Genomic DNA, 142,741 nt, shown 5'->3' on the forward strand with positions numbered 1-142,741 from the left:
TGTCCTATGACAATGCCATAGTCCACCTTCTGCCACTGGCCACCACCTCCTTCGATGACCTCTGTCACCCCTATCCTCTACCATCCCAGCAGACAAAATGTGCTTTGAGGCCAGATCACTCCAGCTGCACCCTTATGAATCATATATGTTTGGCAAACTCAGTCAGGGCCTCTTCTTTATCCTAAATTGGTTTATGATAACAACCTGTTCCACGGGGCTTCTCCCAGGACTGCGGGAGGAATAATTCAGTGACAAGCTTAGCCCAGTGCCCGGCCCTGTGTGTAGTAGGCATTCAATAAACAGTAGTATTGTTGTGATCCGCGTGTCCATTTACGGAGGCGATTGAAGTTCTCTCCCAATATTCTCATCATTCTTTACCTTGGGAGGGGACTAACACGAAGCACGTGTTAAATTCCAAGGAGCAACTGTGGACAGTGGTAATATGGGCATTGTTTTATAAAACCGAGATGAACTAGTGCTTGCGCATACCTCAGAACTCCCAAATCACCATAATTTATACATTATCCTGCTGAAAGAAAACAACAAACAAAACAAAACAAACAAACCCCAGGCACCATCCCCAGGAAGAACCAGGACAATCTCCCAACCCTCACCACCTTCACCTTTTCTAGCACTTCCCAGCAGATCTCTATAGAAACCACATAGGGACTCTCAGGTACTCCACACACACTGCCCCAACCCTCCCCCTTCCCCCTCCCCCTTGTTTAATTCCGGCCTTTCCTTCAGGGCCTTGCTAGAGTCCCACTGTCTCCTATAAACCTTCCTTTAGCCCCCCTGAGCCCGGACTCCTGGAATCCTTTCTCATACTTGATCGACAGTATCCTGTTTGCCTTGGTGCTTACATTTTCTTACTAGGTGTAACCCTCTACACCTTGGCTCGTGAATCTCCCTTTGAGCTCTTGTAGCCTCAGAAGCCCAGGGCACTGCTGGTGTTCTCTAGAAGGTGTTCCATCAGTGTGGGACATTTAGTGGGTGGGTGATCGCTCTTCCTCTGAGGGGTAAAGGAGGGAGTTTCGCAGAGGGGTCTCCCGACCCCGGTGAAGCACTGCCCAGGTCTGTCCTTTTGCTTCTCAGCACCACCCTTCTAAGCGCCTGAAACCCCTCATCAAGCATTTCTTAGCTCATCCTCTTCCATCTCAGGTGGTCTAGCCAGACCCCTTTTCTCCAGTGTCACGCCTTAGCCCTTCTCCCCCTGGGCTAGCCTGGAGTTACAGACCCCAGGCCCGGCTAGCCGCCCCAGGGCCAGCATTATTTATCTGGCCTCTCCGCCCTCCCTCGGGGTTGCCCTCTTTGCACGCGGCGCCTGGAGCGAGCGCCTCCCGCAGCCCCGCCGCCGCCGCCCGCAGGTCCCGCTCGGGCGCTGCCCCGGCGCCCCCGGCCGCCCCTCGCCGGGGCGGGGCGCGCGGAGGCGGGGGCGCGCGGCGGCCGAGGCGGCGGCGGCGGAGGCAGGCGGGCCAGGCGCGCGTCCGCGGCGCCGTGACTCGGCGGCTCCGCAGCGGCTGCAGCGGGAGGACCCGGCCGGAGCCGCCGCCGCCGCCGCCGCCGCCATCGCAGCCGGGCGGCCGGGCCCCCGCCGCCGGGATGCCAAGGAGCCGGGGCGGCCGCGCTGCGCCGGGCCAGGCCGCGCGCTGGAGCGGCTGGCGGGCCCCGGGGCGGCTGCTGCCGCTGCTGCCCGCGCTCTGCTGCCTCGCGGCGGCGGCGGGGGCCGGGAAGCCGGCCGGGGCGGACGCGCCCTTCGCCGGGCAGGTGGGCAAGCGCGCGGGGTCGGGGCCGGGGCCAGGGCCGGGCAGGGGGCGGCACCGACCGGGCCTCGTTCGGGGGGCCTGCGCCGGGTCAGCGCGGGGACCGGGCGGGGCCCGCGGGCCGGGCTCCGTTCAGCACCGCGGACAGGGGCGGCGGGCGGGGGCGGAGCGGAGGGTCGGGGTGGCCGCGGTGATGGTGGGGTGTGTGGCCTGCAAGGCTGTGTGTGAGGGAAACCGTACGCCTCGGAGTAAATAGTAAGCGCAGCCAGTGTGTGGTGGGCTGGAGGAGAAGCCGAGGATGTTGGAGCTGGAGAAGGGGGAGGGAGGAGAGCGAGGAAGGACCGGATCGCTGTCTCGGTAGCTGAAGGGCCGTCGGGATAGACTAGATCGGCGTGGCCCCACCGGGCAGAGCGGAGGCCAACCGACAGTGGGGGTGGGGGGGGGCGCTGCAAGAAGGCACATTTCAACCCAATGCAGGAAGTTTGTAACAATCGGAGGTGCTCAGCCAGCCTAGGAGGCGGTGAGCTGCTCATCACTGGCATGTGCAAGTCGGAGCTCCAAGAGGGGATTGGATGGATGCTTGCACAATGCTTGCATGGATACATGCATAATAACAGTCGTGCACTATGGGCCAAACTTGGCGCTATGTTTCATAGGAACTATCTCATTTAACCCCAGCATGTATCCTGTGAGCTTGTTGAAGCACCTGTCCCCATTTTACAGATGAGGATAGAGACCCTGAGAGCTTAAACAATTTGCTCAAGGTCACAGAGCTAGTGACTTGACTCTAGTCTGTTCCTATTTAAGCCAGGACGTTATGCTGTATGGGGACGGGGACAGTTGTACTAATTCTTTCGCTGTCTCCCAGCCTAGAGCCTGGAATTAAAAAAAAAAAAATGATGATGATGATGTTGAACCAGTGTGAACGTTGCTGGAGGAAATTGGTGATTGCCTGAATTATCCTGAGAGAAGAGTGTTTGTTAAGTAGACAGGCTGTTTAGAAGAATTTGCCAGAACAGCAGTTTTTTAACTGGGCAAGGGACTCAAGGGATCATAAATTCTCTGAAATTTTCTGCTAATTTGTGTTTATAGGTGGAAAAAATGTATGTTTTTCTAGCAGGGAAGTTCCAGATTTCCTCAGCCTCTGCAAAGACGATATGTTTAAAGAAAATTTAGAATGTGTGAAAGAATCCTTTGCCCAGCTGATAGTCTGCCTCTTAGGGGTTCATAATCGTTAGCTGACTTTCAATGAAAACTTTCTCTAGTTTGCGGTTTTAGCTCTATCAAAGTGATGTGGTTCATGGCTTTCCACCTTAGCAAAAGCAGGATTCTTCCAGACTTCCTGAGTGTGTGCAGGGTGAGGCAGAGGAGTCTACCTCGGGGTTTAGGATGTGGGCTTTCATCTGACCTTGGCCCTAACATCTTTGATCTCTCATCGTCTCATCGGCCCTGAATGAGCTCACCTTGGAGACCTTTTTATGCCCGTGGTATTTTGCACATTAAGAGAATACATTTGCTTAGCTATGTCAGGATTTGAAGGCAAGATTCTGTTTACACAGCACTTATCCGTACCAGCCTTCCAGGCTTCAATTATCCCGCCTCTCGAACCCTTCCTTCTCGGTTTCCAGCTGAAGTTTTCCCATCATGAAGGGCCACCTCCCGGAATAGGCACATTTCATCCTGGGTTATTTTTGTTGTTCTCTGTGGATTTCTGGAGGAGTTCATTTTCAACCTGACCCGCTGTCTCCAGATGTGGAGTTCTTTCATAGAGAAAGGATGGCTTCTTTTATCTTTGGGCCCTGTCCTGTTACTACTCATCCCTTCCTTGGATATCCTGATCAATCCACAGAGCACCCTGATCCCTTTCACGGCTCAAAACAGATAGCCTGGAACACAACACCTTGTGTGTGGGTTACTTTTATCTGACTGCATTGCCTTACATTTCTCTACACCGATGTCCCACTGATGTCTTTTCAACCCCCTTCTCTCAGTCCTTCCCCCACTTGGCATAGCGTTTTCTTACCTGAAAGGGTTTAATATGAGCTGCAGCCTGGAAATTTTCTCTTTGCTCTACTTTTTCTGGATCACTTATAAAAAATTAAGTCAGCCATGCCCCGGCATGGTCTCTTGGGGCCCCTTGCAACTCCTTATCCATTCAGAGAAGTGACAACTGACTGTTCCCATCTGGCCTTTCCTGTCCCTAAGTGCATTCCCAGGTCTTGATGGAAGCCTGACCATCCCAGTCCATTTAAAATATCCAATATGCGATCCAAGACTCTTAGAAATTATGGAGGTAATTTACATCTCATTATCCCTTACTGAACACTAGTGGGTGAGATGACTGGAACTTTATCGTTGCTTTTCAGCCCACAGAGAGTGTTGCTTGCTCCTCTTTCTGGCTTGAAGTCCCTGGGGTCTGACCCTTCCCTACCTCCCCATTAGCAGGCCGTATCTCCCACTGTTCATAGATAATGCATCTCAACTCCAGACGAGCTTGCCTCTCATCTATCATAAGACAGGCTGCCAGGGTTCCCCAGGCATGGTCCCACTGCTGCACCACTTCCCGTTCATCAGAAACCTCTCCTTATGGTTCTGGGTCACACTTGCCTCTCTAGGAAACCCCCTTCCTTCTCCCAGCATCATTGATTCCTCTTGTTATTGGGAACACTGAGAGGCATCTCCAGTCACTATGTCACTTAATTTTTGAAAACACACATGGTTTGGGAAGGGAAACGTTATCTCAGGCAAGTTTCTTTCCCACCAAGATTGAACACAGTTCCCAAGCGTGCATACTCATCTGTAAGCATTCTGTTCTCTATGTCCAAGGGTTATGCTCATCTGAAATAGGCACTTATAAGCTTATAGGTCTCAAGGTCCCTTCTTCTTCTTCTTCTTCTTTTTTTTTTTTTTTGGTTCTTTTTTTTGGAGCTGGGGACCGAACCCAGGGCCTTGCGCTTCCTAGGCAAGCGCTCTGCCACTGAGCCAAATCCCCAACCCCTCAAGGTCCCTTCTAAAACCTTTCTTAGGGAACAGGGAGAGGGCTCAGCTGGTAAAGTGCTTGTGGTACAAGCATGAGGCCTGAGCCCACTCCCCAGCACCAACTCAAAAGCCTGGGGTAGCACCCATTTGTCACCCCCATGCAGGGTGGGGAAGAAACAGTGTGCCCGAGGCTTGATGGCGAGCCAGTCTAACCTAATTGTTGAACCTCAGGTCACACAAACACACAAATGCATGTGTGGGCACATACATGTGGACACACACACACACAGGTACCACACACACACACATACTCACAGGCACACACATACAAATGCATGTGTGGGCACACACATGTGCACACACACACACAGGTACCACATACACAAACTCACAGGTACACACACACACACACACGCACACACACAGGTACCACAAACACACATACTCACAGGTACACACACACACACACACACACACACACACACACACACACACCAAAAAGAACTTCTAGAGGGGTGCATTGCCTGCCTTCCCTTTCCTGGACCTGGGGTTCACTGCTCCCATTGTAAGCAGCAGCTTCACAGTTCACCTTTGAGCTCCATCGTTGGACATCATCCAAACAGCAGTGACAGGCAGGGAAGAGGGATTGAGAGGCAGCCATCACCATAGCAATTGCCGAGTAAACACACCGCAGCACTTCACAGTTACATCTTCAATTGCCTTAAATGAGGTGTCCAAGGGCACAAACCTTGATTGCCAATGATTCAAACCAGAACGTGTCCCTGGCCTCCTGACTTCTAAATTGAATGTGTTTTTCTTTACTATCTTTGGCTTTTGATTTCCTGTCTCTTGTCTTTCATTACCAAGCCCCATCCCCCCCCCCCAAATTTTTTTATTCGGTTTGGTCTTTGCTTTGACTTTCTCGAGAGCTTCTTTTGTATTTTGTGTATGGGGTGGCGGAGGGGTGCTACCAAGTCTCTGGTTGTCTTCTTGCCTTTGCTGTACTTGGAGCATCCCTTTCTCTTAGTACTAGCTAGGGAGAATCCTCATCTAAGTTTTTGCCCTTCCTAGGTATAATTTGATTTCGAAGAGAATCAAAGTTGACAAAGTGAAGCCGCTGAGCTCGAGCCAAATGCCTGACAGAGTGTGACTCTGACGCGGGGTGTGATGGAGGCTTGCCCGTGAGTCTGGTTTTGGGGAATGTGCTCTGAGTGGATGGAGAAGATTCTCTGGTTTGCACCTGCAGTCCGGGAGGTGAAGTGCCCCGGATGAGGCTGAGGCTGACAGGCCTATTAAGACGCCCTGACACGTCCCCACGTCCCCAATGCTTTCAGCGTCCCCATAGCCTCCAGTACATTCCACTCTTGTCTGGGCAAAAAGAGCCCATTAGAAGTTCTCCCTGCTACCTGAGCTAAACCTGTCCTGCTTCTTGTGTTACTATGGATTTTCCTAACAGCCTTTGGCGCTTTGGACTTTCCAGCAGTTGTCAAGTATGTGGTGGGGTCCTGACAGCTGCCTCACAAAGGAGCCAAGGAAGCTGGGCTCACTTTATGGATGAGTAAACAGGGGTTCAGAGAGATGACAGGGCTTCCTCATCAGCTCCTCCAGGGACCCACACACAGCAAAAGACACTACAGTGACACTCTATCTCTGTCCCTGTGCTCAGTGCATTCCCCTCTGCCCAAAACTGCCTTGGCTCTGTGTTATGGGAACCAGCCTTTTCGGCTCTCACGAATGTCCCACGCCAGAGCTTGAAAGGCAGTGGTTTAGAAATGAGTAAATTATACCGCTGGACGCAAACCCTAACTGGATCAAAAGACTTGTGTTTGGAATTGCTTAGCCTTGCAGAGAATATGAAATCCTGTGGACTCCCAAATGAGGAAACAGGCGGAAATCACCATCCCCTCAGTGTCTGACACCTAACGGGATAAAGACTTTTAATCTTCATGTCTGTGTCCAAGTATTCAGGAGTTCTCTTGAAGAATACATGTTGCTTAGTCAGGGTTTCTCTTGCTGCGACGAGACACCATAACCAAAAAGCACGTTGGGGAGGGAAGGGTTTATTTGGCCTACACTTCCAGATCAGAATCCATCCTTGGAGAAAGTCAAGACAGGAACTCAAGCAGGGCTGGAACCTGGAGGCAGGAGCTGATTCAGAGGCCATGGATTGGTGTTTTTAATGGCCTACTTTACAAGGCTTGCTCAGCCTGCTTTTTAATAGAACCCAGGACCACCAGCCCAGGCTATCTCAGATAGAGGGAAACGGTGGGGAATGGAGGATTAATCCAGGCAGGGAAAACTGGGAAGCACGGCTCCTCCTGAGTCCGTGGTGTGTTTAGGAGAGATGGGATAATTGGATCTATCAGAGGCATCGAGTTACTTGATTGTTTCCAGTAAGAGCATGGGAGGAGAAGGGGCTGGAAAGGGAAGCTGTGAGCAGACTGTAAGATTGGCATTGGTCCAGGGTCTAAGGGACCTCACAGAAGGTATCTGCGCAGAGAAGTAGCCTCTCGGAGCACCATGAGGAGGCTGAGGGGCCTGGCTGCATGTGCCCCCAAGCAGCTCTGAGTGGTGGTTGTGGCTCTGTGTGTTTTAAGCTCACTTAACAGGACTTTGGCCTGAGTGCCAGTGGTAGGGAGTGGCGTGTGGATACAGGTATGAACTCTGACCGTGCCCCCACCCTCGCTGGGGCATCTGCTTTTTTCATTTGTTTATTTTGAAGTGCCAGAGCTCGAGCCCAGGGCCTCACGCTTGGTGCATATTAGCGCTGTACCCTGAGCCACACTGCAGCCCCTGCACAGAGCGCCGAGAAGCAATCACTTGGGTTCTCTGGACTTCAGAATTCATTTCACTCCAGTTCTTTTTTTTTTCTTTTTTTTTCTTTTTTTCGGAGCTGGGGACTGAACCCAGGGCCTTGTGCTTGCTAGGCAAGTGCTCTACCACTGAGCTAAACCCCCAACCCCTTCACTCCAGTTCTGATAGGTTTTACAGCACACATTAGTTTTGACAGTCGACTTCGATCTACGCTGTAGTAGTATGTATGGCAAAGCCATGCGTGTACTAAGTATATATGTATATGGCTTGGATATCTGTGTACCCATAAGTCCCTAGATGACATTTTACAAAGAGTTATGCATGTAGCTCTAACAAAGCAGAGAAGAGCAGGCATTGCTACTCAACTTTTGCTGGCACTTAATATTTTTTAAACTCAATCCTGCACCACAAACATTTAGGTGTCTCCAAAACAGGGGTGTTCCTTCACTTTTTTCTCTCCCCACCTGCCTTATAACAGTGACCAGGCCCAGCCAGTCCCCAAGCTGAGCACTTGTTCACTATCCTCCCTTCCTTACACATCTGTCTCAGACTAAAATTCTGTTTCTTGTTTAACTTTAGGACCTTCCCTCCTAAGTGGCCACTTGCCCGCCTCTAATCCTTTAGGAAGGAATCAGAAAGATGTTTTAAAAATAAATGTATGTGGCTCTAGTTTCGTATAATGGCACACACCTTTAAACCCCACCACTTGGTAGGCAGAGGCGGGTGGGTCTTGGCATAGCACTTTCCAGGCCAGCCAGTAACCACGTAGTGAGACCCTTTCTCAAAAACAAACAGGGCGCTGGGGATTTAGCTCAGTGGTAGAGCGCTTACCTAGGAAGCACAAGGCCCTGGGTTCGGTCCCCAGCTCCGAAAAAAAGAACCAAAAAAAAAAAAAAACAAAAACAAAAACAAAAACAAAAAAAAAAAAAAAAACAGGGCTGGAGAGATGACTCAGTGGTTAAGAGCACTGACTGCTTTTCCAGAGGTCCTGAGTTCAATTCCCAGCAACCACATGGTGGCTCACAACCATCTGTAATGGGATGCTCTCTTCTGAAGTGTCTGAAGAGAACTACAGTGTACTAACATATAAATAAAATAAATCTTAAAAATAAAACAAACAAACAAACAAACAAAACAAACAAAAAAACAAATTGTATGAGATGTTGAGTATAAAGCCAAATCACATTCCCTAAGTGTCACGTTGGTAGAGTGCTCGTGCAGTGTGCAGGGAGCCCTGGGTTTCATCCCCAGCACTGCATAAAGCTGTGGCGGTGCATACCTGTGACCCCAGAACATGGGAGGGGAGGCAGGAAGACCAAGAAGTAGTTCTAGGCCATTTTCATGCACTTTGGGCCAGCCTAGATTACAGAAAACTCCTCTCTCTCTCTCTCTCTCTCTCTCTCTCTCTCTCCCTCTCCTTCTCCCTCTCCCTCTCCCTTTCCCTCTCCCTCTCTCTCTCCCTCTTCTTTTCCCTCTCCCTTTCTCTCTCTCTACACACACACGCACCCACACACACACATGCACCCATCCACATGCACGCACCCACACACACACACACACACACACTGGCACACTGACACACACTGACACACACACACATGCACATTGGCACACACATACACACACACTGGCACACGCACACACACACGTGCACACTGGCACAAATACACACACATGCACACATGCACACATGCACGCGCACACACACACACACACACACACACACACACACACACACACGCACGCACACACAAAGGCCGGCAAGCTGGTTCAGTGGGTCAAGGCCTGTGCTGTCTGATGCTGCACAGTTGGTGGCATGAGTTTGATCCTCATAATTTACATAAAGGTTGAAAGAGAGAATACAACAAAGTCGTCCTGTGACCTCCACACGGGTTCCATGTATGTGTGCTCATACATATGCACACACACACAGAGACAGACAGACAGACAGATGGGAGAAATAATAATGAATAAATAAAAACTTTAAACAAATGTTAAAAAATAAAACCAATATGGCACAAATTATAGTGTGTCTCATGTCACCTAAGAGCTGTACATACCTGCTGTCCGTATTGACCATTTACCCAAGGGCTTACAGTGTGGTATGAATGATAGCTATAGAGACAGTAAGCACGTCATTGTCGAGCTGGATGGTGATCTCCTGTTGTTGGTTTTTTTATTTTTTTCTTTTCTTTTTTTCAGAGCTGGGGACCGAACCCAGGGCCACTGAGCTAAATCCCCAACCCCGGTTTTATTATTTTTATGTCTTTCCGAATGCTTAAAAAAACTTGGGTAATAACAAAGATTTTAATGCAGTCCAACTAGACCGTCTTGTTCCTACCCTCTTCTTGCTTAAGTGGCTTTTAGGACAAAGACTAACTCATTATTACTAAACTACCACTAATTTTTAAAAGGACTTATTTATGTTTATTTTTTATGTATGGGTGTTTTGCCTGCATGGATGTCTGAGTACCCAAGAATGCAGTGCCCTCAAAATCCAGAAGAGGGAGCTATTTCCCCTGAGGATGGAGTTACAGACAGTTGTGAGCTGTCTTGTGGATGCTGGGAGTTGAATCTGGGTCCTCTGAAAGAGTAGCCGGTGCTCTTTTTTCCCCCCTAGATATTTATTTACTTAGTGTATATTGCAGATGGTTGTGAGCCACCATGTGGTTGCTGGGAATTGAACTCAGGTCCTCTGGAAGAACAGTCAGTGCTCTTAACCACCAAACCATCTCTCCAGCCCCAACTGCTACCAATTTTTTATTGTGGAAAATGTTCAAACAAGCACAAAAATGGAAAGAACACTATGGTGAAGCCCTTGGGCCCAGCAGCCACCAGTCAGCCCTGTGTGGCCCATGAGACCTAGTGTGGCAGTGCGCTTCCTACTCTCAGACTCCCGATTTTATACCCACTCTCTTCACTGGTCACTAGGCTCCAGCCACCTTGGCCCACTCGGCTTCTCTAGTCTTCAAACACCTTCCCTTTAAGAAATTGAATGGAATCATCTCCTTTCCGGAATGAATCGCAGGGCCTCATCCGCTTGTTCACGGGTCTTATCTGAGATGTTATATAGTTGGGGCAGAGAGGTCATCCCTGACGTCACAGCCAACATCTCTGATGTTCGCCCCCAGCGCCTCATCCTGGTCTTTCACATATCACAGTTTCAATGTTTATTACTTGCGCATCTCTCTCTCACACCAGGTCACAGGGTCACAGCAGGTCACAGGGTCACAGCAAGAGTTCAGTGGAGAACAGACATATAAAGCCTTGCCGATGCTGTAGCATGTGACAGACTCTCAGTCAGGGATGTGATGGCACCACTGGGAGGACCAAGGATGTTCACTAAACCTGGGACCCATGGGGTGGGACACAAGTCACACTTTAAAGGATATCTACTAGTTCAGCAGGACAAGGCCAGAGTGCAAATGGATGTGGTATTCTATCGTGAAAGCGAGCCGTGGTCTGCAGGGTGTGTTCAGGCAATATGGTAGCTCAGTAGAGCTAAAGGATAGATGATTTGGGGAAGGCTGACAAGAAAGGGCTTGGAGCTTGTTGAAATCTGGGCTTAGACTTTGCAAGTGGCAAGGAGGAACCAGAGGATGGACCCCCTTCCCCACCCCCACCCCTACCCCCTAACTCAAATAACGGAAACTTACAAACTAGATAGAGGCTATCTAGCTCGACCATTTTCCCACTAAAGAAACAAACAGCCTTACCCACCGGTCTTTGTCTCCTCTTTCCTTGTTCCTTAGCTCATCAGTAAGCAGAGGGAACTAGGAGGGCAGTGGGAAGAGTAAGGAAGACCAGGCCTCCTCCCTCCTTAGGGTGAATGGGAGTGTGGCCACTCTCCTGGGCTCGATCAGAGGCCTTCCCAGAATTAGAAAACAGACATCCCAGTGCTGACCCAAAACCCCAAATGGGCCACGTCCTCAAGCCTGGTGATTGTCTAGCTTGTGGTGGCCTCTTGGGAATGGGCCAAGGACATTGTGTAGAGCTCCTGGGAATTCCCACTAGCGCACTTACCCACCCACTTAAGAGGCGATGGCAGCCAACAGGCATTAAGGTGTTGACAAGAACCTCAGCTGGCTGTTGTGGGCGATCCTGAGGGCCTTTTTTAGACTGGCTAGAGCAGGAGGGGGAGGAGGAGGAGGAAGAGGAGGAAGAAAAGAAGAAGAGGAGTAGGAAGAGGAAGAAGAAGAAGAGGAGGAGGAGGAGGAGGGTGCTTTTGGAAGTAATGTAGAACTAGTGTGAGTGTGTAGCAGGACAGAAGGAACCCTTCTGGGAGGCAGGAGCCCCATTTCTGACTCCCTTGCTAACTTGCTCTGCAATTTTAAGTACATGATTTCTCCTCCTTGCATTTCTGCAAAGCATGCATGTAAAATTACAGGATCTTCTAAGTATTCCCAAGCATCACGTTTCCTGGACCCTTGGATGGTTATGTATTCAGCAGGAAGTTTTTTTTTTTTTAAGTAGTTCTAACACAGGAGGAGGGGGGCAGCAGCAAGTGTCCTCCATTACAAGGCCGGAGGAGAAAGTTTTTAATGGGATAGAAATTCAAGGGAACAGACTCAGTGACCAAGCTGATCCTGGAGAGGTCACCAGAGAAATTGGGACAGCAGCAGTGGCCAAGGGTGGTCGTCGCTGTATTGAAGAGTGTAGGTACAAAGGACATGGTGACACGGTGCATCAGAATTATGCACCGTTCATGTATTAGTTTTCTATTGTTGCTACAACGAATTGCCCCAAATTTGGTTAAGTAAAATAATCTAGCTATTGGCCCTGTTGGGAGATCCTTAACCCCCTTTTGGCAGTCTCTAACTGCCAAAAAGTTGTTTCTTTTAGAGTCAAGATCTGTGTCCTGCAATCTCTCATTCTGTCCCAACAAACGGCTCTCCGTCCTTCATGATGTCATGGTCTCCATCCTTCATGATGTCATGATCTCCATGAGATCCTCCTCCTTCAGCCTGAATGTCCCCCATGTGTCCATGCAGGAGGGTCCCCAGTCTGTTTGCTTTCCTTTGGGGAGCTCCACGTTATCTTTTTTTTCTCTAGATAGGACAGTGGACCCCATTACCTCATCAAGCAGGGAAAGCCAAGACATGATTGATAAATTTCAGAAAATATTTTTTCTACCTTTCCTAGATACCAGGATTTATGCTGGCATGAGTGTTGAAACTCTTGTCATACTGAAGCTTGTACTTTGTCCCTGATGCTCACATGGGCACCGAGGCTATGATTTGATTGTCCAGACTGTGTGTCTGTGTTGTTGTAGCTGTGTGTGTAGGTGCACATGTGTACACATACACACTCGTGTGTGAATATGTGTGCATATGTATGCACACAGAGGTCAACGGCCATTATAGAGTGTCATTCCTCAGGAGCTATCTACCTTGTGTTTTGAGACCGGATTTCTCACTAGCCTGGAGTTTGCCCGTTAGGTTGTGCGGGTTGGTCACAGAGCCCCGGAGCCCTGCCTGCGTCTGCCTCCCCAGAACTGGGATTAGAAGCATACACCACTACGCCCAGCATTTGCCCTTGGTTTCTTGGAATCGAACTCCGCACCCTCTGCCTGGGCTTTAGTGATCGAGTGTCCTACCTCTCCAGACCCCAGACGCTTTGATTACAGTCTTTGAGTCTCTCTTCCTCATTCTAACCCAGATCTCCAAATCAGACACCGTATTGTTTGGTCCTTCTTGATAGACCCCACCACTAATCTTTCCGATTACGCCAGCAAGCCACTTCGCTCCTCGCCAGACGCCTGACCATCCTCCAACTCTTTCCTCCATCTGGGCCATCGGAATAGACGTGGTGCTCTCGATGGCCCGGGGACCATCTGTTGTAACTGATCCAGCTTCTCACCCTCCCCAAGTGTGCTCTTCCAGTTATCTTCTCTTCCCACCCCCATCGCCTCATCTAATCTCCCCACCGCCTCTGCTGTCTGCCTCTCTTTTCTCTTAGGACCACATTCCCCTCTTCTTATCCTCTGATCTCTCCCTGCTCTGGCTCCTGGGGGACTGAAACCCCGCCCTGTGGCCAGAAGACCAATCACGCTGCTCTGTCTGTGATCTACACATCTTTGGTTCAGCCCAGCTATTTCCGTCGTCGTCGTACCTGCAATTCTTCTCACTTTCCTCTGGGTTTTACACCTCTTTTGGCACTTAGAAGGTGTCAGACATCTTAGAGTTAATTAACTGCTGTCAAGGTTAGACGGCTGAGATGGCTGGTGATTGATTAATGGGTCAAGGTGTAAAAAAGATAGAAGGTAAGCCAGTCCATTTAAAAATGAAGCAGGAGGTTTGCTTCTTTTAGTGGACTTTATCTTTGTTTTTTCTCTAGATAGGACGATGGACCCCATGGCTTCATCGAGCAGGGAAAACCAAAGCACAATTTATATATATATATATATATATATACACACACACATATATATATATATGTATGTATGTATGTATATCTATCTCAGGATTTACCCTGGGTGTCTTTTTTTTTTTTTTTTTTTTTTGGTTCTTTTTTTCGGAGCTGGGGACCGAACCCAGGGCCTTGCGCTTCCTAGGCAAGCGCTCTACCACTGAGCTAAATCCCCAGCCCCACTGGGTGTCTTCTTGTACGTTCCTTATTAATCCTTCCCATAAGGAGATCCTTCTCTTGGTACTCAGACAGGCCAGGCCAACTGCTCATTCATTCACTCATCCATGAACCTGGTGACTATAGAATACTGTAGCAGGTTTGTTTTTTAACGACAGCCTCTGTTCCCCAGGAACTCAACATAGTTAGGGAAAACAGATCCGGTCAGTGAATGGGTGTGGGCATTGTAGTGCCTACATTTAGCAGTGCACGAAAATTACTTCAGGGATAAAGAGGGCTGCCTAGTTCTACCAAGGGTTTCCAAGGCAGGTTTAGTGAAAGTGGGGGATATTTGAGGTAGACTTCGAAGGAGGAGTAGGAGTTTGCTGCCATGAATCAGGAAAATGGGGTGTGTAGCCTGAAGGTACAAAAGCAGAGTGGGTGTTGGTGTGGCTTGATGTTATCAGGTACGTCTTCCCAAAGGGAGTCAGAGGAGCAAGTGAGTGTCGGAGATGGGGTAAGCAGGGGCTGGACGCAGGAGTTTACAAGTCTCTGAACCACGCTCCTTAGCAGAGACATACAGAACAGGGACTTAACGCTTTGATGATAGGACTTAACCTGGGAATAGACTTTAGGCTCATCTGCCTCCCTCCAGCCATTCCCAACTGTCAGGATTGGAGTTTTGTGGCTGGTCCATGGCCAAAGGTCAAGTCCCAAGAGATTCTTTGTACAATAACCACTTTGAGAGTAGACCACAGTTTACTTCCTCTCTCCCTTCCCCTCCCTCTTCCCAACCTCATTGCCTCGCCTCCCCTCCCCCAAGGCTCTAGTCACTTTTACATATTTCTCAGAATATGCTACCCATCCATGCTAGACAGTTCAGATCTCATTTCCACATGGATATCTTCCATGACCTCCCCTTTCCCCTCCTCCCTCCACCCCTGTGAACAAGGCACCTGCCTTTCTTCCCATAGAACCCTCTCCCTACCTGGCCTGTTGTACTAAGTTTTTTATCACAGGTTAACCTGCCAGTTTGTGAGTTCTGCATTCGTCATTGTAACCCCAAAGCCTTGCACAGAGCCTAGCATGTGGTAAAGGTGTGATAATGTTTGTTTAATGACATGATGAACAGCTAAAGTGTGTCCACTCTGTCCCGGGGCTGGATATACTGAGATGGAGGGAGGCTTCCGACAAGGAACTTAGAATCTGCTGGATGGTGGCATGTGATGATTGGAGCCCAGTATTCTAAGATCTATAATATCTATAATAGGGGGTTTAGAGAGTACCGAGGAGAGAGAAAAATCACTGAGCCTGGGAAGTCTTCCAGGGGTAGTAATTTATGGATTGAACATTAAAATATGAAAAGCTTTTGCCAAACTAAGAATGCTCGGCAAAGAGAAACGTATGTGCAGAGACGTAAAAGAGAATCGGTGTTGGGGGACTGTGAGTATTGACACTCGGCAGCGTCCCTCTGAAGGGACAACATGTTTTAGACACCGGAGATGAGAGGAATAAGGCTGTCGCTCTTTTGGGGATGGTTCTGGCAGATTGGCTTTCAATCCGTTTCATCCCGGGGCTGTGAAGATGTTCTAGTCACCTTTGGTGAAAGTCTCTTATTTATAGTTTCTGGCGGCTGCCTTCTAGAAGTGGTTTCATTTGGCTTACAATAAGGACATTCACAACAGAGTTGTTTGTATAGAAACAAAACCCAAAGGCTCTTGGGCTAAGGATGTAGCCCAGATGGTTGAGTGCTTGCCCAGCATGCATGAAGCTTTGAGTTTGATCCCTAGAACCCTAGAAAACTGGGCATGGAAGCAGACGCCTAGAATCCTAACGTGCCTTGGAGGCAGGGGGATCAGAAAGTTCAAAGTCGTCCTTGGCTAAGTAGCAAGCTGGAAGCCAGCCCAGTGCCCATGAAAATGATGCATGTGAGAATGGAACAATCCCGTTTCCCAAGGTGTCTTCCCCGTTCTCACTCACCGGCGCTCAGGACGGCCCTCTGAGATGGGCAGAGAATAGGCTTTCTGGCAGCAAGCCTGGCATTTGGGGATGTGCCTGACTCACTAAGAATGCATTGCTCATTTTCCGGGAGATGATGCGGGACTCGCTGGTGCTCTTGTCTCTTCTAGTTTCCATTCCCTCACCTTCTGCGGATGCAGTCAGTGGTCAGCGCTCGTACCCTGATGATCTCTGCCGCTTTGACCTTCACCCAAACTTCTTTTAGTCCCTTGCCCTTTTTATAGACACACACACACACACACACACACACACACACACACACACACACCTTCTTTTCTGTGTAGTGTTTAAGATTGAGCTCAGGGTCTTGTGCTCACTGGTCAAGGGCTCAACCACTGGGTCACATCCCCAGCCCCCTCCCCAATCCCGTTTTGTTTTGTTTTTTAAGAAAATGATTCGTTGGGGGGGGGGATCCTTGGAAAACAGAAAAGGACAAAAGAAGTTCTCCATGACACTCTACCCAAAAAGATATTCAGTTAGGTTGGTTTTTATTGTTGTTGTTAAATTTTGGAGGGGGCTGAGGCTGTAGTTGGGTCGCAGAGTGTACACTTAGCATACAAGAAGCCCTGGGTTCAATCCCTAGTGCACACATGTGGGCACACGTACATGCAAGCGCACACACACACACACACACACACACACACACAACACGGCTTACATCAACTCAGACCTTCAGGAAGTTGGTAGGACCAGGACAAAGACCCAACAACACTTGACTTGCATCTCCAATTGTTAGCATTTTAGTGCATTTACTTCATCTAGCTATCTCTCTCTCTCTCAAAATATATTTATGCGTTTATTTCAGAACCCATTAGGCACCAGTTGCAGATACCACACATTCTTATGTAAGCCTTCAATGTGTATTTCTGAAAGGCAGGAGATTCTCTTACATAATAGATTTTCTTCTATGCATTTATTATTTATCTGTACATAAGGAATATGTTGCTTTGCTTATTTATAATTGTTTGTAGTGGATTGTTTTGTGTGTGGAGGGGGATGGTTAGCAAGGAAGACTATATATATTCTCCTGCCAGCAGATATGGTGCAGTGTGCTGCTACGTCAGATTGACTGTAGGCATAATACGTTTTAGGTTGGCAGCTGGGGAGCAAGCCGATCAGAGCTAGATTTTCCGGATGTTCACTTGACCATATCTGTGGGGTAGAAGGTAGGAGGAAGAAATCAGAATTTGGGTCCTTAAGTCCCCTGGGTAAAGGGACCCCTAGTTTTAAGGGCTGATCTCTGCCACACAGAAAGGAACTTCTCCAGCATAACGCACTGCATTCTTTCCCGTCTTTCAGAACTGGTTAAAATCCTATGGCTATCTGCTTCCCTATGAGTCGCGGGCGTCTGCGTTGCATTCAGGGAAGGCCTTGCAGTCAGCAGTCTCCACTATGCAACAGTTTTACGGGATCCCAGTCACCGGTGTGTTGGACCAGACGACAATCGAGTAAGATTTGCACGGAGCATTATGCCTTTGAACTTTCTGGACTCTGTTCACATTCGTCATGGTCGTACCACCCTCATCCTACCTCCCTAATGCACTGCCTTCTTGGGAGAGAATAGAGAATAGCAAAGAGTGCCCTTTCACAGTTCTGGTTCTGAGTCATCTACCTGTCCCCACCCCCACCCCACCCCCATTTTAACTTTAAGCTGTGTGACCAGAGACAAATCGCTTAACCCTTCTGGGCCTCAGTTTCCTTTTCAGTACAATAAGGGAGTGGGTTACTGAGGGTCTGTCTAGTCTCATCTGGTTCCAATAGGCTCTGTAAATCGCCCTCTGGGGCGCCGCCCTAGGATGCGTGTGCACTTGATACAGAGAACTGTGGAGCGATCGCAAGCTGGCGGTTCTTGTTCCACTTTTCCCATTTACCAAACACCTGCTGAGTGCCTGCACGCGCCAGGCCCTGTGCTTAGCCCTAGCCTCCTACTCAGCTGGTTTGTGAAAAACACAGTCATCTGGCCGCGCCATCCTAGGGCTCGAAAACATGACCCCGAGGAAGAGGCCGAGAAGGCAGCATAAATCCAGCCATGAGAATGGTTCTCATCTCTCAGGGATAGCGCACCCAGGGGAGAGTGAAGAGGGTCACAGCCAGCCTGGAAGGAGGGGCCAGAGAGATGGGGGGCGGGGGGAATCCCTAGGGGAAGTGACATCACAGCAGTGGAGGGGCGTGGTCAGCAGGGTTAGCGGCTGAGTAGTTGGACAGGTGGCTGAAAGGCATTACTGTGTTAAGGAGGTTGTCTTAAAAGCTCATGGGAATGATAAAAACAAAGTCAGGGGCAATTAGGGGAGGAGACATGAGCCCAGACATGAGAAGCCTGAGAACAATCGGAAGAGGAAAAAATAGGTTAGCCAGAAAAGGAAGACATTTTTATGTGTTTATCATGAGAGAAAGCTGGGCCAGTAACCTGGCTCACTGGGTAAAGGTGCTCCTTAGGTCCCCAGAATCCATGTAATGGTGGGAAGAGAAAATCAACTCCAGAGTTTTTCCCTGATGTTTTACCACAGAGAGAGAGAGGGAGGGAGGGAGGGGGGGGAGGGAGGGAGGAAGTGGTTCAATTCCCAGCACCCACATAGCTGCTCACAACCTTCTATGACCCCAATTCCACCAGGGTCCAATACCTCTGACTTCTGAGGTCTCCTGCACTTACTTGCTGGGCAAACATATACCTGTAAAAATAAAACAAATATTTAAAAATGTAAGTAAATAAAAATTTAAAAAGATGAGAGTAGTTGGTTATATTTTGGTTTGGTTTGGTTTGGTTTGGTTTTGCTTTGTTTCAGACAGGATCTCTACATAGCCCAGGCTGTCCTGGAACTCACAATGTAGGCTAGACTGTCCTTGAACTCACAGAGATCCTCCTGCCTCTGCCCCCCAGGTACTGGGATTAAAGTATCCTGGCACCACTATGCCTGGGGGTTCTTTTTCCCTTCTTTTCTTTTCGTTTTTTTTTTTTTTTTTTTTTTTTTTTTAAGAAATATATGTGGGCTGCCTAGCAGTTAAAAGTGCTTGCCACACAACGTACTAACCTCAGTTCAACCCTCAGGTCCTACAGGGAAAGGAAGAAATCGGCTCCTAAAAATTGTTCTCAGATCTTGTGTGTGAACACACACAACAAAAGAACATGCATATTATTATATAATAGACATAAATGAGTAAAAACTTAAAAACTAAAAGGAAAATATCCTTGAAAGTCATTTAAATCGCTTTCAGAAGAAATGTTCAGGCCAGGGAGGCATAGAAAGAGCAGAAGTGAATTTCCAAAGGAGAAGATAGGAGCTCCCGAGAGGGCGGAAGCAGATGGCAGGGCTGGTTGAGGACACAGGCGAGCTGGCAGAAGGCACACAATTGTGGCTGGAGAATCAGTTCACCTGGCAGACAAGTTACTTTGTCATCTCTGTCGGGCTCATTCTGTTTATCGGCAAAGGACAATGTTGGGTTTGGCTGTCAAACCCTTGAGTCCATTATTTCAGGCTGCTCTTAAAACTTGATCCATAATTCTATCCAAACATTTCCTGATCTTTCCTTCTCTGAGAGATATTGTGAAATTCTAAGATGGTGCTCATGAAGGCACCTCAGAGGCTGTGAACTGAACCCTTGGTCTTTGGCCTCATGGGCGAGCGGCTTCTAGATCCCAGCCTCCTCTTCCCTGGGCTGATGTTATTTTGAGGCATTTGTGCAGGCTTCATGGCAGTGCATCCTGGACCAGGAGCACTGGTGTCTCTGCTGTGGCACCACCTGGCCTTGGATTTCACTCTGTTCCAGAAAGCCCCAGGCCTGCTGGACAGGGTTCAAACCATGGCAGGGGGATGGGAAAGAGACAAAAGGAAAGGATCTAGGACCAGTGTTCTGGACACACAGAAAGGAAAAGGCTGTTCACATTTGGGTCAAGACTGGAGTGGGATGGGTAGAATTCAGAGGGTGCCACCTTAGCTCTGTGACCTTGGGTACTCAAAGTCTTTTATGGGCTCCATCTCCTACCACCAGGTTCTGCTATCATCCCACTCGGGTCCCACTCTGGCTTGCAGTAACAGAGACGGCTCCTGCTTCTCTCTCCAGCATGTATTACTGAAAGTTTGATTCACAATTTCAAGTACTATTTCTGAGTGTTTGCCTTGGGAAATGTCACACACTCATCCTTCACTCGTTCCCCCAGCAGCAGAGCTCCTCTAACTCGACTTTAGCTAAGCAGAGAGAGAGAGAGAGAGAGAGAGAGAGAGAGAGAGAGAGAGAGAGAGAGAGCTCAGTCTTTTCTTTACTAAACTGCACTGATAGCCACCAAGTCAGGGAAGTCATGGCCCTGCCTCCCTGACTTCTGCTTTCCAAATGACCTGATATATCTGCCCAATCCTGACAACCCAAGTTCAATCCCCCAGAACCCATGTTAATGTAGAAGAGGACAGATTCCTTGCCGTACCCTCTGGTCTCCATGTGTGGCTTTGCATACAGCACCCCCAAACACATCACAAACATACAGTAATAAATAAATACATACAATAGAAATCCTAAAAGCAATCCAGGTGTAGTTGTGGCTGCTCTCAATCCTAACACATAGGAGATGGAGGCAGAAGGATCGTGGGTTTGAAGCCAGTCTGAGCTACTTAGCAAGATCCCAACTCAAAGTATTCTAAGAGAGCATGCGTGTGTGGGAACTGCCGATGTTCAAACTGATGTTAGTGGATGCTGTCGTGGCACAGCTGTGAGTGTGGGTCACTCTCTGTGCAAGCAAGGCATGTCAAGATGAGTCAGACCTGGTCTGCTCCCTTTAGTGGCTTTTCTTAGGAGGTTAAAACGGCCTGTCTTCTTTTCTGTATTGCCGATGGCGACTGCTTTTAACAGCTGTGAATGAGGTCAGATGTTTTCCCTTCCAACAATGCCAAGTTCAGTGGGTCGGTTGTTAGGCCAGTACAGAAACATAAAATGCAGGGTGGCCTGGCCCTAGTCAGTGACAGCTTTTAAGTCTCCTACCTGGGCTTTTCTTAAATCCCCATTGGTGTCCCAGGCTTCCCTGATGTGCCTTGACTTGGTAATAAACAAGTTCATCAAGATTTACTGAGTTCCGTGTACTGGACCAGCTTTGGGGCCCAAGGACAAACGTAAACGTGATTTCTGTTCTCAAAAAGTCTGCTATTATTAGAGACAACAGATTAACATTTAAAGCCACAATATAAACTGGGCAGTGGTGGTACACACCTTTCCTTCCAACACTCCAGAGGCAGAGGCAGGCAGATCTCTGTGAGTTCAAGGCCAGTCTGGTCTACAGAATGAGTTCCAGGACAGCCAAAGCTATACAGAGAAACCTGTCTTGGAGGGGAATACACACACACACACACACACACGCACACACGCACATACACCCCACAACGTAATGTAATAATTGCTTAATTGTAATAATTATAGAAAATTATATTCTGCATGCTATGTCTGCTCAGAGTTTACTTTTCTTTTGAGTCAGGGTCTTACTGTATAGACTAGGCTGGCCTAGAACTTTTGATCCTCCTGCCTCGGCCCGCCAAGTCCTGGCTTTACAGGTCTGTACCTAGATCTGTACCTAGATATTTAGCCAATTTTTTTTTAAGATTTTATTTATTTTATTTATATGAGTATACTATAGGTATCCTCACACACACCAGAAGAGGGCATCAGATTCATTACAGATGGTTGTGAGCCACCATGTGGTTGATGGGATTTGAACTCAGGACCTCTGGAAGAGCAGTCAGTGTTCTTAACCACTGAGCCATCTCTCCAGCCCCTAGCCAATTCTTAAATACCTGGAGTGAAAGCTACTGCCGTTCATGCTTGTCTGTTGTAGTGTTGAAGAGCTGTGGGTCATTCATTCAATCAGTCAGTTTGTTGGCGGTTAGGAAATCATTTCTGACAACCCACCTCCACCCCCCATCCCTCCCGTGCCGGCCCTGGGGATAGAGACAATTCTCCTATCCTCATGCCGCTCAAAATCAGGCAAAGCTAAAAAAAAAAAAAAAAAAAGCAGAGTAAACAAGAAAGCAGATGTTTACATTTCGGGGAGTGATAATTGTTATAAGGACACATCAGGCAAGATAAGCAGTGTTAGGGTCAGGCTACTGTGGACCTGTCCTTCAGGGACAAACCACATAAAGACAGAATCAGAAGCAAAGCAGACAGCAAACACAAAGAGTGAGAATGGTTGGTTACCATATTCGGAGACTGCCACTGTGGCTGGCTGTCTTACCGAAGAGAGAAGGGTAACAAGCTGCTGGACACACGGGCAGGGGCTGGACCACATGAAACGTAGACTGAAGATGTATTTATTTATTCTATATAAGTACACTGTAGCTGTCTTCAGACACACCAGAAAAGAGCATCGGATCCCATTACAGATGGTTGAGAGCCACCAAGTAGATGCTGGCAATTGAACTCAGAACCTCTGGAAGAGCAGTCAGTGCTCTTAACCGCTGAGCCATCTCTCCAGACCAGGGGTTAGGATTTTATTGCAGTTATAATGCTGACAAGAAAACTGAGGTCCATGTTGGTTTGACCCCTTGCCTCTCTTGGCGGAACTAGAACTTGAAACTGCTGACTCCGGTCTCTTAAGTATTTCTTAAACTCAAGTGTTTTTCCTTGGGAGTGAATGAGTTCATCAGTCAGTCAGTCTATCAAATTCCTGCTGGAGGTACGCAGAGTCAGGGTCCCAGATCTAAGCTAAGAATGTGTACTGCCATTCACTGTGGGGCTGGGGACTGGGCAGCGCCTCCCTAGAGTGCTTAGTAACCACAGTGTGTGTGTGTGTGTGTGTGTGTGTGTGTGTGTGTGTGTGTGTGTGTGTGTGCCTTCTCTCTGCTCAGGTGGATGAAGAAACCTCGATGTGGCGTTCCTGATCATCCCCATTTGAGCAGGAGGAGGAGAAATAAACGCTATGCCCTAACTGGACAGAAGTGGAGGCAGAAACATATCACCTACAGGTGCTGTGGCCCCCTCTCCTCCTCCTTGGTTTTGACCCCCCCCCATGCTCACTCACTCTGTTTTTCCTGTCCAACCTTCTGAGGGTCACATGGTAGTTATGTTTCAGGAAGTGTGAGAATCAGGACGAAGGCCAGGCTTGTGGACATCAAGACAAGGGGCTGAGAGCCTGTGACCTTGTCTTCTCTGTGACCTCCACAGGTGACTCCACCCTCAGGTGTCCTGGTTGACCTGGTCCTTTGGGACTTATTAGTTGTGCTCTGTCTGGCCACCTATTACACTTCTTAGTTACTGAACCTGGGTATGAATTGTTCAATTGGATTCTGTTCTGTAGAGACTGTGTTAGACTTGCTCTGTTAGGGATTGCAAACTGCTCGGCCTCTGCTGGATTCCTAATTTCAGTCTGACACACCTCACCGAAGATGCTCAATGCAGAGTCTCAGCTCGCTCTTCCTTCCTTCCTCCCTTCCTCCCTTCCTCCCTTCCTCCCTTCCTCCCTTCCTCCCTTCCTTCCTCCCTTCCTCCCTTCCTCCCTTCCTTCCTCCCTCCCTTCCTTCCTCCCTCCCTTCCTCCCTTCTTCCCTTCCTTCCTTCCTCCCTTCCTCCCTTCCTCCCTTCCTTCCTTCCTCCCTTCCTCCCTTCCTCCCTCCCTTCCTTTCTCCCTTCCTCCCTTCCTTCCTTCCTCCCTTCCTCCCTTCCTCCCTTCCTCTCTTCCTTCCTTCCTCCCTTCCTCCCTTCCTTCCTCCCTTCCTTCCTCCCTTCCTCTCTTCCTTCCTCCCTTCCTTCCTTCCTCCCTCCCTTCCTTCCTTCCTCCCTCCCTTCCTTCCTCCCTTCCTTTCTTCCTTCCTTTCTTTCTAAAGATTTATTATGTATACAACATCCCTCCTGCATGCACACCTGCAGCCCAGAAGAGGGCACCAGATCCCATTACAGATGGTTGCGAGCCACCATGTGGTTGCTGGGAATTGAACTCAGGACCTCTGGAAGAGCAGTCGGGTGCTCTTAACCGCTGAGCCATCTCTCCAGCCCTCAGCTGTTTCTCAAGGAGAGTAAGGAATAAAGACACGAGTCACAACACTGTCATTCCTTGCCTAAAAAGGCCAGTTCAGAGCAGGTTCTATCTCCAAGACACCAAGACAAAAATAATGAAACCCAACACAGCAGGGCCAGACACCAGTGTTCACAGAGGGCTTGGGCAAGGACCAAGCTAGGGGAGGCTTCAATAAGCTCTGCTTGGCACCTCTCACAACTGATTCCAACTCAGACTCCCTGGGTACAGTAAAAGGACCTAAGACAGAAATGATTGGGTTAAAGCAAAACTTTCTTATGGACAAGATGTCAAGATCAGAACAGGATTTCTTTCTTTTCTTTTTTCTTTTTTTTTTCCAAATAGAGAAGAAACTGTAAGAAGAATCTAGGTTAGAAGACCCTTGGGTCTCCTAAAGACAAGTTTCTAACCCAATTCTAACCTTCCCTTCTATTACCCAACCTCTCTAAGCCTCTCCTTCCTTCCCATCCATCCCGTAAGATGATCCATGCCCCAGGCAATCACAGGACAGAGCACGCATTAAGTAGCAATGTTCCATGGTAGAGAGCCATGTACCATAGATAGTTACCTTAAAGAGATAGGCCAGGCACTGGATTAAGCCATGTGCTGCCCTACTCCAGTTGCTGATGGACCAGCAATGGTTAGCTCCTAACCACTTAAAGTCTCTGTACTATTGTAGTATGTCTGTGACTTTTACAAATGTATATCTTTGGGGTTGGGGATTTAGCTCAGTGGTAGAGCGCTTGCCTAGGAAGCGCAAGGCCCTGGGTTCGGTCCCCAGCTCTGAAAAAAAAGAACCAAAAAAAAAAAAAGAACCAAAAAAAAAAAAACCCAAAAAACAAAAACAAACAAACAAACAAACAAACAAAAAAACCAAATGTATATCTTTTATGTACCGGAAGAGGAAGAGTTAAATTTAGAGAATTTGATCTACCAAGTTTTTTTTTTTACTCCACATGGGATGGAATCACTTATGCAACACAAGCCTTGTCAGGAATAAAAAGCCCAATGAAAACAAAGCTATTCTGACTGAGGGGCCCAGTGTACGTCCTAGTCAGCGTATCCTTCAGCCCTCCGAAGCATCTCAGTAGATGGAATCCTAGGGCTCAAAATGTGAGTCCTACTGGGCCATACTTCCCTGACGTCCCTTTTAGCCCCACTGATCTCCGATTCTGTATTTCCTTCTAATGACCCTTCTCTCTCTCACCAGCATTCACAATTATACCCCAAAGGTGGGTGAGCTGGACACACGGAAGGCTATTCGTCAGGCTTTCGATGTGTGGCAGAAAGTGACCCCGTTGACCTTTGAAGAGGTGCCATACCATGAGATCAAAAGTGACCGGAAGGAGGCAGACATCATGATCTTCTTTGCTTCTGGTTTCCATGGTGACAGCTCTCCTTTTGATGGGGAAGGGGGCTTCCTAGCCCATGCCTACTTTCCTGGCCCAGGAATCGGAGGAGACACTCACTTTGATTCAGATGAGCCCTGGACACTAGGAAATGCCAACCATGATGGTAAGGACTTGGTGGGGGGGGGGTTGCGGTGGGGGGCTGTTCAGCTGTCAGGGAAAGATGCAGAAAGGATGCATTGGGAGAACACCATTGATGAAAAACCTGCTTTCCAGAGCTTCTCCTCTTAGGACCCAAGAAAGCAAGAACTGTGTGGCCTCTGATAATATTCAACACTTGATCCATCAAGACCAGAGCCACAGAGAGTAGCCAGACTAGGAGTTGTTCTAGTTGGTCTGAAGTAGGATCACCATGAACATGAAGATGTTGTGTCCAAGGCGGTAAAAACCGGTTAGAAGACATCAAAGTGGATGAGATCTGAAAGGCATGAGTTCCAGCCCCAAAGTTACTCTAAGCTGTGGCGTAACTATTCCAGGATCCTCAGCTTGCCCTGCACCGTTGCAGTGGTGTGGATACTCACAAAACAGCAGTCAGTGTGGGACAGCAACAGCTCTTGTCATTAAAGAGTTCATCCATATGAACTCACAAGATGCTTGCTTAGACATGGGAAAGGACACAGTGTTATGCCCATTTAAACTTTTTACTACATTCATTTGTGTGCACCTGTGTGTGTGTGTGTGTGTGTGTGTGTGTGTGTACGTGCACGTGTGTGTGTATTGTGTGTATGTGTCGGTGTGCACATGCCACAGGAGGTCAGAAGACAACTTGGGAAGATCGGCTTTCTCCTTCCATTGTGTAGGTCTCAGGCATTAGACTCAGGTGGCCATGCCTGAGGGGAGGAGCACTTTTACCGAGAGCCGTCTCACTGCCCCAGTAATCTGTTCACTACATTTATCTACCTAGTTTTTATTTGTGGAGTAAGTGTGCACCATAGAGAGTTCAGAGGACAACTAGTGGGAGTTCCTTGTCTCCCCCCACCATGTGTGTTCTAGGGCTTGAACTCACGTCATCAGGCTTGGTAGCAAGTGTCTTTATCCACTGAGCCATTGTGCCAACGCAGGTCCATTTTTAAGATGAAGAGCTCAGGGCTCAATGGCATAACTGGTAGGTGGCAGTGCTGGAGCCCAAACCTGAGTTCAACAGCACCTTAACGATGTAGCTCAACTGGTAGAGTCTTTGCCTAGTGCCCAGAAAGCCTCGGGTTCAATTCCCAGCATGAGCACGGAGTTGTGCTACACACCTGGAACCCCAGCATTCAGGAAGTTAATCCCAGCATACAGGAAGTTAACCCCAGCACACAGGAAGTTAATCCCAGGATACAGGAAATGGAGACAAAGGGACAGATTAAGCCATCTCTAAGGTCTCTTCCAATGCTGCTGTGACATGGTACAAAGTCCCACAAAGAGCAAAGGATACCTAAGCATTTAATTAAGGGGGACAGGAAGAGTCTAGTGTCTACATAAGTAATCCTGTCATAAGGTAGACTCTGTTGCAGTAGGGGTGCCAAGAAAATGCAACAAGAATCAAGAGGAAGGAAGGACAGGGGATTCAGCCTTTAGATTTTTTTTCTTTTCTTTTTTTTCGGAGCTGGGGACCAAACCCAGGGCCTTGTGCTTGCTAGGCAAGCGCTCTACCACTGAGCTAAATCCCCAACCCCAGCCTTTAGATTTTAACAGATGTAATCCATGGTAGGTTAAGGTTCTAAGGTCCATACCAAGTGCCTTCCACACATCATGCCATAAGTAGTTATTATTACCCCCATTTTACAGACAGGCAAACTAAGGCACACAGAAACATTATTCTGTTTAAGGTCTTATAGTGAGTAGTTAAAGGAGGTTTGGAATTTGGGTATTATAATCCTAGAGTCATGCCTTCCGCCACTATACTGAGCTTCCATGGATCTCAAACAGAGGCCAGAAGAACCACCTAGAAATTTAAGAATGCAGAGTCCAGTCTTGAGAAACATCTCTGCCCTTGAAGTTTCCCTACTCAGCCTAATCATGTGAACTACCAAGGACCTTTTAGAAACATGAAATCCTGTCCCTGGAGCTCTTGATCCTTAATCTGGACCAAGTTTGGGAAACAGAAAATACCTTTTTTCCTGTCTTGGTGCAGCTTAAGGGTCCTGGCCGGCTTCTCGCAGTCCTTTCCCTCAGACGCTGTGTCTGGAGTAGGTAGGAGGGATCTTCCTCTGAGGATACAGCAGACCACTGTGTGAGTTGGGGATTTGTTCCTCCTCCGCCTCTGCCCAAAACTGGCCCAGGAGATGGATTAGCCAAGGTGCAGCCCAGGAGCCATGAGAGGGTTCAATTTCCTTGTACTCTTCCACCTAATCTTTGTTGTTTCCTGTGAAGCTCTATCGCCCGCTCAGCATCATTTCTCCTCTGTCCTGGACACTTTCCTGGCCCTGTACCTAGTCTTTATCTTGTTCTTATTGTTGGAGTGATGTCAGCAAATGACTGTGGCGGCTGATAAGGCCTCAGGAAACAAACCTTATCATTCTCAGGCCTTGTCATGCGCCAGGCACCGTTAGCTGAAAAGGTTTTAGTTTTAGCTGTGGTAAATACAACTGAATTTTCAAAGGGTTATTTTCCTCGGAGGTTCTGGGAAGCCATGCCTCTGCCTCCTCTTCTGCCCAGCCCCGGGGTCTCCGCTCGTGCCCACCCTTGCTGTGAAGAGTTTACTGCTCTCAGTCTCCACTTCCGAGACGGGCGTGTGTGGCGAGTGGGAAGGACCTCCAACCTGAGGATGGACACCACAACTGCATCCCATGTTGGGTGACCAACCTCCAGTTCTGGTAGAAATCCCAAGAGAGCTTAGGACTTTGCTCTGTAAGACAGGGACAGACAAGTTAACACCTAGAAGCACAGCCATAGTCCCCTGGCTGCTGTCGGCGAACTGGTAAACACTGCCCTAGACGGTGTCATCACGAGGAGGGGGTCCGCGATTTATGGAGCACCTGGATAATATGACATTTGATTTCCACACAGACTCAGAGCAGGAGGGAGCAGGCTCTCCCAGGAACTGGCTCTCTTCCGTTATGGAACAGTTTCACACTCTCTAAAGGAGGGAAGCTAAGAAAGATCTGTAGATAAGCATCCTCTGCTTCAGTGACCGACACGGTTACACTTACGCTACCTGACCCTTCCACTTTTATTTTGGGACTGAGGGATTTGGTGGGGGTGGGGTGGGGGTGGTTTTTTTTTTAATTTTATCTTTATTTTATGTGTATGAATGTTCTGCCTATATGTAAGTGCCTAACAAGCAGTGTCCTTGGAGGCCAGAAGGGGGCGTCAGATCTTCTGGAACTGGAATTACAGCTGGTTGTGAGCTGCCATGTGGGTGTTGGGAAATGAACCCAGGTCCTCTGCAAGAGGAACAAGTGCTCTTAACTGCCGAGCCTTCTCTATCTACAGCTAATGCGTTTTACAGAAAGACTCAGCTATGATATCATTGTATGTATGACTTCTTGGATGTGTAACACTAACAAAGGCCTAATTTTATATAACCACAAAATCATTATTAAACTCAGTGAAGTTAAAACGATTTCAACTCCTCAGGTGCTCCCTGTGCAAGGAACACCTGGAGCACAGGTAAAGTCCTGGCCTTGTAAGCACAGAGACCTGAGTTTGATTCCCAGAATCCATGTGAAAAAGCTAAGTGCATAGCCATGGGCTTGTACTCCCATCACTGGAGAGTTGGAGACAGGGGAATACCTGGGACTTGCTGGCTAAGCAGCCTAGCCTAGTCAGGCTCCAGACCCAGAGAGAGAACCTGTCTCAAAACACAAGATGCATCAGTGCCCAAGGTTGACTCCTAACCACCGTATACCCACACGCGCAGGAAGGCACATGGACAGACGCACAGACACATAATATAATACCCTCTGGCAGGCACCCTCGTTATGTCAGATGGCTTTTATAGTTGTTGGCTTAAATCGGGATCCAAACAAGATCCACATCACCATTTAAAATACACCCTATGCCCACATTTCCCTGTCGTGCATGGAAGAAACTGTCCTGAGTGTGGTCATTTACTTGATGAGGCTCAGGTTTGCCTTTAACCTGTCCCTCTCCTCATGACTCCTAAGTAGAGCAGGCCGGCTGGACTTAGCTGCACTTTTGGGGTTGGGGCTTTCCTTGGTGGTATTGGAATGTTTTGTTCACTTCATCAGGAAACACCGGGGGTTCAAGCTGTCCTGTTTAGAAACAAGGGAGGGAAGATCTAGTCTATATCTGAACCGAAACTTCCAGAATCACAGTCCTCCCTGCCCTGGCATTTAAAAGCCGTTCTATACTCACATCTATAATTCTAGCACTCAAGAAGCCAAGGCAGGAAGACTGTCACAATTCTAAGAGCAGCATGGGTAACATAGTAAGTTCCAGGCCACCCCGGAATACAGAGACCCTGTTTGGGGGGATGGGGGGAGGGAAGGCGAGACAGGGAAGATGGCTCAGTGGGTAATGTGCTTACTGCGCAAGCATGAGGACCTGAGACTGGGTCCTTAACACCCACATAAGAGCCAGCTGGGGTAAGGCTCTTCTGTAACCCCAAGCTGGAGACAGAAATGGGCAGGTACTGTGGGCTCCCTGGCCAGCCAGACTAGCCAAAGCAGCAAGCACCAGGTTTACTGAGAGACCCATTTCAAAATAAGTGATGGGAAGGTGGAGAGAAAGAGAGAATTCTCAACATCATTCTCTACTCTTCACATCCATCCCCCAGAGGTAAGCATGCCTGTGCCCATGCATACAAAACACACACACACACACACACACACACACATACACACACACCACACACACACACACGCACAATGCACATGCACACACACACACCACACACACACACAAACAACTCACACACATACCACTCACACACACACCACTCACACACACACCACTCACTCACACACACACACACATGCACATGCGCACATGCACATGCACACACACATACGCACACCACTCACACACACATACACACACACCACTCACATACCACTCACACACACACATACACACATACACACACACATACACATACACACACACCACTCACACACACATACACATACACACACACCACTCACACATACCACTCACACACACACATACACACATACACACACACATACACATACACACATACACACACACACACACACGCAGCTCCCCAGAGTACCGCTCAATTGTGCATGTGGTTCTCATCCCCCACCCCACTGAAGTACACAAAGGGGCAAGCTAGCCCAGCACACCTTAAAGCCACTTTTATTAAACTTCCTCTGTCCCCATTTCTTTCAAATGAGTCAAGCAGTGAAGTCAGCAGACGCTTTCTCAGCTCTGCTGGGAGGGGACCAGCCCTCAGGATTCCATCCTAGAGGAAGGTGACAAGCCAGGAAGAGCCTTCATGACCACACCCTGCGTCATAGGACAGAACCTTTCCACAGTTAGGTCACTAACTCGCGCCCCACCGGGGAGGTCAGGATTATAATCTCCGGTTTACAGGTGACGGAAGTGAAACTCTGCTGGCTGTGGAGAAAGTCACAGTTGGAAGGCATCAGAGCCAGATGTGGAAGCAAGATGCCACATCTTTAACAATCCCCACAGGGGTCTGTGACAGGTGGTCCATGGCAGTGTCTAGAAGATAACTGCAGTTTTGGTACTGTCCCCTTCTGGGTGCTGACATCTTACCATGTCAGACTCCAGCAGCGTTGAGCCATTTTCTGAGGCTACTGCCCCAAGAATCTCAGTCTTGGGGCACTGTCTTAGGGTCTTATTGCTGTGAACAGACACCGGGACCAATGTAAATTTTATAAAGGACAACATTTAATTGGGGCTGGCTTACAGGTTCAGAGGTTCAGCCCGCTATCATCAAGGCAGGAGCATGGCAGCATCGAAGCATCCAGGCAGGCATGGTGCAGGAGGAGCTTCTATCCACATCTTACCGGAAGGAAACCAGGAACAGACTGAGCACCCTCAGGCAGCTAGGAGGAGGGTCTCCAAGCCCACCCCCCACAGTGACACACTTCCTCCAACAAGGCCACATCTTCTAATAGTGCCACTCCCTGGCCAAGCATATGTAAACCATCACAGGGCAGAGTATGTACCTGTGGCTGTAATTAATGAAGATTGGGATGTGGCTGGTACCTAAGGTGCCTGAAATTAAAATGCTGTCAGAGTGGAGAAGGCAGCACTCCCTGGCAGCTGGGAGAGTCAGGCTGGTCTTCAGGTAGATGGCCTGGGGTGAATATTAAAGGAAGGAGGCCCTTCTAGGTAGAGGGGATAGTGCTGGGAGACTGTGGGCATGGAGGGAATGCCTTGGGGTGGGCAATATTGGAGTCAGGAAGATGGGAGTCCCCAGTGGCTGGAGTCCATCCTGAAAAGGCAAGGTCCACTGGAATAGCCCAGCAGATTGTCATGCTACATGGCACAGAGACCTTCAGAACACACACAGCTGGGGACACTGGTCCTCTCAATTCAGCAGTGTGTAATGACCCACCAGTGCCAGGACCCAAGGTGGGCCCTTTTTACACCGACTCATTCATCCGCGTACCTGCTCGTAAGAGGAAGGCAACCATTATTCTCTTCTCTGAGGAGAAAGAGATCTTAAAATGCCACACTGCTAGAACACGGCAAAGCGGCCAAAACTGTATTCTGATCACTCTGCTTCCTGCCTCCCACCCTTTGGGGAGTGAAGACCCCAAGAGCCTCCTCTCCATAAGGCACTAGGCTCTTCTTCATGGCTGACCCCCCATCCCTCTGTGTCCCCTCACAAGCTCAGTGTGACTGCACTCTCCTCCCCTCCCCTCTCCTCACCGGACTCTTCTGGTTCTGTGGGGTGGGACGCTAGCTTCCTAGCTCTTCTCTACCTTTTCGTCCTGGGAAGAAACCCACAGGACTTTTTGCTTCAAGAGATTCCACTGGTCACAGAGCTAGGCATGAGCCCAGGACAATAGTGGAGAGTACCCAGGGCTCCCTGGCTCCCTGCTGAGGTCCCCGTGGATATTCCCAAGGAGAGACCTGGTCAGGAGAAAGGCCCTGAACAGCTTGTCCAGGTGGATCAGCAAGCCAGGAGCAGAGCCAGGACAGGCAGGCCACAGGAGATTGATCTGCCTTCTGCCGGCTCTGACAGGCACGTTTGTTTGGAGTGGAGCTAAAAGATGAGCTCACTGCTTCCCTACCGCTGAAGGGACCTGGACCTGGACAAGGAGCTGGGGGCAATCTGGCTTTCTCCTGTCAGCCTGCCCTCCTCAGCAGAAGGCCAGCCCAGGCTTTTGGCCAGCCTTGGAGTGATCTTGCCCATCCCCCATCTCCTCTCCCTTGCTCAAAAGGTGCTTGATGATGACGAAGAGGGTGGGTGTTGGTGTCAGGAGAGAGTCAGTCTGGGTCTGGCCTGTGGAGTTCTCTTTTCCCAAGACTTTACTCAGAAATGCCAGAGAACTCCCACCCTCGTCCTACTCTCCAGAGGCCTTGATTAAGTAGGGCAACACTGCCAGGGCACCGGAGCAGAGTAGGCAGGAACGTTCCGGACTCCTGGTAGATGTCGAGGTGACAGAAAGGGATCGAGGAATGCGTAAGACTGGGAGATAAGAGAAAGGTTTCGGGGCTGAGCAAATGCTAGAGATTGAACAGGAGGGGCCAGAACCGTGGACACAGTGTCCTGCCCAACTCCTTGGCCACAGCGTTCTTTCCCAATACTATGGTTACTTAGCCTCTACCAATTCAAGCCTTGCCCTGCCCAAGGCTTACAGGAGAAACTGTGGTGGCTAACTTTAAGAGAACCTGGTTGCTGAAACCCTGCGGACCTTTCTGGCTAACGGGCTTGCTCTGGTCCAGCTTACGTCTCTTGTGTCTGTAGCAGTAGAGCCATTCCCAGCTATACCGTGCACCTCCCACCTGATGGGTATTTAGTCCTCACGTAACCAAGGAGGCAGGTCCAGTGTCCCCTTTCTACAAATGAGCATATCGAGGTTTGGGTGCTGGCCCGACTCCACAAAGCCTCAAGGTGTGGCACTGGAAATGAGGTGGGGCTGTCCCCTCCTGCTCACTGGGACAGAGCGCTGCCCCTCGGTTTCTTTTCCAGCATCCTGTGACAGATTTCAGTACCAGGATTGCATTCCCACCTATTTGTGACTCCTCACCTCCATTTTGGCCAGTAGTCCCAGGACTAGGGTCCCGCTACCCGCCCAGCCACCCCTATTTATATCAGGCCTCCTGCAGATGACAACTAACCAGCCACCCCAAGGACTTTTTCTTCTCGTCCTACCATAGTTTCCTTGTGTCTGCCTACCAGCACCCCAGCGTCTGCACCCCATCTCCTGAACTGATCCTACTGATCTACCTGCCTCAAGTCTCCTTTGCCTCTAACCCCCTCTCCGATGGCAAACAGGGTGACTTCATTGTGTCCCACCTCCTTTCCTGATATCCCTGACCCCCACACACCCACGGCCAGGAAACGGATCCAAATGCCTTTGTAGGGCATCACAGAGCCCTGCTTGCCAGCCTGGCTGACCTCATCTCTCCCTGGCCCTCCCCTAGCGCTTTGTTCTCAAGCCAAATGGAATGAACTGCTTATCCCCGGACCTGTGTTAGAGCAGTCCCTCGCCAGGAATGCCACTCCACCCTCTTCCTCCCTAACCCTGAATCCGTTCTTCAGACTCATGTCTTAGCTACCGTTCAAGACTCAAGATTCACCCTGATGTGTCTCTCCTGAGCATCTCCCTCTGATACGATTCGGACTTAGTAGTACAGACATGTAATCCCAGAGGCCTCAAAAGAAAAAGTTAAAGAGGTCTGGGGAGATGGCTCAATGCAAGGCCCCAAGATTCTATCCTTAGTACCTTAAAATAAGTTCTCAATCTCTCTACATCTGTTAAAGCACCCAAGTGCCTGATACTACATAGTCATTCTGCATGTACCCCTCTCTCTGTATAAGAGGGGTGTGTGTGTGTGTGTGTGTGTGTGTGTGTGTGCGCGCGCGCGCGCGCACGTGTATGTATATGTAGGCAAAGGCTGTGTTTGATCTCTCTATATCCCCAACGTCCAGCTGAAGGGCAGGGGCAGGGGATGTGCTAAGTGTTTGATATGCTAAGTAATGGCCTGACTGACTGATACGGAGTGGGTGCCCTGGGCACCTCTTATGTCCCTTTCTGCAGGCAATGACCTCTTCCTGGTGGCCGTGCATGAACTGGGCCATGCCCTGGGGCTGGAACACTCTAATGACCCCAGTGCTATCATGGCACCCTTCTATCAATACATGGAGACGCACAACTTCAAGCTGCCCCAGGATGATCTCCAGGGCATCCAGAAGATTTACGGTGTGTGTAGTAGGGGAGGGGAGGGGTCACGATAGTGAAAGTGGACTGAGGCAGGTTGGAGCTTACTTAGCTGCCGTGTCTCTGTGCTGACTTTTATGAGGTCCCCTGGCATACTGGGAAACCTAGGGGACAAGGCTGTAACTGGGAAGGGCAAAGTGAGGTAAGGCTCACTCATTCCCTCTTTTCTCTTCTTGCCCACCTATCACCCTGTCACCTCCTGTTCTCCATGGCTGCCCTCTAACAGATGGGGACCAGGTATGCTCTAACTTAGGAGAGTCACACATCTGCCCCAGTAATGGTGTCATAACCAGATCTGTGATCTTAGGGCAAATGAGAAGCTAGCTTGCTGTCTTAATGAGATCTGAAAATCCTACCACACTGCCAAGGACCAGTCCGGCTGGCACGGAGGTTCTAGTCAGGTTGGTTGAAATGGGAAGACCAGCTCATTTGAGCAAATGCTGGGGAGCATGAACAGAGGAGTGGGGCTCCCTCTGGAGGAGGCACAGCAGCCAGAGCGTCACAGCAGGAGAAGCAGCAGGAGGCAGGGTGGACAGTCAGTACTAGAAGTTATTTCAAAGGCGGAATGGACAGGATTTGATGACAGATCCAATGAGGGAACGAGGGGGAAAAGGAACAGGTCAAGAGAGCCGAGAGTTCTGAGTTTGCTATGGGTGTAGCTCAGTTGGTAAAGTGCCCCCCTAGCCTACATGAAGCCCTACAATCGACCCCCAGAACCACGTGAACCAGATGTGGTAGCACACGCCTGTAATCCCAGCCTTCTAGACAATCAGAAGTTCAAATTCATCTCTGTGCTACACAATGCCAGCCACTGACACAAGACCCTGTCTTTAAAAAGAAGTTGGGGGGGGGGGGTTTGGGGATTTAGCTCAGTGGTAGAGCACTTGCCTAGCAAGCGTAAGGCCCTGGGTTCAGTCCCCAGCTCCGGGAAAAAAAAAAAAAAAGAAGTGGGGGTCGAGGTACTCTGGTCTTCTTTTTTTTAATGAAACCTTTTATATCTGTTAAGTATTGGCAACTACTTTTAAAGATTTATTTATTGTATGTATAGGAGTACACTGTAGCTACTGTCTTCAGACACATCAGACGAGGGCATTACAGATGGTTGTGAGCCACCATGTGGTTGCTGGGAATTGAACTCAGGGCCTCTGGAAGAGCAGTCAGTGCTCTTAACCACTGAGCCATCTCTCCAGTCCTCTGGTCTTCATAATTGTAGGGTAATAAGATTTCTCAGTCTGTAGTCCACAGACCAAGTGGCTATTCCCTTGGGGACTTTAGTGTATAATACATAGTTACTAGTTACAAGTAACTATTAAAATTTAAATGTTAGCCAGGTGGTGGTGGTGGAAGTGCAGGCCTTTAGTCCCAGCATTTGGGAGGCAGAGTCAGGAGAGTCTCTGAGCTTGAGGCCAGCCTGGTCTACAGAGTGAGTTTCAGGATAGCCAGAACTACACAGAGAAAATATGTTTTGAAGAGAAAGAAGAAAGGAAGGAAGGAAGGGAGGGAGGAAGGAAGGAAGGAAGGAAGGAAGGAAGGAAGGAAGGAAGGAAGAGAGAAAGAATAAGAAAGAAGGAAGGAAGGAAGGAAATTTAAATTCACAATATTCACACTGAAGTTTCAGCTCCTTGGCCACTAAGAACTGAGTCACTCACTTTGAGGACTCAATAGCCACACTGTGCGTGTGGCCAGAGGCAACTTTATTGACAGTACAGATACAGAGCATTTCTATCACCACAGAATGTCAGAGGCAGCTCTTAGGGTCTCTAAAGCCAGGAACCCAGATGAGCCCCTTTGAGCAGTGACTCTCAGCTGGGTTGCCCTTATGAATCAGCTCACGGGTCTTATAAGAAAAACACCGACACCACGCCCTCACCCCAAAGATCTGAGTTATTCCATCTCGGGAGCTTCCTGAAGATCTAGAGGTGTATCTAGGTGATCCCCAGGAGCTGCCCAAGTTGAGAGGCATTACAGAGGGAAGGAGGAAGAGACCCCAAGTGTACCCATTCTTTGGAGTAGGGTGGATACCCTAACAATGGAGGTTAGTAGAGAAGCCCCAGGACAGACAATCCAAGAATGCGGGGCCGTGGAAAAGGAGGAACAGGGTTCGGGGTAGATGTTTCCAGAATCTCACAAGCCACTGTGTGGGCCTCAGTCCGGTGACATGGGCTTCACCTGAGACCTTGAAGATTTGCTGCCTGACCCCACCCCAAGTCCTCTGAATCACAGCCTCCATTACCAAGAATTCTGAGATGAGTCATTGCGTCAACAGAGTTTGAGTTGATAACCATTGGATTCCGAAATACAGAGGTCATTGGTGATCTTGGCAAGTGGTTTGGGTTGAAAATGGAGCTGAAGCTCTTTTGAAGAGTGGAGGTGGTTAGAAATTAGAGTCTAGCTTGTGTGGAAGGGGGCATCAAAGGAGGGTGTGGGACCCTGGCCTGAAGGCAGGACACTGGCCAGAAGATTTCTCCTTAAAAAGGAAAGATACCAGACTTGGGGGTGGAGAGTGAAGATCCCCATCCAGTAGCTGTTACCGTCTATGTTCTTAGAGACTGGGACGTTAATTACGTCAGGGAGAAGGTACAGGAAGTCAGAGGGACAGACTTGACCTGGAACTGCCCATGTAGTGTTGGGGCAATGGCAGATGACAGAAGGGAAAAGCTGGGCCCTCCCTAAGATCCAGCCCCTCTCTCCAGGACCCCCAGCTGAGCCTCTGGAGCCCACAAGACCCCTTCCTACACTCCCGGTCCGCAGGATCCATTCACCGTCTGAGAGAAAACATGAGCGGCAGCCCAGGCCTCCTCGGCCACCTCTGGGGGACCGGCCATCCACTCCAGGTGCCAAGCCCAACATCTGCGATGGCAACTTCAACACAGTGGCCCTCTTCCGAGGGGAGATGTTTGTGTTTAAGGTACGGATAGTGGATCAGGACTACCCGGAGTGCCCCACCCCCACACCAGCCATGGAGCTGGGCAGGCTCCAGCTCTATGTAATTAGGCTACTGTGAGGCCTGGGTAGGAACTGGGCTAGTGGTCAGGACTGTGTCTCTTTCTGGTGCCTGATAGGTTAATCAACTTGGTTCTACAAGGTAACAAGGAGAGACTGGTAAACTGACAGCTTCCGAGGAGCCAATGCTCAGGGAAATGCTGGAGATAGGTAGGGTCTGTGACAAGTCAGCCCCTTCTTCAGACCTCAGCTGTTCACCTGGGGAGTCGTTCTTCTGGCACAGGATGTGTGAAGATCAGAGGCTATGAAGATGCAAAGTACGGGCTGCTGGGGTGGACAGGGTCTACAGCTCCTGCCAGGGCAGGAGTGACAGGTACTGGCCAGGCCATGTCATACTCCCTGCCTTGAGCTTGTGGTGTGCTCCAAGGGCTGGTAGAAGGATCGAGGAGTCAGTCAAGACAAGGGAGAAGCAGAGGAGACACAGACCTGGCCCTAACTCAGCCCCTTAAGGGAAGCGATGGAGTTAGAATGGCCCATCGAGTGGTGCAAAATGAAACCAAGCTATCCCAAAAGAGCTGGACGCTGAACACTGCTGGCTGGTACGCCCCAGTCTGTAGGAAGCACCCTTCATCAAACGGGAGCTGGAAAACAGGTCTCCATGAGACTGGGTGGCCACCCATTTCCTTCGTAAGGTCTCCCCAGAAGGCTTCAATCACTAAGTCAGAATCAGGCCGTGTAGGCTAGCCGAGTTCTGCCTCTCAGTAATCGACTGGCTCTAGGCATGTCCCTTGGCCTTCCTTAAGACTCTGTATGTGTCAGGCTGACTTGACAGAATTGTGCAAGTCAGAATAAAGCATTTTAAAAAGTAGACCTGCAATTGCTTTGTAAAACACTTTAAAAATGCCCCCCAAGTGGTTAGGAGCTCTTACTGCTCTTGCAGAGGACCTGGGTTCAGTTCCCAGTACACACATCGGGGCTCACAAGTGCCTCTAACCAGTTCCAGCGAATCCAGTGTCCTCTTCTGATGTCTGCAGTCTCATGCACATACATGATATATAGTCATATACTCAGACACACACCCATATGCATAAATGAGTTTTGTTTTTCTTTAAATTCTGGGTTTGTACTATCTTCTGAGTCATGTTCCTACGGCAGCTCTCGTATTTCTTTGATCCTCCCAATAAAATGTTCAGAGGCATATGTGGGCTTTATCATCTTCTTTACCAGGCCAAGATTCCCACCAGACCGGGGCACAGCCCAACTGATATCAGTAACCCTCTGCTGCCCTCCTGTGGCCACTCCTGGCCATGGCAGCCTCCTTTCTAGCCTTTCCACACCTCTCCCACACCCATCTGCTGTGTGTCTCATAGTCTTGGACAGCAGGAGGCCTCAATGAAGAGTTAGTTACATCCTGTCTTCCTTTAAGAGCTGGAAGCAACAGATGGACAGACTCTATGGGGGTTGTGAGGCCCAGCCCCAGGGTTGGGGTTGGGTTTGCTGGGCCTGAGCCCTGGGGCTGAGATCACTGAATTCAGAGGTAAAACCTGCCACCTGCCTTTCTCCTCTCTACTCCCCACCCCTTCCACCCAGGATCGCTGGTTCTGGCGTCTGCGCAATAATCGGGTACAGGAGGGCTACCCCATGCAGATTGAACAATTCTGGAAGGGCCTGCCCGCCCGCATAGACGCAGCCTATGAAAGAGCGGACGGAAGATTCGTCTTCTTCAAAGGTAACATGGCCCTTTTGAGGCCTCCTTTTCCTGTCTAAAGCGGAAGAGGTGGAATGGGAAACGATGCCTTCCGTGGGCTGACACTGACTTCTGAAGGGTCGCATGTCCGCAGAAAGGAAGTATATCATCAGGGAAACACAAGTCGAGCACCAAAGCTGTTGGGGTGAAGAATTCCATCCAGACAAAGTCCAGGGCAAGACAAGGAAGGCCACCCACACTCCACCAGAAGGTTATTCTCTCAGGTCTGTAAGAGCCCAAGCAGGCCAACAGGATAGGGGTAAGGGGAAAGCACGCTAGTGTGTCCAGCCTGAGCTGGCTCTGTTCTGAGTCCTTTCACACTGGTAACCTTGACTCGACCCAAGTTTGAGCAGCCAGGGATCATGGGAAGGCACCGGATATAAGGGGGTGGGGCTAGATCATCAGTGTTAGGCGAGGGTATAGCAGATGGAGTATGAGGATCTGAGACAGCCCTGAGTCCGTGTGTGAGGTCCTGAATGGTGTGCATTGTCTGACATGAGCCAGCCACATCAAGGACCCATGGGAAATTGCCAGCTTTCTGCATATGGGTCAGGCTTAGAATTGGCAAAGCCTTGTGTAAATGTTTATGAACAGTTGACCAGTGGGTGCGAAAAACTAAGTAACTGCAGCATCCTCCATCCTGAGACTGCTCGCCATGGGCTAGAGAGATGGCTCAGTGGTTAAGAGCACTGGCTGCTCTTCCAGAGGTCCTGAGTTCAATTCCCAGCAACCACACGGTGGCTCATCTGAGACTGCTCGCCTTCAGGGGCTTCCACCAAGACAAACTCGTTCCCTGTTCTGAATACAATAAACCGCTAGGGTCCCAGGTTGCTGCACACACACCCCAGCTGACCCCAGCTGCTGTGTGTGATATCACAGGAGTGGCTAAGATCACCAAAAATGAAAGAGGGCCGAGACAAGCGTGTGGTAGCCACATGCGGTAGCTACGGTCTGTAGTCCCGGACCTTGAAAGGCAGAGGCAGGAGGATCACTGAGAGTCTGAGACAAGTCTGCTCTCCGTAATGAATTCCAAGCTAGCCATGGATTTTAAAAAGGACTTTGTCTCAAAAGGTACATCAAAACCAAGCTGGTGGGACAGAGAACCTATGAAGCATGGTGCACACTGCCCAAGAGCTTTTACTCCCCAGATCTGCTGGGGTCAGGAGCTAAAATAGACAAGTGGGACCACTGTGCCAGCCCTGAGCGGCTCCCAGAGTCTGATTCTGTACTTCCTTCCCTGAAGGTGACAAGTACTGGGTATTCAAAGAAGTGACGGTGGAGCCTGGGTACCCCCACAGCTTGGGGGAGCTGGGAAGCTGCCTGCCCCGTGAAGGAATTGACACAGCTCTGCGCTGGGAACCTGTGGGCAAAACCTACTTTTTCAAAGGCGAACGGTACTGGCGTTACAGCGAGGAGCGGCGAGCCACAGACCCTGGCTACCCCAAGCCCATCACCGTGTGGAAGGGCATCCCGCAGGCTCCACAAGGGGCCTTCATCAGCAAGGAAGGATGTATGTAAGGGCCAAGCTGAGGTGGGGATGGGGAGTTAATTTTATGTGGTTCTCAAGGCCCAGGCATCTTCTCTTGAGTATCCAGATCTGAGTAATGTAATTTGGTAACAGACAGCAGCCCCCAAATGGACCGTGTTTGCATAGTAAATTAACTTGCAGTGATGGATAGCGGTGGTTCAAAGGCTTCCGGAGGTTTGAAGGCTATCCTGGCAAATCACCATCTGCCATCAGAACTCCTACCAGATTAGAAGCTTCTCAAAGGGGGCTCAGGCTATACCAGGCACAGAGCAAGTTAAGCATCCATGTTTGTCTACTGACCGACCTGGATACAAGCACTGACACTTGGTCACACAGAGCTGGCTGGGTTCACACTACTCTGTACAGTAGTGCGAAAGTCATTGAGCCTCTCTCATTCTACTGCCCATGAAACGGGAACGATCATGGCACTCACCTTTGGGCTGGGTGGTAAAAGATTCATGAGGTACGATAGAGCGCTCTTAGCATAATGCCCACCACATGGGCTGTGCCAGTTCAGAGCTTTAGCCTCCCTCACCCTCTTATTAGCATTTCAGTTGGTGTAAAATGGCAGGATTCAGTCATTTGCTGCATGGTGTTAACTGAGCACCGGCTTGTGGGAGGGGCTCCGGACGGAAGCCATAAATAAGACTTGGGTAGTTCTCAGACCAGTGACAGAAAATAACAAAAAAGCTAAAGAAACAAGCAAGGCAGACACCATTGTTTAGTGGCTTTTAAAATGTGATACTTTACACACGTGGTCTTCCTCTTCGGGGAGCCTCAGAGACAGGTGACATCAAAGACCTTGACCAATGAAAGTCCTGTGGAGCCAGCCAATGAGGAGAGTCTAAGTGTGCTGCTATGCTGTCTGTCGACTGGCTGGGTTGCTAAGGCTGTTGCTGGGAGTCTTAAGGAAGCTGCCCAGGGAGTGATTGACAGAGCTGCCTGGCCTGGCCTGCCGTCTGCCTCCTCTCCTTCCAGCCATCAGAGACACTGGAAGGGTCCTAAAGAACTTGTATCTGTGTTGCAGAGTGATATATGCCAAGCCCAAGCTGTCCCCCAAAATCTGTAATTGTGGAGCCGTGGCGTCTGCCGCTAACAAATGAAATCTTGCTCCTCAACTCCATTGGCTTGGGACAAGAGGTAGACCAAGGTCCTAGAGCTATGGAGACTGCATTGTACAAGTGCTGACCCTTATAGGAAGCCTGGGACGCAGTGTGACAGAGCTTACTAAGGCAGATCCAGCCTGGGCAGTATACATTAAAGCATTTGCCCGTTCTACTCAAAGTCCCTTAGTGGTTTCCCAGCACTTGAACTAAGAAGCGGGACTGTCCACATGCTGGGAGTCCCTCTTTGCTGTATTGATTACTATACCATCAGTGGAGCAAGCAGTGTCACCTCTCTGTCACCTCGGTTCCAACAGACCCCTCCCCTCCACCTACCATGCCGCTTGGAGCTCCTCTCTTGCACAGTGCTGCAGGACCCCAGGTCCAGATTAGTCCAGAGCAAGTGCTGGGGGTGTGTTGGAGTGGGGTGCTGACTGAGTCCTTCCCGTTCCCACAGATTACACCTACTTCTACAAAGGTCGGGACTACTGGAAGTTTGACAACCAGAAACTGAGTGTGGAGCCAGGCTACCCACGCAACATCCTGCGTGACTGGATGGGCTGCAAGCAGAAGGAGGTAGAGCGGCGGAAGGAGCGCAGGTTGCCCCAGGATGATGTGGACATCATGGTGACCATCGATGACGTGCCAGGCTCTGTGAATGCTGTGGCTGTGGTCGTCCCCTGCACACTGTCCCTGTGCCTCCTGGTGCTGCTTTACACTATCTTCCAGTTCAAGAACAAGACGGGTCCCCAACCCGTCACCTACTATAAGCGGCCAGTCCAGGAGTGGGTATGAGCAGCCCAGAGCCCTCTCTGTCTACCCAGTCTGGCCAGCCAGGCCCTTCCTCACCAGGGTCTGAGGGGCAGCTCTAGCCACTGCCCACTGGGGCCAGCAGGGCCCTAGGCCAGGTTCGTGTGTAGCTGAAGTGGTGGGTACATTGGTCTAGGCTGAGTGTGGGGCAGGGAGTGATGGTGGCTATGCCCCAGGTTGGGTAGCTGGTACCCAGCTGCCAGCCTTCTGTCCTGGGTAGACCTCTCTCTACTCAAGGGAATAGGCCAGGCCCTGTCAGGAGGCAAGGATCATGCCAGGAGGTGCCCCTGAGGTCTCTGCATCCTGTGGTGTCTGCAAGATGCCGCAGTTCCAGTCCCGGCTGGGACCCAGCCCTCTGAGGCAAGCCAGCACTAGCTCTCACCCCCACCCCAAGATGCCACCAATCCCAGTCCCCTCTGCCAACACCTGCTGGTCAGATGTCCCCTCACCCCTACCCTACTATCCTCCAAGGCTGCAGTGCCCCTGATGCCAACACAGTGGGCAAAGGCCTGGGTTTCCCCTGCTAGCTAACAGCAGATTCCTCAGGAAACCTGCTCCACCTGTCAGGTCTCCTCTGAGACTCAGAATTTAGGGTCACATGCTGCAGGCAAGGCTGTGGCCCGCTGGATCTCACAAGGACCCAGCTGTCATGTCGTGAATATTTAAATGTCCTGTCACTACTGTTTAAAGTCCCATTTTGCAAAGGCTACTTGAGGCTTTAGGTCAGCTAGAGGTGACTGTCTTGGTGATGAGGCCAGAGTGGTGGCCCTTCCCCAGGCACTAAGGACTATGGTGCTGCAAGGGCCACTCGGGCATCCTGTTCAGGAGACTCAACAGCCAGGGCAGGAGCTGACCCTGGTTCTGGGGGCGGATCCAAGTTTGTGACTATTCTCTACTCCCCTTCCTTAATGTTGTCCCCTGCCTTGCTCCAGCCTGTCCTCTGTGGCCTGGGGGCTCAGTCTGACTATAGGTAAAGCAGAGATGATTCTAGAGCCACCATTGTCATAAGGACCAGGGCAATCTTTAAAGTACTCCATCCACATCCCCATCTGCCCTGAGGCAACTCAGTTTCAGACTGGAGGCATGTTTGTGCTCCAATCTTGACCCTGGAAGCCCAGCTCACTGGGCCCATCTTCCTGCACTGCTCTTACGAAAAGGGTACTCACAGCCGGTAGCAGCCCCAGGCTTTGGGACTTCCCCTCGCTCCCTACCCCAACCTACCTTTCTTTTGTTTTAACCTGAGGCCCTTCACATCTGACAGAATCCCTAAGCCTTGGCTTGACTTGCTCCAAAACCACTGGGTGCAGTGTTGTTCGCTGGCTCTCTGCTAAGCCCAACAGTGGTAGGAGGCGGCCATCAGGGTGCTAGTGGGTCACAGATACCAACTCTGACCTCTGAGCCTGCATGGGCTTTGCCCCTGCCCTGTGGTCTCTGGGATTTGGGTCAGCTCGTCCTGTAGCAGATAGGGACTCTCGCTGGGTTGGGAGCTAAGTGAAATCTCTTGTCCCAGAAGCACCTATGTGGGTCCATCGTGTCCCATCTCACCATCGTGTTCTTTCTCATTTTGGCCAAGGGCAGGCTCCCCAGGGCAGGCGGGGAACAACTGCAGAGATTTCGTGATTCATAGGTTTGTAGTGTTTTATACTTTGCAAAGCACTTTATTAGCTCACACCTGTCCACTCACACGGAACTCCTGTAGGCTCTGAGAGGCTGAGGGTAATTCTCCTCTTACCCTCAGATGAAGCACAAGGAGGTCTTATCTGCCCCTGCCATCCAGTGACCCTGGCTGGGTCTGTGTCCCCATCTGTGGGTCCTTCCAGGGCCTGAGATCAATGTCTCTTCTAGTCCTCTCTTCTGGGCCTCCCTCCCCTAGTTTCCTGGTCCCTCTCCTCAGCTTGGTGCTCTCACTTCTTGAAAGCTCTAGGCCCCGCAGGCTCCCTGTTGACTCCTGGCATTCCAAGGCCAGCTGAGAAAGAGCAGGAGGTGGAAGCAGGCAGCCCAGGCTGCAGATGTGAGGGGTGCAGGGCCGGGCCCAGAGAGGGCTCAGCCTAGAGGCTTCCAATCTTGGATTCTTCTGCCTGTGGTCATTGTCTGTCCATCAGCCCAGGTCAGAGCAGTCAGAGGGGCAAAGTACTGGAGCCCCCCCAGAGCTCAGCTTCCCCTCAGCCTGGGTGACATCACAGCATTTCAGTGTCGGTCACATTTTAAACTGATCAGCCTTTGTACAATGTTTTTTAAATCATTTCTAAATAAAACAGAAATACAGTGTCTTTTCCCTGGGGTGTAGGAACAAAGACCAGGGCATATGTGTGCCCTAAAGAAGCTTCAGGAGAAAAGGGTGGCTTGGGAGTGTGGTTCTGCGGTTGCCTCATGCATCTTCTAACCAGTAGTCAATGCCCCCCCCCCCAGGAACCTCAGGGGTGTGGGAGGGTCACTGTGGCAAGGCAAGGTTCTCTGGAGACCCGCACATGCGGCCATGGCCTGGGACACCTGCAGCAGCTCAGTTCTAGTGAGGGAGAAACCAGAATTCAACAGCGTCATGATCCTTCGAGAAGGCCTCATCTGGTCCTGGCTCTTCTGCTTCAGGAAAGGCTGCCCAAGGACAGAGAGCTAAAGGGGACTTGGGGATGAGCTTGTTGGGGGATGTCGAGGAAGGGAACAAGTCTGAAGTTGTGGTGCAATCCTCCGAAGTGGCCCTGTGGGCCTTTTAGTCTCCATGATCTATCTTGAATCTCTCTCTGCCCAGAGGGAGTGAGACAGGAAATCACAGGGTAAGGAGATAAAAGCTAGGTCAGGCCCAGGAGGGCACGAAGGCCAGGGGTAGCCGGGTCAGTACCAGGACGTGCAGGCGATTAGAAAGCGCACATCGTCCAGTGGCCCCCACGGGCCAGGTTCTGGCTGAGGCTGCTGCGGACCCTGAGGTGCTGGAGGCTGGGGTTGCACGGGCTCCGGTCCATCCTGGCCACCACTCAGGAGAGCCCCCATAGTCTGTAATAGAAGCCCATTTGGTACCAGGTCAGAGTAGGTGACCTCCCACCCACCACCACCACCACCCTCTACCCCCGCCCTCACCTCAGGAAGTAAAGCGAAAGCAGATCCGCAGCAGAAGCGGGCTGGCCAGGGAGGAGCAGTTATGACGCAGACAAGACCGAGGAAGGCCTTCCCACCTCAGGGGCGGGCCCAGTGAGCACGGTGGGGATTGGACCACGGACCAGCCACGCCCAGGCCCAAGGTTACCCCTTACAACAAGGCCCTGCTAGAGCCACAGGAGCCAGCTTGGCCTCCTAAGGAAGCTGCACCACCTTCCTCAAGATCAGGCAGGACCAGAATGCACTTCAGTTGAGTGCCTGTGGCCTCACAAAGGCCCGGGCAGGGAGCAGAGCCGGGTTTCTCATTCTAAGGCCAGGGAAGGGGAGAGGCAGGAGCTGGGTTGAAATGGAACCCCAGAGGCCAGTACTACTTTCTCTTGTTCATCTCTTTTCCTTTTTGAGGGGGAATCTCATTATGTATCCCTAGCTGACCTAGAACTCGGTATGTAGCCGGCTGACTGAATTAGAGATCCACTCTGCCTCTGGGACCTCAGGTGTGTTCCACCACACCCTGCAGGGCTCCCATCTTGTTGAAGGAAACACTGGATGTCAATCCCACCCAACTTCCCCACAACCCAGGAAAAGCTGTACAGGGAGGTGTTGCAAACTGAGGCAGCCCACAAAGAGCACACAGAGGATGGTGGGAGGCAGTCCTTTAATGGGGTGGGGCACAAGATAGCAGAACTTCCATCCAAGAGCCACAGGAACTGAAGCCAGCGTGACGCGGCAGGCTTTTCGGTAACAATAGTTGAGATGGCACAGGTGAAGGGTTGGGCAAACAATTCAGCTCTGGTGAGCTCTGCCACGCCCCACTGACAGCATCTGGTACAGACTAACTCAGGCGTGGAAAACGAGCCAAAGTCCAGAGGCAGGAGCCCACACGACAGCACGGAAGGTGACTCATGTGAGGCTGCAGAGAGAAATGTATATTATCAGTAGCTGTTTTACAAGGTACATGTGGCCCCACCCTAGATCTGTTCTAGTTCAGTCCTTGAAAAGCCACACTTGGAACCCCACCTGTCCCCAAGGTTCCAGACTGACTCTATCCTGTATAAGATAGAGCCTACAACTCCTCATGTTTGAGAAGTTAATCAATTCTCTCCTCTTTCACGTCGGCCACCTTTCTCCCATCCGTTCAGTTCCTGGTCATAAGCTCCAGCCTCAGAACATAAGAGATAGGAGCAATAGTGAGAACAGGGAGTGGCCAGACCATGCCTCTCAGAGGCCAGGCTGAGGCCAAAACTTTGGCCTCCTTTTCCATAACTCTCCATTACTGCTGATTAAAAAAAGTCACAAATACTAGGCTGAAAACAGATGTGCCCTGTAAGGATTAAATGAATCACCCATGTTGGTGGAGGTTATTACTGCCGGACAATCAAACTGACGTGCTCATGTGTGTGTGGTATGTGCAGAGGCTGACGTCAGCTGCTTGAGACAGGGTTTCTCACTGAACCTAGAGCTCACCATCTCTGCTGGACTGACAGCCAGTGAGCCCCTGACACTGGAGTCACAGACATGTGCCGCCACGCTCAGCTTTATGTGGTGTGGCAATCTGAACCGAGTCAGGTCCTCAGTGCTCGTACAGCAAGCGTCTTACCCTCTCGACCACCTCCATATCAATCTGCTATCTTCACCATAAAGTCTACATACCCAAACCCTAAAGGAAAGTCTTCCCTTCTTGTCCAATACCATTTTCTTTCCAGTGTCTAACAGCACAAGCAAGGCCTACCAGGAACTCACTGATCAGCGACTCGCAGCTCTGCCTAACTTTAATAGTTTCTGAAATCAACAATACTGTGCTATAGTCGAGAGGTATCAATTGTTAGGTACACAGTCTCCTTACAAAACCCCGAGATCTAAAAGGACAGGGAATGTTCTCATCATCACGTTAATACTGTCTGGCACATAAAATGCTGTCGAACGACTTCTCAGGCTGGGGTGTAGCCCTGCAGGACAGCATTTGCCTACAGTGCATAAACTCTCAATTGTTCACCAGCTTTGACAGCAAAGTTAGTCAGGGTAAGTACCAAAATGTCCTCATCAAAACAAGTAGCTTACTTAAAACACATGCACACAGCAAGTGTGGTGGCACACACCTCTAGCTTCAACACAGAGCCAGGCTGGGTCACATGACACTACTATCCTTTAAAGAACCAGAGTTAGATTATTACTTCCACCTACAGTCAAACCTCTGACTACACTAAGAGTCTAATACTCTAGCAACTCAACATCCACTGAAGATCAAAATCTCAGGCTGACAGCCCAGACTTCCTGATGGGGATTTGAAGTCCTCCGCACTGTGGGTTCACATGCTCAGTATTTCCATGTCTGTCTAGGTTCTTCCCACTTTTGAGCATCCCCTGAAACAGACTAAATGTCACCCAAGAAATTTCTATAATCCCAGAAAATTTCTCACCAGCTTCACAAGCTGCCCGTATGGGGACAATTAAGTAAGGAACTGTTTGTTTCTCCTTTAACAGCTAAAAGGCATATGTAGTCTCTCCGTGCCCACCGTGAACCCTCAGAGGCAGGCTATAACTCCACAGCTGACTATCCCCATGCTTGCTGGCGTATCCATGGCGTCAGTGCAAGCAGGTGCACTAGGAAGAGGGGCAGTGTTCCATGGTAAGCAGAGCACATTACTGGGCACCTCTCTATTCTGAGTTTCTAGCCTCACAGAGCTATCTGGTTAGTTGGACACGCATGCTTTAACAAAGGTCCCTGGCAGGCTGAGGGAAAGAAGGCCAAACTACTCAGTGTCACCTCCTGCTGCTCTTCCCGTTGAGAATAAAAAGCCTTGGTCCAACCTCCCAAGGGATGAGAGTGAGCAACCATGACCCCCAGCTTGGCTGGTTTAATCCACAAAAGTCTAGATCACTGGTTCTCGACCTTCTTAATGCTGTGACCCTTAATATAGTTCCTTATGTTGTGGTGATCCCCAGGCATAAAATTATTTTTGTCTCCACTTCATAATTATAATTTTGCTCCTATTATGACTTATAATGTAAATATCTGATATGCAACCCCGTGAAAGGGCTGTTCAGACCCCAGGTTGAGAAGTGCAGGTCCAGACCATGATTTCAATACGAAACTCACCTACAACTTGTTCAAGAGCACCACAGCACTCTGGGGTCTCCTCAGGGAGACCACTTCCCTAGCCAACAGCTCTTTTCTGGCTCGGGTCTTAGGCCACTAGCTGGAGACAGTGGACACATAGGCAATTACAAACTGTAAAACACGGTCAGTGATCAATAAGAAGGATCACAGGGAAGATCTGCCCAGAGATCTCGGTTTCTGAGGAAGGCTGAGTATGAGAGATGTCAATGTCCGTGGCTCTAAGTCAGTATGCAGAGTCTCTAAACCTCCCAGTACAAAGACAAACTGACTCCCGTTCAAAGATCCATCATCTTCACTCCCCTGGAGAGCAAAAGTGAGTCAGGCATTGCGGTGCACGCCCTTTATCCTAACACTCAGGAGGCAGAGGACAGCCTGGTCTACAGAGCAAGTTGCAAGACAGCCAGGGCTACACAGAAACCCTGTCTCAGAAAATAAGAAGAAAGGGCAGAGTTACCTGTCAATGAGGGAGTCCCGCATGCTGGTGGCAATGGTGCTAGGTTTGGCTTCATTCAGCTTGAAGACACTCTCCACCACTGACAGCTCTGTGCTGGTCGTGTCCAGGCCACAGAAAGCACACCAATCATTCACTACCATCCCGGCAGCAATCACCTCGCTCCCTCGGTTCACAGTGCCTGCCTGAAGAGAAGTGTCATGGGACCAAAAGCAAGTTCTCTTACCCCAAGTGACGACTCTTTCCCAGAGTCTGTTCCATGTCTCAAGGCCCCAGTCCCAAACTAAGGAAGATAATGACCTAGATTCCCAAAGGGTGACAAAAGGGACCAACTCTATAGACAGGGTTCAGATGGCAGGGATGCTTACCACAAGGGGAACCTGAAGAAGGGAGGACAGCTCATCCTGATCCTCGATCGAAGTTTTAGGGTGCACCAGACCTCCTTGATTACTGAAGACACAGTAGCTTCCAACTAACACCTGGTCAGCAACCGTCTGCCTGAAGACTTCCACCTTGAGCACATCAGCCAGGATTTCTTCTGTCTCCTGATGGGGAAAGGAACTGTGCCCAGGATCCAGAACATGTAGGCCCAATATCAGGTGTCTCTAAGCATCAACCACCCAGACTTGGCTCCTTGAGTCCCTTTTAACCACAAACCTTCATGTAGATGCCTCACCGAGCCAAGGCACGGGTATGGAAAAGAGCCCAGCCCGGAGTCCCTAAAACCTAGGCAAGCCCTGAAAAACTTGAGTCTTGGCTTCATGTCACCCTTTTCACTAAGACGCACCCTAGGACAACTGTCAACCACCATGGCCCAGGACTGAGTGGCCAATCTCTCCAAATCTGAAGGAGTAATGCCTTTCCCAGCTTGATACTGACAAAGGCTTTACTGTTCCTATGAAAGTAAACGCCTGGAGTGCCCAAGGAAAAACACAAGTGAATCCCCTAATTCCTGCCTTGGGGAATAATGGCCAACCACTGGCTAGGCTAGTCTTGTAACGTCCAGAGCAAGCTGCCACTCACCCTATCCAAGTCTGGGTGGACCAAGGCCACATAGTCATTGCAGGTGGTGACATTGCCAAGGGCTGAGAGCCGCTCCTCTACCCGCCGTATCTGCACTGAATCCGGAAGGCTGTTGCGGATATGCTGCAGCTCCTGGTCGGTGGTGTTGTTGGGTACCAGCAGCCCATGCCTGTTCCCTGAAGAGAACAAAATTGCACAGTGGGAAAAAAATGAGCCATGAGTATCGGACTTTCTAGAATACCTCCCATGCCAGCCCAATTAGCCTCCCTAAGGGAGCTTAGAGCTAACACCCCAGCTCTTCATCCACAGACCCATATATGAACCGTGGGTTGCCCTCTCAGATGGCCAGAAATCTATCCTAACAAATGCCACCCATCTCATTATTACCAACTAGGGATAGGGGGAGCTCAGGACTTAGTGGGAAGGTTCTTGGCATTAGTACTACATTTTACTAATGCTACACACCTATCTGAATAGCTAAAAATTTTCAAAGACCTTCAATGTCAAGTGTTAGCAATAGTTCGTAGAACAGCTAAAACTCTATGCTCTGACTGGAGGATACAATGGCATCCACTTAGGATATTACTGGTGGCATCGACTACACAACTGGTCACATATCCTGTGACTCTTCCACTCCACTCATAGGTATTATATACCTAATAGTAACATGTACATGTTCATATTTAAACAGTAGTACTACTCTTAAGACACCAGACTATAAATTGTCTAAATACGCATTATCCTAAGAATGGTATTTTGATACAAAGCATTCAACATGAAGGAACAAACTACATTACATTATGACAACTACAGGTAAACTTCTGCCCAGCCTTAGGAGCCACAGTTCTCAATTTCTGAACCTTAAGTTACTTTCCCTAAAACAGAACAAAGACCAGGCTAAAATTGCCTGTGTCGTGTCAGAATTTGTTTCATGCCCTAGGGACACAGTCAAAAGACCAGGATGTTTTATTGTCAGGATTAATGTCAATAAGAGACTATGTAGAGTCATGCTTAATGCTTTAAAAAAAAATGTTTTTAGGTAAATACATAAAAGCCTGAACCAAGAAACAAAGAAGTGTAGCAATGGGCCACAGTGCCAGGTTAAAGGAAGGACTGATTAGTCGTGATGGCACACACCTATTAACCCACACTCCCCATCTGGGAGGTGGATGAAGGCGGATGAGGAGTTCTAGGCCCTTCTTAGCTACAGGGACAGTGTGGGTAAGGCCAGCGTAGGGGGATAAAAGGAAAAGTTGGAGGCCACTCAACAGGGCTCTGAGGTCAAACTGTTAAGGACATCACTCAAGAGTTGTACTTAGAGACTGAAAGGGTTAAATGTAGCTGAACAGGATGACCTGGGACCTTAGTTATTTCCCGAGGGAGAAATTGATGCTCGAACGGATGGACAAGAAGCAACTTGTCCATATTCAGAGGCAGGAGAGAGATTCAAAGCCTCCTCCGCCCTTTGGTGTGGGGCTTAGTGAGTCACATAGTTCTGAGCGACAGTCCCTACTTTTCAGCAACACTGTGAAGGAAAAATGAGATCAAGAATGATAGCAGTTAATGCTATTTTGCTACCATTCTCAAGTATTTGCTAGACAATGTTCTTGATCTGCAGTTAAGAGTCCCACCCACCCCTGACAAATTCCAGAGTTCGAAAGCTAGGGAATCCCCCGATCACTGGGGGTAAACTCCAGGAATTAATGACTCATAGCGCTTCGATTTGTCCCTCGGCGTCTTCCACCCGCCTTACCCACACACATGCGCCCGATGATTCGGCAGCCGGCGATGGATGCGTGCACTACAGGAATGGTATCGGAGAGCTCGCCCTCGAACACACTGTACAAACACGGATTCACTGGTTACCAGAGTTGTTCACTCTTCCAGACCTCTCACTCTCGGCCTCCCTTCCCTTCCCGCCGCCACAGGGCCGGAAGCTCTCGTCTCACCTGTAGAAGTTCTCTGACCCTCCGATGGCCACCAGGCAGTAGGTGTTAGTGAGTTTGGCAAAACAACCGACCTCACAGTTGTTCTCGAACGACGCTCTGACCGCCATGAAAGAAACCTGGGGGCTGCACGACTGCGGGTTCTGGGCCGACAGATCCACTCAGGAGCCGGGTCAACCAGCTTCGCTTCCTCAAGGCCCGCCCTCTCAAACCCCTCAGATCCCGGGTCTCGTCCGCGGGATCCTTCCTGACTCTCTTGCCCCAAAGCCTCCCGCCCTACGGCCCGGAACTGACCTTTGCCTCCCAGAGCCCCACCAGCTCACCAAACGACTCCAATCTCTACACGCTGCAACAACTTCTCCCGTAACTAGCTTTCCGTTTCCGCCTCCTCCCAGGCCCGCTTCCGGGAGCGCACGGGAGCCAAGCGGAGCTGGTGGCTACTCTAGCCTCACCCTTTGGGCGGACTCGATGGTTACTAGGTTACTTCAGGTTTGGTTTGGCTCCGCCCAACCCCGCCTCCTGCACGTTTAAGGTTGTCTGGCAATCAATCAATCAAACCTGAGGCTGGGCAAATGAGAAGGTTGAGAAAACGAAAACCGGTGTTGTCTGGCTTTAAGATGTGTTGATGAGGGATTTATTTACCGAGTAAGGGCGGAAAAGGTAAGGTTTGAGAAAGGGGTTGATCCGGGCCCGGCCACGCGGACAGAAATGTGAATCTGGAGCAGAGAGTCAAGGGCTGAGGATTGAAATTTGGGGTAGAGATCACCCAAGAGAGTGTCCTATAGTGGAAAACGAGTCCAGGATAAAGTGGTTGGAGGAGGCATGCCGAGAACCATAAGAAAACAGATTGAAGAAGATAATGGAGACGGGGAAATGTATAAAGCTGGGCGTTATGGAGAATACGTCGCTTCCTTGATGTGTTCTCACGTAGTTCATCACCCCCTCAGCAGCCACCATCTACCCTGGAGATAGTGGTGTGGCCCGTTTTCATAGACAGAATAAACTTTGGCTCACTTAATGTAGAATATACAAAAGTCCCGGAAGGAGACTCACTTCCCACAGACCCTCTTTATGCCATTTTTTCTTCTCCAGGGACCCCTAGTAAGCTGAAAGGGGCCTGAATAGTGACCTTTCCCCAGCCCCATCATGCAGCCCCATAACTTAGAACACATGAGATTGCTATGGGGTCTAACCACAACCGCTTTTATTCATTTGGACCATGCACAGTCTCCAGCAGGTTCCAAGTTCAGGAGAAAGGTCCCTGATTCAGCAAGGTGGCCTGTGTGTTTGAGTCTAAGTGTTCAACTACATGCTCTGCTTATCTTCCCCAGTTCACCCCAGCTCCACTCACTGAGCCCCTCCTCCCGCCCCCCTCTCTGGCTTACTCTATATCAAGAACTCTTAATTCTCCTCCCCCTGGCTGTTCCCAATCCTTCAGGACCAGACTCAAAGTCACCCTCTCTCTGATAAACTTTCCTCATCTCTCCACCATCTTCATGACCTTCTGTCCCTAGTACACTTTCCTATTGATACAGCTCTGCCTTGTTCTCTGTGGTTTACTCATTTAAGCCGCAGGTCTCAGAATCCACATCTAAGTAACCTTTTTGCTCATATGGCCAGCTTAGTGCAAGGAGAGTTTAGGATGAGAGTCCTATGTGTATTTATAGTTTCTGAATCTCAAAGGGGCTGTGCAGTATGTACTGGATGCTTGAGTTTTCTGTGGCCATTCATTTAGGCAGACGAGATTCTGTACCTGCAATAGAAGTTCTATTTGAGTTAACCACAGAGAGCTCTGTGTACTCGCTCTATGCATGTATGGGTGTACCTAGTCACTGTTCTGTGTGTGCTTCATGGGCATCTGGAACACCCTTGTAGTGTCTATATTTCATGCACACCACTTATTTTATGAAACACAGAAACTGCAGATACTATGTGTTGTGTCTGTGCAAACAAAATACAGATTTAAAGCCAGGGGACAATAGACTGGCAGAGTCCCCTACCCTGTCATTTAGTTGGCTCTTCCTCCAAATTAACCATCCAAGCTCTGGACTCCAGCTCCCATTCTAATAAAATGGTAAGAGTATCTTCTGTTCTCTTTGGCCTCTGTGGCGGAAGCAAGATGACAAAATGAGCTTCATCCTTTGGAAGGCGTCACAATGAGGCACACACCTTGGTGCTGCCTCTGCACCTAAGGCCACCACCTTCAGAAGTCAGCCTGTGGCGAATGTGACTGCCCTACCAAGTATAACAAAGTCTAGCTGGAGCGCCAAGGCTAAGAGACGAAAACACTACTGGGACTGGCGGTGAGGAACCTAAATTTGTCTGTCGCAGATTCAGACTCGGATTCCGTGATGGAGCGTCACCGAGGAAGACGTTCACCTGGAGGATTTTCTATCAGTCATAAAAGAAATGTTCTGGTTTCAAAAGCTTTTGAAAAATGGGAAGAATAATACTCAATATATCTATAGGCCAACAAGCAGTCTATCTAGAGAAGATGGAGGATAGCAATAACTGTGTGAAGTGTCCAACCCCAGTGAAGGACAGAAAACATTTAGTAACTCTGCTGTATGTGAGTGGTGTGGTGTGGGGGTGTGTGTATGTGTGTATGTGGTGTGTATGCATGTCTGTGTGTGTGTGGTGTGTGTGCGTGTGGTGTGGTGTGTGTGCGTGTGCTTGTGTGTGGTTGTGTGTGCATGTGCGTGTGTGGTGTATGTGTGTGTATGTATGTGTGAGGTTTATGTGTGATGTGTTTGCATCTATGATGTATGTGTGTGGTATATGTATGCGTGGTGTGGGCAGTGTGTGTGCATGTGTGTGTTGTGTGTGTGGTGTGGGTGGTGTGTGTAGGTATGGTGTGGTATGTGTGGTGTGTGTGTGTGTGTGTGTGTGTGTGTGTGTGTGTGCTGTGTAAGAGTCTTGAGACCAGGGAGTATATGGCCTGGACTGTTAGATGCCTCCTTTCTTTATGCAGCACTCCAGCTTCCTGTCAACTCTGGACGGAGGGAGGATCTGTCCCTTCGAGGAACAGAGCTAGGACTCAAAGCGACTTCTGAGCTGCTTGAATTTGGACTTGTTGTATTTAGTGATGAGGTCCAGTTTGCTGTGGCCCAAGGTCAGCCGTTTCTCAGGTGCAAACAGGTCATTGCCACTACCATTTTGTTGGCCACTTATGGGAGCTCCTGGGGTGCCCGACTCAGGTTTCTGCCTAGCACCCTGCAGTTGATGATACTTGGTGATAAGGTCCAGTTTGCTGTGGCCCAGGGTCAGTCGCTTCTCATCTGCAGAGCCTACTCCAGCCATGCGAACTGGGCTTGCTTCTGGGGGACAACTGGGTCCAGGTCCCTCACTCCTGAATGGGCCAAACTTGGTAATGAGGTCCAGTTGACTGTGGCCTAGCGTCTGCCGTCGGTCATCTACACTCGGCTTGCCAGGCCTGGCTGAAGAATGGGCATCAGGGGGTATTTTAGAGGCCTGGGGCTTGGGGTTCTGTGGCAGGAGGTCCAATGGGCCATGGCTATGGTTTAGGGACAGCTTCCTGTCCTCTGGACTCAGCTCACCAGGTCTGAGGGAACCTGACTCAGGAGAACCCTGACCCTGGGACAGGAGATCTAGCTGGCTATAGCTGTGACTCAGGGACAATCTCCTATCATCTAGAACCTGCTCACCATGCTGAAGGGAACTCGAATTGGGGCTAACTCTAGAGCTGGGAACTCCTGCTTCTCCTGCTTTAGGGAAAGGGATGAGACGATCCAGGTGGTCATGGCTTTGACTCAGGGATACTTTCTTCTCATCCACTGTCTCTAGAGCTGTGCCAGGTACCCAACGGCCTCGTGGAAGGCAAGGGTCTTGACTTGCTGGGAGCCCATTCTCTGGAAGCCGGGACAGTGCTGGGACCCCCCTGGTAAAGTGAAGGAGAGGGCGGGAACTTGGAAGCAGAGGTGACCCCACTCCCAGGGTCAAGGGACTGGTACTGCTGTGGTTGAGGGCAGGCGAGGACTGGGACCATGGGGAGGATCCCAGTTTGCTGAGGTTGGCCCTATAGGGTCCAGGAGTAGAGATATGGTTCGGATCTGAAAGTTGACGGTACAGGGATGGCTGGGCACCAGCTTCATGGTGGGCAGGCCCTGGGGATGAGGACCCCATACCCATGTCACTGCAGCCACCACCTCCAGGTAGAGCAAGATAGGAAGAACGGGCCAGAAGAGGTGAGTGCTTGATGCTGCTGAGGCTGTTACTGGAGGGCGAGGAGCCGGTAGGGCTTGGAATTCCAGGTCCAAAAGCCAAAGTCACAGGGGGAGGACAAGGTACCTGGGAAATCAGTGGATCCTCATTGCCACAGAAGCCCTCCACAGGCTGTGACTCCGCATACAGACATCGGAACTCCCGATCAAAGTCTTCCACAATGTGGCCCCTCAGTTGCAGCACCATGCTGGTGTGGGCCTGGCTGCAAAGCCAAGTGAAGCTGGGGGGTTGAGGAGGGGAGGGGACAGTGGGTCAAAGTTAGGAAAGAGTCATAGCATGGAGTCCAAGGCTCACCGGAGTCATAGCTAGAGTCGGGTCAAGGATGAGGGTCTCTCTCTAAAGCCCTTCTATTTCCTGGGTGCAGTAGTTACTTTCTATGCCCAGGCAGCAAGTAAGTGGGCTCCTACCTATCTCTTTGCCCAGCATGGTGCCTAGCACACAGTAGGTGCTTCGTTTGAAGGGATCGATAGAAGAGATGCAAAGTCTTAAGATCCCAGATGCCCTTCCTAACTCGGTCATGGCCCAGCCCCCAGGCCCCTCTCCCTACGACCTTCTCACCTGTAACTGCCTGCCACCACCTGCTCACAGTCAATGATGACAAACTTCTCCAGGGCCTGGCCGGTGAATCGGCGACCTGCCTTGCTGCAGTACGTGTCTCCACAGGTGCTCCGCACACGCATATTCTGGGCCAAGAGTAGAGGGAGTTTGGTGGGAGGGTGGCCTTAGGAAACTGGAGCTCAGGGCTAGAGAGATTGGCTCAGTAGTTAAGCGCACTCTTTCAGAGGACTTGAGTTCTAGTCCTGACTCTTTCTGTGAGGCAGCTCATAATTCCCTATAACACCAGGGTCTTATGACACCTCTGGCCTTTGTGAACACCACATACACGTACCCATATTCAAGATAGTAAAAATAAATTGATAGAAGAAGAAGGAGAAGGAGAAGGAGGAGGAGGAGGAGGAGGAGGAGAAGGAGAAGGAGAAGGAGAAGGAGAAGGAGAAGGAGAAGAAGAAGAAGAAGAAGAAGAAGAAGAAGAAGAAGAAGAAGAAGAAGAAGAAGAAGAAGAAGGAGAAGAAGAAGAAGAAGAAGAAATGGCAGTCAGGCTATGTCTGAAACCCAAAGCGTGTCCAGTCCCACACAGCTAAAAGAACCAATTGTCCCTAATGCTCACTGGCCGCCAACTGGCCCTCTTGCCCTCCCAAACCCCTGTCTTTCCATGTTTGTAGCTCTCCGCCCATACTGACCACCAGGTGGCCCCCATTGAGGTCCATCTTATAACACATCTCCAGAAAGTACTTCAGGTGTTCCTGAGCCAGAAGGAGGTAGACAGGGACTCCACGGCGGCTGGAAGCCTCCATAAGGTCACACAGGAGCTCCATGTCAGTGAAAACATCCATCACGACAGCCACCACCTGAGAGAGGAAGAGGAAATTCAACTCTAGGAAAAGTGTGGGGCTGAAAGCCACGATCCAATGCAAGACTAGAATCAGATTCTGATATATCTATGTCTATATCTATAGTCTCATTCTGTAACCAGCAATCCAAGCTGGCCTTCCCTGAGCTCACTCCTGTCTCAGCCCCCACGACTATTGGGATTTCAGGCATGTGCCATCGTGCATTCTTAGTGTGGCCACAGGAAGAATTGACCTGGTTGTTTGAATGCTTTGAGGGATTTTTCTCCTCTCTCTCTCTCTCTCTCTCTCTCTCTCTCTCTCTCTAAAGGTTTATTTATTAAGTCTACAGCGTTCTGCCTGAATGTATGTCTGCAGGCCAGAAGAGGGCACCAGATCTCATTACAGATGGTTATGAGCCACCCTGTGGTTGCTGGGATTTGAACCCAGGACCTCTGGAAGAGCAGACAGTGCCATCTCCCCAGCCCTTGAGGGATGCCTATGGACAGTGCCTGGCAACAGATTCTCAAAGACGCCTGTAGATCAACTATGTGAGCTAAAGCTCTGCTCTTTGGAGAATCGGAGAAGGCAGGGGTCAGAAGCAGACCCCCAGTTTCCAGGCTGGTTCCCCATACTCCTCATTGGCGCCAGCTTTACTCTGGCCTAGGAGAGCCTCTCCGAGATTCTCATACAAGGAAGAAAGCAGCGATCCAGTCCCAGGGATTCCCAGGTCTTTTGCCAAGCCTTGCTTTTGAAGCTGCAGAGGTCTGGTGTGCCAGCTTATCTTAACAGCCTCCTTTCGTCTACACTGAGTGGAGCCAAACTTCCCACTCAGTTGAGGGCTGAGGCTTTTGCCTCCAATATATAGGGTATTTCTCATTCCCCCCGCTGTCCCTTCTTCCCATTGTGTCTACTGTGAGTTCTGTCCTATGAAGGAATGTGGGGGCAGGACACCACTGCAGCTTGGAGCCAAAAGGAAATGGGTTCAAATACACAATCCTAGAAGCAGAGTCTTGGGGTCAGCTAGGGAGCCTCGGCTATGTGGGTTGCATCCCATAGTTACAAGGGATTAATGTAAAACTGCTGGACACACATCAGAAGCTCAGTTAACCATGCCTTTCCCCTTTCCTGCTGCCTCCTTAGCAAATGGAGAACCCTGGGTATAGGGAAGCAAACACTTCCAAGGTCACTCTGGGGATGAGTGTTGGCTCCACTGAGCCGGACTCTTAGCCCAGGGGCAGAAAGGTCTAATTGGTGGTGAGCAGGCAGGGCACTGGGGATGCTCTAATGTGCAGCACAGGTCTGGCCAGTGTGGGAGGAGCCGGAAGATCAAAGGGGGACAAGGATGACAACAGCAACAAACTCGCTAATTACCCCACTCTCGATGCCAATCAAACTCAGTCCTGCTGTGCCTAGGGCACAGGCAAACTTGCTAGGCCTTGGCGGTGCTGATGGGAGCCTGGCTTTTCATCTCTGCGGCAGGAGTCTGCTCCTATCTCAAATCCTGCCAAGAGTTTCCATATCTAGTCCCTCATCTGGTAGGAGCCAGGGCTCCACCAGAAAAATGGTACTGCTATGAGGCTGGAGGCTTCCCAGGTGGGACTTCCCTTCCTAATGTCCCCAAAGCCTGCAGCATCCACTCCTTCATGAGGAAATAAGAACACAGTCCATGCCAAACCCATGTACCAGTGCCCATGGCCCTGCCTCAGACGTAGTTGCTGATGCAGCACATGATATGCAGCAGGGGCTAAGGTGAGCTGTGCCCCAGTCAGAGCCCTCAGAGACCTTTCTCCCTCCCAGACCCAGACAACCTCTCTAGGCAAGTTCCTTCTAGACCCTCGCTGGCTTCAGTTTCTTCCTTCGTAAGTCAAGGTTGTAGCTCAGATGTTCACCAGTGTTGAGTTCTTAGTCTGGGGTGGGGAGGGAGGAGTCATAAAGCTTTCTGAGGGCCAGAGAGATAGTTCAGTGCTTAAGAACAGCACTGGCTTCTCTTCCAGAGGACCTAGGTTCGATTCCCAGCCCTCAAGGCAGCTCATAACAGTCTGTAATTCTAGTTCCAGGGGATTAGACGCTCTCCTCTGGCTGGCACTGACACCCGGCATGTGCATGGTGTACATATGCGTAAGGTAGCAAAACAGTCATGAACGTAAAATAAAAATAATTCTTTAAAAACTTTTTGATACTCTAATAAAGGCAATAGACTCTCTCCCAAAGTAAGGATCCTTTCCAGTAACTCCACATGCACTTCCGGAGTGAAGGTCCTGAGCCCTTTGCCCTGCTCTCTGCTAAGCTAATGTTCATGAATGCCAAAGGGTACCAAGGAAAACAAAGCACCTGCCCATCCTCTGCCCGCTGGGGATCTAACAGAGGGCAGAGACTCTCTTTCCAGTTCTCTGATTACGTTTCTGTGTGGCTCAAAGCGCCCCCCACCCCGCCCCGGCCGCCGCCGCCCCGCCCCCGAGAGCCCACATCTGTGTCCACATCTATGAAATGAATGAAGAGCCAGGGCTCTTACCGTGTGGGCCTGGCTGAAGAGGAATCGCAGCAGGTCCTTGATGCTCTTGCCCTTGTCCCTTTGAAAATGAACCACCGCCTGAGTAGGACTGAAACCCGTGGCCTGTGGCACTTCGGGCCAGCCCAGGTCCAGGTCTGGGGGATCTAAGTCAGAAGCCATAGGGAAGTAGGTGCCTGAGGTAACTTCAGAGAGCATGCTGAGGCGGTCTTGGCCTAAGGTCTCTGACCCCTGGGCCTCGCTGAGCTCGGGAACCCCACGCACATGGCTGATCATGTAGTCCACGTCCAGGGCACTCAGGAAGGGCAGCTCCCGCTCTTCAGAGATGACCTGAAGGTAGGCAGCCTCGCCCCGTTCCAGGAGGGCGTCTGCCGCCAGTCTTGCAGCCTCACTGTGCTGGAGCACCAGGGGTGAGCTCTCCCTCCACCAAGGCCGCTTCAGCTCCTCCACCCGGCTCCGAAGGGGTCCTGCCATGCCCTGGGTCCCGGCTTGCACTATTCGGCTAAATGTCTGCATCCACCGAGAGCCCAACCCACACGAGGCTCCATGGCTTGCACCTGGGTTGGCTGCTATAAGGAAGAAGATACTGCTTCCAGCTTGGCAGCCCAGCATGTGCGGCAGGGCCCCCAAACTGTTGCCACCCTAAGTCTGAACCATGCTCCTCCCCATTGCCCCTGGCCTCCGGGAACCTGTCAGGTCAGTCCCACCCATCTGTCTATTGTTGGGACACGCCTGCTCAAGGAAGTGGCAGGGCCAGGCCCTTCGTGCAAGCTGCTGGCTCTTCTCCAGCCTTCCCAGTATTCCAGGGGAATACAGCTACAGGCCTGCAACCCTGACCTTCAGCAACCTGCAGAGGTTAGCGCTCTCTCTCTCTCTCTCTCTCTCTCTCTCTCTCTCTCTCTCTCTCTCTCTCTCACACACACACACACACACACACACACACACACACACCGGATGTTCGGGGGCTGGAGGAAGCACACATCCACATACATATAGACCATGGTAGATGAATGACTCAAGACACACAAACAGATCTGCTAACACACCAATGACTGAACAACATGCACAGGTGTCCACACATGCATTTTGATCAAAAGTTGTTGTAATCGAACCCAATGCTAACACAAAAACTGTCCATGAGCCTCAAACATACCATGTAGTAGAGCACATATATGCCTTGGTCCATAGACAGATAAGACCCCCCAGTGAGGGCAGAATGGCATAAGAACTGCCAGGAACATCAACAGTGTGTATCTCCCACCCGGACCCCTGCCCGTAACCAGCATGCCTCTCTCTACCACCATAACCATAACCAAGGTGTTCACAGCATCCTCAGTCTCTCCTCCAAAGAGTCCTCACTCTGACCCCCAAGAATCGCCAGAAACTTAAAATGCACGTCTTCCACACACTACCCACACTGAGTGTGCCAGAAGTTCTGAGACTCTGGGAGAGTCTGGAGCCTTTTTTTTCTATTTTATTAATAAGAATTTTAATTGACATATTCATTATACATGGTACTAGGTTTTGTAAAGACGTTATTTCATTTAAATTGGAGCATCCCAGTTTTGTCAAGACAGAGTCTTAGGGCTGGAGGGTTGGCTCCGAGGTTAGGAACACTTGTTACTCTTGCAGAGGCTCGTTTCCCAGCTCCCATGCGGTGGCTCACAGCCATCTGCAACTCCCAATTCCAGGAGCTCTACCTAACACCCTCTTATGAGCTCTGTGGGAGCCAGGCATGCATGTGGCACACATACATACACGTATGTTGACAAAACACATTTAAAAAAAAAAGACAGAATCTCATACAGCACTGGCTAACCTTGATGTCATGATGTAGCCAGGGATTGACCAGAGACTTCCTCCATCCTCCACCTCCCCAGTGCTGGGATTACAGTGAACATCACTATATCTAGTTTCTAGAGTGATGAGATTCTAACCCGGGCTTTGTTAGATGAACACTCTCCCCACAGGGCCACATCAGCAGCCATACTTGGAACTTGACATTTTAGCCAGTGCTGTAATGACTGTGCCTGTGCACCGAGTGGTGGGCTAAGGCAGCCAGCTGCATCTCCAGAACACTGAGCTCCCACGATGCTCTCAGTCTGGTAGGAGCTGGGCTCTGCTCCACTGGGGCAGACAGCAGACAGACACACAGCAAGCTCAGGAGGAAAACAGAGTAGGTGTCTGCCTCAGGATATGTGGGTCTCTCCTCTGAGAATGGGGAAACAGCTTTGCTCCAAAGGAGGGGTCATCAGTGGGCAATTGCACATGGTGGCAGAATGGGGGGAGGGGGAGTAGACTAGTTATCACCCTCCTGCAGAGGAGTGAGCTTTAATGAGGGTGTTCGGAAGTATAAAACTTTATACTAAAGACTCTGTCCAGTATGACTAAATTTAGTTTATTTGGTGTCTGGTCAGGTCTAAAACACAGGCTCTTCTGAAAGAGATCTTGAGTGGGGAGAGGGATGAATGGAAATGGCAGATAGGAGATGGGACAGAGAGGTCAGGGGCCCAGGGAACAGGGCGCCATTGACTATACAACTATTCCATTTCATCCCAGGCATGGGGGCAGAAACAGCTCTAAGGAGCCCTTCCCTGGGGGGGTTGGTAGGCACTAAAGTGGTAAGATGCAGGTAAACAAAGTCAGACCGTGGGAGGGTGATGACCTGTGGGGGCAGCAAGAGTAACAGAGCCCTCATTAGCACCTTATCTCTAGATTTGTTTGAGGGGAGAACCAGGACTCCCAGAGGCAGGCAGGCTGGTGAGCTGTCCGGTCCCTTATCTTTGTCTCAGCAACATATTTTTAGTGTTATATCTTGTTTATTTCCTTTTAAATGTGTTTGTTTGTTTGTTTGCTGTGTGTGTGCGCACACGTGTACTCCATAGACCATACGTGGAGGCCAGAGGAGGACAACTTTCAGGAGACAGTTCTTGCCTTCTACTAGCTGGCTCATGAGGACTGAACTCGGGTCATCAGGTTTGACGGCAGGCACCTTGGCCTGCTAAGCCATCTCGCTGGACCCTTGTTTAGTACTTTTTTGTTTAGCTAGTTTGGGTTCTGATTTTTTGAGACAGGGTTTCTCTGTGTAGTCCGGGCTGTCCTGGGACTTGCTCTGTAGACCAGGCAGGCCTCGAACTCACAGAGATCCACCTGCCTCAGCCTCCTGAGTGCTGGGATCAAAGGTGTGTATCGCCAATACCCAGCCTGTCTACTACTTCTAATTATGGAAAAAATGCACACGAGATTTTCCATTGCCAACAGTGCACGTCAGTGGCATTAAGCACACCCACCACCATACCCATCTCCGGCCTTCCTGTCTTGCAAACCCCAGGCTCTGTCCACAAAACCACATTCCCCATTTCTCCCCTCCATAGACCCTGCTCTATCTTTGGTCCCTATAAACTGCCTCAGGGATCTCTTTTAGGGGAGCCATGGCGCATGCATTTGTCTTTGTGTGAACGGCTTCTTTTCACTCAGCACAATGCTTTCGTTTCACCCCTGTTGTCACACTCGTGCTGTGTTATCTCATTGTGTGTGTATCGCATGCGAACATCCGTCCATTCACTAACAGATACTTAGGTTGTGTATACGTTTGGTTTTTTATAATTGTGCCATCTAAGCAACACAAGACTAGAAACTTGGCTCAGTGTCATTCATTATATTCTGACTTTTTTGAGACAGGTAGCCCAGGCTGGCCTCAAACTTAACTGAGTATCTGAAGATCGCCTTCATTCCTGATCCTCCTTCCTCTGTTCCCCAAGGGCTGGGACTGCAGGCGCGCATCGCCATGGCTAGATTCTAGTTTTGTAAGATTAAAATAAGAAAACTGAGGGCAGGTAAAGAGTATACATGCACACCTATGCAGAACCGTATCTGTGCATGGCTCTCTGTGTGTGCACACTGTAATGTTTCCAGGTTTATGTGTGTGTGTTGAAGTGTCTGCCTGAATGCTGCATGTGTACCTACTTTGCATGTCTGTGTGAAAATCTGCTTGGTTACTGAGTACCTGGGCAAGCGGGGTAGCCCTTGACTCCAATTTTGGACTACATGGAGTTTTGTTGTTGTTGTTATCGTTGTTGTTTGTTTGTTGCTGCTGCTGTTCTCTTTCTGTCTCTCTGTCTCTCTGTCTCTCTGTCTCTCTGTCTCTCTCTCTCTCTCTGTGTGTGTGTGTGTGTGTGTGTGTGTGTGTGTGTGTGTAGCTTAGTGCAAAGGGTCAGGGTGAGAAGGTGAAAGGAAAAATGATCCCGAGAATCCCTGACACGCCAGTAATAATAGGATGCCCAAACCTAGGTCCCCAGGTTGTAAGACAGGCGCTCCTTCCCTTGGACCCAGTGAGTAAACGGCAATGGGAGGGTAGACAGGTGGATGTTGGCCCTGGGACTTAGCCTTGAGGTGCTGGCCTAGGGTTATGAGAGCCACTTGACAGACCAAAGCTCAGCCTGTGGCTGCACTGTGTGTGGCACAAGCCCCTTAATGACTGTTATTAAGAGGAAGGAAAATATTTTCCTGTCCAGGGGGAGTGTCCGGCGCCTTCCTGGCAACGCTTGGCCTTCCTAGGGGCCATTTTAGTCTTGTCTGTCGTCTATCTCAAACCAAGTGGCGCCTGGGCAGGTGCCTGTCCTGTGGGGATGGGACAGAGGCTGGCTGTCCTATCACAGTCTCAGGCTGCTAGCACTGTCACACGCCATCACCGTGGTCCTTCTGGATCAGGGAAGACAGGATTCTGGAGGAGGGGCGGTCAAGAGCCAGAGACGCAAGGGGGACGATGGGGAAGGGTCCTGGAGGCTGTGTGGAGCAGCCTAGCGAGAATGAGGAGGGCTTGGCAGGTGTGGTATAGTGCACACTTTAATAATCCCAACACTCAGGAGGCTGAGTCAGGGCCAGGAGACTGAAATTAAGGCCAGCTGGACTACACAGACACGTCTCATCTCAAAAAGCATGTATATACATATATATGCTGGGTGTGGTGGCACACACCTTTAATTCCAGGACTTGGGAGGCAGAGGCAAGCAGACATCTGTGAATTCGAGGCCTATGTAGTGAGACTCTCACTCAAAAACAAGTAAATATGCATTCAGCTAACACAGAATGGCAAGCAAGCCATTCCAGGCTAGAAGAAGAAGGCCAGGATGCTCTGGAAGGAAGGTGGGGTCCGAGAAGCCTAGCAAGGGTCTGCAGGAAAGTCCCCAGAGCCACACCAGGAAGAATCCTGCGGGCCTCACAGAGGAAGTTGGAAAGATTCCAGAGCCAAATCCAAGGGTGCTCAGGAAGCCACCCCGTGTTTAAGAGTGGTCCAGTTAAGTGTGATTCATTCACAGAGCGCCACGCGGGTCTGCAGAAGGTCACTAACTTTCCAATTGTCCCATCCTGCAACTCCCAGGGGTTGAGACCTGGGGCTAGCCTACCAGGGGCCATGGTTGTGCCACTGAACTGAGTCAGAGCCACTGGTTGGAACAAGCGCTCTACCTCTTAATAGGTGAGGTCACCTTCTGAGTCACGGGGACTTACTCTGTAAAATGAGGCCAGTGGAAGGTTAGAAGAAGTAAATCCGTGGCAACTGTCTGACAGAGTGGCCATTGCTTCTCTAGGCCGGCTGAATTCCAGAGCGCTTCAGGCCACTGGAGGACAGGAGTCGGATGTTGGTTGGAATAGAGATGAGGCAGGGACGGAAGATTTCTGTCTAGTCAGTCTCTTGTAGATCCAAGACTGGCCCTGAAGGCTAAGATGGCTGCCAGCAATGCCAGTGGAGTGTGGCTGACGGGTCCCACCAGTGCCTTTAGGATCTGGCCTAACATAGGAGGCCAAGATCATCCCTTCCTCTGCACGTGTGTAAGACTCTTCACATACCTCCCCGGCATGCGGGAAGGTTTTCCCCATGACTGTGATGCTGTACGGGCTCATCTTAATCACCCACCTATCCTCACCAACCTCTGGTCCCATCCACCCATCCGATTCCACCCAATGATTCCACACAGTCCCCCTCTTGTTCCCACACCACTGTGCAGGAGGAGACATCTGAGAGGGCTGTCCTTCTTCAGCATCTTCATGGTCTCTTCCTTTCCTTCCTGAGGAAGAGAAATGGCTTGTTCGAAGATGGCTTGGGAAGGGGCTGAGCTCAGGTGTTCTTGGATTCATTCTCACACTCACACCTTCTCTCCTCTTCCTTCTCTTTCTCTTCTTCTTCCTCCTCCTCCCCTGCCCTGCCCTGCCTTAGGGAAACTTAGCCTGTTCTGTATATACCTACTCTTTATAAGCTCTCAAAGGAAGCTTGCTCTGCGGGAGGAACTCTGTCCTGTTGTGGATGTTTAGTTCTGTGGGAATACTAGAGTCTGTTTGATGCTCATCAGAGACACTAGTAAAGCTACCATTTTTTTTAATCTTTATTAACTTGAGTATTTCTTATTTACATTTCGATTGTTATTCCCCTTTCCGGTATCCCGGCCAACATTCCCCTAACCCCTCCCCTTCTATATGGGTGTTCCCCTCCCCATCCTCCCCCCATTACTTCCCTCCCCCCAACAATCACGTTCACTGGGGGTTCAGTCTTGGCAGGACCAAGGGCTTCCCCTTCCACTGGTGCTCTTACTAGGCTATTCATTGTAAAGCTACCATTTTTATGTTCATCTGTCTGGTGTCTTATTTCCGGCTCCATTTTGAATTTGCAAGGAGGAAGAAACGTTATCTACTGAGCCTTACGGCCCCCCGTTACAGGTACAGTCACCCCTCCTTATCCCTCCCTTCCCTTTTCCCTCAATCCAGTCTTCCCAAGATGGATTCGGTGTCCACTTTCAGCTAGTGCTGGGGCAGAGGGTTCCCAAAGATGAGTGGGAGCGTGCGTGCGTCTGCCCTGGAAAAGCTCACAGGTGAGTAAGGAAGATAGACTCATAAATAATTATAAACCATGGATTAGACCAATGTATAAACCACAGGGCTTAGTGTCTATGACCTATTCTGGAGCTTTAGAGAAACCAGGCTCTCTGGAACTTTTCTTACTCTCCTCTCCACATTCTGGAAAGGGGCTTTTGATATGGGCAGATTCTGGGTCCCAGTCTCACCAACTATGGCTCAAAGGGGTCCCCAGAAAGCCTTTGCTGGATTAGTACTGGAGCAGATGTGAACGAGGAGAATCATAGGTCTGAGCTCTGTATACTCCTTTCTAAGACCGAAAGCTATGGAAGGGGCAGGCAAGGCATGAAGGGCATAGTTGGGAGAGGGGGAGAGGCTGGTGGTTAGCGGTAACAGCGGGTGTGCGTGCGTGCGTGTGTAAGGGAGTGCTACTGCCAAGGGAAGAGCTGAGACCATTTACAGCTGTCTCTTTTCTTCCCAGTAAACCATTAGCTCCCTTCCCAAACTACTTCTTCTGAATGGTGGAGAAATTCTAGATTCGTTGAGCATCAGTAACAGCTGGCCTCTGTTCTTCTCCTTTCTCTTCCGGGCTTCTCTCTTCAGGAATCCCCCTCCCATTTGTCTTTGCAATTTTTCCTCTTAAGAAAGAGGTCAAGGGGGCTGGAGAGATGGCTCAGTGGTTAAGAGCACTGGCTGCTCTTCCTAAAGGTCCTGAGTTCAATCCCTAGCAATCGCATGGTGGTTCACAACCAGCTATAATGGAATTTGATTCCTGTTTCTGATGTGAACGAAGACAGAGTGTTTATATACAAACTCATGAATAAACATTTTTTTTCTAAAGGATAAAGATTCAAGCTAGGTGGTGGTGCACACTCTTAATCCTAGCACTCGGGAGGCAGAAGCAGGTGGATCTCTGTAAGTTTGAAGCCAGCCTGGTCTAAGTAGCAAATCCTAAGCCATCCTGGGCTATCCAGTAAAACTCTGCTGAAAAGAACGATGGGCTAAGAGATGGCTTAATGATTATAAACACTGGCTGCTCTTCCGGAGGACTGAGATTCATGGCAGTGCCATCATAATGGCTCACAACCATCTATAATGCTAGTTCCAGGAGATCCAACACCTTATGGCTTCAGGCACTAGGCACATGACTAGCCCCCTAGCCAGGATTCTCCCAATCCCATCCTTGGAGACCTCCCTGGGCTCCCTGACTGGAAGTCAGTCTAGGACCCAGAACCTGCCCAGAACTCACCTCAAACTCAAATACACACAGAATGAACCTTTTGGCAGTTGGGGGGATGGGTAAGAAAGGGATCTTTTCACCTCGCCAGAACCAGGTCTTGTTTGAAAAGGCAGATTTCTATGTTTGATAGGGATTAATGACAAGAGTCTTTAACATTCAAGGAAAATCTTTACTATTCAACTAAATGCAATGTCATCTCAGCTTACATCTTGAAAGGCTCAAATGCTGTTCTCCTGTGCTGCCGTTACCTCACGCGGTCTGCATTCTCTTAATGACCAATTGTGTTCCTAGAATATTCCAAAGCCCTTAAACCTCCCCCAGCTTACTCTCTGGTCCCTTCTAGAGGCTCTGTTCATTCCCTCAGTATCCTCTTTAGATCCCGCCTTCTGTATCCCTTCTTGCTCTTCCTACACCTCTTCAAAGAGCTGTCACCTCTGCCCCAGTCTCACCCCACCCCCCCTCCCCCCTCCCCCCTGGGAACCTATTCACTTTCATGATTACATGTCTTCTGTATACTCGAGACAGGCTAGTCATCCCCATCTTTTTTTTTTATTGAGACGGGGTCTTTTTATAAAGCTCTGACTGTGCAGTCCTGGAACTTACCGCGCAGACCAGGCTTGCTTCAAACTCAGAGATCTGCTTGCCTTTGCCTCCCGAGTGCTGAAACTAAAGGCATGTGCCACCACACCTGGCAGTCCACTCATCTCAAGGTCTAGTCCTCCCTTCCCCAGAGCCTCTCTCCTGCCTGAGTCTGGCTCCTACCTAGATCCTCAGCTACCCTAAAATGTATGAAGAGTAATTAGGTAGGGCCCAGATTACATGCTCAGTGGATCCCACCATTTTCCTATTGCACAGTGGGGTGGTAATCCCTGCCACACCTCAGAGTGCTGTGAACATCATGTGGATAAAACCCAACCAAGAGGAGGCTTTCCCAGACAGCAGCAGGGTTGCAGCAGCAGGTCCTGGTGAGTATTCTCTGAAATGTCCCTTTGAATCTTCTCTGCCATTCCCAGGACCAGAGTGTAGATGGGCAGCCCTTCTTGGCCTAGGCTCACGCGTCTTGTCCCTGTCCTGCCTCTCTGCTTTTGTCAAGCTGCAATCCTTACCGAGAAAGTGGGGCAAGGGGTAGCTCACTGCTGCCACTCAGACGATGCATTATCTGGTCACTTCCAGAGCAGGTAGCCCTCTTCTGCAACTTTTCTCTCCCTTTCCCTTAGCAGCCAAGGCCACAGGTCCACCAGAGCCTCAGGAACTTCCTGCCCCTTGCCTTTGCCTGAGCAGCCCCTCACTTCCTGGTTGTCCATTCTTTCTATCCTAACTGCGCCCGCACTGGATTTTCTGACCATACAAGCTCATGAAGCTCAAATGCTTTAACTTTTAAATAGTGTGTGTGTGTGTGTGTGTGTGTGTGTGTGTGTGTGTATGTGAATCCCACGTGTGTACAAGTGCTCTCCTCACAGGCAGAAGATGGCATTAAGCTTCTTGGGGTTGGAGTTCGCTGCCCAATGTAGATAGACACTAGGAACCAAACCTAGGTCCTCTGAAAGAGAAGTAAAGAGCTCTTAACTAATGTGGCATCTCTCTAGCCCCTTTCCTGTGTCTCTGTGTGATATTTGTTTGAGATGGGATTTCTCTATACAGCCCCTGGCTGACCTGGAACACTATGTAGACCAGGCTAGCCTCAAACCCTGGAGATGTACCTGCCTCTCTGCCTTTTTTTTTTTTTTTTTTTTTTTTTGTTTCTTTTTTTCGGAGCTGGGGACCGAACCCAGGGCCTTGTGCTTCCTAGGTAAGCACTCTACTGCTGAGCTAAATCCCCAGCCCCGCCTCTCTGCCTTTTGAGTGCTGGGTCCTACAGGAGTACACTGTGCTCTGCCCGTCTTTTCACGTAACCACAAATAACTGCCTCATCTACAGCTCTCTAGAAGGACAGCAGACGGCTGGAGTGCCGGCCACAAGACCCTGTGGGCGGGATAAACTTGGGCCTTTCCAAGCTTCTGACTGACACCTCTCCGAGCAGTCAGTGGGATAACAGGTGACAGATGTGTCTGTCAGAGAACAGAAATTAAGTGTGATTTTTAAGTTTTATTGTCCACATCACTGGACAAATGTTTCTCATTTGAAAACCTCTAAGGAAAGCACTATCTTCTGATGTGTGACAGGGACTTCATGACCTTGAAGTGGTCGCCCCTCCATCTTTGACTGTGGGGAAGCTCCTGGCTATGTCTTTTATGCAACTGCAGATCTCCACACTGACTGGAGGAAGGTGGTGTAGTCTAGGGATAGGGCCGGGTCCTGCAGCCACAAGGTAGGGGGTAGAACCAGCCTGGGTAACTCTCTAGGCCTCCTTAGCCTCAAATGCCTTCACTTGTGGTAAAAATGCTTACGAGGGGCTGGAGAGATGGCTCCGTGGTTGAGAGCACTGACTGCTCTTCCAGAGGTCCTGAGTTCAAATCCCAGCAACCACATGGTGGCTCACAACCATCTGAAATGAAATCCGATGCCCTCTTCTGGTGTGTCTGAAGATAGCTACAGTGTACTTATATATAATAAATAAATAAATCTTTAAAAAAGAAAATGCTTACCAGGATGTCCACCATATTGCTGAGGAGAATGTACTTACAAGTTTAATAAGTAAACAACCGGGGCTGGGGATTTAGCTCAGTGGTAGAGCGCTTGCCTAGGAAGCGCAAGGCCCTGGGTTCGGTCCCCAGCTCCGAAAAAAAGAACCAAAAAAAAAAAAAAAATAAGTAAACAACCAAAACCCAGCCAATCAAAACCATGTGAGTGTTGATGATTAGCAGGTTAGGCTAGTCTCTTTTGGTGGGAAATGTCCCAAATAGGGTTTCTTTTTAAAATTGGATTTCACATACATCTATAGTGTTTTGGCTCTCTCTCTCTCTCTCTCTCTCTCTCTCTCTCTCTCTCTCTCTCAAGTCCCCTTCTGTTTTCCCGTCTTTGGTGTTTTGAGACCCAGTGAGTTGGATTAGTTAGTTGCATGAGCCTGGGTGTGGGCTTATTTACTGGGACATGGACAAGCAGTGTCTACCCTGCTGTCAGAAATGCTTCTCTTTTCCCCACAAACCAGTCTCTCAGGAAGGGACTGGGCCTGAAGAGCCCTATCTCCATCCATGATGGGGTCTTGCTGGGCCCCATCTTGTTCCGGTCGGTAGCATCGGATGCTGGGAGTCCCTGAGTGCAATGGCCAGGTCGTGTCGGCAGACAGCATTTCCCAGCATCCCAGCTCTTCTATTTCCTCTGCTCCCCTTCCGTGATACTCCCCAAGCCTTGGGAAAGAGAGTTGAAATAGCTGTCCCATTAAAAAATTTAATTTTATGTGCATGTGTGTTTTGCCTACATCTGAGTACTACGTACAAGCCTGGTGTCTGCAGAGGCCGGAGAGGAACTGGATCCCCTGGGAGTGGATTACTGATGGCTGTGAGCTGTCATGAGCGCTGGGAATCAAACCCAGGTCCAGTGGAAGAGCAGTCAGTGGCATCTTTCTGGCCCTTAGATGTTCCCTGAGTACTCTGTATTCTGACCACTTGTGAGCCTCGGCACTGACCTCTGCTCACTGCAGAGAGTAGCTTCCCTGACCAAGGCTTCGAGCAGTACTAATCAATGGGTGTAAACTAGGTATTCAGAGGACAGTTGACACCATGGTCACTTAGCAAACCAACATCAAGGTTCACCCTCAGGCCTATGACCTCAGCCACGGGCTTTCGACCAGACACAGACTGGTTAGAACCAGGCAGACTCACTCTCATGGGTCTCAAATCCAATCAGAAAGCAGTTGATTACCCTTGTGACAGCCATGCCACCGCTGCACAAGTGGGGACACCTTGCCTGGCATTGTAGCTTACAGGGTTCACAGCTGGGTAGGAACGCTGACTTCTCTCCCGGACCAGTCCGCCCGGCGGCACCTTCCACACAACGGACGCTCGCCTCCAGGAAGGATGCTGCCAGCTCAGCTCTAACTTGCTTTCTCTATGTCCTGTAACTGAAGTGTGCGCTGGCTTTAGCAGTGAGGTCTTCTGTCCAGTTCTAAAGGACAACCAAGAGCAAGAGCAATGGCAACCATGTATGGTCTTGGGGACACTGGGTAGGATTTCAAGTGCAATCATTTTCCCTCTTTCCTTGCAACATTTGCACTTTATATTTCAAATTTTGCTTCAGAATTTCCTTTCACTCACTTATTCACATTCAGTTGTGTGTGTGTGTTGTGTGTATGTGTGTGTTATGTGTGTGTTGTGTGTATGTGTGTGTTGTGTGTGTGTGTTGTGTGTATGTGTGTGGTGTGTGTGTATGTGTGTGTTGTGTGTATGTGTGTATTGTGTATGTGTGTATATGTGTGTATTGTGTGTATGTGTGTCTGTTGTGTGTAGTGTGTGTGTGTTGTGTGTATGTGTGTGTTGTGTGTATGTGTGTGTGTTGTGTGTATGTGTGTATGTGTGTGTTGTGTGTGTGGTGTGTGTGTGTATGCGTGTGTATGTGTTGTGTGTGGTATGTGTGTGCTGTGTATGTGTGTGTTGTATGTGTGTGTGTATGTGTTGTGTGTGTGTTGTGTATGTGTGTATGTGTTGTGTGTGTGTTGTGTATGTGTGTGTGTTGTGTGTGTGTTGTGTATGTGTGTGTGTTGTGTGTATGTGTGTGTATGTGTTGTGTGTGTTGTGTGTGTGTTGTGTATGTGTTTTGTGTATGTGTATTGTGTGTGTTGTGTGTGTATGTGTGTGTTGTGTATGTGTGTGTTGTGTATGTGTGTGTTGTGTGTGTGTGTATGTGTTGTGTGTATGTGTGTGTGTGGTGACCTATGCCATGGAGAGCGGAGGTCAGAAGTCAGTTTGCAGGGCTCAGTTCTCTCCTACCATGTGGGGTCCCAGCAATGTAAGCAGGGTCATTGGGTTCAGCAGTTTTTACCCACTGGGCCGCCCCATGGCCCTTTCTTTTATTGAGATAGACAGGGTTTCACGCTGTGGCTCAGGACAACCGTGCCTCAGCCATGCCTGGCTTTTTAAATAATGGTGTGTTTTAACTTATTTTATCAAAAGGACAAAAATCATTCCCAAAGAGCAGTCTTCCAGGGAAGAGCGAGTCCCCTCCCTGCACTCATCTGTCTAACCCTTTTCTTTTTTTTTTTTTTAATTAAAAAAGTGTTTACATGGGGCCTTTGGGTTTGGAATTGCTTGATACTGTAGCATCACTGCTAAATAAGTGCAGCTGAGGCTAGCCCAGCGGGGCCCTTTTGGTTGGGCTAGCACTGACAGCCAGTGGCTCAGCTGTCCGTTCACTCTCAGTTATGAACCAGGTGCACACAGGCACTGCACGGCAGTGCACAGTGAGTGACCTCCCAACTCAGCAGCCACTCTGTGCAGCTGCAGCCAACATCATCGATCACAGTCCGGAAGGAGGGTGAGACAAAAACCACCTCAGTGTTTTTGAGAGGTGCCAAGTTTAGAGAGGACACCATCAAGAGCAACCTGGAAAGCCTGCAGGGGTCTGGGGGAGAGGGGCAGGGAGGCGATACTCGAGAGGGTTAAGATTCCTTTAGTCAGCACAAGAGGTCCAGGTACAGGAGAGAGTGGGGTCCCTTCAGATAACCCCAAGCGACTCAGGGTGCTCAGGGGAGAGATGGATGAGACCTGTAAAAGCAGGCCAGGATGAGTGGGAGTCAACCAAACAGCCTGTGGCCTATCGAGTACCTGAGTTTTATCTTGAAGATGAGAGGGCCCAGTGTGGCAACCGACACAGGTGTTGGTGAATGAGGAGCTTTGTGGAGAGTTGCTGGATCCTAGCACTGAATGCTGTCGATATAATCTATGCGCAGGGACTCAGCTAGGCTTTGTGTGAACTCAGAACCTAAGGAAGGTGGGCAAGGGTACCGGCACGGTCGCAAATGACCTTTAAAGTTGCGAGCAAACTTTGAGGTTCCAGGACAGGAAAGCAAGCCCAGTAGCTAAGCTGGTGCTGCGGGTTGGGATCTGTGGCTAGGGAGCTGCCCTGGGCAGCAAATGGGTTAACGCTCAAATAACTTTTATATATGAATTAATGTGCAGAGTTAGGAGCCAAAATCTGTTCCATTAATTTTTCCATCCATTCCAGGAGCAGTTAGGTACACACAGTAAAGTTTATTTTGGTGCATGGCATACCTCAGTCCATTAAAAATAAATTAATCAGCAAATCCCTGCCTGGCTCGCCTCTGGTTTATGTAAATAGTGCCCAGATGTAATGAGTTACAAGGTGCTATTATCTCATACCCACAGAGGACGCCTCACTCCAGAGCCCCGCTTGCAACAAAAGCATCTTAAATAAACTGAGAAGGCGGCTTGATTTGTAATGTTTTCACAGAAGTGGCGCATACCTCACAGTATAGGGTTTCTTCATATGACTCATTTTATAGCAAGTTCAATGAAGGAAGCTGGGAGGGGGAAGGGAGGGGCGAGACGGTCCCCACCCCCATTCCTCAATTTCAGAAAACCTTCCAAGAGATGAGCCAGACTCAGAGAAGAGAGACCAGGCCCCTCGAGTGCCCAGATCCAGCTCCCATTACAGCACATGCTTTAGAAGCTGGGGAGGCTTGCGATGGTACCAACATGCCAGGAGAATGTTCTCTTTATCACACTATCTCATGTGAGGGGGGCCACGTGAGGAAAGAGTGTGTGTTCCCTCTGCACTTCACCGTGGGTGACAAAGGGACTTTTGTTCTTTCTAAATGACTTAGGATGTGACAAGCCCCTTGGTCCTCAGAGACCTCCTGGATCCCAGAGAACATGCCTGGCAGACTGTGCCTTGCCTAGACAGTGGCTCCTCTTGTGACCTGCAGACAGGAGCAGCAGGGAGCCCCTGACCTCCTCTCTTCCTCTTGCTGCCTCTAGCTGAGCTGGAGTTATCTCCTGAGCTTGGAGAATCCACAGTCTCACCTACGCCTTTCTTTTCTCTTGGTTTTTCAAGATAAGGTTCCTCTCCGTAACTCTGGCTCCCCTGACATTCACTCTGTAGACCAGGCTGGCCTAGAACGCAGAGCATCACCTGCCTCTGCCTCCCGAGTGCTTGGATTAAATACATGGGCCACTACACTGGGCTTTACCTATGTTTCTAAGAGACCTTGGAACAAAGAAAAACCATGGCAGAAATAAATCTCTCTTTTTAATGGCTACTTCAACCCCATGGCTCACAGATGGGGAACAGTATATGGTTACCTGCATTGACTTAGGGACATTACAAACTGCTCCAGGCACAGGGGGCCCTGGGTGAAGGCACCCCCTTTTTAACCTACCCATCCCTTCCTCAGCCTTCAGATAAAGCTCTCAGTCACGTGTGCTGCTGAAGGGGCGTGGGAAGTGTGCTTGGGGCTTCTCTTGAGGGAGGGAAGGTATCAGAAGAGCAAGAGGATCTCCCAGCAGCACCCCCACCAGATCAGACTCCTGGGCTCAGGAAGGAGAAACTCAGCACGAATGGACCGAGTGTTCAACAGGTGCTGTTCAAAAGTCAGTCCAGGCTGCCTTCTTCAGGGTCCTGGGGCAAACAGGCACTTCTTCCATGGAGGTTCCTCAGAGCCAGCCAACCGGCTGGCTGTCCGAAGGGACCAGTCTGTCAAAGACCTTCATCATTGTAAGTAGGAGCATGGGGCTTCAAGATGCTTTGTGGATTTTTCTCCACCAGAGGGCGCCATCTCACTTCCCCTGTCAGCAGCAGATCCTCCCCGTTCATGGAGTCCAGGTATTGCATCTGCAAGTAGAGAGGGGACAGAACAGAGGATAGGTGCTCACTCGAGGGAGACACAGCCTCCACAAGGAGAAGAGAGGGACAGGAATGATGGTGGGGGTTATCTGACTGTCCAGATCCAAGGTTACTACATAAAAAAAACTTGGAGAAATAATTACCCAGGGCGGCGGTTCTCAACCTCTGGGCCACGATCCCTTTGGGATCAAATGATCCTTTTGCAGAGGTCGCATATCAGACATCCTACATATCAGCATGTCAGATATTTACACTATGATTCTTAACAGTAGCAAAATTACAGTGATGAAGTAACAAGGAAGCAATTTTATGGTTGGGGTCACCACAACATGAGGGACTCTGGTATTAAAGGGTCACAGCATTAGGAAGGTTGAGAACTACTGGCCTAGTGACTCGCACTGTCACACATCTCCGCTCCACCCACTCCAGATGAGGGACATTAACCACTGCTACATCCCCATCACAAAGTTCTTGCAGGCCAGGAGTTTGAGCGAATGACTGTTACTCCCTGCCCTCCACTGGTGGCACTGCACCGAGAGCAGCTGGAAATGTGTGTCTCATGGGGACCGGGGGTGGGGTGGGGTGGGGACACAGCAAGGTGTATGCAAAACACCACACGCCAGCTGGTTTTCTAGTGTCTGTGACTCCACTGTCCTTTAGTAGCCCTGTGGCTGCCCAGTGGGCTGTTTGCCTGGCCCCATTGGGCAGGCTCCCTTACAGAAGAGGACGGAAGACTGGGGGCGTCATCTTAGGTCTTGGATTGTCCCCTCTTCAAAGAGCTCACTGCTCCAGTCGCGTCTTACGATGCCTCTTGAACTTAGCCCCAGCCTCACCAGAGAGGTCCAGGTTTGCCAGGGAAGCAGCTCAACTGAAACAGAGCCCCGCCTCTTTCTGGCTCCTCTGCTCCTCCCTCCAATGCCACCATTTTGCCTTCCTCCCAGGTGGGTAGCCTCGACATAACTGCAGACATAACTGCTTATCAAACAGTAGCAGGTGTGTAGCGCCAGAGACTGCTCAAGACTCAGCGTACTGGGCTGCCATGACACTCCTCTCCTTGGTCTTCCCCAGCACCCTCCTGAACCTGGGTCACACGACAGGCTGATTGGCTGCCTGTGACCTGTCTGGGTCCTGGAGGGGAGGACTGACACAGCAGGTCCTCAAGGCATGGCCGAACTGGGTCCCCATCAATAGCTCCTTGCTTTCTTAGGGCCACTACTGCCCACTTCTAATGGTTCCAAGTGAGACTATTCACAAAGACATTAGTTATGGCAAACTCTTCCTTCTGGGCCCCTGGGAAGGTCCTAGCTGTCATGGCCTTTGGCACAAGCCCACTAGGCCAAATGGGAAAATTGGGTGGGTCTCAAAAAAAAAAAAAAAGTATTTACTTTGCCAATTTCAATCCCTGTCCGAGAGTGAGGCTCTCCAGCCGGAAGTGCCTTCTCCCTGGCTTTGGCAGATCTCAAGAACTGTCTAACGGCAGTCTTGACTTCAGGAGTTCCCTACCATCTGTCTGTCAACAGCTTCCGCATGTCTGCCTTTCTGCAGGCAACTAGCTGGTCCTATTTGCCCTGTCTGCTCTAGAGCTGGGGTCTAGCCTTCCCTTTCCTGGCTGTTGGAGGCTAGCAAGGCCATGGGGGTGAACTCGGGAGTTACTGTGGCACGATGCCCCTCCTACCCCACAGGCTGAGTCCACAGGCGTGGCTCACGAACAGCCCGATCCGGTGAGCTGTCTGCAGCAGCTGTGGCCTCTGGTGGTTAAATGATTCACCCAGCTTGGGGTCTGAGGCCAGTCATGCAGGCTGAACCAACTGCGAGACCCCGGAAAAGCCTCCACGGGCCACCTCAGGATGAGTGAGTTCATTCATTCAGCAGGCATTAGTTTCCTACCCAAGCAGGTCTGGGGCAAGAGATCAGGAGTTAATTCACATTATTAGCCGTGCTCAAGGAGTCCTTCCGAAAGAGCTCCCTGGAAGCTTTAGAATCAGGAGCCCTGAAAAGTCAGGAGTAAGGCCCTGACCGGGGGACCCCGATCGATAGTGAAGAGCGGCCAGTGGGGAGAGCTAGAGATGTCTGTTAGGTGTTGCCTGAAGCCTGGCTCTGCTACATGTTAGGAGCGGGGAAATCTACGAGTACACAATGGGCATGGTGGGTGTCACTATGCCTCCTGCCAGCTTCCAGGACTGAGGGCGTGGTATTTAGCACAGCCCCCAGCCCCCAGCCCCCAGCCCCCAGCCCCAGCAGTAACGAAACAGCGAATGAATAGCCATGGCTTTCTGAAAGCAGATTGAGCTTCCTTTCCTCTCTGTCCCCATCCCTAGGATCCTTGGCCCCGTCACAGCTGGACACGGACACGCTCTTTCTTTGTTTTTTTCTCCCCAAGAAAGAAACAGTCTTGAAAAGACAAGAGAGTCCTGGAACTCTCTATGTAGGCCAGGCTGACTTTGAACTTAGAGATCTGTCTGCCTCTGCCTCCCAAGAGCTGGGATTAAAGGCATTGCCACTACGACTGAGCTGAAGACGTTCATTCACAAGCTAGGCCTGGTGGCTCACAGGTAAAGGCAGGAGGATCGGGAATCAGGGCCAGCCTGGGCTACAGGAGAGAAACCTTGTCTGAAAGAAAGAGAAAGAGAGCCGGAAGGAAGGAAGGAAGGAAGGAAGGAAGGAAGGAAAGGAAAGGAAAGGAAAGGAAAGGAAAGGAAAGGAAAGGAAAGGAAAGGAAAGGAAGAAAAGGAGGGAGGGAGGAGCCCTGTTTTCGGCAGAGCGCTTGCTGCTTATGAGATTGGGTCAGAATCCCTTAAACTAGCTCCTGGTGTGTTCCTCTTATCACCTGCCAAGGTGCTAATGGCATACACTCAGGAGGATGCAGATGCCGCCATGTTTGCACAGGGAGAGAGATGGTGCTGACCTGTTTCCTCACATACTCCACCAGCAGTTCAAGCTGCCGAGGGTCTTCACATTTTTGATTGAAGAAAGTTCTCCAGAGAGCAGCAGCCAGGCCGTGATCATCTGAAAGGATCCCCTGAAACAGAACAGGAGGTATCTTGCAGAGCCACGATACAGAACTTGGATATTTCAATGGGAGACCAGAGAATAGATTCAGAAGGAGCGAGAGGGCATTGGGAGAGCTTCTGAAAACATCCGGCCAGGCGTTTGGGGGTTTGTTGAGACAGGGTTTAACTGGGTAGCTCTGGCTCGTCTGATGGAACGCACTATGTAGACCAGGCTGGAACTCACAAAGCTGCCTGTGCCTCCCGAGTGGTGCTTCTTTGTTTAAAAGTAAATCTTATTTTTAGTTTATGTGTATGAGGGTTTGGCCTGCATGTGCACCACATTCGTGCCTGGAATGAGCAGAGACCAGAAAAGTGTGTCCGATTCCCTGCAACTGGAGCTGAGGTAGTTGTGAAGCAGCACACGGGTGCTAGGAATAAAGCCCAGGTCCTCTGGAAAAGTAGCCAGTGCTCATAACCACTGAGGTCTCCCAGCCCCTCAACCATTCTTTTCATATAGAAGAACACGGGACTCTGAGGGTCATGGCACTGGCTAAGGTAACGCAGAGCTGGTGCCTGTGTTTGGCGGACCCTTCCAGGTAAGGTTCATCCAACCCTACCTTTCTGTGCCTGGCCTAGACAATGAACGCCTGCAAAGCCCAGGAAGGCTAGCACAGCAGCCATACTTGTGCTGCTGTTAACAAAGTGCGGGCTAGCAGCACTGCTAGTCTGTTTGCCTGGGCATGGGGATGGATGTGGCTTCTCACACTTGCGTGGTCCAAGGTCACACATCTGCAAGGTAGCAAGCTAGCTCTTTGGGAAAAGGGACTGGGTACCTTGCCTTCACTGTTACCCATGAGGAGAGGAGCAGGCTGCTTAGCTGGGTGGCCATGGGTGTCAGGGGGCTGCACCTGCTCCGAGCCTGGCTGTGTGCCTGATATTGCCTCTCCTGGCTCTGGGAAGTCTATTTGGAAGCCCAGATATTCTAGAGGCCAATTAAAGACATTTTCTAGCTCGGACCTCTAGTGCAGGGAGGATGAAGGCGACAGAGGGAGAGGCCCCAGAAGTGTTTTGTGCCTTTGTGCAAGGTAGGTCATGGAACTGAAGTGCTGCCTTGGACTCAGAAAACTGGACTGAGTCTGAGTTCTGCCACAGTCAGGTTTGATGGTAACAGTTAAACCCCAGTCTCGGGCTTCTTGGGGACTCAGAGCAATGAAAACATTTGCTCTAAAACGGGTGTGGTGGTGCATACCTCTAACCCCAGACCTGGAGCAGTGGAGGTAAAAGGAAACACTTGTTCTATCGATACCATCCTCAGATTACAGAGATGAGGTAATGTGCCCCGGGGGTGTGGCTCAGTAAGCACTCGCTTAGTATCTTCAAAAGCCCTGGATTCAATTCCTAGTTCCACCACACAAAAAAAAGTAACGGGTTTTAAAAATAATTCCACTTACTGATTTTGCAGGCATGCGGGTTTGGGTGTACCCACGCCACAGGGTGCACGTGACGGTCAGGGGACAACCATCAAGGGTTGGTTCTCTCCTTTCCCCATGCGGGTCCCTGGGATCCAGCTTGGCCCATAGGCTTGGTGGTAACTTTCTTAACCAAGTGAGCTCGCGCTAGCACAGCTTTTTGATTTTTGCAACAGGGTCACCCAGGGCTGCCCTTAAATTCTCTACGTAGCCAAGGGAGGCCTTGAACTCCTGACTCATTGGCTACGCTGTGCCAGGTTGCAAAGCCATTTTAAAAGTGAAATATGTTGGGCACAATACATAAGAGCACGCTTTAGTTAGCAGCCGATACGGCTGAGACAGCCAGACCACCTAAGTTCAATACCAGCTCAGTCACTTGATGTAGCAGCCTTTGAGAAGCCCTTACTTACCCTGCTGGAGCCTTGGTTTCTCAAGAGTTAGCCAAGCCTGATCATTCCTACCCCACAGAGTTGCAAGCATTAAGAGACAAGGTCCATGAAATGTCTTCATGTAATGAAGACTACGGAGACTCAGGGGCATTTAGTTCTTGTTATACAGTGGTCCAGCCTCACGGGCCTCGAGGTGTCTGAAGCTGATGCCAGGTCAGCTATCAGAAAGGTTTTTAACAAATTGGTGGGGAGACATTTTACCTGCTTCTGTTAAATGACCCCCCCCCCCAGGTCCACAGCTGAAGACCATCCTGGTGTGGTGGCTGAGCTAGGGAAATTCACTTCTAGTGATGGTAACGCGGCCAAGGACAAGCTCAGGCACACCATCTTCCCGCAAGCCATTTGCAAACACAACAGGCCGCCTGCATGTGAAGTGCTCTGGGCACAGGCAGGATGCTGTTGGCTGAGACCCACTTATGTGATATTGGAAGGAGTGGGTGGGCGTGTCACAGGGGCTTGGAGGATGAGCAGAGCCCGGAAAGAGAGAAGCAGGGAGTCAAGGCTTGCTGCACTCAGGGATGCCTGGAGCAGGGGGAGATGGCTGGGACAGGCCAAATCCATACACAGGGGTCCTGAGAAGTTAGAAGAAAAGGGGGACTCAGGAGGTGTTAGCCCTGCCAGCAACCTGTTCCAGACTACCAGGCTTCTTTGCCAGCTAACGACTACCTGTGTCACACAACACGGGTGTGATTACCCCCTCTTGACAGATAAGCTCTGAGGCTCAGAGGTTATCGAGGTAGCTGGTGTTGAAAGGGGACCGTCCCTGCACTGCTGAGGCCAGGAACGGTGTCTGCCTCGTCATCACACAGTACCAGTGTGCTGGAGATGGCAGACTCCAGCACCAAACCCAGCCTGTTAATAACTCAGCGAGAAGGGAGTCTCCTCAGGTCTGCAAACCAGCAGAAGAGGAGAGAGATACGCGGGAGCCAAGCACTAAGGTGCAGGGCAATTTCCCACACTCTAACAGGTTGCCCACTGTTTACCTCGTGGCATAAAAGGCGTTCTTTAGGAAATTAGGGTGTCTAGGTCTAGAGTAAGAGAAGTCATGGCACTGTCCTGGGAACTAGCACCACGTGCTTAGTTAGCATAATGCCAAGAGTGCAATCACAGCGGCTACACTCAGCCCTCAGGGACCTTGTAATCCAGAAGCAGAGGGTAGCACAGAGCAAAGCCCTGGGCACTGAGCAGATGCTAAGGCCCTGGGTGAGACCGAGATCCATCCACTGCTGCATCTGCCCCTCACCCTCACCCTGTACTTGAGAATGCGTCCTGGGAGAGCTCCCCCTGGCCACACTGAACCCTCCACTGTCATCGTCCATCAGTGCACTCTCTTAGTACTGGGTCTTTATCCACTCGCTCAGTAGCTACTCCAGTGCCACCTGTCTCAGTGGCTGCGGTGGGAAGGAGATCAAGCCAACTGTGATTCACCAACATGCCCCTCATCCATCGCACACGATAAACACCAAACCCTCTGTTGCATGGATGGACGGTGAAACGCAGAGCCCACCACAGGGATCCAGAGAGCTTAGGGAAGTCTGTGCAAAGAAATGGCCTTTGAAAATAAGGAGGATCAGGCTGGAGAGATGGCTCAGCGGTTAAGAGCACTGACTGCTCTTCCTAGGGGTCCTGAGTTCAAATCCCAGCAACCACATGGTGGCTCACAACCACCTGCAATGGGATCTGATGCCCTCTTCTGGTGTCTGAAGATAGCTACAGGGTACTTATGTATAATAAACAAACAAACAAACCTTTAAAACAAAACAAAAAAGATTTTTTAAAAGTTTTAGCCAGGTGTACTGTGAATGCCTTTCTTTAATCCCAGCACTTGGGTGGCAGCACTAGCTGGGTCTCTGAGTTCAAGGCCAGCCTGATCTACAGAGTGAGTTCCAGGATAGCCAGGGCTACGCAGAGAAACCCTGGCTGAAAACAACAGACCAAAAAGGAAAAGGGAGAATTAGCTGGGCGTGGTAATTCCCAAGCACTGGGAGGTGGAGACAGGAGGATGTCTGTGAGTTTGAAGCCAGCCTGGTCTACACAGCAAGCTCTGGGACACCCAGCATGTTTAAAAACAACTAAATAAACCAGGCTGCAGAGACAACTCAGTGGTCGTGAGCCCTGGTTTGGTTCCCAGCATCCACATGGTGCCTCACAGTCGTCTGTAACTCTAGTTACGGGGCATCTGACGCCTTCTCCTGGCCTCCACTGTCGCCAGGCATGCACTCGACACACAATATACATGCAGGGAGATATAAATAAATCAATCCATCTGGGAGTACGAGGAGAGCTTCAGGACACTCTAACAAGAGAGAGCAGTGCATGAAAGAACGAGTCCTTCAAGGTAACAAGCTGACCCTCAGGTCCAGGAGAGTTGATCAGGCTCAACATTATCTTCAAGGATGGAGGCCAAAAGACTCCCATGGAGGACAGGCAATGAGGCTAAACCACAACCAGGGAGTACACGGGAAGGACCCATGACTCCAGCCGCATACATAGCAGAGGATGGCATTGTCTGGTATCAACAGGGGGAGAGGCCCTTGGTCCTATGAAGGCTCAAACCCCAGTGTAGGGGAACGCCAGGGAGGTGAGGTAGGACTGGGTGGGGGGGGGAGCATCCTCATAGAGGGGAAGGGAAAGGGGGGAACCCAGAAAGGGGATAACATTTGAAATGTAAATACTTAAAATATCCAATAAAAAAAGGGAAATAAATAAATGAGAGAGAGAGAGAGAGAGAGAGAGAGAGAGAGAGAGAGAGAACAACAGGTCACAGAAGGCCTGTGACACAGTAGAGCATCAGGAAGGGCACCAATGGGGCCTCTGGCACACGGTTGTTGAGAATCAATGGGGCCAACAAGATGAGGATGTGGAGAGATTCCTTTAGTTAGTCTTGAGCAGGCCTAGAACCTTGTGATTGCAGAGTGTTCTAAAGAATGCTGAACCCACATGGCTGCCCACCTATGCCAGTTAAATCAGAACCTGTGGGTGACGGGTTCCTCATACTGAAATTTTTCGACCATTTCCCAGATGAATAGTGCATTTTTCAAGCTTTTTCTGCTTGTCACCTGTGTGCTTGCCGAAGCACCAGGTGGCTCCTACTGAATGGAAGCCTTCACTGGGGACTAGGGGTGAGATTTAAAGCATCTCCTGGGTGAAGCCTTCACTGGGAACTAGGGGTGAGATTTAAAGCACCTCCTGGGTGTAGAACATGAGACTCCCCATGCTCCAAGCAGGTGGGACTAAACCACATAGACAGCAACAAGTAAACTCACCGGGAAAACAAGACAAAAAGACAGAGCTGATAAATTTGAAAGGGAAAAGTGGGTTGGGATGGGATGGGGAATGGGGGATATGATAGGATAACAGGAGCAAGAGGAACTTGTAGGAGAGGGAATGAGAGGTGGGTTTTAATCAAAACACAGTATATACATGCATGAAATTCTCAAATAATGAAAAAAGAGGAGACTAAAAAGCCTCCAATGGACTAGAGACATAGCTAATTTGGCAGGGCACTTACCTAGCATGCATAAAGCCCTGTGTTCAATCCCTAACACATATAAATCAGTGACAGACCATTGCAGCCGAGATTATAGGCATGTGCCGCCGTGGTTCAGGGAATCAAACCCCGGGCTTTGTGAATTCTGGGCAATAATGTACCAACTGATCTGCACCCCAGCCCTGCCCTGAATGTTTCTTCCCCTCCTCACTGTGTGCCTCCTCACTGTGTCGACACCAGAGACACACGGGGCACTGTCCCTTCCCAGAGAAAACCCAGTAGACCAGGCGACAGACTATTTGTGCTAGTGTGCGCTGTAAGCATTCCGGGCAGGTGGAAGGAGCTGAGCCTGGGGACGGTTAGGGGCCCTTTCCCAGGAGGGGAGTGGGAATGCACATCATTTATTAAGAATAGAACAAGCTGTGAAGAATGCCGTGAGCATGCACACGGGGGCTCGTTATACCGACTTAACTTTTCTACATGCTTCAAGTTTCCGTTATAAAGCTGGAGGGCTGGGAAAGATACAGAGACAACAGGTGAACCTGGAGACACCCTGCTAAGTGAAATAAGCAGTAACAGAAGAGCAGACACTAAGATTCCACTCCCATGAGTTCTAGTCAAATTCAGAGAGTGACATAAAACGGAGGTTTCCAGAGGCTGAGAGGAGGAGGGAGGGAGGAGGAGAGGGAGGAGGAGGAAGTAGGGAATTAGCATTTAATGGGATAGCGTATGAGATTGTGATCTCATACACACAGCTCTGTGCAGAAAGTACTCTGAAGAAAGGCGTGTAGGTGCAACTCATTTGCATAAAGCCGAGGAACTGCTGTGAACGCACAGATAACACTTGAAGGAGATCAACGCCCTGTGACTTCACCTCGGTGCTGGATAGAGAATGGGTCTTCGAGCTTCAAGCAGGAACATGCCTAGTTCTGTGAACTTTAAAGATGAGGTGATGGAACTAGGCGTGGTGTTGTATGACACTAAGCCAGTAATCTCAGCACTTGGGAGGCAGAGGCAGAGGCAGGTGGATCTCTGAGTTCCAGCCCAGCCTGGTCTACAGAGCGAGCTCCAGGATAACAAGGCTACGCAGAGAAACCCTGTCTGGACAAAAAGAAGTAAGATAAGCACTGGGGGGTGAGGGGATGGCTCAGAGGTCCAGAGCGTTTGTCACTTTTGCAGAGGAACTAGACTCAATCCCCAGCTTCCACAGGATGGCTCAAAGTCGTCATAACTCCACTTACAGGGGATCCACTGGCCCTTCTGACCTCCACAGCACCAGGCATCATGAGGCACACATGTAGGCAAAAAGTTCACACACATCAATGAGTTATGTGCTACTTTAAAAGGAAACTTGAAACAGCATACCTTAGTCCCACATCCCACAGACCGTGTTGACACACGGGTGTCTTGCTTTCTCTGGGAGGAGCTGGGGCAGTGGCAGTATCTGATTCGCCTTTGTGCCCCATCCCGCACCCATTGGGCACTCAATGCTAACTAACTGAATGTTGACCGATCTATATAGTGCGCATTTCCCCCAGCATTGGATGAAGAAGAGATACTAAGCAATAACAGCGAGTGGAGAATATGGTCCCCAGAGCTTCCCTCACATGTCCTCAGAGGCTCCATGAGGCTGGAGAGATGGCCCAGGGGCTACAAGCACTCGCTGCTCTTAAAGAGACTCACTTAGTGACTCACAACTGTAAACTTCAGCTCCAGAGGATCCAGTAGCCTCTTCTGGCCTCTGCATACACACACACACACACACACACACACACACACACACACACACGCAGCCTTTGTTGGGGCAGAGTATGGTTGTGTACCTCTTTGGTTCCTAGCACCCATGCTGTGTGGCTCACAAGTGCAGCCCCCAGGGCCTGCCCTGGCCTGATCTCCACAGGCACTGACATGCAGCCTTACACACGTGGCAGACACTCGCACAGACACACATACATAAGTTAAAATTCTTTCTATGGAAGGAAGAGGAGTGGGAGGGAGGGAGGCTGACGGGCCTTTGCTGGGGAGGCCACGCACACAGCCTGATGCTCAGCCGATGATCTTACCTCATCGTATCCCAAGACTGCTGCGTAGAAATTGTTTGTCATGAGGGCCATGTTCTTCTTTAGGATGTAGGAATTAACCTATAAAAACAAAAACAGGAAAGTAAGGAGGAGCACGGTGCCACTTAGCTGTCATAGGCTAACACGGAAGGGAACTCAGTCTAGGCTGCTCTTGGATGTCGGGATTCCCCACGATGAAACTGCTGCTTCCTTCGGATTTTGATTCAAAGCTACATAAATTTTATTTTTTTTTAAAGATTTATTTATTTATTTATTTATTTATTTAATGTGTGTGAGTACACTGTAGCTGTCTTCGACACACCATAAGAGGGCATCAGATCTCATTACAGATGGTTGTGAGCCACCATGTGGTTGCTGGGAATTGAACTCAGGACCTCTGGAAGAGCAGTCAGTGCTCCTAACCACTGAGCCATCCCTCCAGCACCCGTTACATAAATTTTAATGAGTGGACCCTCAACTGCATGTCTGGTTGTGAGTTTGTGCTGGTGATCACACAGCGTCAGCACCCGGCCTGATTACAAGAGCTTACGGCCTAGCATAGGACAGCGGGCATTAAGGACCACTCTCAGGGCAGCAGCCCACTCCAGGAGTCCATAGCACCCAGGGGTCAGAGGATCAGAAGTTCAAGGTCATAATGAGTTTACCACACGTCAAAAACAAACAGAAGGGCCATCGAGGTGGCTTGGCAGGCAATGGTGCTCAATACCCAATCTGACAACTAGAGTTTGCTCCCCAGGACCCATACCACGGAAGGAGAGAAGTGACACCCGTAAGTTATTCTCTGATTTCCACACACACACACGTGAACAAATAAGTATAATTTAAATTATTATCTTACTACCCATGTGTGTGGGTGTGCATGTGTGCATGTATGTGTGTATGCCTGTGGAGGGCAGAACCGAGCATCGGATCCCCTGGAACTGTTGTCACAGCAGGTGTGAGCCACCATTTGGGTCTTAACCACTGAGTCACCTCTCCAGCTCCGGCAATTAAAACTTTATTTTATCTTACTTTTAGACAGGGTCTCTCTATGTAACACTGGCTTGCCCGGAACTTACTTTGTAGATGAGGCTGGCCTGGACTCACTGTGATCTGCCTGGCTCTGCCTCCCAGGTGTTGGGACTAAACATGTGGCATTCCCACACCAGGCTTGAAAGTTTTTAATGAAACAAAGCTACCACTACCCAACGGCTCAAATCACAAATGAAGGACAAATGAATTTCAGTGCAAATGGCCTCATGTTGGAGACCTGAGAAAGTCTCCATTAGGAGGACGAATTTAAGTGGCCCTGAGAGAAGGGCTGCAAGAGCTATCCTGCAGACAAGAGTGAAGACCCAAGTTCAAATCCCGGAACCCTTACAGCTACCTGCAACTCCTGTTCTAGGGATGTTGACACCTCTGACCTCTGCAGACACTGTCCTTCATGTACACAGACATACACACACACATACACAGACACACACACAGGCACAGACACACACACACACACACACACACACACACACACGTACATACACAAACACACACACACACACACAGGCACACACACACTCTCTCTCACACTCACGGAGTTTAAAAAGTCCTTAAGCGGACTTGGGGAAAGGAGTTTAACAGGACAGAGAGAGACTGAGAAGAGGAGGCTCTTGAGACAGGAAATGAGGGGTGCAGAGGTGAGGGATGGGATATTTGGGAGCTACCAGACAGTGAATAGTAGAAGCACTGCCCCACTATGGTAGGGAATGTCTCAAGGGCTGCTCAGAAGAGCTTATGGTGAAAGGTAAGATGAGGGGACATCTGCGAGGTGCTGAGAAAGAAGGAGCCTCGGAGGCTGCAGGAGGAGGGGACACTGAGAGCTGTTGTTACCAGGAAGGGATTGTTGTAGAAACAGAACTCCTGTGAGACTCATGAGTTCAGACACCTGCGGTCTGCGGCCGTTCACCAAATGTCAAGGCTTAAAGGTCCACTGGAGGCAGGGGCCATGTGCTGTTCCTCTTTGGGATACAGGAGAAAAGCTTATCACTACACAACTCGGGCTACAAAGTGTTACTTGGCTTGACAGGCTCAAGAACTGCCAAGCATCCTTTAGAGCCTCAGGTAGAGACTAAGCGTCCTGCTTAACGGTCCTTACCAGAACCCAGATATAGATGTGTTATGGTCACCAATGGCTGACAGCCTGAGAGACTGGGGAATGAGCATGATGTGCCCTGATGCTCATGACCCTCATGACTCGTGACTCATTACCCATTCAAAGCCAGTGTCCCTTGTTACTGCACAGGCCCTGTGCTTCCAGGATAATTCACTTTGGATCATGAAATAGTCACTTTTTCATCTCTGGGATAATATACCCGAAAGAAGTCACCTAAGGGGGGAAGGATTAATGTTGGCTCATCAATGGAAGATGCGGCTTTAGGCATTCGGCAGGGGAGTCAGGTTACTGGTTCACAGCTTGGTGAATGGCTAAGCAGAAAACCTGGACCAGCCATGAGGACCCAGTCCCCTGCAATGTACTTTCTCCACGTAGCCCCACCTCCAAAAGGTCCCACGCCTTCCTAACATTCATCACCTAGAAACCCGTGTTCAAACACATGAGCCTACAGGAGGTCACTTTACATTCAAGCCACAATATAATTATTAAGTCAAAGACCAAGTGATTTTTTTTTTTAAAGATTTATTTATTTATTATATATAAGTACACTGTAGCTGTCTTCAGATACACCAGAAGAGGGCATCGGATCTCTTTACAGATGGTTGTGAGCCACCATGTGGTTGCTGGGAATTGAACTCATGACCTCTGGAAGAGCAGTCAGGTGCTCTTAACCGCTGAGCCATCTCTCCAGCCCAAGACCAAGTGATTTTTATCCTGGGGTTCATACACTGGTCTCTGGAGGTCAGAAGAGGCAAAAGGATTTGGGTTTAGATTCAGAAAACCCAGATTCAAGTCATAGCCCTGGTATGTCTTTTGGATGTGGTCTTGAGCAGGTAGACCTCTCTGAGGCTGTTTTGCCTTTCAAATACCCTGCACACAAGAACTGTTCTCAAGAGCATGTGAACTTGTTTACGTTCATTCATTGACAGCATACCCTGGAAGTCTTGGTGAACGGCATCAAACTCTGGGAGCACAAGGAGCTCTGAGTAAGACCTGGCTTGTTTGTACAAAACTAAAGCTGAAGCCAGCTCCAGTGCCTTACAGTCATGGACAATTTTCAAAAGTAAAGAGAGAATTGTGGAGTTCGTGGCTGGAAAATATGAGATTGGTGGTAGGTGGGAGTGTAAGCCATGACCTTTCCTACCTGCCTTCAAGCCAGGCCAGACAAACCACTGCTGCTCTGTGCTCTCAGAGTTCTGTGTGCGTTTCTCCCCCTAGGTACACACTATGGTTGGGGTTGCTTATAGACCTGTCTCTCCCACCAGACTGTGAGCCACTCAAGCTTGGGTCACAGGAAGCAGGACTGAATCATTTTGGCACCCGAACACCTGGCCCAGCACAGGGGCTAGGACGGACATGCTGATAATGAGTCCTTACAAGGTCGCCACCCAGGGCTGGGGCTGGAGCTTGGGTCCGGGTACTTGCCCAGCATTATGTAAAGCCTTGGATTCAGCACCACGAACAAAAGTGAGGGCCACTCACAGCATGCCCTGTCCTATACCACAAATTATTTTGTTTTGTGTTTTAGCTGAAGGGACACCTTGCATGCTTCTGTAATCCCACAAATAAATATGACTACATCTCTTTCTACTGCTTACTCTGACGTGCTTCGGTGAGAGAGTCAGGACAGACCAGAGTCAGAGCTCACTGCTCTGACTGGAGGATGTGATGTCGCCCAGCCCTCTGAATACCCACTTGTATTCTTCTTACTTATGTGCTGGTTGTTCTCCTAACTATGGGAGACGACCAGAGCCAGAAAAGCATGTCAGGGGTGTACAGTGTTAGTTAGGGCAAGGCACCACTTCTAGGAACATATTCACCAAACCTACTCAGTCGGCAGTCAGTGTGCAGACTGCATGATGCTAGCTTTGACGCTGAAGGGCCTTCGGGGGTCACTTGGCCTGGTGACCCCGAGGGAGGAAAGGAGTCAGTGTGGGGAAGCTCAAAGATGGAAAGAGGCAGATCCGGGGTAATACATCCGGTTGCCATCAGAGCAGAGCAAACAATGCTGTTCTGCAAAGATCCCCCAAATATTCCATAAAGCTTGGTTTGTGTTTTTCCTGTGCACTCCCCACCACCTCTGCCGAGAGACGGCCAGCTGCCACAGCTAAGAGCGGCTCTCGGGTCCCGTCGCTCAGGCTGGATTAGACATGAAAACGTCCATTTCTGAAGTTCCATCACTGCAACACAGGCCTCCCGCGGCACATGAAGGAGCTTGTTCCTGAGCTACTGGACTCACCCCACTGGGCCTTCGTGGCCGGAGCTTCCCTCAGCTGAACCCCCTACCTGACTCCGCTCCCTCACTTTGTGCAGGATCCCGCATCCCCGTGCCAGGTCACCTGTATGGGGCATGTTGCCTGTGAACGTGCAGCTCCCCCAGCAGAAGATGGGACGGGGCTGTTTGCTTGTTCACGTCTTCTGCTGTCCATAATGCTTTGCTTTTTATAAAAACCCATACATACTGAGCCACCACATGGGAAGGAGCCCTTCATATGTTACTCATATTTTCCCATTTATTTAAGCTATTAAAATTCATGCAGATATTTTATAAGCCATCGGGATTCGATGGCTGCTATTACTGAATGTTTAATAATAAACTAAACAGAAGAAATCAGAGGGTTAAATGATGACTGCAATTCCTGTAATGACTTAATTAAATTTTTATTGAGTACATAAACTATGATGTCACTTCTAGCCAACCATGGCTCTGCTTTCGCAGCATGTCACAGGGCGGGAGCGCTCAATAGGAGGCTAAATGAGCAGCAGGTCTCTGCTGAGATGGGGGAGGGAGCAAGGCTCATGTAACACACTCAATAAATTATCCGTTCATTTTTAAACAAAGTCCATGAGTTATAATATATTTGCCATGCACTTTTTATGACATAATAAAAATGTTACCTTAAGGATTACTTAACACATACTACAAATGTTATAGCAGAGGCAGGCACAAGGGGCAAAGAAAACAAACACGAACGGGCCAGGGACGGGTCCTGGAGTTTATGTCCCGGGGGAATGGCACAGTATATTAAAGGGGAATGCAAAAAACAGGGGGTACAAGTGTTCAGGGTTACTAATCAGCAGATTAATGAATGAGACAGCCATCAGGGAGCACACGAGAGGGGATCTCGCAAGGCGCACATTTAATTAAGGGGCGCATTCTCAAGGAGGGACATGGGGTTGAAAGAGATGCTAGTTCATCTGAGGCCAATCTCCGGCCTGTCCCCTCAGTGCTGTAGCCTTTAAGGACATTTAGAGACTGCTCAACAGAGGACTAGACTGTGGTGTAGCCTGAAGGAGATCGTGCTTTAACCTCTGTGAGCCCTGGAACGGCTTCACGACTTTTCTAGGTCATTTTTCTTAAATCTCATTCCCTTGTGACCCCCATGTTCATTTAGGCCTTGGTCAGAATCAACTCTGCCATTTCCCTGGCACAAGCCACATTAACAGGAGTCCTTCTTGTCTTTACTAATAGAAGGGATGCTGGTTCCTTCCCATCGTCAACGATCTAGCCTTCAAAACACTTTCTCCCTAAGCCTACAGGGGCCAACACCGATGTGAGGCTCGGAACCGGTCACAGAAGTAGCTGTCATCGATAGCTAAGTGTGCTAAGCGTTATGCTAGCTCAGTTGATCTTCCTGAGGAACTCTGAGAGGGTATCATTTTAGCAACATTCTTTTAAATTCCAGTTTGCTGGTTGAGATCTCGCTTTAAAGGCTGACTGGCCTGATGATGCACCAAAGGGCAAGGACATGGTTGGCAGTAAGAGCTGCAGAACCAGCCACCTTAATTTTGAATGGTCACATAGCGTAACAGGCCATTCCTTAGGTTCGTTGAAAAGCAAATCAAGCAAGAAGAGGTGCCAGGCCTGGTGGCACATGTCTTGTAATCCCAGCACTTGGGAGGCAGACATATCAGAAGCTCAAGGTCAGCTTTAGTCTACAAAAGGAGTTTGGGGCTAGCCTGGGCTACGTCTTGAAACCAAACTAACAAATCTAAAAGATGGCTGTCCTTGGAAATCGCCATCACTTAGCCAGTTGACAGGCATTCAGATATAATGCTGAAAAGCAGCTGATGAGATCGTGAGGCAACCGAATGTCTGCTTAATATGCTCAAGGTCAGGACACACACACACACACACAAAAAAAAAAACACACAAACACACACACACAAACACACAAACACACACACACAAACACACACACACAAACACACACACACACACACACATACACACACACACACACACTTTGGAAGCTTTGGATTGTTATCTTGTTCGACAAGTTTCAGACGTAATCTGAACAGGGGTATTAACACCTGACTTGGAAAAGTCGTGGCTTTAACAGAGACGCTGCAGTGCAGAATTCAAAAGTGGCTGCGAGGCCTCTATTTAAAATCTGTATTGATGGTGATTGTGATGGGAAGAAAAATTTACATATTACATGGATACATGATGTGATACTGTGTTCATGTTTAGGCCTTCTTTATGCCTTGGAGTTAGAGCTTGTCCACTCGTGGCACATGCAGCTGAACCAGCCCACTGACATATGAAGAATCACACAGATAAATGAAAAAGTTGTTCACTTCTGTACTTTGGAAATAGGGATAAAATGGAAACAACTAAAAATCAGCAGAAAAACTGTCACAAGGACAAGATAAGATTTGACAAGGTCAAAGCAGAGTCATTTGCAAACATAAACAAGTAACAGATAGAAGGAAGGTTTGGCTAAGCAGAGAGCAGAGTCTAGAGCAAATCTCCAATCATAAAATAGGAAGCCGGACATGTGAGGAGGCTAGTGGTATGGGCTTGTGATGTAGGAAGCTGAGGCAGGAGGCTCACAAATTCAAGTGAGTTCAGGGCCAGCCTAAGCATCTTTACTGTCTGCAAATAAAACACAGGCTAGGGCTGTAGCTTACTGGGGCCCTGGGTTCAATACACAGCACCACAAAAACAAAACCCCAAATAAACCCAAACCCCTTACCAAAAGGTGACCAACTGTCACTGTCACTTGCCTGGACGTGTAGTCACCTAGGAGTTTCTAGGTGAGTTAAACTAAAGAGAGAAGACCCTTCCTGGGCATGCATGTATGTATGGTGCATGCCTGCATGCTTGTATGGTGTGTGCATGGGTGTTACCATGGGCTGCAGTCCAGCACTGAATGAAGTGGACAAAGCAAGCTGAGCACTGTGGCCCGTCACCCCTCCTTCCTGACGGCAGACGCACACTCGTCAGCCATCTGGTTCCGGCCGCCAGGCCTTGCCCACTTTCTTTACTACGTTGCTTTTGTTGGGTGCCATCACAAAAGTAACTAACGTACTCCCAAAACCCAGAAATGTGACAAGATAACCATAATCAGATATATTTGTAAAAAGGACTTCATATAAAAGTTAAGAATGTACTAATAGAGGCCCGAGAGGTGGCGCAGTGGCTAAGAGCACTGGCTGCTCTTTCGGAGGACCTGAACTGGATTCCCAGCTCCCAACTGTGTAAGTCCAATCCCAGGGGATCCGACACTCCCCTTCGGCCTCCACAAGCACTCATACACATGCGGGCAAAATACCCACAAACATGAAATAATAGTAAAGTTGTTGTTGTTGTTGTTGTTGTTGTTGTTATTATTATTATTTAGCTTACTATACTTAACAGTGAATTTTATAGAAAAAAGCAGAGAGACGTCACTGTAGAACCGATAGAGTTACAAAAGTTGAAGCTGACAACTGGCAAGGTCACTCACTAATACGTGACCAGAAGAATCATTCAGAGTTACCTTGCGGATTGGCTGGGATGCTTCCCTCATCAAACTCAAAGGACCCAACGATTCATTTCTTCCAGTCCTAACAATGACTTTTTCTCCTCCTCTCTTTGCATTTCCCGAGGTCAAGGATCAACTTGCTTTCAAAGTAAACTGAAACACTGCGGATCCTAAAACCCTGGCCTCTCCTCGGAGATGGGCACATAGTCCTCACTGGTTCATTCGTCTCTCTCTAGGCTTTGTGTGTTTTTATAGGCAGGGTTTCTCTGTGTATCTCCGGCTGTCCAGGAATTCGCTCTGCAGATCTGGCAGGCCCCAAATTCACAGAGATCCCCCTGCCTCTGGGATTAAAGATGTGCATCTGCATCGTCACCGCTGTCAAATCCTTGTTTCTAACCACAGTGATAAAACTCTGCAGTTCAGGGACCCTGAGGTTATACGGAGCCTTTACTTCCTGTGGCCTGTAGTTAAAGCTCCCTTCCCACCTTGTGAGCCTTAGTTACCTCCCAGGGTATTTGCTTAGATACAGACTGCTTATTATCAGTCCATGGTCCATCATTCATCATCACCACATTAAAACCAGATGTCCTCACCTTACAGAGCAGGTGTCCCCCACTGTCCTTATAGAAGTGCCCCCACTGTCCTTATAGAGGAGGTGTCCCTCACTGTCCTTTTTTTTCTTTTTCTTTTTTTTTCTTTTTTTCTAGAGCTGGGGTTCGAACCCAGGGCCTTGCGCTTGGTAGGCAAGCGCTCTACCACTGAGCTAAATCCCCAATCCCCCTCACTGTCCTTATAGAGGAGGTGTCCCTCACTGTCCTTATAGAGGAGGTGCCCCTCACTGTCCTTATAGAGGTGTCCCCCCACTATCCTTATAGAGGTGTCCCTCACTGTCCTTATAGAGGAGGTGTCCCCCACTGTCCTTACAGAGCAGGTGTCCCCCACTGTCCTTATAGAGATGTCCCCCACTGTCCTTATAGAGGAGGTGTCCCTCACTGTCCTTTTTTTCTTTTTCTTTTTCGTTTTTTCTAGAGCTGGGGTTCGAACCCAGGGCCTTGCGCTTGGTAGGCAAGCGCTCTACCACTGAGCTAAATCCCCAATCCCCCTCACTGTCCTTATAGAGGTGGTGTCCCTCACTGTCCTTATAGAGGAGGTGTCCCCCACTGTCCTTATAGAGGTGTTCCCCACTGTCCTTACAGAGCAGGTGTCCCCCACTGTCCTTACAGAGCAGGTGTCCCCCACTGTCCTTATAGAGGTGCCCCCCACTGTCCTTATGAGGAGGTGTCCCTCAGTGTCCTTTTTCTCTTTTTTCCTTTTTCTTTTTTTCTAGAGCTGGGGTTCGAACCCAGGGCCTTGCGCTTGGTAGGCAAGCGCTCTACCACTGAGCTAAATCCCCAACCCCCTTCACTGTCCTTATAGAGGAGGTGTCCCTCACTGTCCTTATAGAGGAGGTGTCCCCCATTGTCCTTATAGAGGTGCCCCTCACTGTTCTTACAAAGGTGTCCCCCCACTGTCCTTATAGAGGTGCCCCCCACTATCCTTATAGAGGAGGTGTCCCCCACTGTCCTTATAGAGGTGTCTCCACTGTCCTTATAGAGGAGGTGCCCCACTGTCCTCACAAGAAGATCATTGCAATTATTCCCATGGTCTGCAAACACAACTCCATTCTAGACAAGGAGACCCAGGGTCTGTCTTCACACAAGCTATGAAATCCCACGCCTCTCTCAAACAGCGTCTTCACTACAAGTCTCAAAGTCATCTCCCCTGTCACTAGCACTTGCTGGAGAAACAAGAGATCTCTACAGAAACCTGAGGTCCCGAGCAGAGTTTCTGAATGGGGAGAACCCTCACAACAGTCAGCCACTCACACAGGAGACTAGCCTGCTACTCCCCATGGTGCTATAAGGCACCTTTCAGCTCTGCTCTTCAACAGGAGAAATAACGCAAATCTTCCCCGGCAGTGCTCGCTCATTCTTCCTGTGCCCTGCCTGCAGTCACCAGTGCATACGTGTCTTGGTCAGGCTTTTGGTGTTCTGCTGGGAAATACAACATCTGGAAACTGAAAACTTTACTGGGGATCACTACTCCCCCAGTAATCAAGGTCCTGATTACTTGGGCAAGACAATGACCTGAAGTACAAGCAAAAGATAATTCCACTCATCCTGTCAGGATGTCCAGAATCCAAAATACGAAGAAGAGAAAGTAAGCTGGGCCTGTCCTAGAAGAATGTAACCTGGTGCAGCCACCGTGGAGATTAATATTGAATTACAGTGCGACCCAGCGAGTAGACCCACAGACGGCGTGCAAGCACAGACTGGACACACTTCAAACCCACGTCAATTATGGCAATGGCATGGGGGCTTAAGGGCTTCAGAGAAGAGACACCATTCATACCATACTTCAGAATGTACACAGGTTTGTTCAGACAGAAAAGGTGGCTTCCCCAACCCACAGAGAGGAAAACAAGCATAGTGTTTTCAGAGCAAAATAGACCAGGCTAGCCTCGAGCTCAGTGGTCCTCTTGCTTCTGCATCTTGGCGTTTTAAAGGCCTGTGCTACCACACCCAGCATGCTTTTCAAAGCTGTAACAACAACAGCAACAATTTACAGTAGGGGGCTGGTAAGATGGCTCAGAGGGTAAAAGCACTTGCACCAAGTCCAGGAACCCTCACAATGGAAAGAGAGAACTGACTTTCATAAGTCATCTTTGACTTTCTTGCGTGCCATGATTCATGTGGTGTGTGTGTGTGTGTGTGTGTGTGTGTGTGTGTGTGTGTGTGTGTGTGTGTGTACACCAAACCTCAAGGTGCACAGAAGCAGAAAAGCAGTTGATCTTGCCTGTAAATGACCCTGAAATCACTGAGGGGCTGTGGAACAGTCCAGGCGAGAGTGAATAGGGGACTCAGTCTATGGAAGCTGAAACAGGAAAAAAAGGAGAACTGAGGAGAAAAAAGTATAGTGGGGTAAAGTGGCCCATGCCCATAATCTGAGCACTTGGGAGGCAGAGAAAGGAATATCTGAAATTCAGAGTTAGTCTCTGAGTTCAAGGCCAGCTTGGGCTACATGAGACCCTGCCTCAAAGTGGGAGGGCCTATGCTGTATCGTGCAGGACCAACAGTATCAAGCTATGATAGGGACAGGGTGAGACCATAATCTGCACATAATCAAACCCCACTGAGGGAAAGCAAAGGGAGAAGAAAGACAAAAGGCAGCCACCAGACAAAACCACACCAATGACTTTCCAACCCGGCAGCACTACGTGTAGACAACTAGTCCTGCAGGGTTTTAGCAATCACTGTGCCCTTAATGTCTTTTATGCTGTGGTAATGGAAAATCTTACTTGGATAAGATGTAATGTGAGCAAAATGTGTATTTAGCTTGAGCCCAGCAGGCGTCTCCAGGGGAGTAGGGGCACAGCATGTGGGTACTGTTTTAGGGGCCTGAACCTCCTTTTTGGTAATGTGCTCACCACAGGGCCATAGGTGCCAGTCATCTAGTCCTCTCTACCCTGCCTGTGGCCTTCAGACTTGACGACTATCAGTGAGAAGATGTGGACACACCTAGGTTTCTAGAGACATTCATAGACTCCTAATTGACTCGGGACTGGGCCTCATGACTGCATTTATGAGTTCAGAAAGCTATAGGCACAACTTAGCTTTCTTAATGAATTTTTTTTTTTTATTAAACATGGGCAGAAGAGCACAGTAGAAAACCACAAGATGTTTGTTCCCTATCTTGATTAGCCACATCAAATACGTAAGCCGGATCCTACAGATAAAAGCAGATAATGACTCAGGTCACTCTTAGCTAAGAAAGTCAAGGTAATGGGTGCTGGGGCCAAAACAACACGGAGGGCAAGAGGCCAAGCTGAGGTCATCAGCCCTAGCTGTGCTGACCAGTAGTGCTGCCTTCCTCTTCAGGTAGACAAGTGGGGCTTTCCCCAAGGAAGAGTGACACAATTTAACTGGTGACTCCACCTGGGCCCAGACTAAACAGTAGGACAGACATTTCCATCTGCCACAGGATGTTTCTCTCTCACCACTGTGGTGTCCTTACTGCTCACTGTTTGGAGTTAAATTTTTCCAAGTGACCAACCCAGTGGTAATCTGAGGAAGAGGTCATTCCGCAAAGCAGACGTGAGGAAACAAAAGCTTAGTCAGTACAGGTGACCTGTCCAACTATCATGGCCCAGCTTGTCTGTGAGTGACCAGGTCTCACTGTTCTGTTCAAGAACTCCTTCCTGGGCTCAGGTGATGGTCCTGCCTTCAGCTGCTTCAATTTCGGTACAGTGTTCTTTTAAGGCTCCGAGAGACTTGCCACCCAGATGATAGCGTATAGAACCCCATAGAAGTGTCCTGGGAAGGCTGAACTGGACTACGTGTTCGTGGAAGATCACTCCCGTGAAGAGTGACTGAGGATCATGCTTTGGATGTCCTTAAAATGGAGCTGCCCTGGTCCTGGGAACTGAGTGGCTCCTTAAAGAGTCTTTGTGTTCTCTCTCTTTCTTACTTTACTGTATGATTGCTTTGCCTGCATGTATGTCTGTTCACCAAGTGTGTGCCTGGTTCCCGTGGAGGTCAGAAGAGGCTATCAAATTCTCTGGAACAGGAGTTACTGTAACTGTGAGCCACTGTGTGGTTGCTGGGAATCGAACCCAGGTCCTCTGCAAGAGCAGCCAGTGCTCTTAACCTCTGAGCCATCTCTCCAGCACACTTTTTATCAAAAAAAAAAAAAAAAAAAAAAAAAGGAAAAGTGTTCTTTAAACAGTATTTTATCCAAAGGAAAAAGAATACCTTGCCTGACCAGAATGCTGTGTCTGGTAGGGAAACCTTTTGCTGTTCCGTATTCAAGACAATGAAGAAATTGCACGTCCCAGCACTGCCTAAAGGGCCTCATCTGTGACGGGTACCTCACTGGACTCTGACAATACTACCATTATGCCAAGAGGCTGGCTACCATTGCTCTCCCCATCTTATGGGTGGAAAACTGAAGCACACGGATTGTGCACCTTGACCTAGGCCACATGGCTAGAGGCGGCATCGGAGCACAGTCTGACTCAGTCACAGCACTGCCAACCACTCTGTGACATGCCTTGGAAAGGAAGTTTCAAACTCAGCCTACCTGCTCACCTGGGGAGGAGGGCTTGCCCTCCCTCCTCGGCCCCACCCTCCCTTCATTCACATTCTGCCTTCCCTAGGGCAGCTTCTCTAGGGAGCTTCCCGCAAAAGCAAAACAGAACAGCAGGTGAGCTCCTATCTTTCTGGTTTTTCTATTTAGTTTGGAACTGGACCCAGGAAGAGATCCATTTATCTTCCTGGCATTACACAGCTTGTAAGCCCTGTAAGGTCACTTTTCCCTGAAATACTTTTAACTAACAGGATTTTGGGGTTAGCACATGGTAAGGAATGAACAAGGGTGCTCCTTCAATAAATGAACGAAACAACTTGGTGTGGGGGGGTTGAGACAGGGTCTCATAAACAGACTGTTCTGAACTTCAATATACAGTGGAGAGTGACTTGGAATTCCTGTCCCTCTATCCTCCCTCTCCCAAGTGATGGAGTTAGAGGCTTGCCCAGCTGCAAGGGAGAATCCTCAGTCAGGTCACATGAATAATGGACGCAGCCTGGCGGGGCGGCAGCAAGCAGGGAGCCTTGGCTCTTCCAGAGGGCAGTGACAGGCGTCTCCCAAGTGCTCTCCACCTTATTTTCAGGTCTGCTTTCTTGTTTGGTCTCATCTTGTCTCGTCTCGTCTTGTGTTGGGGGTGGGGTCTCTTGCTTACTGATTGGCTACACCAGCAGCCAGCAGACCTCAGAGAGCCTCTGCCTCTTCCTTCCTGCCATCAGGATTGCAGAGACTTAATGATGTTTCTGGCTTTTTATGTGGATGCTGGGGCTAGAAATTTGTGTGACAAGCCCTTTACTGACTGACCCATCCTCCCAGACCAATGAATGCTTCACAGTGGGACAGGCATCTGGAACCGAGAGGGAAGAAGTGTGAGACGCCAAAGCCTCACACCGCCAAAGCCTCACACGCACCACAGGCCCCTACATGTACCCAGCTGGGTGAGACAGCCAGGCCAGCCCTCCTTTCTCTAGAGAGAGGCTCCTTTTGGCAAACCACTCGCTTTGGGACCTAAAGCGAGGAAGACAACAGAAAACTCCTGTCCCTAAAAGAGAAAGCAGAAAGCTATGCCAAAGACAACGGCTCGCCTGAAATCCAAAGGACCTTACTTAGCAGAGGGTACAGGAGAGCCTTGAACAGGAGAGGAGTGGGCACACATGGAAAGCCACCCAACACTCAGGGGGAATCATCTTTTATCCCCTGCCCCAGCCACTCACAAGCCCACGGCCCAGAAAATGAGCAACTGATAGTTTACCCCTTTTTATTTTTCTGATAGAAGTGTCTCTCCTTGGAGCAGGCAGGGGTCAAAAGTCCAACACCAAAACTATATATCTTTATAAGTCATGAGCAAAAAAGGCATTACAGCAGACAGTTATTAAAAAAAAAAAGAAAGCCACAGTGACCAGCCGAGTAGGAGGTGTTAGAAAACTCACTCCAAATAATTTATTCACCGAGAACCACAAAGGGCTTTCCCAAGAACAGCAAAAACACCATTAATTTCCCTAGGACCCTCCCTTTCAAAGGGCTCCAAACACCACACATTTCATATTAAATTGTCCTTAAAGGCCTCAAAATAAGGGCCTATGCTTTCCCTAAGTACAAACGTAGAAACTAAAGCACGTGTACCCACCATGGTTGGCCCAACCAATGCTAAGGGACTGAGCTGAGTGCCGGCTGTGCCTGATTCAGGCCTCCTGGTAGAGGGCCACAAACACCAAAAACACCACCTCCATCCCTCACAAGGATGAAAAACAGGATCTCTATTCTCCAGAGCATTGGACTCAGCAGTGCACCTAAGTTTATGTTTAGGTGAAATGCTTTTGAAAAGAAAGGCCTTACACAGCCTCAAGAGTTCCCATTCACCAGTGCCTCAAATCCTGAAGCACTGAACCTGTACTAAGTGGTACTGTTCAGTCACCCAACACCGTGTGACTAACAGAAGAAGGGGTGAAGGCAAGAAGAAGTAAAGAGATTTGCCAAGGGTCCTAAAGCCAGATGGGGCAGTGACATAGTTAGGTCCTTCTGGCTGCAAGTCAAGGAGCTTCAAGGTGACTGCCTTGGGAGCTGGAAGCTGGTCTCCCACACACACACTCCTGCTGGGGAAGGGCCCTCTGTCGGGGACCCCTAAGAAGGGCACTGCATAGTAACAGCACCCAGAACTTGCCTCACAGCTGTATACTCTATTTTGCAAACTGTAGAAACCAAGAAAGAAAATGCTGGGCTTAGAGGGAAGAGAGTGGCAGGCCACAGTCCCCAGGCCAGAGAGACTACTGAAAACCAAGGTCAGTCATGGGGACTGCCTGAACCCTAATAAAAGCCAGGGAGACAGTTGGAGGAAGGAGAAAGGCTCCCATATTGTAAGAGCAAAGTTGAACCTTGAGCTAAGGAAGCCTAGGTGCCTAGCCTCCAGATTGGCACCTTCTTCTTCAATTCAACCACAAATGTCCTTCTGTAACTGTTTTAAAATACTGATCTCAACCAAACAGAATAGGAACTTTGGTGGAACCAGCCCCTATGTACACCAGCAGCTGGTTATGTGATCTTAGGATGGATTATTCATGTTGCCGTCCACACACACGATTCATTTACTTACTTTATAGTATTAGTACCTAGATTGTACCTACTTCCAAAAGAGGTTCAATGTAACCTAAAAATATATACGATGTCTACAAGGACAGAGGTTTTGAACTGCTCAGAACTGGCCAGTGTCTCTAGAGTGGGCACAGGCAGATGCTCTGCTCTTCTGCCTTAGCTCTCGCATCGGATGCAAATCATGGTGCCTTCAAGGCTCCCTGCACTCAGCTGTAGGGATAAATGAGGTGACAAGGTCTGCAAGCCATCGGCAAACCATCTGGCTCCTACATAGTATACCTCTAACTAAAACAAAAGCCAAAGAGGCGAGAAAGAGCGTGGGTGAGAGCAGGGGCCAGTGACCAGTCCTGCCAAAGCGTCTAAATAAGGGAAGCTCGGTGCTGACTGGGGTCACAGCGCAAGGGAGGCTGGGCTGTCCCAGCGACTGTCACAGCGACTGTCACAGCGTTCTCATGTTAGTGAAGGAAGCCGGTAAGGTCCTGTAAGCAGGGCTTCCTTCCAGGTACTGTACCCTCGAGTAAATGCAAATGTGTATTTTTACACACACACACACAAACACACACACAAACACACACACACACACACACACACACACACACACACACACACACACACACACGCCATTTCTCTCGCCAGCAGGAAGAGGGTGAATGGTTCTCCAGGGCCCGGCTGCCCCTCAGACACCACACAGCTGTAGCCTCCAGTGAGGTACTGCAAGAGTTAAAACATTTTTGTGCCAATATTTTAAGAGTGCAGAAGGTTCCAAATTACATGTAAAATAAACAATGCCAGACTGTGAAAACTCTTGGCTGCAACGTTCTCTGATGTTAACAAGAGTTTCTTTATTACTGTAACCTTTCAGAAGTGAATAAAAATTATTTCTCTGCCCTAGTTTTGCCCTCCAGTAAAAGTGAAGCGAACAGTGAACGTGGAAAGAGCTGCACAATGACCTCTCCTGAAGGCTGGGGGCTGGGAAGGCGCCGCTGAAAACAAAGCCTTCCACATATATCCCTTTCTTAAAGAATAAAAAAAAAAAAGGCATTTATTTATTTTATTTTATTTTTTTTTTGGTTCTTTTTTTCGGAGCTGGGGACCGAACCCAGGGCCTTGCGCTTCCTAGGCAAACGCTCTACCACTGAGCTAAATCCCCAACTCCAAGGCATTTATTTTTTGAGGGTGTGCATGCATGTGTGGAGGTCAGATGTGAGCTTACAGGAGTGGGTTCTCTCCTTCCACCATGTGGGGCCTGGGATAGAGTTCAGGTCATTAAGCCTGGTGGCTAGTGCCTTAAAAATGCTCTAAGTCTGAGGCCAACCTGGTCTACATAGAGAGTTCTAGGTCAACCAGGGCTACAGAAAGAGACAAACAAAAGAACCCAAAACAAGGAAGAGGGTTTGTGTGTGGCCAGTTTCCAGGACGAAATTTAGCCTTTTGCTGACTCTAATACATCTGTAGTGATCGGGCATGCAGAGGGACAGAGGATCAAAGTGGAACCTTACAGGGAACCTGCTGTCACCAGCACGGGAAAAGGAACAAGGCCCGCAAAGGAAGTCCCTGCCCTTGCACGTCACTCTGTAACACTTACCCAGAAAGCCATCTCAAATGTCATCTGCCCTGAGCTCTTCTCCTCTGGGATTCAGTCATTTAAACACTGGCATTTCTCAATATTATAATTTTGTTTATGTTTGCCCTCTGCTAGACTAAGAAGTCTTAGTCATCCTTGTATCTCTAGTGTTTAACATAGTAGCTGGAAGCTAGCAGGTCATGATAAAATAGACAGATAGACAGATAGCTAGCTAGACAGACAGACAGATACAGATAAACAGACAGATAAAATTTTGTGCCCGATGAACTGCTTCTATTAGAAAAAAGCAAGAATACAAGCAGCTCTGGAGCTTAATACAAGGCCAGCTTTTTAGTCCTCTCGCTGCAGAATGTTGAGTCTGGAAACGTATGTGAAGAGTCTCTAACTCGCTTCTCAGAGACTTGGCTTCATCGAGCTGCACCCAGACAGTGACCAGTCTGCCTAAGACTTCGTCCTTTACACCACCCCCAAACCACCCTTTCATTAGCCTGAAATGGTAGTAATAGTTCATTTGCTGGTAGGATGAGGAATGTGATTAGACTGCATATTGTAAGAATGTTATTTCAAGACAAACAAGCGAGGGTTGTGTGGCTCAAAAGTCAGAAATGTGTGTGTACCGCTCTCAAAGAGGACCCAAGTTTGAGTCTCAGAACCCAGGTTTAGCGGCTGACACCCATCTGTAACTCCAGCTCCGGGGGTGGGGGTGGGGTGATCTGGCGCACTCTTCTGTCCTCTTTTTGGTACTGCACTCAAGTACACATACGCACAGACACATAATTAAAAACAAAAAATGGGGTTGGGGATTGAGCTCAGTGGTAGAGCGCTTGCCTAGCAAGCACAAGGCCCTGGGTTCGGTCCCCAGCTCCGAAAAAAAAAAAAGAAAAAAAAGAAAAAAAAGAAAAACAAAAAAATAATCTATAAACAAACTATGGACATAATGCTAGGAATTAGAACCACCTGAGATAACAACATTGTTTCCCATTAAAGCTAGAAGACAGTCATCACTGACCCAGTGAATCCCAAGAGAACAGAAACATGTTCAGACAAAAACTTGAGCCAATTGTCCAGTGTATAATACAATGTGATCAGACTATTCATAAAGAGAAATACTGTAGCAAAGCAAGCTACAACACAAGCAGACCTCAAAGAGTCAAACACCCAAGGCTGCATATGACATTACTTTGCTGATTCTGAGATGAAAGGTTAGGAACAGGCAATCCCATAGAGACGGCAAGAGGGCTAGGGAAATGGAGAAGGGAATGAGGGTTATGAGCACAGGGCTTCTTTCTGAGGTGATGGGGGAGTGACTTGTGAGAGTCAGTTCTCTTCCACCATGTATGTTCCTGGGGTCAAACCTCAAGTCATCAGGCTTAGTGGCTGAGCCATTTCATCAGCCCCAAAACACATTTAAAATGTTGAATGAAAGAAGAATTATGTATCCACTTTTGTTTGAGGGAAAAAACGGAATTTTTCCTTGTAGGAACTAACAGTCTAATGGGAGGAGCCAGGAGCAATGAACCGAGATGTTCAGGACTAGTGCTTCAGTGCCACGAGACATGAGTTCTAGAAGTCAGAGGAAGAAGTTAAGTGATAGCAGTTGTCTTGATGCCAACACTTGAACTGTGGCTTTCAACATTGACCTTATTCAGCAGGACAGAACAGTGATCAGGGCAGGGCTGGTGTGAAGGTGGGGGTGGGGGTGGGGGTGGGGGTGGGGGTGGAGGTGGGTGGGTAGCACCTCGGAGGCTGAGGGGGACCTTGGAGACTGAGTGTGGTAAGTTTTGGGGTTTCTGTGCATACTTGGTTAAGTTACCTACACTGAAGGGATGATCTCTTTTATACTGTGTGGAACCGTCCCTGTCAATCAAAAGCTGATGGCCTATAAAAAGGCAGGAAATAGAAGGTGGGAGTTCCAGTAGAGAGACTAGAACTCTGGGGGATAGTCAAGCACGGGAAGATTCCCTGCCCATACTCAGAGGAAGTCAGACGTATGAAAATGAAGAGAGGGAACTAGCCCTATGGCAGACATAGAATAGTATAAATGGGTTAATATAAGTTACAAGCTAGTTGGGAAACCAACCTAACTTATGGTCTCGCCATTTATTAAATGAATAAGCCTCCCAGACGTTATTTGGGAACCAGGGCACAGGAAGAGCCCACAGTTACGCTACATGAAAAAGTCTTCTGGAAGACGCCTGCATCCTTACTCCTGGAAATGGCCTTCATATGAAAACAGATAAATGTATAGACATGATCAAGACTTTTAAGATATGGAAATCAATCTGGAAGGGCCCTAAGTGCATCCCATACATCCTAAAAGAGAGGCTGAGGGAGATTGAATCAGAGAGGAGAGGAGACGCAGCCAGAAGTCTAGGTATGCTGGCAGCCACCAGAGGCTAGCAGGGTAAGGAGTAGACTCTTCCCTAGAGTCACCAGAGGACACCTGCATCCAGAGAAATTAATTCTTTTTTTGGCCTCTAGGTCCCAGAGTCTAGGACTATGGGAGGATACATTTCTGTTGTTTCAGGCTACCAAGTGTGTGATAGTAAAAGCTATAACTGCTACTGGAAACGAATATACTGGTCTCCCTGGTTTCTGGCTTCCTCATCTGTAATGTGAGAGTAGAGTGTAGTCTCACAGATAGACAGTTATAAGATAGTAAAAGCCACAGTTCTCGTAAAGTACACAGTAAAGAGAAAGCAGTGAGTGAATGTAGCTGTCACCATTGCACCCAACCCATTCGTGCATGCCCACACCCTATCCCAGCAAGCAAGGAGAGCACTGAGAACTGACGCCCAGACAGCCTGGGTTCCCCAGTCAGTTTCTGGTTGTACTTATCTCTCTGTCTCTCCGTTAGGTAAAGGGTCAGACTAGAAACAGTGGTTCTGAAACAGACGAGTTTGTTTTAAAATTTGTTTTATGTTGTTTTTCTATTATTGTGACAAAACAGCGATAGGTATAGGATTTGGGCTTATGGTTCCAGAGGAAGAGAGTCCATGATGGGGGTGGGGTGGCAGGAGGCAGTCATAGGCTGGAGTAACAAACAAGCTGAGGACTCACATCCTGAACTGCAAAGAGGAAGCAGAGGAAGCAAACCTAGGAGGGCAGGAGGCTTCCTCCAACAAGGCCACACCTCCTAAACCTACCCAAAAAGTGCCACCAACCAGGGACCAAGTGTTCAAGCATCTGAAGTTCCCACGGAGGACACTCTCATAGTTTCCCATCCAGCTGATGCTTAGCAAATCCCCAAGTGATGCCGAGGCTTCAGGTATGCGAACAAAAATCTGGGACTCCGACCAGTCAGCTCACGACTCCTTTTTAGGTCAGAGTTTAAGATTCCCAGCAACATCTGGTGGGAGTGTAGCACCCAAACACAGGCCTTGGGACAATCTTCTTTTCCTGAGGCAGGGTCTGAAGGGGTGAGCATGAGGTATGTGGTACAGACTGGTTTTTAACTTTTCAACTGCGCAGGACAAGAAATCTGACACACAGTTGGGAACAGGAGGAGGTGGTCCTCTTATCCGGCAAGCTGGCCCCATTTTAATTTATCTCAATTCCGCCTTTCTGCCTCTCCACCAGACCCCTCCCCCTCGTGCCCTCCTCTAGAAATACATCTAGGTGTCTCCTGAATTCATTTATTGGCTTTGCCATGGGCAGCATAATACTGCCTTTGTTGGTCTCCTGGCCCAGCCTCTCGAGCCCGTGTTCAGCCTTCCTGTTCTGTTCCTCTTAAAAAAACATAACCGAGAAGTCTCTGAAAAATAATTGTAAGATCAACTGAGGCAAATTCCCACGACGTGGAGACATCGAGCTCTAACTGCTGGGAGACAACAAAGGCACAGCTCGAGGAGCTGGGCCACGTGCACCTGTCTCTTCTCCCTCAACCTCTGGTAGTTCTGGGTAGGAACGCCCTGCCTACTGGATTCGACATTCCTCATCAACCGGGATTCAGGCATTTCCAGATTTGAGGACAGCCACCCTCTTGGTGTTTGGTAACAAGACAGATGAGGGGGTGGGATCTCAGGGATGCTATGGGAACAGTGGGCAGAGGAATGTCACTGCCGTGGTCCCCATGCTAGCTGTATGATCCAGGGTAAGACACTGATTGTTGAACCTTCGTTTCCTTGACACAGAACTGGGAAGGGCCTGATCCTCGTCAGTGGTATTTAAACAGCAATGTGCACAATCTTGGTGGATTGAAAAATCAAAGTTAAAAAAAACCTCCCAGGCCTTCCCTCCCCAGGCTAACAGTCTGAGGCTCATTTTCCTTATAAAGCAGATTGGAAGCATAACCACAGAAAGCCATGAGGCAGGGCGGGGAGAGAATAATGAGCCTTTTGTTGTGATGAGGGCATTAAGGAGACGAGCCCCAGAAAGCAAATCCAGGAGTGATCAGAGAAGACTGTCAGTCAGAAGATAATGATACAACCCAGTACCTATGCTCCCCGAACAAGAGTGTGCACTGAGGACCGGGACACCCTGCTGCCCAGAACACCAGGGACACCAGGATTCTTAGTTTGTGTAATTTGAGTTAAATCAATTGTATAAATCAATTATGGCTCAAAAATTTATTACAGAGGCGCTAGAGAGATGGCTTAGCAGATTAAGACCACTGGCTGCTCTTGCAGAGGACTTGGGTTCAATTCCCAACACCACGCAAAGGCTCACCACCATCTGCAACTCCAAGTCCAGGTCTTCTGGCCTACTGAGGCACACATATGGTGTATGGCCATATGTACAGGTAAAATACATGCAAAATAAAAAACTTTAAATCTAATTTTTTCTTTTTAAAAAGACTTATTTATTTTTATTTATATGAATACCTTGTAGCTGTCTTCAGACATCAGAAGAGTGCAAGGGATCCTGCTACAGATGGTTGTGAGCCACCATGCAGTTGCTGGGAACTGAACTCGAGACCTCTGACGGAGCAGCCAGCGATCTCAAGTGCTGAACCAGCACTCCAGCCCCCTAAATCTAATTTTTAAAAAATCTGTACAGAGGCCAGGAGATGGCTCAGTCAGTAAAAAGCTTGACTTCAAGCAAAAGGAACTGAGTTCAAATCCTCAGGACCTATATTTAACATTTTAGGTTTAAACACCTGCCCCCCTATTTTTTTTTTGTTAAAATATTTGATAAACCGCAGATAACAAAACATTCTAGGGGGTCTAGGAGGGGGAAATGATGTAATTGTATTTTCATTTTTAAAAACTGCAAATAAAATATTAAAAGATTTTAATATTTTAGAAACATCTAAACAGTTCAATGTCTTATTTAAAAAGGAAAAAAAAAAGATAGCAGTCAGAAGCAGAGGCAGGAGACTCTCCATGAGTTTGAAGCTGGCCTGGTCTACATAGCAAGTTCCAAGACAGCCTAGGCTACATAGTGAGAGTCTGGAGAGAGAGGGTGGGGGGAGAGGGCAGAGACAGAGACACAGAGAGACAGAGACAGACAGAGAGAGAGAAAGAAGGAGGAGGAAGAGGAGGAGGAAGAGGAAGAAGAGGAAGAGGAGGAGGATAAGGAGGACCACGTTGGTTTATGAACCTACCAAAGGTTCTATGCACACTTGCAATGTTGTCCCCTATGTAGTAAAAGCACTTAGATCTCTGGCATGAGAGGGACATGATCAGATGCAGGAAGAAGACTGAGGAAGAAGGCCTCACATGGCAGGGGGCTGCCAGGATTGTGAATAGCCAAGAATTCCTTCAGAAGTGACTTGCAATAAAGCAAGATGATGCAGGCCCGACGTGAGGCAATGGGGCCACTGAGAATCCAGTGGAGACAGGTGAAGCACGCACCGGCAAGGCGAGCAGAGGCAGAGGAGGCAGGACTCAAGGATGACTAAGAATTCAGCTTAGGAGGCTCAACTAACGGTGGTGACATCAGAAGGGAGACAGGAAGGATGTCTCATGGGGCTGTTTGTCCTTTGACTCCTGACTGTGAGACTTATTTGGAAGAAGCATTGGCAACCCCTGAAAGGTGAGCTGGAAAATGACTCTGGCTGGCTATATCTGTCACTCCCACATCCCTGCACTCACCTCTCACCCTGTTATGACTATGAACAGGGGACAACAAATGAAACCAGGCAAAGGAAACAAGGACTGGAGGGGAAGCCTGGTCCCTTGAAAGGAGAGCTGAGCTAGGAGCAGTCAGTGTAGGAGTACTAAAGGAGAGTTGTTTGTGGGGTGTGAGCTTGTGGCGTACACACGCACACATGCATCATGTCCTCGATGTGGAAGTAAGAACCACTGTGGGAGATGCATTTCTCCATCCACCTTGTGGGCCCTGGGGTTAGAACTCCAATTGTCTGCCTTGGCACAAAGCACCCTTACTTGCTAAGCCACCTAACTTCTTGCTGGCCTCTAGCAAGGGCTCTGAAAAATAGAATGAGGTCACTGTTCCTTTATAGAAATACTATCAAGTAGGGCATCCAACTAAAGAAATGCAGTTTGAAAGAAACTTATTGCTATCAATTGAAAATAACAAAAAGATCAAGTTCATTTTTTTACCCACTTGGTAGAGCTCAGGAACCCCACAGTCTGTAACTGAAGGTTGGAATGGCACTACAGATAAATGACCAAGTGTACTGGGAATTCCATGCTGAAATTCATTTTCAACAAGGAAAGACTTATCAATCTTCTCTCAAGGTCTTCTGGCAAAATGAAGTGGATCCAGGAGAGCCTGGTAGCACAAGCTCCCCAAGAGGCTGAGGCATGAGGATCAAAGTTCAAGGTCTAACTGAGCTGTAGAAGTTCAAGGCCAACCTGGGTAACTTAGTAAGACCCTGTTCTAAAAACAAAGAGCAAAAAGGAAGGCTGAGGCCCTAGACCAATGACAGACTCCCCAAGCATGCCCAGTGAGGCCCTAGACCAATGACAGACTCCTTGAGCATGCTCAGTGAGGCCCTAGACCAATGACAGACTCCCTGAGCATGCTCAGTGAGGCCCTAGATCAATGACAGACTCCCTGAGCATGCTCAGTGAGGCCCTAGATCAATGACAGACTCCCCGAGCATGCCCAGTGAGGCCCTAGATCAATGACAGACTCCTTGAGCATGCTCAAGGTACTAGATTGGATCCCTAGTATTGTGGGAGGCTGGGGGTAGGGGGTGTGAACCAGAGAGCCACTCAGAAGGACAAGTGATTGAGCCATCAGACTAGTGATGTTATGGGTCCTGGGCACAGGTGCCAAATTGGTTGGCAAAGTAACTACTTGCTTGAATGCTCCCTTATGAGGTTTTTGGAAACTTACATGGACAAAGAGTGTACCTCCAGGGGTAGGTACCCTCTCTGTGAACTCAGCTCAAATTCATAAGCCAGTCCCCAATGAAAAAGTATGTTGCCTTCTAAGAATTTAGCTTTGGGGCTAGAGAGGGGGCTCAGCAGTTTAAAAGTGACCCCGCTATTCCAAAGGACCTGAGTTAGGTTCCCAGCACCATCAGGGCTCACAGCCACCTGTTACTGTAGCTTCTGGGGATCTAACACTTTCTTCTGGCCTCTGTGGACACACCTAGAGCACACACACACACACACAACACACACACACAACACACACACACACACACACACACACACTTTTAAGATCTAAAAATTTCTCTTTCTTCCAATATTTATTCTAATAACTGAGTGTCCAATTCCAATAGCTTAGGTCACTTAAAAACCTTCCAGGGAGCTAATCTATTTCCGTGGCATCCAGCTCAAAGGGTTATTTGCACACACCATTTATAGTCATGATCATAAAATCCATCTTTAAAGCAGTTCTTATATCTTGACGCCTTTGACACTGAGTTTTAATCCTGACCTTGGGATGCAAAGCACAGTACAGTAAAGAGGAATTTAAGATTTTCCCCTTTATTTTAAGTGCTAGGGATTACACTCAAGTTCCCATGAATGCTAGGTAAGCATTCTACCACTGAGCTCTGTCCCCTGGCCCTCTTCGGAAATCTTTATGGGGAGGAAGAACACGGGGAGAAGGGCTATTTGAAACTTGGAAGACTGGAAGGAGATTTTTCAGAAACTCTAAAGTCTTTGTTAATGTCCAAATCCCACCTTTGAAACATAAAATACCCTATTATAAGCTCAGGTTTAAAAAAACACAAAAACAATCATAGAAAAGCAAATAGAAAAGCACAGAGAATAGAAACATACAAGTTGAAGGTAGGGGGCCGGTAGGATGGCTCAGCAGTGTGTGCCTGCTGCAGAGTCTGACAAAGAAGGCTATGCAAATCATTACTGCACTTGCGGGGAGGGAGAACCAGATTGGTCTCAATCTGGCTCAGGTACTGGGGAGGAAGTGAGGGCCATTTAGATGTACACCCTGACTGAGGAAAAGACACAAGACAGGGACAGCAAGGCACCTGGCTTGGCTGGCAGGGTGGGTGTGTGAATCTCAGAGAGTGCCTAGTCAGTGCCAGGCGTCGTGCAAGAAGCTGCATGTGCTTAAGGTGCGAGAGGCACTGTGGGAAGTGAGTTAGGCATTAGCATAGATCACAGAGTATGACCAGGGAGGAGCATGCAGAACAGCAGATTTGATATGCAAGGCGAATCTTTATGGGGAGGAAGAATAAGTGAGTTAGGCATTAGCATAGATCACAGAGTATGACCAGGGAGGAGCATGCAGAACAGCAGGTTTGATATGCAAGGCGAATCTTTATGGGGAGGAAGAACATGGGGGATGGGCTATTTGAAACTTGGAAGATTGGCAGGAGATTTTCAGAAAATCTAAAGCCTATGTTAATATCCAAATTTGGCAAATCCGAAGGTCCGAAGAGACCAGTTTGTGCCAGGGTTCGCTACCAACTCTTCCCTCTCTATGCTACCCCATCAAGCAGCTCTGCTACAGGATAGGGGGCCCAAAAGCGACAGGAGATTTATTCTTATTCTGGAATTACCCCTGGCAAGAAGTCATCTATCTGAAGTCTTACTGAGGCGACCTGGCTGTAAGGAACCACGATGAGAAGAAATTGTAAGTCCTTAACTATTGCCCGTCCCCACCCCTTCCCCCTTGGCTTGGAAAGCTCAAACCTGCCCATTGTGAGCCGCAAGGTGGAGATGTCTGGCAGAGCGGACCTGACAGGAAGCCGTTTCGCCAGCCTACGGTTACCATTAACACTCTGAGCCACTGCCTTGAGCTAATTCGTGTTTGTTTTTGAAGTTTGGTTGAAATGTCACAAATGGAAAAATGAAGTAAAGCTCCCAGTTAGCCCCAAGACTGGACACACCTGGTGCAAGCCCAGCAAAAGACACTTACTTCATTAGCAGGAGAGGCTGGGTGAAATTTACATCTGAAATCTGCCTGCAGCAAGAGAAAGTGCTGAGGCCAAAGGGCTGTCTGTTTTTACAGCTGTGTCAAGTCCTGGTTCTTACTCCTACCACCACTCAGGAGCGCGGCAAGGGCCCAAGGAAAAATGGTCTCCAACCTCTTCAGCTGCAACTCGGCTCACAAAGGTTTTTAAGAACCAGTTAATGAAATAAAACAAGACCAGATGAGGTGATATAATGAACTTTATTTCCACAGCTAATTTATATGTTTAAATCCCGAATATTGGGTTTTTTTTCCTTTTAAAAAGTCAGAACACTAAATTATTGATGTGATTTTTGTAACCTCAAATTTAGCAGTTGCTTTTTGTACTGGCTTCACCAGTGACATGTGAGTCTGAGCCATGGGCTGTAACAGTTGCACTTCTTAGAAGCTGATGAAAAGCAAAAATTCCCTCTTGCGTGAAACCAGAACTTGAATACCAAATGAGTTCTTGATAGGAATTCTAGTTTCAAAGGAATTCTTGATGAAAATTTCTGATTCGTCATCAGTTTGCAAGAGGCAATTTTGGCCCTTAAGCTCTGCCACACCCATCCACTAAAAGTAATGGCTTCTAAGAATTCTTTGGCATGAGAAAAACCACCACAACACTGACTGGCTTTATAAGTTTTACTTTTTCTATGGCTTTTCTTACAGAAGTATACCTGGAATGCCAAATGACACAGAAAGATTTGCAAATTACCACCTTTAAATCTGCGTTTTCACAAAGCTGAGAAGAAACTCTGCAGCTGCATAGTTAGTTAGCACTCTGCGCCTGCCTCTGTGTCTGCTGAGCACAGGGAATGCTGTCCGTCGGGGGAGCCCCGGGCCAGACTCTTTTTGTTCCACCTACTGCTTTTCTCAAGTCACAAGTCCCACTGCTGCAGGCTGTGCCCTAACAGACTGACGCCCCTATACCTGACACGCACTTGTAAGGTTTAATACACAACTGTCCTTTCTAAAGAAAAGGTACCTGTTTATACCACCAAGGTAGAGGGGAGGGGTCGTGTCAAGTACACTGAAGAGCAGTACTCACCCAAGTCCTCTACATGTCTAGTTTGAAACACTACCTTTCATTTACAGTTTTTGCCAGAGCTTGGGCATTTCTCATCATGACAGTGATGTAGGATCCTATACTAGGGAAATCCCTAACATCTTGCCATCTGAAGTGTGGTTGCCACCTCTCACACCCCTATTAACACAGGCATCACCTGAAAGTTTGTTTTAAAAAAGGAGACACTCTAAACTGGTTGTGATGGTGGATGCCTGCAATTCTAGAACGTGGAAGGTGGAAGCAAAAAGCCCAGACATCCAAGGTCATCCTTGACCATGTAGTGAGTTCAAGGTCAGTCTGGGTTACATGAGATCCTGTGAAAGAACAAGGCAAAGTAGAGGGAAAAGCTCAGACTGGGGATAAGGCTCAGTGGTGTCTAGCATGCTGGGTTCATTTCCAGCACAACATAAACACAAGGCATGACGGGGCACACCTACACTCGCCACATTTGGGAGGTGGAGGTCAGAGGACCCAAAGTTTAAGGCCATCCTGAGATACACACTAAGTTCAAGGCTAGTCTGGAACATTCTGGAAAAGAAAGACAGAGAGAGGAAGGGAGGAAGAAAGGAAGTGGGGTTGGGGGAGGGAAAGTAGATTCTCTGGCCCTGGTCAGAAACTTTCCAAACCACATTGGTTCTTTATCAAGACCCCAGATAGATTGAGGGGCACTTTACCACCCTGTAGGATGGCACATTCTCTAGAACAGTCCAAATGGGCAAGATAGAGGAAAAAATTAAAGACTCTTGTAGGACAGTATCAGAAAGGAGTGAGTCAAATAACATTTATCTAATAAGGTATCTTAAAATAGAATATATTAACATGGTGGACACTAATCCCAGTAATTGGGAGGCAGATGAAGGTGGATCTCTGTGAATACAAGTCCAACCTGGTCTACATAGCAAGTTCTAGACCAGCCAGGGCTATATAATGAGACCCTGTCTCAAGCAAACAGACCCAACTGAACATACCAAAGGCTGAGGTTTAATTTATGCACTCCTTCAACTCAACTCATCCTATTTATCCATTTGATGTTACCACATAGGCATAAAATAGGTCAGTTCCCTGCTTTCATAAAGTTCACAGTGAGGTAGGAGGGAGATCACACACAAAGCACCACAGGGAAGGCTCCTAGTGTCAACTGCTGTTATATATGGAAGAGAAAATCTGTGGCAGAGGGTGTAATTAAAAGAAATTCCTGTGGTCTAGAAGTCAGCAATTTCTGGATTATTAGGCTATTTGGGATAGGACAGCTGTGGCTCACATGGCCCTGCTGGTCCCACTGCCAGCAGAGTTCAGTCAACAGAGATAAGCAAAACAGGTTCATCTAATGGAAGAGCCTCTAACGCAACGCCTGGCAGTCAGCACGGGCTTTGGCTGGCTGGAGGGTACGACTAGTCATCGTTAGTTGGGTGATCTGAAATGCCAACACTGCCCCAAGTCCAGTGTGCTGCCACAGAAGAGAGCAGTGAGCACCTGAGGACACAGGAAGTCCGGCTGTGTGACCTGCTTGGTCTGCTGACCTCTGTCTGGATGGCAAAGAGCGCCGGCAAGCAGGACAGGGGAGAAAGGAAACAAGGACCAAAGGGAACAGTTATAAAAAGAGCTCAGCAGGGGCCAGAGGCATGGCTCAGTGGTTCTTGAAGAGTATCTGGGTTCGGTTCCCAGCACCCACATGGTGGCTAATAACTATCTGGGTAAGGGGATTAGAGGGACCTAACACCTTCTTCTGACCAGCTTGAGCTCCTGCATACATGTCGGAACACACACACACACACACACACACACACACACACACACACACACACACACACTAACAGATCTCATCGAGACTCCAAGGCAGATGATGATGACTGCAGGTTCAACTGATGTTGCCCTTTCTTAGAATGAACAGAAAGGCCATTGCCACGCTGTCTCCCCAGAGTGTCATGCTAATGTCCATAAAGATACTTAAAGGCAAACCTAGGTCTCCTGTGCTCCTACACTGCAGTTCCTTCAAAGACACGAGAAAATCCTCAACCCAGAAGAACCTAGAGGTTTTCCAGGAGGAAACCCATACCTACACGCATGGTATAAGTCCCAAAGGTTGCAATTTTATACGAAGAAAACTGTATGTGGTGCTAACAGACAAAGCAGAGGAGCGTGTGAAAACGGGGCACTGAAAGTCAGCCACGACTGAACAGCCACTCAGCACAGACAGCCTGTGAACAATGATATAACTGAAAAGAGAGCTGTGTGGGCGTACACGAGAATGAGGTCATGCAGATAAAACAAACAAACATGCATGAGACTCAGTACCACGTATGTCCTATAGTGATCAGTTATTTTACACACATATGCACATGCACTTGTACACGTGTGCACTCGAGTACACACACACAACACACACACACACACACACACACACACACACGAGCACGGGTGTGCACACTTGCATGCTCCATATTCCTTTTTCTCGGACTAACCACTAAATTTACTAAGGTCTTTATTTTCAATGGATACTTAGGCAGAATATTCTAGGTTGCTAGTGACCAGGGTTTTCCTCAATCCCTGAGGACTGCTGGCCTTCATACCAGGATCTTCTCGTAAGGACAAACCTAGAGGGTCAGGTATGAGGGTGTGTGCCTACAACACTAGCACTTAGATGGAGGCAGGAGAATCAGGAGTTTATAAGGTACACGAATCCATGTCTCAAGAAAATCAAAACCAACCAACCGATCAAAGAACTAAGGTAAAAGGGGAACTAATTCAAATACTGAAGTAATGTCAAGGGCAGTGTCCCTAAGTTAGATTACTATTTGTTTCCCCATTCTATCCTCTGCATCACCAGAACTCTCTCTACTTCTGTACACAAGATGTCCTCATACCAACAAACCACAATACTGTGCACAAACCCATAAATATCCGTGGTATGTCAGGCTCCCAAGGGGCAAGAAAAGTGACGCTAACTGAGCTGCCTCTCTGACATTCAGCAACACTTCACAGAAACCCAAAAGCAAATCCCCTCTAAAGCAGAAAGAACCCCAAACTCGGGTCAACCATTCCTTCATGGCGGTTGTCCAGGGTCGGCATCTGGGGAAGCACTCACCCCCATGACTCGGCCTCGCTGCTCCACATCTTCCCACATGAAATGAACGATGATCCGGCACATGTATTTCCCGGTGCGGCCTTCCTGCTTCATTCGGACCAGACACATCCTGAGGGAAAGCAAAACAGTCGCTGGATAACTGCATTTTCTATGCATTCACACAGAAGAGTGATTTTTAGCGTGGCGCATTGAATCAGAGCCCAAGGAGTAAGCTTCTTGCCATTAATATCCGTGCTATGTGAAAGCCATAGCTTTAAGACAGGGATACTACAGGCACTGTACGGAAGCCCATCCCAAGTGTGCACATTACATGTGACGATGCAAGCAGCACGCAGATGAGGATTCCTCAGAAGCTTCCCTCACACATGGAAAGAATCGCATGCGGTTGTTAGAGCATAATCAACCTGAATTCTCCACTCAGCTGGGGAAGATATCTGTTCACCACTAAAGGATTTTTAAATGTCGGCAAAAAATGTTCCTGTTCAGTGAAGTAGCCACCAGCTACTTGTGGCTACTGAGCACTTTAAATATGGCTACTCCAAGGATTGCAAAGATACAGTAAGAAAAAATTACATTTTTATACTGCTCATTGAAATATTATTCCATATAAGTTTAAATATAATCTATCACTGAATCAGTTTCAGGGGTGAGGACCTGGCTCAGTAGTTAAGAGCACTGGCTCGCTCTGTAGACATGAAGAATGGAGTTAGAGTCCCAGCGCCCACGTAAAAGGCTCGTGTGGCTGGGCATGCCTGTGACTGTGATGTCGGGGCGGGAGAGCTCCCTGCTCAGCTGGCTTTGCCCAAACCATGAGCTTCTGCAGAAGGGCAATCGAGGGAGGAAGGTAACGCCTCCCTCCGGCCTCACATGTGGATGTGTGCACACTCAAATGCACGCGCCGCTCGCCCCACTCCACCCCCACAGCAAAAACCTAACATTCTTTTCAAAATCACTTTTATTTCCTTTTCCTTTAAAAATGTAATTAGCAATGTAGAAATGCTTCCATTGTATCTGTGGCTTCCATTCTACTTGTCTTGGCTAATATCTGTTCGACATACAGACACGGAGAATATCACAATTACATTTCTATAATTATCAGACCGTTCCCCCACTCGATGCGACTTCCACTGAAGGAAAGATCAGGTTTTTGTTTCTTTGTTGCTTTGTTTTGAAACAGGGGGGCCTCAGTCTGCAGTCCTGGGTGTCCTGGAACTCTCTGTGTAGACCAGGCTGGCCTCAACCTCAAACTAAAGAGATCCTCCTGCCTCTGCACCCTGAGTGCTAGGACTAACAGTATGCATCGCTGCCCAGCAAGAATTTTGTCATTTTTATTAATTTAAATATATATTCAGGAGTGGGAGAGATGGCTCAGTAGTTAAAAGCACGTGCTACTCTTCCAAAGGACCAATAATCAGAGTTCGGTTCCCAGCACACACATTGGAAGACTCCCAACCACCTGTAAGTCAGACTCCAGGGGGATCTGAGGCTTCTGGCCTCACTCAACACTCAAGTGCACCAGCCCACCCACAGGTGCACACGTGCATGATTAAAAATAATAAAAAAGAATATATTCAAGGTTGCTAACTTTCCAAAGTATCCCTAATGTTATTCTTACAACCAAACGGAATTCTAGTGCTTTGAACTAGACATCAAGTGACTGCAACAGACCGAAGGACAATTCCTGCTACGATTATAGAATATCGCATCTGAATTGACAAGCCTATCTCCACACAGCCTTGCCCGACTGCAAGGGGCTGGAGAGATGGCTGAGCAGCTAAGTGTATGTGAGTGAGGCTCCGAGGAAGTCACGAGTGCGGAGGTCCACAGTGAATGTGTAGTTTGACCTGGGAATGGCCCTAGCTTGAGGATGCCCAATGCCTCAGATCCACTGGGAAAATCGCAGGAGCCGTAGTTAGCCATTCGACCCAGGGCAAGAGGAATGGCAAAGCTTTTCTTGGGAGTCAAAGTTTGGATGATTATTGCTATGCACAAAGACAAAGACTAGCAACTACAGCTTCCTTCTCCCGAAATGTCTGAGACTGCAGGACTGTAGAGCTCCTACTGAGACCAGCAAGCTTCTCCCCCTGGACTGAGGTTCCAGATCGTGGAGGTAGCAACACATTAGCTCCACTGTACCAGTGTCTGTCTGTCCACTCTTCACGCACCCACTGCCCCAGCAGCCTGCATGTACCGGAGTTCAGTTCCCAGCACTTACCCTGTAGCTCACAGTGGCCTGTAACTGTAGCTTTAAGGAAACTAGTACCCTCTTCTTCTGGCCTCCTAAGGTGCCCATACACATATACATAAACAAAACAAATCCTTAAAAGAAAATCAGCCAGGAGTAGAGGCATCTGCCTTTAGTTCCAGCAAAGGTGGAGGAAATCTCTGTAAGTTCGAAGCCAACCTGGTATACATAGAGTGATTCTGTCTCAAAGAGGGAGGGGGGGGAGGAAAAATGAAGGAAGGAGGGAAGGAAGGAAGGAAAAGGAAAAATGGAGGGAAGGAAGGAAGGAAGAAGAGAAAAGAAAATCAACTAGCAGGTTCCTATTAGAACAGGCTCTGAGGACACACACATGCAAATCCCAGTAGACAGGAGGTAGAGGCAAGAGGATTGGAAGTTCAAGACCAGCATGAGCTACAGAGCAAGACTCTGTCTCACTACTCTTCGTTGTAAAAGAAAAGTCTACACGCAACATTGGAATGATTAAAATCTACACGCAACATTGGAATGATTCCCATGCAACCTGTCTCAGCATCCCCATGACTAAATCGGGGGAAAACATACTTATCAAATGGGCAGATGACGAGATCATCACAAGAACAATGTGTTACATGACCCAACGTGAATGAAAGATAGCACCACAGTCTGTCTCCACGGACTGCACCACACAGAATCTGAGCAGGGAAAACACAAGGTCCTATACTTGGGTCTAGGAGCTAAAACTCCAGAGGTCCAGGATACATGAGTCACAACTACCTATGTAAAAGAGCCTTAAAAAGGGAGGGAGGGGAGAGGAGAGAGAGAGCGCTAGAACACACTCGATGCAAGACAATAGGGATGCCAACCCCAAATTAATGTGCTTTAGATACTGAAGTATGCTCCCAATGTGCAAAGCGAGACTCCAAAGCTGCTTGGTACTGATTCTAATTTTGAACATTATATCTCAAGAGACAAGCAGTTCCAATCATATTAAGGAGTAAGTTCTGTCCTCCTGCACCGTACTGAGACTATAGCTAACAATAGTGTAGTATATCTGAAGATGGCTAGAAGGGGCATTTTATATATTCTCACTCTACAGAAATAACACATGAGGCGGTAGGCACATTGATGACTCTGGTTTGATTATAACACAACGCACATGTGTCAAAATATTATATAATCTATAAATATGTACGATGGGCCAATTAAAAATAAAATTAAAACTAATAGAAGAGGAGGAGAAAAAAAGACAGAGAGCAGACTGGCAAGGAGGTTCAGCAGATAACGGCACTCGCCAGCCTGCCCTGACAAACACACATGCACACGAATAGTGGATAAATAGATGTTGAAAGACCAAAGAACATCTACCTCAGAGAAAGCAGGCGAGGGGCCTTAAATTTGTCTACTCAAGTATTAAAATCAAAACCAGAGGTTGGGTCAAAGAGAAAGTTTACTGAACAAAGTAAAAACTGTCCAGAGGGGAAGTAAAGATTTAAGTAACAGAATGGACAGCTTCGAAATTGGGAAAACAAGTTTGTTCATGAAAGAATAAATTTCTGGTGAGCATCAAACATTTTATTTAAGATTTACTTTTTTTTTTCCTTTTCTTTTCTTTTTTTTTCGGAGCTGGGGACCAAACCCAGGGCCTTGCGCTTGCTAGGCAAGTGCTCTACCACTGAGCTAAATCCCCAGCCCCAAGATTTACTTTTAAGAGAGAGTGTGCGTGTGTGCGTGTGTGTGCATGTGTCTGTGTATGTGTGTGTGTGGGTCTGAGTTCACATGCCCTCAGAGATCAAAGGCACTGGATCCCTGGAGCTGAGTTAGAGGCGGTTGTGAGCAGCCCAAGTTGAATGCTGGGAACCAAATTCAGAACCTCTGTAAAGCAGTATCTGCTGTTAACTGCAGCGCCATCTCTCCAGACCACAGCCTATGGCTTCCCCATCAAAGGTTCACTATAGACCTCAAGTGGATCTGTTGGCAATTTCATTCTAACTCTTAACCTCTGAACCCAGTTAGTACCTAAGATACGAGACCTAGGGACCATTGTGGGATGATATCACAGGTGAGGCAGGTACAAGATAGAATGAGGCCTGTCATTGGATGAGAAGGAAGAATGGGCGGGAGAAAAGTGTGAAGGAAACAGGAACGGAAGAGGAGGGAGAGAAGCTCCAGCAGAGACAACATGGAGGCTGACGTTAAGTTTCCACGCTGCACCTCTACAGGTTGTTATAAATGTTCTTAAGGGATGGATGTGTACAGGGCTTTGTATGTTTAGGTGAGCAATTATATCTTATCAATTGGGTCAAAGGTTCTTGTGTTGTGCGTTCTTTCATGTAGTGATTTAAGGGTAAGAAAATGTGGGGCGGCTGGTCTGGGGCACCGCAGAGTTGGGATGTGTGTTTCTGGCATGGAGGCAATCTGCCTTGGGAACTAGGTAGGTAGAGAGATGGCTGCCAGGCTCAGAGAGAGGCCTTCAGCAGTGTGATATGGGATGGAGCAGAGCGGGTGAGAGGCTTTGCTGACTGAGACTTAAGATGTCCAGCAGATAGCTTGGGGGACTGCAGTGCCGGGCCAAGTGGGGGTAAAAGACAGCATTTTATTTTTTATATTTCTACAACAACAGACCATAACAAAACAGGCTGTGAAAAGGTGACAGCACATGACAGAGAGCACCCTGCATAGCAAAAATGCACTGGACAAGGCTCAATAGAACTTTTTTAATAAATTAATCAGTTTGTTCTCGTCAGCCTCTCTCCTGAAAAGACGCAGTGTATTTTGATGCTTACCTGTCACAGGAGCCAGTTCACACCAGCAACGGCGAGGTAACGGAATTCTTCATTTATGTGAAAATTCTGTCGTCTGTTAATACACCTGCCCACCGAGGTTTAAAAGGCACAGTTCTTTTTCAGACCATACACTTTCTCCCCCCCCCCCCCCCCGGAGCTGGGGACCGAACCCAGGGCCTTGCGATTGCTAGGCAAGCGCTCTACCACTGAGCTAAATCCCCAACCCCGACCATACACTTTCTTAACTATATCAACATGAGGTGAGGTTTTTGGGGTTTCCCAGAACAGCTTGTTCTAATGTCATTATAAGACAACTGGCAGCTCAGCTAAAAAGGTCATATAAAATAAAGAACTCTCAGGGCTGAAGAGATGGCTCAGTAATTAAGGGTATTGATTGCTCTTCTAGAGTTCAATTCCCAGCACCCAAATGGTGGCTTATGACTATCTATATAATGGGATCTGATTTCCTCTTCTGGTGTGTCTGAAGACAGAGCGCTCACACAGAGAAGGAGGAGGGGGAAGGAGAAGGAAGAAAAGGAGGAGAAGGAGAAAGAAGAAGAGGAAGAGGAAGAAGGAGGAAGAGGAGGAGGAGGAGAAGGAGAAGGAGAAGAAGCAGCAGAAGCAGCAGCAGCAGCAGGAACTCTCAGCTGATTGACAATTTACCCAATGAACATAAATTGAGCTCCTACTATGTGTAGGAACATGGCTGAATGACTAAGGAGTACACGGATGGCAAAGACATGAGTCCAAATTTCAAGCCATGTGTCTCCTAAGAGAAACAAAGCACACAGAAGCAACAGAAAGGGGCTGGTAAGATTCCTCCATGGGTAAGGGCACTTGCTGCCACGCCTGACTCCCTGGAACCCACATAGTAGAAAGAGAACTGACTCCCAAGAGCTGACCTCTGACCAACACATGCAGCACACCATGACACATATTCACACATGTGCGCATAAACACACACACAAAATAAATACATGTAAAATTAAAGAAGGCAGTGTCTTAAGACAAAAACTGTACAATGGAGTCTGAAAGGTTACCTTAGGATCAATGGGATCTGAAAAAGCTTGAGGGGAAAGGAAACATTATACGTGGGCCTTGGAAAGATGAGCTGAAGTGAAGACAGGACAAATGGTAAAGGCTTCTGAACAGACAGAACATGGAGAACAAAGGTAGGGCCAAGGGAAAAGTCAGCGTGTGTCAAAGGAACAGTGATGGCCTCCATTTGTGGCTAGGGAGAGTACAAGCAGCAGGAAGGTGATGCCAGAGGAGTCCTGGGTGGCTTTGAAAGATCATGCTAAGAAAGTGGCTTTCTGTGGGCTAAGAGACTGCTGGGCCGCTCGGAGGAGAAGCCCAGGGAGAAGGACCTGCCGGCATTCAACAGCTGAGTCACTGAGAAGCGAACTCTCCCTCCCAGCCGCAGCACTTCAACTAAATATCAACATCGCCAAGGCTGGAGAGGGACAACTTGGAGGAATTCTTTCATTGTCTGGACCTGGAAATACAAGACTGCACTGCCTCTTGAGAGAAATATAAACAGTGACGTCTTTAAACTTCCATCGTTAAAACGTTGGCGCTCGTAATAGTTTAGAAAACGGGGATTGAAGGCTGTCAACAAGAGAAGTTCAAATTACTCCTAAAGCACTACACCAAACTCGTCCATGGATATGTGACCAACGCAAGCACCAATCAGTATAAACTCTACAGCAAATCTCTCCTTACAAAACCGAGGCAAGAATCGCTTTTCCTATCAGAACGTATGTACAGGAAGCTCCAGTGTCCTGTCAGGAAAATGTAAGTTCTGAGCCACAGGCTCTCGGCCACCCGCACTAACTAAAAGCTCATTGATTTCCCCTATGTTAATCAAACTCTATAAGAAGTTAGAGACAAAGGCCCATTGTGAAGAACTTTTGTAGTTACTCTCCCAAGAAAAGAAAAGGCAGAGCTGTGAAGGCCAGGCACATGGGGTGACACAGGCAGCTTCCTGGGATATCCTGCAGGGTGAACAGCTCCTTGAACATCCTACCTTAAAGCTCATGGCATTCTGTTCTTCCCCTGCTTAGCTCTGAACCAACTGTACAAGGAATGAAAAGGAAGACCCCTCCCTACACCTTCCCAAGCAGACTCTCCCTGCAGCAGGAGCCTTCTGTACAGTCCAGACACACACAAGCTCCAGTGGCTAAGTCTGCCTTTCCACGAAGGCTGGCAGCTTTTCCTTTCTTCCCCCCACGGTACCACCTACACACTCTATTCTGACATGAGACGTGAAGAGGTGAATCCCTGGGGACTCACTGGCCCTCTAGCCAAGCCCAGGCAGCACAACACCAGGAGACTCCACCTTAAACAAGATAAAAGGTGAGGACAACACTCAAGGTTCTCCTTTGGCCTCTACCCAGGTGTAAAGACTTCAAAACCAACCAATCAACCAAACAACCACACAATAACCCCAGCAGTTAGACTAATATCTGGTCTAGGCTGAAATCAGCTTATCCAGCAATTTTTAATATTCTAAAAACGACTAGAAAAAAGCTTAAGGAGCAAAAAGAACAAACGCTGCTAAGTGTTATAGATGCTTCTTTCCTTCTCTCAGAGCTTTGATACACACACATACACACACACACACTCACAATACACATACACACTCACACATACACACACTCACAATACACATACACACTCACACATACACACACTCACACACACACTCACAATACACATACACACTCACACATACACACACTCACAATACACATACACACTCACACATACACACACTCACACACACACTCACAATACACATACACACTCACACATACACACACACTCACACATACACACACACTCACAATACATGTACACACTCACACACATACACTCACACATACACACACTCACAATACGCATACACACACACATACACACACAGTACACATACACACACACACTCACAAAACACATACACACTCACACACATACACACACAATACACATACACACATACACACACACTCACACACACACTCACAATACACATACACATTCACACATACACACTCACATATACACACATTCACACATACACACTCACATATACACACATTCACACATACACTCACACACACATACTCACACATACACACACACATATACACACACACTCACACATATGCACATACTCACACACACTCACACACACACACACACACACACACACACACGGCCAATATGCACATGATGCACAGACATGCATGTAAGCAAAACATACATACACTTAAAAGGAAAATAATTTTTAAAAGATTTTTAAGAAGAAAAAACCCCAGGTCTAGAGCATAATCCCCCCCCCCCAAAGTTACAAATCTAGTGTCAACACTGAAACCTGCACCTAGAATTATACTTAAATTTGCTTGCCTCACTCAGTGACCAGAACAAACCTCCAGAATCTATTGGCTCTGTTTTCTTTTTAATCCGCACAGGGCATAGTTTTAAAACTGGCATCACACTAGAAAAAGCATATTGGAGGATTGGTGAGATTGCTCAATGGTTAGTAACACGGGCTGCTCTTGCAGAGGACTGGAGTTCAATTCTCAGAACTTACTTGGTGGCTCACAATCATCTATAACTCCAGTTCCCGGGATCCAATGCCCTCTTTGACCTCTGAGGGCACCGGGTACACATTTGATGATATATACATATACAGATGTGCTTACGCTGATACAAGCTTACCTGTAAGATAAAAGCCACTCCTAGAAAGGAAGAAACCAAATCCTACTAAAGATAAATACAGAGCCAGGCATAATGTTGCAAGTCTGTGACTCCAGCACTGGAGAGGCTGAGGCGAGAACACCCTAAATTCTAGGGCAGCCTAGGATACACAGAGACACCCTGACTCAAAAAAACACAAAGGTAGATAATCTTTGGTAATCGCCACCAAAAAACGTTAGGGTTAGGGATTAGGATTAGGGGTTAGGGGTTAGGACAGAACAGATTAAAACTCCCAGGTAAGACCCAAAGACGAGACACCAGTCGGAAAGTGAAAGTGAAATTAATGAAACCCATTCACAACTTCTCATCTAAAGACTCGATGACCTAAGGCCTAAGACCAAGCTAACTCAGGCCACAGGCTGACTGTACCGTAAGAGTTAGCATGAGTCAGTCAGCTTGGAGAATGCTGAATACTACGTTTACTACATTTACTCAACTGAACCAAACAGCTCAATCCAATACTGGGTTGACACTGTGAATGTGCTCCTTATACTAAAGGCTCGTGTTAAATTGTTTGGGCTGGGGCGGTGGGGAGGGATTGAGGCTCAGACTAGTCTTGAACTCCTTGATCCTGTTCGTTCAGCCCTGTACTGCCACACCCGGTCCTTTGTTAAATGCTAAAAAGGGCTCTTTGGGGGAGGGAAGGTTTACAGACTAAAACAAATGACCCTTAAGAATGCAAAGTAAACATGAAAAAGAAAGTAATGATAAAATTCTTGCATTAACCACTTGTTTAACAAGTCTCTGTGAGCACCCACTCCAAACGCAGGCTGATTGGTGAGCTGTGCTGCAAGTCTCCATGCTCCTCCCACAGTTGCTGATGGTCTTAAACCTGCAATTTATTACTGAGGTTTTAAGCCTCTTTAAGCCTCAGCCCTGTCCCTGTCTCTCAGTGATCCCAGTGGCTCATAAATAATCCCCATCTCCTTTACATATAAGGAAGGCGAAGAACCCAGCTAGCAAAGTAAAGGGAAACAGGAGTGTTCAAGCCTTCCTCTGATGGCTCCCCAGGCTCTGTATAAGGCCAGCCCGGAGACAGGCTCTACACTAGAAGGCCTGATGCGTCTGTGCCTATCTCCTCCCTCCGCTTACACAACTATTTATCTAGTACAGCTCTCTGCCTTTCGAGTGCTTAAGTCACACAGCGGAGAGACGAGCTGAAACACAGCTCAGGCTCCCCCCAAGCCGTGTCACACACACAGTTCCTTCGACTCAGTGAGGCCCAGCACAGCAGCCTCTTCCTGAGAGATCGTCCCTGTCTGCATGGTCAAAACAACAAGAGTCTCTCCTCTCTTCCAGCCAAGAAGAAAGGCCATGACTCTTCCCAGCATCAACTGAGAGGGCAGAATCCTTGTGGTTCCTAATGCTGATCTCCTGCCACATTTTTGTCAGCTCTGAACACCCTGTCTCACACAACCATGTTTGGAATTTGGACTTGCTCAACCAAATCTGCTGTTGAGAGGATCTGATTCTGAATTCTGTGACCAGTGGGCAAGTGAGCAGGTCTGCCACACTGACAGCTATAAAGGAATCTCCAGTGGGATTTTTATAGAGTTTCTTTGTCTTACTTGATCTTCTACTGAGGCCTGGAGAGAGAAGCCAGCATGGCCACACTCAGGCCTCTTAGTTGACTAAGGAGTGGTTTGTTTATAGGTGAGCTGGCCCACTGACCCTTTCCTGGGGCTATGTACACGGCTATCTCTAGTGAGTTTCCTAAACTTCCTCTCTAAGCTTTCTAGGGGGAGTTATGGTAACCACCAGACTTCTCTGTGGCATAAGAAATAAAGCAAAACCCATCTCACCTGACATGAACTACCATAAGCTACACAGGGCTTGCAACCAGATCCATAAGATCCAGGTCTTGGCTGGCGGGTACCAGGGTACTAAAGGTCATGTGCTGAATAAAACGGTTCTGTGAGGGCCTTTGTTTGAACAAAAACAAAGGAACTCAACAACTTACGTGTGTGGATGAGAGAAGAGCCTCTGCTAGGAGAAGGAGGAAGAAGCTGTGCACATGGCCCGGCACACCATATATAGCAGGCCTGAACTGCTGGAGTCCAGCAGGAGCCTGGATGCCCTACAGCTACATCAAAACTGCCAGCGTGGTGTTAAAGATGCTGCCGATGCTTGCCGGGCAGTTCTCTGGCTGGACTGTGACGGGGACAGTATGTTTTCCAAGCCCGTTCCCGGCCATACCTTACTTCCTTTTCTTCTTTGCAGGAGTCTCACCTGGCTCCCCTAATGCTCACCCTCCATCTTTCTTTGGCCCTTGAAACTTCTTTACAAGTTACTTCTGGGGGCCGGAGAGATGGCTCAGCGGTTAAGAGCACTGACTGCTCTTCCAAAGGTCCTGAGTTCAATTCCCAGCAACCACATGGTGACTCACAACCATCTATAATGAGATCTGGGGTCATCTTCTGGCCTGCAGGCGCACATGCAGACAAAAAGCTGTATGATGTATACATAATAAATAAATTAAAAAAAAGTTACTTCTGACTCTAACAGTTCAGGCTGTCCTCTGGCTCTGGACCCCTGAAGGTCAGGGATGGCAGTCCTGACACATCTACTACTCCCAGGGCTTTCTAGGACACAGACAGTGAATGCCAAGAAAGGCCACGCTCGCTTCAGAGCTGGTAGTCTTTTCTGTCATTATTTGCACTAAGAAAAAAAGACCCCTGTCCCTTTGGCCACCAAGAAGGCACACCAGGGCATTAACAGTTCACAGAGTCAGCTTTGGGCTTGTCTCAGAGTCTCCACTGCTATATGGGACATAAAGTGACTTGTGACAAATGTCATCAGATCACCAGAAGCATCCCTGCTTGTGTAAAACAAGGGAACTGAATTAGAGACATGGCTTTGAAAACTGCCTTCTGGGTTTCCAGGAAGCTGCTTCAGGGCCCTTTTGTGCAGGTATGCCACGCGTGTAAGAAGTGGCCACATCATTTCCACACCCTTCACCCCAAGCAGCAACCTTCTCATCCACTTACACAGTGTGGCTGACACGAGAGTTACTGACTTCCGGAACTTCAAAAACTTTCACAGTGAAAGAACAAATAAGGGCATTTATAACTTGAATTTAAACATTACAAAATGATGGTGGGCAGGCAGAGAGACTGAGACTTAAAATGATGGCTCATATATTAATAATAATAATAATAGTTATTATTATTGCTTATTTTTTGCTTTGTTTTTTAAGACAGGGTTTATCTGAATAACAGCCCTGGCTGTCCTGGAACTCACACTGTAGACCAGGCAGAGATCTGCCTGTCTCTGCCTGAGTGCTGGGATCAGAGGCCACCGCTGTCCAGCTGCATTGTTCTTTATTAAGGAGAGAGGAATAAAGCACAGTGGCAGACACCCTCCTTTGGGCTCTGCACACAAAACACACATGCAGACATATACACATGCGCAAACACAAATCATGTAATACAGATATGGATGTATCAAAATATTACACAGTTCATTTATAACTTTTATGGTTTTATATATCAGATTTTTAAACTTAAAAATTGTTTACAATGAGAAGAACTACCAAAGAATCTCAGAAGAACTGCCGTCAGAGGGAAGGGAAGGCTTTACAACGAACAGAATGCCTTAACTATATATTGAGGAAAGAACCAGAGTGTGCCCAGCCTAAGAAGGGATATACTAATACTAAGTCACCACAGAGTGGGAGAGACAGAGCAGTCGAGGTACACACTGCATCTTCTAGGACATGAATGGTATGCTCAGCTCACACGCGGGAGCAGAGGTGGCTATCAGGGACTGGGGTTGCACCCTCATGAAAGCAGTTTGGTGGGTTAAACCTGCAACTTCTGGGTAAAATTAGTCCAAACAGACTAGGAAGTACCAGACACTTCCTGATGTTGAGAAGACAAGCTTTGCATGTCCGCATCCCACGGGAGCATGCATACTGGTTACAAAGTAAATTCATTACTGGTAGCTCAGGGTCAGAAGAGTTTGCCGGAGGAAACTAATGACTGACTGACTGACAGGGCAAGGCGAGCTCCCGGGTCTCTGGCACAGGCACCTGACTGGACGCACAGTGGCTGGCTGGGACAAGGAGCCTCGCAGGAAGGCTGTTCTATCAAGGCCACGTAGGGATGCTCAGTAACAACGGCATCTCCTTCAGCAGCTGCAGTCAATACTGACCTTGCTCAGCAGAGACAACGGACACACGGTCAGCAGCGCTGTAAGCTCACTGAATGGACAACTAACAAAGGGACAGAAGCGAGTCTGCAGCCTTTAATTTCAACCCACAGAAAAAGTATGGGACCAGAAAGAGTGGACAGGAGAAGTGTAACGTCATCGGGTTACAGGACTGCTAGCATCCGTCCCTATCTCACCTGCCAGTAAGGGCCCAGCATCTGTGGGTGACGATCACCATGGGACCAGGGGATCCCATTTTGGAAAGCCTCCCATCAGGGTACTTTCCTTTACCAGGAGTCTGTCTGCTGTGGTTTTGCTCGGTGGGGATTTGTCCTTACGACTGTTTCCCAAGCCTCCAGACCTCCGAGTTTCCTCGCCTCCTCCCTCACAGGTACCACGATTCGTGTTCCTCTGGTGTCCCTGCTCACTGCACTCTTAATTACAGTTTATACTCTGGGATCTCAGAGTTGCGGGAACAGGATTAGGAAAGTACCCAACTTTCCTACAGACTTGTTGGACAGATCCATCCCTCTTCTAACTGTTTTTATTCCTTAGGAAAAGGAGCGCCCACAGTTCTCAGAAAATCACTGCACTACTGGGCCGAAGACCACTTTTCTGGTGACCCTTTGACTACATTCTTCCACAAACCTACCCCAAATACTTCAGCCAATTGGCTGCCTTCAAATACTCCGAGTTCTGTAGGTCCCGGACTTCCCTCCTGCCACTGAATCAGATGAAGGTCTACCTTCGTGCTTCTATAGCTTTTCTTTGGGCTTTTCTTCAGACATTTTATTACCATCTATTATAGACAACAGCCCTCCAGGCCCGCCTTCCACCACAGTTTCCTGAATGTGTGAACTGTAGCACAGCCTTCTCTCCAGCACCTTATGGTCCCGAACACACAGTAGGTCTCTGACAAGGATTTGCTGATTCAAATAAAAAAGGCTGCTGAGACATTCTACCAAAACCTACATAGACAGTAAGAAGTAAGAGCAAGGAAGGGGTCGGAGAAAGACAGAGAACAGATGCCCCCCTTCTACTTAACTGGTGGTGGGACACCCCACTCCTCTAAAAGGGTTACCTTCAGCAAGAAGAGCTGAGTAGACACAGTTTGGAAAGTTTAAAGAAATCCAAGTAATTTTAAGGCTCTCTCAGCCATTAGTCAGGTGTTGACCTTGGGATGTGGTCACAGGGATTATATATTTTATTTTGCCATCCACTCCCTCTCCCACTCAGATACCTCTAGCTATATGGGCAATAAAGAGTCTTTCATACAGGCTCTGAATATTATCATTGAGCTCCTCTGGGGACAGCTTAGCCTTCTCACAACCCTCCCGCTTTCCAATGAGTAATTCTACCATCCAGTCCTCAGCTCTTAAAAAAAGTAGTTTTCTTCTCAATGTATCCAGTATCCCTCCCTGCACCCTGGGCTCAACCCTCACCATGGACACCAAAGGCAGACAGTGTGCCTTCTCAGCCGCCTGACAAGCGGTACAGTATCTACCTGAGGACTAACAGTGCTAGGACCGGTTCCAACAGTCGGAGCGCACCCTTCTCTCCTATAACCACCACTTATATACATTGTCCAACTTAGCAATACAGTTTATACCTGGCCTATCTCCCTCACTGGGCTGGCCTTCTTGAGGGCCAACCCTAGGACCCAGCAAAGTGCCCAGGGCACAGTGTCCCTTTTATAAACTACTGGTTTAGAAGGTTCAAAAAAAAAAAAAATCATGAAATAAACTGCCCCTTCAGGCTCCTCAGCCAAACTCAGGGAAGATGTGAGTTTGGAAAGAGGAGCTCCGCAGAGACTATCAGGACTGAGCACCGTTATACAGTAGCCAGCCTGTGGTGCAAGGCTCAGCTAAAGGCAGGCTCGGACAAGGGTCCTTTGACAGGCAGCCATCCCCACACTCCAGAGTACTCGCTACGGTCCATGTAGTAACCAATTCTCCAGAGTTTACTCCCCCAAGACCTGGCAGCTCCCCCAGCCCCCACCTCAACGACTCCTATATACCCCTTTGACCTTTAATGCTGTGTAACCGTAGATGAAAAATGGATTTGGTGGGGGGAGGCTACTTGACAGCTGAAAAAAAAAATACTGTTTAAGGTGTTAAATATTTTCACATGCAAAAAATCTGGCTTGACTCTAACCTGCATGCACACTCAGAGGCACAGGCGTAAATGTCAGTGGTATAATTTGTTATAGGTTTCTGATGACCAGAGATGAAAATGACCACGGATTCTCACAATTCAAACCACTTTTACGTAAATGTGAACTTTCCTAAAACAGCCGAGGGAGGGAACTTTTCCATCCAGCCTCAGAGAGTCTCTTAGAGGCACTGATAGCAGTATTCATGTTGTTAGGTGCTCTTTGAAAAAAAAAATATTACAAATATTAGCTTCTTTCTGGGTTTATGCTTTGACCTTTAATAAAAATGGGCTTCAAGGCGCCAGTTATGAAAATGAGAGGACAGGTTTTCACGCCTGAACAAGTGCCATTCATATAATCAGACCCGAGGAGAGTTGCATCTCAAAGCACACACATGCATATGATGACCTCACTTACCAGACGTGAAGCAGGGTTATAAGAAACCAGGAGTTGAATGTGTCGGGCATCTGACACCCTAGAAAATAACAGTATAGTGTAAATAGGTGAGGCTCGGAGGAGGCAGGCTGACTTGTTTTAACCACTGTGGGAGTCTGTTCAGCCAAACATAGGGCAGGATGTTGTTTCTGATTATGCTATTGTGAGACCGTGGGATGGGGCACTGGATGCAGACAACCAGCCTTCTAGCTCCAGCCGTGCTACCTACCCCCTGGCAGCCTTGGGCAGACTGCTTCTTCCCTCTGACTTCCTCGTTTTACACTCAACATGGCGGACACGACTTCTTAACGTTCCTTCCAACTTCATCGAGTTCTGTGCTAGTCTCCCTTTCTTGGCTTGAGGTCTGAAATGCTAAGCAAACACCACCTCTCCTGCTCCCCTTAACCATCAGCTACTGTAATCACTTGAGCCCTGCTGAAAAGGGTAAGCCTCTGGTCTCCATTTCCAAGTTTTTAAAGACAATGTGGTATGGCCATGAATGTGCCGAGTGAATTTACCCAAGTAACCGGGAGGAGAAAAGCGGAACTCTTAGGAGCTAGGGCCGAACAGGGAAACGGACGGCAGCCACTCAAAGGCCAGACTTTAGCCCCCCCAGGGACGACACGAGGCTCTTTGTTTCAGTCCCTGTGAGCCAGGTCTCAGTTCAGACATCCATGCCTCTCAAGTCTCACACATCTAAGCAAGCCCTCTGGTCAGCTAAGTGATCCCCACTACAATCCCCCTCCTCACACGACAAGGACGAGTGAATGGGAGAAAATTAGTGGGCATGTGAGCCCTCGTGTCAGAATCTGTCTTTTGAAGTGACAACTCACAAAAAGGAGGAGTAAGGCATGACAGTGCCGGCCTAGAATCCCAGCACACATCCTGCAGTCCTGTGAGGCAGGGCAGCGCTGCAAATTCAAAGCCAGCCTGGGCTACATAGTCTGTATACAGTCTGGATACCCACCAACCCCCCACCCCCCAAAGTATCCTCTGCCAGTCAGCGTTCAGTAAGGTGATGTTTAACCAGGGTCACTAAGAGTGGACACGCAGGGCAGGACCCTAGGAAGGAGAACCATAATCAGCACTTATCGGGAGTCCTTGGTCACTGTGGCTGGGCGGATGATATGCCAGATGTAATAAGTGCTTCACAGCCTGTGGCTCAACAAATCTGTCCAATACCCCCAGCACGTGGGTATTTATGTTACCCCCACCCCCAACCCCACCCCGCCCCCGACAGGTGGAATTAAGACAACTGCTCAGTACAACACAAACCGTGAAGTGAGGAACCTGGGATTAAATTCACACTTCCTTGATTCTATCTGCAGCGTGTGGACTGCTACTCAAGGATGTGGAAAAAGGGCCATACTCCACGCCCAGTGCAATGCTAATCATCTTTTACAGTATTTCTCTTAATCTTTACCTCTGCGCAGGAAAGAAATACCATGATCCTGCTTTAAGGGAAGGAAACAGATCAGAAGGCCAAGTAGCACTGGGCAGCTACCTCGTTAAGCTGGTGGCAAGGCTGGGCTTTGAATCCAGGTCTGTCACAGAAGGACACCAAAAATCTCGGGTGAGCTTACTGGGTGGTGCCCAGCAGCTGTCAAGTGGACTTCCTCTCTGAGCCCAGCAGGAGGGAGCTGGAGGCCGGCCTGACCAGCCATCCAGCGATTAAGACCCATGCCATCTGAGTGCCGGCCAGCCGCCCTCCACCTAGAACAAGAATAGCCCCGAGAAACTCTCAAGCCCGGATTTCAAGTTGGGTCTTTTTTTTGGATGTTAGAACAAAACATTAAAAAGAAAGGTTTTCTTGGAAGTCTGTCTTTCAATCTGGAGAGTGAAGTCTGGCTGCTTGTACGGGACAGTCTGTCCAAGGGCTACCTCTATACCACAGCTTCCCAGCAGCCTCCAGGAGCCTGTCCAATTTCCTCAGATGGGGAATCAGTTCTTGGGCTGGAAAGCACAGACAGACAGACAGGTCAGCAGCTGGCCCTGGGTCACAGTTTTCCCTTCTGGGGGTCAGCTTAGGGCTGATGAGGAGAGCTGCCACGTGAGTAAGGCCCTGTGCCCATGAAGGTCAGAACAGACAGCCACAGAGTAAACCTCAGAAATATCAAACCAACGAGTGAATGTTGACTATGAGCAACACAAAGTGTTTACACACGTCAGGGCTAAACCCTGAGACACTGGCATGACCACACTCCTGCTCCAATACACCAAAAAAAGGACAAAGTTCAGTAAAATTAAATAAATCCATTACTGTCACCAGAGTGTGATTGTGCCACTTTTGAATATGTGATCAGAGTACTTAATTCAAAATCTAGACCTTGTTACTTTTAAGCAGGTCTAGGTGATGTTTCTGGGCTTCTCTGGGGGTCCACTTTCCTTCTTGCTATAAATCAGTGGGCAGAACAAGAGGGCCTGCCTCAGAGCTATGATGACATACAAGACGTAAAAGGCCTACACAGTGCTTAGTTAGCAAAGTCAGAGGTCGTGACACAAGCCTCTAGTCCCAGCACCAGCCCCAGCACTAGGGAGGCAGAAGAGATCTGAGGTAGAAGCCATGCTACTCTATGTATCAAGTTCAAAGCCAGTCAGGGATATATAGTGAGACCATCTCAAAAAAAAAAAAAAAAAAAAAAATAGGTATTCAATACCCATCGATGACATTTCACAGTGAACTAAAAAAGTACAGTTCAAATTGTCTTTGAAAAGCCTCATCAGGTACTTGAAACTGTGTCACAAAGTGGATTGGAACCTCAACTAATGGCCCCGAATTTCTTCATTAGATCCTCTTCCCTACGGTGATCAGTTTCTTAGAGGCAAAGGGAGCCACAGACAGGAATTCGAGAATTCAGAATTAAGCTCGAGCTTCGATCACTGACCACCTCTGCTCCAAAGCACCAGGAGCAAACTACATCACTCAGCAGGCATGTTCATGTGACGGGCAAGGCCACAGAGCATCCCAGAAACAACAGCCGCAAAGTATCGGGCTGCTCAGATGCAGGGAGCGCTCTAGATCTCAGCCTTCACACGCTCTGCCTCTGACACGCTGGTCTCTGGAATCTGAGGGAGAACTGTCCAAGAAGCTGACAGGCACAGCACATCATGACCCAACCTGCTCACACACGGTCTTCAAGAAACGGCCTCAGCCTCTCGTTAGTCAGGGAGAATGACACTTGCCAGATACCCAAGGCTCTCTGTCCTCAGGACTTGTAATCAAGTCCTACATCAAACACCTAAGTGGGCCTAGCCACTTGAAAGGTATCATCTGAGGAAGCAATACATGAATCTCCGTATTTTATTCCAACTCCCATTAACGTCCTTAGAATCCAAACCACAAGAAAATCACTCTCATTATTTTGCAGATTTTTTCTTTTAAATCTTTTGCCTCCAGATGGTACTTTCCAAACCTGTTCTTCCTTCACTAGCCACACTTTGGAATTCCTTTGGTTTGATTTTAAAATGTAAATCGAGCAAAAAAAAAAAAAAAAAAAAAAAAAGGCCACAGCAAATAAACAGGCCGTAGGTTGGCTGTTTGTAGTCCTGGCTAGCCCGGAACTCAGTAAGTAGAATGGGCTAACCTCAAGTTTACGGCAATGCCCAAGCCTCTCTCTTCTGAGTACTAAAAGGACAAGTTAGGACAGCAATGCCTACTTATGCTACAGGTTTTCGTGGCTGTTTTGTTTTGAGACAGGATCTCTCTATTCAGTACTAGCTGGCCTGAACTCACAGAGACCTGCCTCACAAGCACCACCATGCCCAGCCTGTACCATATATTTTAATAGGCAGATGCCTACTTTAAGTCTTAGAAAACCTGCAAGGAGAGTGTGATCGGCGGAAAACTCACTGCCACTTGCCCTGAAGGACAAAGTCAGGCCACACTCACCAAGGTACACACCATGGTGTGCATACACTCGAGTGCCCAGCACTAACACAACGTCTCACGGACCGAGCTCTCGCCAAAATAAAGCAAACCCCGAATTTCTAAGCCACACTACAACTTCTAGTGTGTGGTTACACTAGAAGTCAGCGTGCTCCAGCAGGAAAATCCCTGAGGTGCAAGCCAGACAACACAGCTGCAAGGCTTGGCTGGGCACTCTTGGGCAAGGCACTGAGGCTCTTTAAGCCTCAACTGCTTTTAAACACAAAACAAAAACAATACAACAAGCACTTACTATCCCTCAAGACTGTGAAACCCCTAAAGGGACAAACATGAATGCAAATAAGTGTGAGCTATAAATATGTAGCTGTAACAACATTCAGAAACGTTTCTTAGGTTGGTAGTCGCAAGCTATGAACTGAAATATGAACACTAACTACTTATGGAGTAACTGTCTTCTATTTGAAACTATAATATTAATCCAAACTCCAGAATGTTCTGCAGGGAGCTGGACAGATGTGTCGTTGGCTAAGAGCACTAGCAGAAGACCCCGGTTTGGTTTCCAGCGTTCACAGCACCTCACAAGTGTCTGTAACTGTAGTTCAGGTTTTCCAGCGCCCTCTTCTGGGCTCTGTGCAGCACCACATGCATGTGGTGCATAGACACACATGCAGACAACACATTCACACATGTAAAAAGGAGCCTTTAATAACAGGGGATGGAAACAAACATTCATCTAAAATAATTATAATAAATATGAATAATTAATTGAACTAGTACTGAATATCTGATGATAAACTTTTGCCTTTTCTTCTCTGTGTGCACAGTGTGTATGTGGGGTCCATGCATATGAACCTCTGTGTGCATCCATGCATGTGCATGCAGAGTGCAGAGGGGAGTATCAGATGTGCTCTCTATGGCTCTTCACCTCGCTCCTTTGAGACAGGGAGAGCTCACCATTTTGGCTGACCAGCAAGCTCCCAGGACCCACCGGCTGTCGCCTCCCTCCCACAATGCTCAGGTTACAGGCATGTCTGGCTGCTGTGTTCTTGGTTGGCTCAAGGAACTCGAATGGGGGTAGTGAGGTAATGAAGAAAAGACAAACAGACACATGGACACAGACAGAAATGCAGGTTCAGGTGGCCCAAGGTCTTAGATGGAGAAACCATAACTAACAGCTCAGAAGCTGAGTGTTTATTACAGAGATTTGAACAGAGAGGGAGTTGTGGACCCTGCTGAACAAGGTGGCCAAGGTTAAGGCACACAGATAATCGAGCAGACAAGGTTAGCCAATCCCAGTAGACACAGTCTGTGCACTGCAGTCATCCTGCTGTACATTTCTGGAGGGAGAAAGCTACAGAGGACATTTTCTACACACGGTGCCAGCTCTCACACCCGGACACCAGAGGAGAGCTCTGCATCCCAGAGCCTCAGGAGAGAAGCTCTGCCGTATGGGTCTGAGGCTATGGGGTCCTAACATGGCCATGCCCAGGTTGACAACACACATTCACACATTCACTCAAGCAAACTCAGGTCCTTATGCTTGACTCTGTGAATTTTCTTGTAAGCAAGTGATCTTCCTCCCCGAGGTATCTAACCTTGAGGATGTTTCTTTGAAAAAAGATGCCGGAGGAGGCTAGAGGCAGACCTTAGCCAAGCTCTCATGGGTACAATCCCCAGAGCAGCAAACAAACATAGACAACCAACACTAGGTGGATATGTTAGGCTTGTTGGGTTTTTTCTTTTTTTTTTTTTTTTCTTTTTTTGGTTCTTTTTTTCAGAGCTGGGGATCGAACCCAGGGCCTTGCGCTTCCTAGGCAAGCGCTCTACCACTGAGCTAAATCCCCAACCGGGCTTGTTGGGTTTTTAAAGATTAATTATTTTTACTTTATATGTATGGGTGTTTTGCCTGCATGTATGTATGTGTATGACACGCATGCTGTGCCCACAGAGGCCAGAAGAGGGCATCAAAGTCTCTAGAACTGGAGTTAACAGTTGTGCCCTGAGGTGTGAATGCTGGGAACCAAACTCAGGGTTTTGGAAGAGCAGCAGGTGCTCTTAATTTCTGGGCCATCTCTCCCGCTCCAGATATGATTCTTGTTTTTGTTTTTGGTTTTTTTAATGTTACTTTCTAAATTAAAAAAAAAAAGTCAAGAAAAGTATTCCTACTGCTATCCGGCTATACTCATGACCTTGGCCTAGCGCAACTGTCATCAGAGAGGCTTCACCCAGCAACTGATGGAAACTGATGCAGGGACCCACAGCCAAACATTAGGCAGAGCTCAGGGAATCCTTCGGAAGAGGGAAAGAAAGGATTGTAGGACACCACAAGAAAACTCACAGAATCAACTAACCTGGGCCTCACAGAATCAACTAACCAACCAGACAGCCTGCCCTCTACATATTACAGCTGTGTAGTTTGGCCTTCTTTGGGACTCCTAGCAGCAGGAGCAGGGGCCGTCTCTGACTCTGCTGCCTGCTTTTAGGACCCTTTCCTCCTACTGGGCTGCCTCGTCCAGCCTTAACAGGAAAGGAGGCACCTAGTCTTACTGGAACTTGATATGGCCATGGCTGGTTGCTGTCCATGGGAGGCCTGAACTTTTCTGAAGAGAAATGGAGGGAGAGAGGATGGGATAGAGGGGGCTGGGAGGAGAGGGTGGAGAGGAAACTGTAGTTGGAATGTAAAAAACAAACACACAAACAGATGAATAAAAATTATGCTAAAAAAAAATCAAGTAAACTAAATTAAATTTAAAAGGTCAGGGGAACGCACATGGACTTAAGAAACTAATTCAATATTTTTTTTTTATCATTTGAAGACAGTATATTTTCTCATTTTGGACAAATTTCTTGTATAGTAAAAAACAGTTCAGGACTGGCAAGATGGCTCAGGAGGTAAGTGCTTGCTGCCAGGCCTCACAGCTGAGTGTGGCACCCCAGAATCACGTGGTGGAGAGAAATAACCTTTATAAGTTGTCCTCTGACCTCTACATGGGTCTGTGGCATGTATGCTGTTATACATGTGTGTGCATGCATTGGTGTGCACACATACTCACGTGTACACACACATATGCACACTGTATAATTTTTTTTTCTTTTTTTCAGAGCTGGGGACCGAACCCAGGGCCTTGCGCTTGCTAGGCAAGCGCTCTACCACTGAGCTAAATCCCCACTGTGTAATTTTTTTAATAATAAAAAAGACTGGGCTGGAGAGATGGCTCAGTGGTTAAGATCACCGACTGCTCTTCCAGAGGTCCTGAGTTCAAAACCCAGCAACCACATGGTGGCTCACAACCATCTGTAATGGGATCTGATGTCCCCTTCTGGTGTGTCTGAAGACAGCTACAGTGTACTCATATACAAAATAAATAAATAAATAAATAAAAAATAATTTAAAAAAACTGCTTGTTTATGAAGAAGCAGGAAAGCTGTCTTTCCTGATAAACAAGAAAATAGATTTTTTTTTTACTGCTTTAGATCATTACTAGCAGTTGATTATATCAATATAGGATTAATTTGATGCTATAAACTGTAATTTTTAGCACAGTTAGAAAACCAGTAAACAAAATTAAAATTATAACCTCAGTATAGTATTGTAATTCCCTAACTAATATTTATCTGTTGAAATAGTGAAGTAACCAATTTGAGCTTTTAAACAACCAATGTAGTTATCAAGCAGTCAAGCTGCATCAGGCACTCCTCGTCCATCATGTGCAGACACCGGCTGCAGAGTAAGTGCCAGCTGTGTGAACACAGAACACAGGTTTCTCTCTGAAGCAGTGTCTCTCAACCTGCGGGATCGAGGTCCTGCTAGAGTAGACTAACCCTTTCGCAGGGGTCACCTAAGGCCATTGGAAAACACAGATGTTTACATTATGATTCATAACAGTAGCAAAATTACAGTTATGAAGTAGCTATGAAAATAATGTCATGGTTAGGGTCACCACCACACGAGGAACTGTATTAAAGTCATGGCATTGGGAAGGTTGGGAACCACTGCTCTAAAGTCTGTGGACACAGAAGTGCCTTACATTTTCCAATGTCCTTACAAATGGCTATTTTAGTTAGCTGTGCTAATAATTACAGTTTATAGCATTAAATTAACCCAGTATTGATATAATCAACTGTTAGTAGTCATCTAAACCAGTAAAATCCTCTGGTAAACAATTTATCAATTGGATGTAAGTTATAAAATTAAATAAGCCTTTGGGGTCAATAGCCTTTGAATAGAAAGAAGAATCAGGATCAACTAAAACAATTAAAAACTAGAAACAAAAAGAGAAATTACTGACAAAAAGTCCTCGTCAAATGCTAAGAGTGGGAGTGGTGGCACAGGCCTGTAAACCGAGCACTTGGGAGGCAGAGACTATACGATCGCAAGTTCAAGGTCACCTTAGCTGCACATCCAGAAACTATGACAAAAAAAAAAGAGGAAGAAGAGGAGGAGGAGGAGGGGTTGGGGATTTGGCTCAGTGGTAGAGCGCTTGCCTAGGAAGCGCAAGGTCCTGGGTTCGATCCCCAGCCCCGAAAAAAAAAAAAAAAGAGAGGAGGAGGAGGAGGGGTGGAGCGGGGAGGTGACTCAGTCCACAAAGTGCTTACTTACCATGCAGGCATGACCACCTCAACCTGAGGTGAAGTATTAGGCATAGTGGCCTATGCTTGGGACCCCAGTGATGGGCCGGCAGGGACAAGAGGATCTCTGGGGCTCCCTAGCCATCAAGCACAGCCTACCTGGTAAGCGCCAGGCCAATGAAAGACCATGTCTCAAAGGACATAGACAGTCTTTCTGAGATAACACCGAGGTAGTCCGCTGGCTGATACATGAGTATCATGTATTTACATGAGTATCATGTGTTCACATGAGTAAACACGTTCAACATACACACACAAAGCAAATGTTTAAAAACAAACTTCAAACCCACACCACAGAAATCGACGGTGGATAGTGCCTTCCAGAACAATCAGGGTCACTTACTCAGAAAGAATTCCTCGAAGTCCGTTTTCTCCACACAGCTTGTGTACATGCGGAGGGCCGCGATCTTGATCTTCTAGATAAAGAACGAAAGCAAACTCAAGTCATGTCTACAGAAGCTCTAATGTCCCTAAATGTTATCAGACTGCAGATCTCATGTTCCCTCAGCTAAGCGGGGCATGAGCCTACCTTCCAGCACTGTATTTTGTTTTGTTTTAGATTTTTCTTTGGGGGGGAGGGACAGTTGTTTTGTTTTGTTTTTGAGACAAGACCTCATGTAGCCCATGTTGACTGGGAAATGGTTTGTAGCTCAACTGGCCTCACACTCTCCATTTTATCTTCACCTTTAAAAATAAATAGGAGCTGGAGAGATGGCTCAGTGGTTAAGAGCACTGACTGCTCTTCTAAAGGTCCTGAGTTCAAATCCCAGCAACCACATGGTGGCTCATAACCATCTGTAATGGAATCTTTCTTCTGGTGTGTCTGAAGACAGCAACAGTGTACTCACATAAAATAAATAAAATCTCTAAAATACATACATACATACATACATACATACATACATACATACATACATACATACGTTAAAACAAACTTAAACCCCTGAAATTCCCTCAGAGCCTCTATTAATTAGTATATGATGGGGGTGGGGGGTAGCATGTCTTCTCTTCAGACTCATAAAACAAACAAAATCCCCTAATAAACATG

General features: G+C 48.6%; 5 protein-coding genes across 11 annotated transcripts in view; 1 reads left to right on the plus strand and 4 right to left on the minus strand.

The window, feature by feature from the left end:
• Positions 1 to 1,501: 1,501 nt before the first annotated feature.
• Mmp24 (matrix metallopeptidase 24) lies at positions 1,502 to 45,268 on the plus strand. The gene is given in 9 exon segments (NM_031757.1): positions 1,502 to 1,767; positions 17,439 to 17,587; positions 22,964 to 23,080; positions 25,336 to 25,640; positions 34,690 to 34,851; positions 37,563 to 37,777; positions 39,403 to 39,541; positions 40,803 to 41,069; positions 42,648 to 45,268. Coding segments are annotated over 9 exon segments (1,857 nt in total). The 5' UTR covers positions 1,502 to 1,602; the 3' UTR covers positions 42,986 to 45,268.
• Mmp24os (MMP24 opposite strand) lies at positions 44,633 to 46,140 on the minus strand. The gene is given in 2 exon segments (NM_001384170.1): positions 44,633 to 45,988; positions 46,073 to 46,140. A coding segment is annotated over 1 exon segment (156 nt). The 5' UTR covers positions 45,986 to 45,988; positions 46,073 to 46,140; the 3' UTR covers positions 44,633 to 45,829.
• A 587-nt stretch (positions 46,141 to 46,727) lies between these two features.
• Positions 46,728 to 53,009, minus strand: Eif6 (eukaryotic translation initiation factor 6). 3 transcript variants are annotated; one of them, XM_087651526.1, is made up of 7 exons: positions 52,950 to 53,009; positions 52,630 to 52,769; positions 52,434 to 52,519; positions 50,681 to 50,856; positions 50,026 to 50,202; positions 49,661 to 49,842; positions 46,728 to 46,999 (listed from the first exon to the last, which is right to left on the minus strand). In XM_087651526.1, exons 2-7 carry the CDS (start codon positions 52,734 to 52,736, stop codon positions 46,990 to 46,992), a joined length of 738 nt encoding a protein of 245 aa, XP_087507652.1. In that variant the 5' UTR covers positions 52,737 to 52,769; positions 52,950 to 53,009; the 3' UTR covers positions 46,728 to 46,989.
• Positions 53,010 to 53,808: 799 nt separating this feature from the next.
• On the minus strand, positions 53,809 to 61,502 carry Sack1c (scaffolding CK1 anchoring protein C). Of its 3 annotated transcripts, none has more exons than XM_087654432.1 (5): positions 60,772 to 61,502; positions 58,110 to 58,277; positions 57,427 to 57,551; positions 56,935 to 57,088; positions 53,809 to 56,063 (listed from the first exon to the last, which is right to left on the minus strand). In XM_087654432.1, the coding sequence occupies exons 1-5, from the start codon at positions 61,378 to 61,380 to the stop codon at positions 56,040 to 56,042; spliced, it is 1,080 nt and encodes a 359-aa protein (XP_087510558.1). In that variant the 5' UTR covers positions 61,381 to 61,502; the 3' UTR covers positions 53,809 to 56,039.
• Positions 61,503 to 74,959: 13,457 nt separating this feature from the next.
• Uqcc1 (ubiquinol-cytochrome c reductase complex assembly factor 1) overlaps positions 74,960 to 142,741 on the minus strand; it is a 92,519-nt gene continuing 24,737 nt past the window's right edge. For 2 of the 3 annotated variants that reach the window (XM_087654435.1, XM_087654434.1), the window contains exons 5-10: positions 142,037 to 142,109; positions 133,161 to 133,218; positions 117,695 to 117,803; positions 87,053 to 87,130; positions 79,497 to 79,610; positions 74,960 to 76,579 (exon numbers count right to left, since the gene is read on the minus strand). In XM_087654435.1, the coding sequence (XP_087510561.1) occupies positions 76,445 to 76,579; positions 79,497 to 79,610; positions 87,053 to 87,130; positions 117,695 to 117,803; positions 133,161 to 133,218; positions 142,037 to 142,109 (567 nt within the window). In that variant the 3' untranslated portion in view covers positions 74,960 to 76,444. The remainder of the gene's footprint in view (positions 76,580 to 79,496; positions 79,611 to 87,052; positions 87,131 to 117,694; positions 117,804 to 133,160; positions 133,219 to 142,036; positions 142,110 to 142,741) is intronic. The other variant, NM_001109446.2, reaches the window with a different exon arrangement.

This window comes from Rattus norvegicus, chromosome 3 (genome assembly GCF_021556685.1).
Source record: "Rattus norvegicus strain SHRSP/BbbUtx chromosome 3, alternate assembly SHRSP_T2T, whole genome shotgun sequence".
NCBI classification, from domain to species: Eukaryota; Metazoa; Chordata; class Mammalia; order Rodentia; family Muridae; genus Rattus; species Rattus norvegicus.

Bases quoted from the DNA above. Each gene is read 5' to 3' on its own strand.
- Sack1c (XM_087654431.1), bottom strand. From the start codon at position 61,380: ATGCTGGGCTGCCAAGCTGGAAGCAGTATCTTCTTCCTTATAGCAGCC. The intron at 57,552-58,109 runs GTCAGTATGGGC...CTCTTGGCCCAG, and splicing joins TCAATGGGGGCCACCTGGTG to AATATGCGTGTGCGGAGCAC. The intron at 57,089-57,426 runs GTGAGAAGGTCG...TCAACCCCCCAG, and splicing joins GTGGTGGCAGGCAGTTACAG to CTTCACTTGGCTTTGCAGCC.
- Eif6 (XM_087651526.1), bottom strand. From the start codon at position 52,736: ATGGCGGTCAGAGCGTCGTTCGAGAACAACTGTGAGGTCGGTTGTTTT. The intron at 50,857-52,433 runs GTAAGGCGGGTG...TGTTCTCTTCAG, and splicing joins CATCGGGCGCATGTGTGTGG to GGAACAGGCATGGGCTGCTG. The intron at 50,203-50,680 runs GTGAGTGGCAGC...TTTCCCCATCAG, and splicing joins TCCACCCAGACTTGGATAGG to GAGACAGAAGAAATCCTGGC.